Genomic DNA, 144,179 nt, shown 5'->3' on the forward strand with positions numbered 1-144,179 from the left:
AAAAATAAAGCAACGGCAATGTAATCTTCCCTATGAAATGAGCAAATATTGACAAAATGCAGCACTGGCCAGAAGGCAGGGAGGGACAGGGGCAAATACACATGAATATACAAGAGTATAATTTGGTACACAGCTTTTTAGATGGCAAAATAGCAATATCTATTAAAATTCTGAATCTGTATAAATTTTAACCTCAATTACTGGTACACAAAAATTATAGAAAAAGGAAAAACGGACGAAGAAGGATTTCATTGCAGAATTATACTAGCAAAAAGCTAGAAATAACACAAGTATCCAACATTACCCAATTATCTGACTGTTTAAATAAATTACAGTACATTAGTGTAGTGGAAAATTACGTAACTATTAGAGTGAAAACAGAATTATGTACAACGGCATGGAAAAATATCCACTGTGTGTGTGTGTGTGTGTGTGTGTGTGTGTGTGTGTGTAGTTAAGGAAGATATACAAATTACAAAACTGTATCACAGAAACACATTCCTGTTAATAAAAATGTATAGCTATGTTATGCATATCTATGCAAAAACATTTTTTTTCAAGGAAAGACACCATATGGGAAAGTTGGATTGTTTGAAGGGGAAAAGTTTTCTTTCTAATTTTATATACTACTGCATTGTTGAGATTTTTTATAAAAAGCTATATAAAGAGAGTACTTTCAGCTGGCCTAAAATCTAGAAAAAAATTCACATTAAAAAAAAGGAGAAATCTAGGGCACAGTATATTTCACCTAATCCTCTGAGCTCATCATCTTCATGAATAAAACAACTCATTGGCAACTTTTGTAATTCCTAAAGTAGAAGGCACTGAAATCTCCTAGAATAGTGCAAAAGAAAATTTTTAGGAAATGGACAGATAATGTTGTTTAAAATGTATTTATAAGAGTCCTTCTGTTAGCCTAAAAGAAGCCCAAGTTAGACTGCATTACAAATGTTATTTTCTTCATAGAAATTTTAGCCCATTATCAATTAAATTTTTCTTTCACTGCAGTAAGGGGAAAAAAAAGACTCTGAATGCTTCCCTTCAATACATGGGAGTTTAAGTATATATAAAGACATAAAATAATATTTTTAAAAAGCCTCCTCTCCACTAAGGTAAATTTTTCTTTGAAGCAGTTATCACACTTAAAATTATATGACTATTTCAGCAACTAAGTGTTAAATGTCTGGTCTCTTATAAGCTCCCTGAGCTCAGGAATTCTTTCATTCTGCTTCCTTACTGTGCGCAGAGTGTCTAGGAAACAGTAGGTATAAAACAAATATTTATGGAAGGGAGGGAGGAGAGGAAGAAGGAAATCAGTCACATTTTGGAAGAAAAAGGTACTCCAATGCCATCTCTCTTTAGCAGAGATAAAAGAGATATAAGAAGTATGTAATGAGTACAACCGAGCTGGCCCTGGAATTGTCTTCTACTAACTAGACCAGAATTTTTCTGCTCTACCAGACAACAGATGCTATTTTGTTTCAATTAGTGGATTTCATCCCAGTTTGAATATCTTCATGTATTTCATACGGCAAATTTGGTAAAATTTAGGCAAACCTTTCAACACTTATCGCTAAAATCTCAGATTGTTGTTAAAACATTTGAATCAGACCATTTGAATAGGATCAATGGATTATGAATGTCCCTTCCCTTCCCTTCTCTCCTTTGTCTCCAGCCTGTCTGTAGTTAAGGTTAGAAGGTATTTTATTTTGCAACTCTATCAAGTTTCTTCTTTATGTTAGGTAAAAATTTAAGGCCAAAACTATGTGTTATAGAAAACTAAATAAATACATGGAAAAGACCACGTTTCTTAAGGATTTCTTTGTTGAAAGAAAAAAGAAACCTGAAAAGCTGCCATATTCTAGACTCCATATTAACTCCCTTACTGGCCCAGCTATGTAAAATAATTTTTTAACTATCAGGACAGTTTTCTTCATGTGCTCAAAAGCATATCTTAAATCTAATGATCGTCCTGTGACAACATAATATTTTGATGGGCTGAGGAACAATGAAGATGCCAAGGAGGATTAGACACTTGAAGTGCCAAATCATAAGGCATAATTAAATTTAGGGGCCAGAAGCTGAGTTTACGCTTTGAATTCTAGAGCTGCTAGCAAGAACAAGTAAAGGATGTGTCATTTGCATTGAAAACAATGCATAACTTACTCATACTTTGGAGACAAAAAAATTGAAAATCCTATAAGAACACAAGTCTGTGTGACCATAAACTTATTCTTCTCAGGTGGTGGAATGCATTTATTATTTTACCATTACTCTGTGCCATGAGTTACTCATGGAGTTATTAACTGTAAGTCACAAAATGAATCACACCCAGAAGACAAATAAAATAACTGAAAAATAACTCAAAATATTAAAATATTTCATCCTCATTTAAAAATGATAACAATGCTAATTACAAAACTGCATATTATAGTGTTTAAAAACTGCTATGGATTGAACTGCATTCCTCCAAATTATTATATTGAAGCCCTAAGCTCCATGTGACTATATATATATGATCTATAGGAGGTGACTAAGATTAAATGAGGTTATATAGGTGGGGTCCTAATCTATAAGGACTATGACCGGGGCACCTGGGTGGCTCAGTCACTTGTTCAAAAAAGTTTATTTATTTATTTCGAGAGAGTCAGAGACAGTGCCAGCCAGTGAGGGGCAGAGAAAGAGAGATAGAGAATCCCAAGCAGAATCCCTCTGCTGTCAGTGCAGTGCCTGACATGGGGCTCGAACTCACGTACTGTGAGATCATGACTTCAATCAAACCAGGCATCAGATGCTTAACCGACTGAGCCGCCCAGGTGCCCCTTAAATAAATAAACTTAAAAATTTTTAAATAAATAAAAATAAAAGGATTATGACCTTATAAGAAGAGAAATCTCTCTCCCTTCCCACTCCCTCTCCCTCTCTCTTAAAACCATGTGAAGACACACAGAAAAGGCAACCCTCTGCAAACGAGGAAGAGAACTTTCACCAGAAACTGAATCAGCTGCTACCTTGATACCTTGATCTTGGAGTTTACAGTCCCTAGAAATATGAGAAAGTAAATTTCTATTGCTTAAGCCACCTAATCTATGGTATTTTGTTATTATGACAGCCCAAGCTGACTAAGACAAGAAGATAGGTTGTTTGTTAATGTCTTTAATAAACAGACCTAGTTTCAAATTCTCCCTTAGCTAACTCTCAAAATCTGTTTCCTGTCTTTAAAAAGTTATTAATCTATCACAAATCCATTTTTAGAAATAAAGCTTGCAAAAATAGCTTACAATACATACAAAGCAGCTATTATAGCAGTAAATAGGTAACTACTATTATTTTATGTTTTATTAATAATTCAAATAAACTTTTTAGCAAACCATAGACTGTTATACCTTAAAGACAGCTCAAATAATACATATTTAAATTCAAACTCATCATTAAAAATTGATTGTCCAGAAAGAAGTGGTTTATCTTTCATGAGTCTAATCATTTGTTTTGATCTTCAAGTTCAAGGTAGTGTGATCTTTGAATGACTAGCCTTATGGCAGAATATACTAATACTCATTAAAGAAGATAAAAGCCTATAAAATTATTTTGTCAGGTTGTTGACCACACTGTTTATGCAGTATTTGGCACAATAAATTTAAAGATATAATCATGCTATTTGTACAAACTCACATGTCATTATTAGCTTAAGTAAAAATCGTCCTCAGTGAATACAGCATTTGACACAATTTGGGAATAGATAATAGTTCATGGATAAATCCAATTATTTTAGTAACACTAGAAATATATGTGATGACATGTTCCAACACACATCCATTCAATCACAAAGCATCTAATATTCATGTATGGCATGCTCTGAAAATATTAAAATGTGCTAGATATAGTCAGAGTCTTTAAGCAGCTGGATCCCTAAGACTTAGTAAAGGGTTTCACCCATATCCTTTCATATCCTTTCGGTATTTACTTCTTTTATTTATTCATTCAGTTAATATATTTTAGGCAGCCACCATGTATTTGGCGCTTACAGTTCTAGGAACAGGGAATATAATGAAGAACAAGACAACAAAGCCCCTTGTCTCCTGAAACCTCCACCATAGTCTGCACTGTACTTGCCTGTTTCCTTCTTCATCTTCCTCTGTCTTGGGCACATTCACCACCCACCAAAGCTTTTAGCACACAGTAATAAATAGTGCAATCAGACATAGGAATAGCATGTATGCCACACCTCCATATCCAAACCCATGGTAGACATTGTTAATTAATTATGGCTCTCATTCCCCAAGAATCCGAATGTGATTTCAAAATCCTTTTCAATCCTGTGAATACCGTGAACACTGTGAATCACAGTATTCACACCAGCAATGACTTATCACTTAAAGTTAACAAGCAAGATGGGGCTCAAGTTGGTTGAGCATCTGACTTCCACTCAGGCCATGATTGCAAGGTTCGTGAGTTCAAGCCCCACATTGGGATTGCTGCTGTCAGCACAGAGGGTGCTTTGGATCCTCTGTCCCCCTCTCTCTCCACCCCTTTCTGGCTCTTGCTCTCTCCCTTTCTCTCTCTCAAAAATAAACATAAAAAAAAGTTAATAAACAAGTTAAATTATGTACTTAAAACCCCTTAATATAGGGGTGACTGGTGGCTCAGTAGGTTAAGAATCAGACCCTTGATTTCAGCTCAGGTCACGATCTCACAGTTCATAAATTCGAGCCCTGAGTCAGGCTCTGAGCTGACAGCAGAGGGATTCTGCTTGGAATTCTCTGTCTCCCTCTCTCTCTGCTCCTCTCTCATTCTCTCTCTCTCTCTCTCTCTCTCTCCCTCTCTCTCTCTCTCTCTCCCCCTCTCTCTCTCTCTTTCTCTCTCAAAAATAAATAAAGAAAAATAAATAAAAACCCCTGAGTAGAATGCAGAACATAGGAGCAAGCTCTAGCCCCTGTTTCAATAAACAAGAAAAAAGGCATGCAAGAAAAAAGGCATGTAACTCAAGTTTGTAAAGGCAAACCTGAAAGTAGTGAGAAAGCAAAGAGGACTAGAAGAATTGTTTCCAGGGATGGAATAGCTCCTCTTGGGCAAGATAAGACCAGTGGCAATTATCTTCATTGGGAGCATTTGCAAAATCTTCCGTGTACATACTAAAGATCCAGCTTGATTTAAATTAAGAAAAAAAACTTGCTACAGAAAGAGAAATCAGCAGAGTTTTGGGTGGTCATCGGCAATAGAATCTAAAGGAGCCCAAATGTGAGTGTTGGGGTGGTGCAAAAATTCCTGCTTTTTTGCACAGCTGAGGAGACAAAGCCCCTTTAGAGGGTGGGGTCCACAAAAACACAGAAAATTTCTCTACTTGAAATATATGAAACCATAGAAGTACTAAATTTATCTTAAGTTACAATTAAGTGCCCACCAAGCTAAATTCCCTTGTGAACTGAGATGATCTGCCCTCAGCCCATGTGTGTAACAAAGAAAAGGGCAAATGCTGAGGGAAATAACATCAACCTCTCTCTTCATGGTTCTTTGGCATGCAAAAGTAAATATGAGACACTGGAAGAAGCAGGAAAATGTAATTGAAATGGGGGAAAATAAGATGATATAAGGAGACCACGTCCCTTCCATGAATGTCATCAGAATAAACAGACAAGAGCTTTAAAGTAAATAACAAGATTACAATAATTTTAAATAAAGTAAATTATGTAAAGAATAAAAGATTGATATTTTCAACATATAATTAGAATCAATGTAAAAACCAATGAAACATTCTAGAATCAAAAAAAATACATATATGAATTTAAGAATTCATGGAATAGTTTAATACTAGATTCGACACAGTAAAGACACTATTAGTAAACAGAAAAACAGAAAAATATTCAAACTGAAGCACAGAGAGAAAAAAATAGAAAGAACAGAAAGAACTGAGTATAAATGAATATAGGAGAAAAAGTTAATACAAGACATGAGCTAATGTATGTGTAACTGGAATCTCAGATGAAGAGAAAAGGGACAGAAACAATATTTAAAGAGATATGGATGAGAATTTTTCCAAGCCTTATGAGAGGCATCAATCAGAGATCCAGGAATCTCAGTCAACCCCAAAAAGGATAAATACAGAGGAACTATACATGGCAAAACATAGGTAAAATGCTCAAAAACAAATAGAAAAACTTTTTAATCAGGCAGAGAAGACAAGAAGATTTCAGAAGATTTGATTACCTTCAGAAAGTAAGAATGAGATTTATGACTGACTTTCCAAAAGAAACAATAGAAGACAATGGCAATGGAACAACATCTTTAAGGCAATCATTCCTTCTTACCCCCTAAATCTATGTTAAACCTAATCCCCAATATAATAGTATTAGAAGGCGGGACCTTTGAGAGGTAGTTAGATCATGAGGGTATAATCCTCATGAATGTGATTAATACCCTTATGAAAGACCCCAGAGAGTTCCCTTGTTCCTTCCACCCTGTGAAGACACAGAATGAGGACAGCAGTCTTGAACCAGGAAACAGGGACTTCACAGCCTCCAGAACTATGAGAATTACATTTCTGTTGTCTATGAGCTATCTAGCTTATGTTATTTTGCTATAGTAGCCTGAACTAATACAATAATCATATAATTAGAAAATGATGATAGATTTGCCTATTTTTCTCGAATTTATACTTTCTATTTATTTTTTGCAGAGACTGTTACTTCCAAAGTACTCTTATATAATAGTTGTAAATGAGTATTCTTATCTCATTTTCAACTGTACTGGTAATAATTCTAAGCTTGGTGCTGGTTTGTTGTTTGGGATATATCTTTGATCATACATTTCTTATTGTAAACATATGTGATATACATTTCCACTTAAATTAATTTAAACTTACAGACAATAATGAAAATATAAGCTATTTTTAAAATAAAAGGCAAACATATTCATCTTTTGAAAGTTTGGAGGTATAATGAGATTCTGTGAAAAAACAAAAACATTAGTATCAGCTTTTTAGTTACAAATCAAATTTATTTCCTACCAATACCTTTACATGAAAAATCTTCATGCAATAAATTTTCAATCCCCCGAAAACAGAAATATATGGAACCATAACAGTCTAGCAGAAGGAAAAAATGTATAAATACTCTGGCTCAATACATGAGATCTGTCCTATTATGGCATAATTTTAACATAGTAGTAATCTTTTATGTTCAAATATTATAGTGCTTCATAGAATCTAGCAATGTAACTCAAACTAAATTGTAATTTCAATACACTTATTCTTTTAATGAATGTGCAGAGAACTGGATCAATTTTCCATTCAATGAACTTTTCGTATACAGATGAGGGAAGAGAAATAAGTGTGAATTAAACAACAACAAGGACAATTTGTCCCCTGAATTAGATTGATATATGGTAAGATTTTTATTATTTGGCAGTGATTTTCCTAATGGAGCACATTTCTGAAATAATAATGAGAAATATTGGGATATATAATTAGACAATTTTTCACTTCAGCTACTATTGTTAAAGATTACCTCTAATCACCAAATTGAAGGTGAAGTATAATTTATTAAGAGAATGAACACTAATTGAGATCATAATTTTCTTGACTTCTCTTGGCCTCTATTTTTCTCTCTATAAATAAAGGGGTGGATCCAGATGCCCTCTAAGATATTTTCCGGCTATGAACTTCATTTAGTTATCTATTTAAAAGTCTCTAATAAATACTTACGACTGTGAATAAAAAAAGACAATCTGGCAGTTTTTAGTCCACCCTATTTATATTTATGCATACAATAACAATTGATCCTAAATCTGTTATCTGGTAAATTTTTTTTGGTTTATTGCTTCCTTTTTTCATATGTTTTGGTACATAGATTTTTTAAATTTAACTTTAAATGACACGTATTGACACTTTTCTAGGAAAAACTGAAAAAAGTATATATTTTAACTTTGTCCTACTTATTCTTCTTTATAACCTATTCTTTTATCTGTATATTTTATCATTTTTTAGTCATTCAGAAAGTTGCCTTCATAACCTTGAATTATCTATTTAAGCTTTGATTTCTTAAATTCTCCATTCCAAATATCTATGAACTCCCTGCTAAGAAAAATGAAGAAAACGATATATCCACATTTCTTTCCATATCCCTGCCCTCATCCTTATTTCCCAACTCTGGGGTTTGCAGTTCTATTTAACATTAGTATAACCAACATTCTTATCTAAGTATTTCATTGTTCCTCTGATTATAAGCAGACAAGAAGGAATAAGTGACCACAGCTACCATCCACTTTAGATGATTTAGGTAATGATATTTAGAACTTTTGAGCTGATGATGTTTAGAAGAGTTTCTTGGACTTTGAGTTGATGCTGTAGTAGGATGAGACTTTGCATGTGGATGGATACAAATCTTTGGGGACCAGAGAGCAAATTGTGGTAGGCTTAAGTTCACATTCTAATTCTTGTAACCTGTGACTATGTTACTTTGCAAGGCAAAACAGGCTTTACAGATATTTTTTTTTTAAGTTACAGGGCTCGAGATGGGGAGATTATCTTGGATTGTCCAGGTGGGTCCAATTTAATCACATGATGTCTTCTGAGTCTACTGTTGCCACAGAGGTAGAAAGTCTCTCGGTTAAGTAATGTGGGTGGCCTCTAGAAGCTGGAAATAAGCCTAAGTTTACAGGTAGCAAGAAAATAAGAACCTTGATCCTCCAATCGCCAAGGAAATAAATTCTGCCAGCAATTCCTATCTAGCAGGAAACAATTCCCCCCTAGAATCTCCAGAAAGGAATGTAGCCCTCTGCTGTTTTGATTTAATCCAGTGAGAGCCATACCAAAATTCTGATCTACAGAAATGTAAAATAATAAATTTGTGGTAATTTGTTAAGGCAGTAATGTAATGGAAAAATGGAAAGTGTTTAGTTCTATTTTAGTTTCTCTCTTATATTAAGAGTATTCCACGATGAGATCATGTGAGCTCTACCTACTTCTTGACCATATCAGGATCCTATTAACAAGGAGGAAGGAGTGGGTGGCAGGGATAATAGGGATAATAGGGCCTGCCACAAATGACTAATCCTCTTGATTTGGTTTATATCTCTTGTCCTCCCTCTCAGACTTTCACCTATTGCTTTATGATCCAGAACATCTAACCTATGAGATTATTTTCTGTTTATATGCTCTTGGTAATTCAGTTCCCTCTTTCTGGGACACCTTCAACCAATTGCTTCATATTATCCTATTAACCCATCTCCTGGCTCCCTTTTACTCTTCTAAGTATTTCTTAGACATATTCTCTTTCACTAAGTCTTCTCAACTTCAAGATAAAATTACAGTGTTTATTCAATTCTGTTTCTGCCCTCTGTCCATACCACAAATACGGTGTTGTCAATCCTAAAACTAGCCAGTTATTTTACCAGCAAAGTGAGTTTATTCAGGAATAGCAGAGGAACTGCAACTTGAGACAAGCAAACTATGGTGAACCACAGGCAAGTCCAGAGCACAAAGTCCAGTGGCTTGCTTTTATGGAGGAAAGGATGAAATTGTGAAGCTCTTTCTTAAACAAAAGTCTGTTGGAGTTGAGTGAGAGTTTGAACTTCTCATTGGCTATCGCTATTGCTGGTCAAGGAGAAAAGTTTACTTCCTCCTGCTGGGGCAGTAAATTAAGCTTCTTCCTGCTAAGCATGCAAAGTATGATTCCTTCTGGTGGAGTCTGCAACTGACAACCAGTGGTAGTCCCAGAGAATTCCCCATTCAAGACTTCTGGGCTCCATTTTAGATGAGGTTTCCTTTATTTTCACAGCATATACCATAATCAATTACATGTATGTCTTTACCTTCTGTCTCTCCTTCTGTTGTTACCAGTGGTTACCACTATGGTCAATAAATGTTTGTTAATATGATCATTATACTTAATAATACCCATGAATTGAGTGAATTATGTGTTCTTCATAAGGAAATTATACTCAATAGTACTCCCTAGACATACACATACTTTTTATGCTTTACATTGTGAAATATTTTTTTCAATGCACGAAAGTGGAGAGATTATAATAAATCCCCATTAACTATACTTCCTTCACCTTCAATAACCATAATATGTTCATGTATGTGTTTTAAGCAGCTAGAAAGCCAGTGGTGGTGTATTACTCCAGCAGGTAGACTTGTTATCAACAGGGATATCAACTTGATTTACATCTAAGGTGAGGAAACATTTCAATTCTCCAGGATCATAGTTCTGGTGCCCTTTAATAACAGCAATAAAACTCAAAACACTCTCAAGAAGAGCCATTAAGTACTACCCAGTAACCAAGAAGAAAAGAAGAAAAAAAAGAGGGGGGGGGTGTGTATATTATAGACACGGACCTGAGAAAACACTTCACAAGTGTCCTAAATGGCCATTATATGTTACAGGTCTTGTCCATGAAAGCAATTCCTACCAATTGTGACTTAATTCAAGAGAAAGCTCAAGTGTTCTGTTTTCGTTAGTAATAGTCCACTTCGGTGTTAGCAAGACAAAATGCTTCCTTGCTCATTTGAATAAATCACATTCACTGAAGACTGCTTGAATACTTTTATCCCAAAACAAAAGTAGAGGGCTGAGGAGATTTATTGGGAGTTTCAGCGATGCCCCATCAGCCTGCCTCTGTGCCCACACCGCTATAGGGGCTGTTGTAGGAAGGCTGGAGGGGTGAGGGGCACTTAAAGGATCCCCATGCAGAATCTAGATCTAGGCAAAGGAGCACTCTTTGAAAGGCAGGAAGAACGAAAAAGCAAAGGTTCGAACCCGGGCCTGGTTAGGAACAGGGCCAAACGAAACAATAACCTAACTGTCCTCACTCTCCCTCCAGCGAAGAGGGGCAGGCCGGAACTACACTTCCCATAATGCAAAGCGGCAGGGCGGCGCTAAAGAAATCGTTTGTTTTTACCTCTACTTGGCTCCAGTCGCTTCAGGTTTGATTATATATTCCAGTCCCTCTTCTTGGCTCTCCTCCACCTCAGCCTCATTGGTTTCGTAGCCCCGGCGTAGGAGGGCGGCTTAGACGTCACTGGCAGCTACTGAATGGAAGTTCTCAGTCCTGCGACCTGACGGTAAATGAAGTCCCTTCTCTGGTCAGATACGTAGCTTCTCCGACTGCGCCGGAGAAAAAGAACTACATTACCCAGTAGGCCTTGGGGCTGCGGGGCGGTGTGGGGGCGTCACCTCACGTCTGGTACAGTCATCCCAAGCCTCTTCGGCGGGACTGTGATGGCCGGAGAGATGACGATCTTAGGTCAGTGACCAGGGGTTCCCTGTGGCTGTTGCGGGCACTCGAGCGGTTTGGGGAGGCGGGGATAGGCGGGGGTGGTTGTCACCTCCTGGATCCAATTGGCGCAGTGGGAAGGGCTTCGAAAAGATGACTTAGAGTCGGTTTTTGGCTCTTGAGTTGCCGAATTGGGGGTCGCGTCTAGAATGGCCTGGGCCAGAGTAGGCCATGCAGGGCCGGCGGCGACCCTCTGCGTACATCCCAAGGACATCGGGCCTCAGGAACAGTTCTTTTCAAAAGAACGTCGATTTTGAGTCATTAGTTGAATTGAGGCCTTCGAGAGGCCGCAAGAACGTGCATCCCCAAGACCTCTTTGTAGAGGAAGGGGGAGGAGCAGCACCAGCAGCCTGAGCTGCAGAATCCTGGGATGCTGCTGCATCTTGAGAGGTCAGGCCTCTTGGATGTGTGGTCTGATGCTCTTTCCACCCATCTAGTTTATCAATTAATACTCCCCGAATGGGAAAACGATGAAATGTTTCTGAAGTTTCCCACGTAGGAGCAAGTGGAAAGTGGGGTTGGCCCTTGATGTCCTTTTTTTTTTTTTTTTTTTTTTGAGTTATTTGTTGAAGATGAGCGTACAGTTAGTGAAACAGACTCCTACCGATTGACGTTTGGGGTCGTATGTAACACGTATGGATATTCTCTCCTGAAAACAAATAACGGATTAATTGTAATTTCAAAGTGGCATCTTTCTTCATCACTTATGTTTACAATCTACATGGCGTTTGTTCATATTTGTGTGTTTTTGTTTTTTGTTTTTTTTTTTTAATCAATTAATATTAGTTGAGCCTCTGCTATTTGCTAGGAGCCATTCCTGGTGGAGGGGATACAACAGTGAACAAAACCTGCCTTCAAGGCGCTTTATGTTGCCTTCAGGGTTCCACATTTATGGTTCTCTTTCCCTACATATTAACTCCAAGAAGTATTCCTTAATTCCTGTTTAAATACAAGAAGTTAACTGTGTTCTTTTGTAAAGTGACAGTTTAATATTTAAACAAGTTCCAAAATCATTTTACCAATTTATCCCGTTCATTCTTTTGGAAAGAGAAAGGAGATGAAGGGGTAGAGTTTTAGCCCTACGATAATAACAAAATGTTTGCTGTGGAAATTTTAATAATGAAATTTCTTTTTAATAATGATAATTAAAGCTGTGTAGAAAGCTATAAGATCTAAATACCAAATGATCAAGAATTTGAAATACATCTATATTTAACATTTATCTAGCTTTTGCTAGAGATAAATGGGTTTTCCTGTCAGCATCAGCACAATTAAAAGTTTTTACTTCTCATTCACCAAGGTGAAGTACACAGACCTACAACTAGAGGAGTTTTTTGTTGTTGTTGTTCCTTCATTTTAATTGTGTTATGATCACTTTGCATTATGAAAAACTTGATGCCTGAGAGAATTGTTACCATTAGTACTATAAAAGAAAATATTTTGAGAGTGTGGATTATTAGTATTATCTCAAAGAGTGATATTAAAGGGAGTTTGCTGTAGTAATTTAGCGTATCATACTAGTTTACTAAGACCTATCTTTTAATTTGCCTGTATTTCAGGATCAGCTGTTTTGACTCTCCTGTTGGCTGGCTATTTGGCACAACAGTATTTACCATTGCCTACTCCTAAAGTGATTGGCATTGACCTTGGCACCACCTACTGTTCGGTTGGGGTGTTTTTTCCTGGCACAGGAAAAGTAAAGGTCATTCCAGATGAAAATGGGCATATCAGTATACCCAGCATGGTGTCCTTTACTGACGATGATGTGTATGTGGGTTATGAAAGCTTAGAGCTCGCAGATTCCAATCCTCAGAACACAATATATGATGCCAAAAGATTCATAGGCAAGATATTTACCCCAGAAGAGCTGGAGGCTGAGATTGGCAGATACCCGTTTAAGGTAAGTGATTAGGCTAAAATCTATTTTAATTTTAGTTCAGCGTATATTGTTGCAAATGATGCCTTATACAACATTCTGTTTCGCCTTAATCTGCGTGGAAGGCATGTTACAACGAGCAGACCTACAGCAATTCCAGAATGAGTCGATTCGTTGGCTCCACAGTGCTATCATGGACTCAGAGCCTTAGCTGTATCCTTGCTCTGCCATCCTCAGAGTGTCTGCTTAGCTCTTTGTTTCATTGTAGCAAGAAAGCTGAAGCCCCCATGTACTATGGATCAATGGCCAGATAGCCAGATAGGTGGACAGATGCTTTGTGGGTGTTAGGTTATACACATTTGTGTACTTAAAAAAAAGAGAGAGAGATCATACTAGGCATTGCTGTTTTATGACTTGTTTGAAACTCAACAATGTGACACGGACAGTTGGATAATAGGGTCACATTGTTTTCATGGACACTTGGAACGGCTATTCCTATATTTGTCCATTCTCCATAAGTGCACATTTTATTTTTTCCCTGGTTTTCCGCTTATGTTGTAACTTCTTTGAGTAGCCTTGTAAATATATCTTTGTGTTCTTCTTGATCATTTCCTAAACTGGAATTGTAGAAGTAGGAGAATTTGAGTTCTCTGAGTACTTTGATTGATATTGTCAAATTGTGCGCTGAAAGGTTGTGTGTCTTAACTATCTTCTTTAGAATGCTTACGTCTTCCCTAGTTACTATTTTTTAATCTTTGCCAATAAATAACTGAAAATGGTATCTTATATTAATTTTTCATTCCTTTGATTTTTAGTGAGGTCAGATTTTTTTTTTTTTTTTAATATGTTCATTGGCATTTTTATTTTCTTTAGGAATCCTATTTTGGGGTGTATCTTTTTTTATGACTATAAAATACCTTTGTGATATGTTTTCAGTGTTTTTTTGTTTGTTTGTTTCTAATGTTCTTTTTATTTAACTGATGCTATATAATTTTGCTTTTGAGCTTTCAAGAATGTCAAATTTTCAGGACACCTGAGTGGCTCAGTTGGTTAAGCGTCTGATCTCACAGTTTATGGGTTCGAGCCCCGCGTCAGGCTCTGTGCTGACAGCTCAGACCCTGGAGCCTGCTTTGAATTCTGTGTCTCCCTGTCTCTCTGCCCCTTCCCTGCTCATGCTCTGTCTCTCTCTGTCTCTCAAAAATAAATAAACATCGAAAAAAAATTTTTTTTTAAATGTTAAATTTTCATGTGGCAAATCATCTTGAAATTTAAAAAAAAATGCTTATAGACTCTTACAGACTTACAATGCCCTTTTCCATCCTATCCATTTGAATTTTTTTCTAATACTTTTACTTGAGCGTTTGTAAGGTTGTGTTTTGATGTTTTTTCTTTTAAATATTTTAATTCTTTTTTTCATTATGGTAAGTGTACTCTTTAATCCCTATTGCTTATTTTATCCATACCCCCAACCCATGTCTTTTAAATATTTAAATGTTCTTTCCATAGAGGGTTTTATTTTCTTTTCTTTTTTTTTTTTTTTTTTTTTTGGTAATTATGAAGTGGAATTCTAAACGAATAGGTTTTAAAATTAATAGCTGTATCAGTGCTGTTTATTGAATAAAATTCTCAGATTTTTTATGCATATACAAAGGAGAACATAAATTTACCCCATGTATTTCTTATATTTATTTCTTTGTTCTTTTTTAGCTTTATTCTTAGAATCTTTTATTAATTTATAAATCTTTCATAAGCAGTGCTTAAATTATATAAAGCTATACATGTCCTCAAAATTATGATTTTGAGTGTATTACGTATTGATGCAAGTTATTTTTTCCCTAACTTTTAGGGTATAACTGACATGCAGCCCTGTATAAGTTTATGGTGTACAACATAATGATTTGACTTAAATATGTTGTGAAATGTTTAGCACAATAAGTTAACATCCATCATCTCATATAGATAGAGAAGAAGAAATAAAATTTTTTCCTTTGTTGTGAGAGCTCTTAGAATTTATTCTCTCAACAGCTTTCATATATACCACACAGCGGTATTAACTCTGGTTATCATGTTGAACATTATGTTCCCAGTACTTGTTTACCTTATGACTGGAAGTTTGTACCTTTTGTTTTGACCATCTTCATCCATTTTGCCCATGCTCCCATCCCCTGCCGCTGGCAAACCAGCTGACAAACCAGCTTATCTGAGTGGTTGTTGTTTTAGATTCTACACATGAGAGATCATATAGTGTTTGTCTTTCTCTGACTTATTGACACTTAGTGTAATACTCTCAGGGTCCATTCATGTTGTCACAGACAGAAGGATTTTCTTTTTCATGGCTGAATAATATTTCATTATGTGTGTATATCAACATTATCCATTTATCTGTTGATAGACACTTAGTTTGTATTCGTGGCGTGGCTATTGTAAGTAAATGCTGCTGTGAACGTGGGGGTGCAGGTAGCTACACAACGGTATATTCCCAGAAGTGGAGTTGCTACATCATACGGTAGTCCTAGCTTCAGTTTTTTGAGGAACTTCTGTACTGTTTTCCAACACAGAGTTATTTGCAGTTTTTGTTGTTGTTGTTAACCTTCTAAGTGTTTTGATTTTTTTTGTTGTTTGTTTCACCTGGGCTCTGAGGGTATGGTGTCTTTGAATCTTATTTTAATCGTGTCTTGTTTTTGCTTTTCCCAGATACGTCTGTTTTAATCGTAGCTTGTTTTTGTTTTTCCCAGATAGGTCTGTGGATGGTCAGGTTTCTTCATTGAAACCTATTATACAGTCTAGAGCAATGAGAGTAAAGTTCTTATAATTTCTTAAAAGAGACTAATTGTCTTTACTATTGATATTAATACAGTCTGTTGGTGAAAGTGGAATAGTATGTTTTAGAATTAATCTATTTCTTTATTTTTATTTAATTTATTTTTTAAAGTTTATGTATTTTGAGAGAGAGAGAGAGCATGCATGCACAAGCAGCGGAGAGGGAGAGAGAGAATCCCAAGCAGGCTCCACACTGTCAGTGAAGAACCAGACTAGAAGCTTAATCCCCCACAAACCGTGAGATCTTGACCTGAGCCAAAATCAGAAGTCAGATGCTTAAATGACTGGGCCACCCAGGTGCCCCTCATCTAGTTTTTTAAATATACAACCACATTAGCAGGGATAAGGAGCTGATACATGATACATGTTTTCATGGAAATAAGAATGTAAATGATACTTGATTCTTGGATAAGAACATAATGAACTACTAAAATGATTCGTGTTAATATGTATCAGAACATTTGTTCAGTTATCAATTATTTTTGGAAACAAGTTAATTAAAAGAAGATCCTGAATCAAATACATGATCCAGCAACTTTTATTCCTTATATTTCATCTTTTTTCTTTTATTCGTTTAACAAATATATATTGAAGATCTTCTGTGTTCCATTTATATGCTTGGTGATGAATTTGGTTATTCTGCTGTTATTGAAAGCTATGGTGTTGATTCGCTTTATAGATTTTGAAGTATAACTTTTAATAACTTCTCATCTTGGTAAATGACAAGATTACAAAAAATTTTATGACCTTATGAAGTTAAATTTTTATTGAATAAGTCCAGTGTGTATGTATGTATGTGTTTAAGTATATGTGTGTGGATGTGTACACACACAGTTTTACATTTCTTTCTGTCCTTTTTGTTTTGTTTGTTTTTTACTAATCCTATTCATAGGTTTTAAACAAAAATGGAATGGTTGAGTTTTCGGTGACAAGTAATGAGACCATCACCGTTTCCCCAGAATATGTTGGCTCTAGACTACTGTTGAAGTTAAAGGAAATGGCAGAGGAGTATCTCGGAATGCCAGTTGCTAATGCGGTTATTTCTGTACCAGCAGAATTTGATCTAAAACAGAGAAATTCAACAATTGAAGCTGCTAACCTTGCAGGTAATACCACCCTTGCCTGTGTTGAATTTTTTCTCAAAATGTTCTTATTTTGAAAATCTTCTGTAGTAAGGTATATCACTTTGCAAACCACCTAATTATCTAGGCATGTAAATAAACCCAAAGTGGTAAATTAGATGGATTTTGATATACATAAAGATAAAAATTAAAAATAATTCTATAGCGCAATGTAAAATGCAACATATTATGACGACGGCCAATAAGATAGTCCTGTGACAAAGACTGAGGACATGGGTTCATGATAGCAGTGAGGAATTTTTTTTATAAATTTTCTTTAATGTTAAGATGAGTGTAATATTTAAAAAAAAAAAAAATCTGAGGTGGAAGAGAACTCATTTAAAACCATTCAGCAAATATTGGGTGCCTTGGCAAACAAAACATAAATCCCTGTTTCCATGGAGCTTCTATTCTATTGGAGAGAAACAGAAAGTCTGTATTAAAGATAAGTATATTATGGGGTTTCTCACCCCTAGCACATTTGGGCCTAGATATTTGGGCCTAGATAATTCTCTTGTGGGAAACTGCCCCATGCATTATAGGAGAGTTAGTAGCATCCCTAGCCTCTGCTCACTAGATGCCAGCAGCACCAGCCTCTCCAGGACATGACAGTCATCTGTCTTCTGGCATTGCCCAGTGTTCCCTGAGGGCCAGAATTGCCCCTGGTGCAGAGCCCTGATAAACGTGTATCAGAAAGAAATGTGCTATGGAAGACAGAACAGCATAAGACGAGGATTGCTGGGGGTGGTCAGGAAGTGGGGGACTTGGGTTTTATAGTGGCCAAGTAGGCCTCCTTGAGAAGGTGACATGTAAGCAGATTTGAAGGAGGTGAGGTTGTTAGGCAAGCAGATATACAGAGGAAGTCTGTTGCAGGAGAGAAAACAGTCATTTAGCAGCCATAAAATGGGAATTTGCTGGCACATGTGAAGATGAGAAGTAGGTAGTGTGGCCAGAGCAGAGTGAGTGAAGTCAGAGAGCTAAAGGAAATGGTGTTAAGGTTTTTAAATAAATTCTTCAGAGTTTGAATAGTTTTTTATGGTTCCTGATGCATAATAGCATATTGCTTTCTAAACCACTCATTAAGTGTGGCACTTAGGGTAAAGCAAGAAATTTGCACAAAGAAATCTGAACTTTCACTGTTCACTGTAATGTTTAACATTATCTTCAAGATCAGATTGCTGTATATTTCAGATTTGCATTTGAGGGTCCTAAATTTTTTTTTGAGGGTCCTAAATTTTAAGTCTACTTTTTGAGTCATTGTGTCTATTGAAATATTTCATCTAATTTTTATCTATTTATCTGCTTGTTTTTATCAGAGTCTTTTTTTTTTTTTTTAAGTTTCTTTATTTTGAGAGAGACAAAGGGCAAGTAGGGGAAGGGCAGAGAGAGAGGGAGTGAGAGAGAATCCCAAGCTCAGAGCCCAACACGGGGCTCGATCCCACAAACTGAGATCATGATCTGAGCCGGAATCAAGCGTCAGATGCTTAACCAACTGAGCCACCCAGGAGCCCCTGTCAAAGTCATATGTATGTATATATGATATATATATCATATATACATATATATGATGTTTTATTTATTTTTGAGAGAGAGAGAGACAGAGACAGTGCAAGCGGGGGAGGGGCAGACAGAGGGAGACACAGAATTTGAAATAGGCTCCAGGCTTTCATTTCCACAGCAATTTATTATAGCACGTAATGATTAAGCTTTTATTGCTTATGTATTCCCAAGTAAAATAATGAAAATTAGAAGAAGCTAAGAGTTTTTTTTAATTAAATATTAATTAATAAAAGACTAGAATGATACATTCCACTGAATCTGGGCTTTTCTTTTTTTTTTACCTTAAAAGCCATTGTTACTCATTGGGGTTCATGCTTTAGAAAACACACGAACATCGTGTGAGGCTGAGTGGGAAGAAATTTTGATAATGGTGTCCTCCGATGAATTGTTCTTCCTTCCAACCAATCTTACAGGACTGAAGATCTTGAGGGTAATAAATGAACCCACGGCGGCAGCTATGGCCTATGGCCTCCACAAGGCTGATGTCTTCCACGTCTTGGTGATAGATTTGGGCGGAGGAACTCTAGATGTGTCCTTGCTAAATAAACAAGGAGGAATGTTTCTAACCCGAGCAATGTCTGGTAAGAAAAATACAGGGAGACTAAAAGAGGTTCACACAATGCTTTCCTTAGCACACCTAATGTGTTAAATGTTTATTTAAGATTTTTTTTCAGTGTACTTTGACTTCATTTTGGTAATCTATGTATGTAATTTTATAACCACCATTTGTGTATTTTTACAGCAAAAAGTAAAGTCTAAAAAAACTGACTGGGCATCCTACATGGTAGACAAATATACTGCCAGTTGTAGTTCACTGAGCCAGTAAGTAGGACTTGATGGCTGTGGTGAGGGGGACAGAAAGCCATAAATACCCTTTAAAATGAGGAGTGATCAGTTTATTTCATTTGATAATATATTTTACGAAATAGATGTCTTTAGAAAATCTAATACTATTAATAGTATTCTCTAAGAAATAAGAGGATTTTGCATTCTAAATCTTTCTTTAAAGGTTTTGTTTTAATTTAAGGAATTGAGCCTGTTTTGAAAGAGAAGTTGTCAGTTATAGGTTGTCTAACTCCTGCATTTTTCTTTTTCCTAACTGGATTCTTTAGAACCAAGTTCAGTGCCAGGGGTTTGTACTACATTAATCTTTTCCCTTTACATCTCTTTTTCTTTTAATTTCAGCTCTTAAGCAAGCAAACATGTTATAAAAAGATAAAATGTCTACTCCTACTTTTTAATTATAAGGACTTTCTTCTTTTGAGAATAATGACAGTTAGTGTTTTTAAATTGCAATTAAAAGCTAATCTGTTGTCAATCTTTATCTTCTGAAAAATTATTTGATATCCTTAAGAAATATTTCCTTTTCTATCATTTAAAAATTTTAACCATGGGGGAAGGGAAGGGGAAAAAAATACTTTCAAACAGAGAGGGAGGCAAACCAAAAGAGACTCTTAAATACAGAGAACAAACTGAAGGTTGTTGGGGTGGCCAGGGGAGAGGGGAAAATGGGTGATGGGCATTGAGGATGGACTTGATGGGATGAGCACTGGGCGTTGTATGTAAGCGATGAATCATGGGAATCTATTCCCGCAGCCAAGAGCACACTGTGTACATATGTTAGCTAACTTGAAAATAAATTATATTTAAAAAATTAAAACTAAGAAAAATAAGAATTTTAACCAGATATGCACTGTTTTTAAATAGAACACATTTTAGTTAAAATCTTTTTAACCCAATTATTTTTAATCAGTTTTTGTATGAATAAAATCTTAATAGTTAAGTACATTAAGCAAGAGATGTATGTCTAGAATATCATTTCCATACATACTACAGACATGTATATGCATATACACATACAAATGGATAAATGTAATATGAACTTTTTTATTTCTAACTTAGGAAACAATAAACTTGGAGGACAGGACTTCAATCAAAGATTGCTTCAGTACTTATATAAACAGATCTATCAAACATACGGCTTTCGACCCTCTAGGAAAGAAGAAATTCACCGATTAAGACAAGCTGTGGAAATGGTCAAATTAAACCTGACTCTTCATCAGTCTGCTCAGTTGTCAGTATTACTAACAGTGGAGGAAAAAGACAAGAAGGAACCTCAGAGTAGTGACACTGAACTGCCAAAGGACAGATTTTTCCCCGCTGATGGCCACCATGTGAACAGTGTGTTTGGAGCTGGCCTTTCTGAAAAGAAAAGTGGAGAAAGTCAGGTGTTATTTGAAACAGAAATATCACGGAAGCTCTTTGACACCCTTAATGAAGATCTCTTCCAGAAAATACTTGTACCCATTCAGCAAGTACTAAAAGAAGGCCACCTGGAAAAGACTGAGATTGATGAGGTGGTTTTGGTTGGGGGCTCTACTCGTATTCCTCGAATCCGCCAAGTCATTCAAGAGTTCTTTGGAAAGGATCCCAACACTTCTGTAGACCCTGACCTGGCCGTGGTGACAGGAGTGGCCATCCAAGCAGGGATCGATGGAGGCTCTTGGCCTCTTCAAGTCAGTGCTTTAGAAATTCCCAATAAGCATTTACAGAAGACCAACTTCAACTGAATTATAGAGGGATGATTATTTGTGATTGTCTCATGATCTCTTCCTCCTTATCAGACCACCTCCTCCAATAAAGAAAAATCTGAAAAATAATCTCACAAATTTATCTGAAAGGGAACATTTAGATACACAGAAATTTTACGTAACATTTTGTTTTAGGATGAAATGTGACCAGATTGATCCTATTTGATTTTGGAGAGATCACATTCCAACAAATACTTCTAAAATGACAGAATTGAGGTAAAACTCTTAAAGGAGCATGGGTGGCTTTGTTTTTTGGATTCTGGAAGCAGATAACCATATGCACCTAACGTTGTATTCTGTAAACATTGCCTGGTGCCAATTTTACAATTCCCAGTTCTTACTAAATTGTATTAGCGGGAACTGGTAATTGATTGACTTGGTTATCACATGTAACTATTAGTTTGAGCTAAACTTGAAGGACAGTATTGGTGTCAGATTTTTACATTGGCTGGGAGATAGGCAGTATTATTAATATAAGCTGCGTATGTAATATTCAGTAACTGACATGTATGTAATAAATTTGCTTTCACAAATTCAAACTTATGTGATTTATTCAAATGTTTCAGTACCAGACAGTAAAAGTAACCAACTTATACTCTAGTTCCTTCATTTGTTATGCATTATTTGCTTGGATTTCCATGATTCTGCCTGGTTAGAAAACAGGAATTATTAATTTGATTTGATACATGTCTTAATGTCATAATAAAGCCATCATCACTATCTCTTTTTTGTTATCCACAATGTTTGCAGACTTGGTAATTAGTAGTAATTAGCTACAGTATTTATGTTTTTGTTTTTGTATCTTTATTTTCAGTGAGCCCTGGACACTGTAGCTTGCATTTGAACTATCAAATCCTACTTGATTCAGTTTCTATGGAGATTTTACCCCACATTATTTGAATGAAGATCATTTGTAAAATCCTTATTACTGTTTCCTACTATCATTTTACAATAGTCACTCTTGGACTGTTTTTAGCCTTAAGGTTAGTATGTGATGAGAGCAAAAAAAATTGTGAATATTGGAAGTAATGTTGCAATCTAATGTGGAAGGCAATGTGGAAAAATTTCTACAAATCAGCATTTGTAGCAGTTTTGTTTTGCTTTTGTTTGTTTCTGTTTAGAAAAGCTACAGGGACCAAGAAAGAAAATATAGCAAGCAGTTCTGTTTCTGAGATGCCCATATTTAAAGATTTACTTATTTATTTTTTTTTCTTAATACAAGCATGCTTCATACCATATTCAAAGATTATACTCTGGTCAACATGTTTGTTGATGTAAAGTATGTCTGCTTTATATCCATTGTTGAATTTAAAGGCTGTTGAATTTCCAATCACTGAAAAGAGAACTAAGCAAACTCATTTCAGCAACATCAAAGCAATTCAGCTACTCATAATAAAAAGCTGAATGTTAATATTTTTCGCAGATCTAAAAAAATAATGTTAGCAATGAGATTGCTGTTAAGACACAATTTCAATCAAATAGTTTGTGTACGGAATGTCAAGTAGGTAGGAAAAAAATGTTTGTTGACATATTTTATTTTAGAACTAACAGAGAAATGCCAAAGATGAATCCTTCACTGCATTATGAAAATATTTGAGTGTTCTCTCAGACAGTATGAATCTTTGATAGATTTTAGAATTGGAAAAGATCTCTTTGCAAAGGTCTTTAAGAAAAAGGTGTTCCATCTGTCAAAATCTCCACATAAAATATCAATTTTAACCTGAAGAATTTTGACATTTTTTTAAAAAAAAAACCTTGACTTTCTCAAATACATGAGATAGTTTAGGACAATGTGTTAGGGCAACAATTTGTTAAAAAAGGGCAGCTAATCTCATATACTAAAAAGGGAATTTAAATAATTTGATTGTGTCTGAAAAATAGAATGGCAGTGTTGGAATTTGGGGGCAGTGTTTAGCATATTCTCTAATATAGTTATACCTTTAAAAATACGAAGTAATGTCTGTCTTTGATCATATTTTAGGGGGCTATATATAAATGGTCTTGAAATCAATGTAGTTTATTTATTTAAAAGACAAAAATGCTTCTTGAAAGGGATATTTATGCCTAATCTGAAAACATTTTTCATAAAACAAACCTAATACATTTTGGTTGTACATCTAGCTAGTGTTTTTTGAAGTGCATAACTTTTTAAATATTAACTGTTGTATGATTAGAATATGTGAATGAGTAATTTATTTTGTATCAGGAATGTTTTGGTACTGTGTTTTCACTCAAACCACTGACTTAACAGATGCTACTGTGTATCACATGTACTGAAAACTATATAGTTCTTGTGCATAGCAGATTGTGCCTCTTAAATTTGTGTGTGTACAGGTAATTCACATTTTAATGTAAATAAATACCACTTTGAAGTTTGTTTTTTAAACTGTGCACTTTATTTTCCATTCAGGACTAGGCCAGAGGACATTTTTGAGGTTTACAAGTGACAGAGAAGGTAGGGATAGAGCTGATCTGATGCTCATGGCATGTGACTTCAGCAGCTGTTGCCTACTTGCCTGCATCCTGACTTTGGGGTTGCTTCTGTACTTTTCTAATTTTTCTAATTTCTGTATTTTCCTAATTTAGAAGAGACAGTTCCTTTACCATCTGAATAGTATGTCCAGTATTCTGAATACCAATTCATGGCCTTTGACCATAATGGTGCCAAGACCTAAATTAACCTACAGTTAATAAATAATCCTGCATAATTGGTTGATTCATTAATACTTTGTAATTTTCTGATAAAGTTCATCTTATTCTTTGGACAAAAACTACATAAACATTTGGCCAAAGTGTCATTTGTTGCCCCTGTGCTTCTGGCCAAGACCTAATGAAAAGGAATTGACTCAACTAAGTATCAGATGAAATATATGAAACAACAGGACTTTGCACATCATGGTCAACATTAATTCATGTCCATTACCTCTGTAAAATCATAGATATGGCAATGCAGGGAAAGCAGAAGACTGTTTTGTAATACCTGGAGACTTACACAAATGCTCAGAACAGAAAGCCAAAAGCAGATGTTTAGAGGGAATTCATGGTGACTGAAGTGTTATCAATATGTATTTTGCATTCCTATTTGCACTTCACTGTCACTCATTCCAAATCATTTAAGTCTTACTTTCTGAACACATTACATTTTCTACTACATATATCAGCAGTAAACCAATTGTAAATATGTTAATGATGAGCTACATTTTATAAATGTGAATGCAAACATTGACCTTTATTGCTTATCTTCGCACACACACAAAAATGCATGTGTGTTACTTCCCTTCTAACATCTTGGAGCAAATAGTTTTCAAGATTTTCACAATATTTTTTTATAAATATCAAATATTTCTCCATTTATAACCTATTTTTACATTTTACTCATATGTCTATTCATGTTTATTTTGTTCTTTGTGCCATGCTCAGGAGATAAACAAGATTCCTATCTTTGATCAACTATATAACTACCCATGTACTCAGATTGGTCAATCCATAAAAAAACAGGTGAGCAACTCTGGTTACCTTTGTCAGAGATCAAGAGAAGCCAGTCAGCCTTGGCCCAGTTCATACCCACTACCTTGGCCTTACTAATTCAGTAGCACAGCAGCCACATGAACTACCTAGTCTTCATTTCCATTAGCACATTTAGAGAAATAGAGCTCACAATATAGCCAGAAGTCAAGATTTCAGTATTCTAGAGATGGCCCACTTGCTTAGAAAATGACAGCCAGAAAGATGGGAGTTGGAAAAACAAGAAGGAACTAGATCTCTCCTGACTGCTGCCTCCTCAAGTGACATAACCTGATAATAATATAGCCATATTGTGTAGCAATGGGGATTAGATCTTATTTTAATCCCTGGTTATCCCAAAGTTGCTGTGTATAAAAAAGACTTTCATAAACAGTGGCTCAATTTTGCCCTTTATATTAACAGTGCATTCTGTGATGGGTTTATAAATAGGAGACACCAATTGCAAGGAGCTGTGACTGCTGATATTGAAATGGCTAACATGTTATTGAATGTGTTTTATATGCCAGACACTGTCCTAAGAGTTTGTGTTACATGATTTAATTTTCAAAAACTTTAGGAGGTAGATAAAATTGTTACTACCAAGTAAGCCCAGAGAAGTAAGTTAACTTGCCCCAGTGTACAGGACTACAAAGTGGTGAGAGTGGAGTTGAACATCCTATCTCACGATCCAGTAGCTTTAAAAACTACTGTATTTTCCTTTTTCAGTTTTCTTGATTATGTTTCCTAAGCGGAAGGCTCTACAGATCAGTTATAACTATTATTTGTGTGCATATTAAAATACAGCATTACATCTCAATACTGTTGGATACCAAAGCTATGCTAGAAAATATATCAAATTACCATTACTAAACCATTTTGACCTACAAAAATGGCTATTTCGTATGGTTCAAACGAATAATACATTTGAAAAAGCAGCCTGCCCCCAAGCTTTAATTCCGTTTACTATGCTTACAACACTATTGGTTTTAAGTCCTTCTCTATTTTTAACCACCAGACTCTTGTTAACTAGCTCTCCCAGGAATGGGACATCTTAGTAGGCACTGCAAAGACAATCAATTTTCTCATCACATGGACCTGGAGTCTACATTTTATTGGCCAAGATCTTGAAATCTTATTTTTGGAAACATAGGGTGGATAATAATACCTTTCTTATATTCCTTAGTGAAGACTGAAGTAACAAATGATTCCAATGCCTCACACATTAGTTGGCATAGGTATGCTTTCAATAATAAATATCCTCAATATCCTAAAAAATTCAACTTAATGCTGCTTAGGATTTTCCTTCTATAAGCTAAGATAAATATTTCTATATATTGAAATTATAATCCTTATCTTCTTAAATCTGTTTCGGAGTTAGACTTTAAGCAAACCAGACAACCATTGAATACACATGTTTGTTTTAAAAATTCAAATGAACTTACTTCTCTGTAATCCAGTCATACTGAGGACCTTGCACTTTCCTTCTCGTATACTTCAGTGATTGAATAAGCTTTGTGAACGTAATTGAAATGAAAATGTAATACTAATTTCTTAAAACATGAAAAAAATATTTTTGAGAAATTTTGACTTAGTCATATTTTATGTTTACTTTTGCTTTCTTTTTACTCTTTATTTAAAGTATACTATATGTTATATGTGTGTGTATACATATACATATGTGTATATATATAGATATAGATATAGTTATAGATATAGATATAGATATATAGATATAGATATAAAACTGCACTCCTAAGTATATGGCTTGATGAATTTTCACAAATTGAACCAATACTCAGACCCAGATCAAGAAACAGAATATAACCATTATCCAAGAAGCCCAATTTGTGTACCCCTTCAATCTTGTCCCCTCTGTCTTTACCAAGAAGAAACAGTATCCTGACTTCTAGTAGCAGTATACTTTTTCCTTTTTAAAAAAACTTTTGTAGAAACAGAATTATAGAATCACATACTACTACTCCTTAGCAGTTGGTTTCTTGCCCTCAACATCTTACTTGTGAGATCCGTCCTTACTGTTGCCCGTAGCTGTTGTTCACGCTCATGGCTGTATACATTTCTACTGTGTGACTGCGCTGCAGTTTATTCAAGCTACTGTTGATTTCCCATTTGGTTTTTTAAATTACAGAGGGTCACAAATAATAAACGAATGAATGAATGAATGAATGAATAAATAGCAGAAGGTCTCTGGTTGATTTACCAAAGGTGTAAAGAGGCTAAAACAATCTTTTTTTTTTTTTTTTTTTTTTTTTTAACATTTATGTATTTTTGAGACACACAGAGAGAGAGCATGAACAGGGGAGGGTCAGAGAAAGAGGGAGACACAGAATCTGAAACAGGCTACAGGCTCCGAGCTGTCAGCACAGAGCCTGACGCGGGGCTCAAACCCACAGACCGCGAGATCATGACCTGAGCCGAAGTCGGACGCTTAACCGAGCCACCCAGGCACCCCAACAATCTTTTAACTTAATGAAATATCTAGATCCCTTTCCTTTTTAATTTTTTAAAAATGTTTATTTTTGAGAGAGAGAGAGGGAGACAGAGCATAATTGGGGGAGGGGCAGAGAGGGAGACAGAATCCAAAGCAGGCTCCAGTCTCCCAGCTGTCAGCACAGAGTCCGACGCGGGGCTTGAACTCAGGAACTGCAAGATCATGACTTGAGCTGAAGTCGGACGCTCAACCGACTGAGCCACCCAGGCGCCCCTCCCTTTCCTTTTCTTATTTACAAAAATATATTTTTTTTTAATGTTTATTTTTGAGACAGAGAGAGACAGAGCATGAACAGGGGAGGGGCAGAGAGAGAGGGAGACACAGAATCGGAGGCAGGCTCCAGGCTCTGAGCCATCAACCCAGAGCCCGATGCGGGGCTCAAACTCACAGACTGTGAGATCGTGACCTGAGCTGAAGTCGGACGCTTAATCGACTGAGCCACCCAGACGCCCCTCCTTTTTTTAAACTGAAGTATAATTAACATGCAGTATTGTATTAGTTTCAAGTGTACAATATAATGATTCAATAATGCTATACATTACTCAGCGCTCATCAAAATGTGTAGTTTTAATCCTCTTCGCCTCTTTCACCCATCCCCCTACCCATCTTCCCTTGGGCAACCACCAATTTGTTCTCTGTATTTAAGAGCATGTTTTTGGGGGGCTCCCTGTGTGGCTCAGTTAGTTGAGTGTCTAAATCTTGATTTTGGCTCAGGTCATGATCCCACAGGGGCGTGGGATAGAGTCACCCATCAGGCTCTGCCCTGAGCACTGGAGTCTGCTTAAGATTCCCTCTCTCTCCTGCCCACTTGCACTCTCTCTCTTAAAAAGAAAAAAAAAACAAAAAAACAAACAAAAAACCCCAGTTTTAAAATCTTCTTGTCCTTTTTTTGTTTCTTAAATTCTACATATGAGTGAAATCTTATGGTATTTGTTCTTCCCTGACTTGTTTTACTTAGCATTTTACCCTCTAGATCTATCCATGTTGTTGCACATGACAAGACTGATTTATTGTTCTTTTTTTTTTTTAATTTTTTTTTAACGTTTATTTATTTTTGAGACAGAGAGAGACAGAGCATGAATGGGGGAGGGTCAGAGAGAGAGGGAGACACAGAATCTGAAACAGGCTCCAGGCTCTGAGCGGTCAGCACAGAGCCTGACGTGGGGCTTGAACTCACGGACCGTGAGATCATGACCTGAGCCGAAGTCGGACGCTCAACCGACTGAGCCACCCAGGCGCCCCCTGATTTATTGTTCTATAGCTGAATGATATTCTTTTTATATACACACATGCACACACGTACATACATACCGTATCTTCTTTATCCATTCATTTATTAATGGGCACTTCAGTTGCTTCTGTATCTTGGATATTATAAATAATGCTGCAATAAACAAGAGGGTGTATATATCTTCTCAAATTAGTGTTTTTGTTTTCTAGTAATGGAATTACTGGATGATATGGTAATTATATTTTTAATTTTTTGAGGAACCTCATTCTGTTTTCCACAGTGGCTGCACCAATTTGCATTCCCACCACAGAGTTCCTTTTCCTTCACATTCTTGCCAACCTTGTTATTTCTTGTGTTTTTGATTTTAGCCATTATGACAGGTGTAACATATCTCACTGTAATTTTGATTTGCATTTCCCTGATAATGAATGGTGTTGGGCCTCTTTTCATGTCTCTGTTGGCCATGTATATGTCCTCTTTGGAAAAATGTCTATTCAGGTACTCTGCCCATTTTTAATCAGTATACTCATTTTCTTGGTGTTGAGTTGTATACGTTCTTTATATATTTTAGATATTAACCCTTTATCAGATATATCATTTGGAAATATCTCTCCCATTCAGTAGTTTGCCTGATGTTTTGTTAATGGTTTCCTTTAGTATGCAAAATCTCCCAATAGTTTATTTTTGCTTTTGTTTCCCTGGTTAAGGAGACATATCTAGAATAACGTTGCTAGGCCAATGTCCAAGAAATTATTATGTTTTCTTCTAAGAAAACATTAGATTTCAGGTCTCATATTCAGGTCTTTAATCTATTTTGAGTTTATTTTTGTGTATGGTGAAAGAAAGTAGTCCAGTTTCATTCTTTTGTAGGTAGCTATCCAGTGTTCCCAACATCATTTGTTGAAGAGTCTAGATCCCTTTCTTAATGGAATTCAACAGATATTTATTCATTGTTTACTGAGTACAAAATATAGTGGTTGACACTTCAGGGATTGTAAAGACAGGAAAACACCTCTAGTGGCTTCCATTCTAATGGAAGGAGGCTTTAGATAATCTAGGGTTTTATAACTTAAAGCAAATTTTCATAAATACCTGTAGGGATGAAGCTAGGTTGTACATGGCTGTAGGAAGGAGAAAAAGTGAATAAAAGAAATAATTGATGGTTTTTCAAGAACATGTTAAAATATTTTATTAAAACCATCTTGAAAGGAAAACGCCATTAAAATTTAAATACTTCAAATTTGAAGGGCAACTCAGAGAAATAATATTGCTTGTATTACATAAAACTACTATATTAAAAAGTCCTTCAAAATATGATTAGTATTACAAATCAACAATCTTCTTGCAAATGTATACCATCTGATATATAAGTCACTGAGGTTAACCCAACCAAAAGTATAATGTTGCATAGAAAATACCATTTTTTAATTCAAAGTCAATAGTAAAAATATTTTTTTAAATAAAGTACACCAGAAAATTCAGTTAATATACAATCACTGTTTCCAAAATCAACTGAATAACTCTTAATATTTTTTGTGATTCCTCCATCATTTTATATGCTGTCCAGTAGCTCAGCATATATTATGTATGTCTATAAATACCTGTATCATATACTTGAAAATGCCGAGTCATTCATTCTTCAAACATTTGTTGGGTATCAACTGTATGAAAATCACTATGCTAGGAACTTCGCATACAAAGACAACTGAAACTGGGTACTCGCCTTTAAGTAGCATTAGTGGGAAGACAGACTAAAATAACTGAAATAGAGTCCCTGCCATGGTACATGGGTATGCATGTGGGGATGGTGAGGGCACAGAAATGGGGCAGCTGGATCAGACTGGAGAACAGAGGGGAATATCAGGGGACATGTCACAGAGAAGGTGACTCCTGGATGAACTCAGAGATCTTAAAGGACAAATGGCATGTAGCACACTGGGTGCTGTGGAGCAGGCCGATATTCCAGAGGGCAGGAATGGAAGAGAGAAGTTTGGGTACAGCCCAGGAAAGTTAGAAATACGATGCTTATCGATATTTATGCCAACATGTAGCTAGGGGCCTGTCTTTGTGCACTGCTCCTTGTCATTTTTTTAAATACTAACTTATTTTTTACTCAGTATAACCAATACACAGCTAAAATCATTCATTATTTTGTCACTGAATCTTGTGTTATTCCTGCTTCTGTTAGCATTTCAAAGAAAAGTCCTTTCTGGCATATCAAATTCTGTGGTGTTCCAAATTCTGTAATCCTTCCAGAGTCTAGAACAAGTACCCTGCAATGTGAAAAGAACCCAGTCAGGTAATTATAATCAGTTTTCCAGTTCACCTTTTTTCCTTTTTCTTTTTCTTTTTCTTTTTCTTGATAAAGTAAGGTTTAGATTACGTAGTGAGTTATGTCACTACAAAATATGGGGACCACGGAACTCAAGAAGTATATCCAGTTTTCTAATATTCTGTTAGGATTAGCATATTCTTCTAGTTGTTTCAGAAAACAATTGTTTTCAGCACAGGTAAAATTATTAATGGCAATCAGTATGTTTAGTGTATTCAGTGGCTATCTCTATAGAGATATAGAGAGATGTTTTATTTCTGAAAACAAAGCATACCTATCAGAATCAATGATAGAATGCAATCTGTGTGCAATCGTCAGGATGGTACAATCGGAAAACTCCTTCCTGACTGTGGTCTGCACCAGGTTATCAGTCTCAAAATCGATGGAAGCTGTTGCCTCATCCAAGATGAGAATTTTTGTTTTTCGAAGCAAAGCACGAGCAAGACAGACAAGCTGCCGTTGTCCAACGCTGTTAAAAAAATAAGTAAAATAACTTCTACAGTGGACTTTATGGCTACACACTTCGCGCTCTGTAATTCTGATTACATTGCAATTCACTTTCTAAGCCACACCTTCATTTATTCAAGAAATATTTATTTTGTCAAAAGAGACAAAAATCTCAATGTGGAGTTTATATTCTTATGGGTAGACAGAAAAAATAAACATGATAAATGAGTAAAATGCATAGTAATAAGAAGAATTCAAGCACACAGGAAGGGAGGGTATAGAGAGTGGGCATGGGGTGAACATTAGATGGGCCTGCCAAAGAAACCCTCACTGGATTGAGGAAGTTGCCTTTTATTTCAAGACCCTTAGGAAGGGGAGACTGAGCCATGATGATTTCCAGTGGAAACTTGTTCCTGGCAAAGGGAACAGAAGATGCAAAATCCCTGAGGCAGTCAAGGGCTGGCTAGGCATGTTGAGGAAACAGCAAGGGGGCCAGTGTGGCAGAAACAGAGGCAGGGAGAGAGCAACCAAGAGGCTGAGTCATGCAATGCAGGGCTTGAGGGGATCTAGTTCTCTTATATCTCTGATCACAGGGAGGATCTAGTTCTCTTTCCTTATGTCTCTGATCACATGAAAGGGACTGTCATTGGTCATCAAACCGCCAGGAAGAAAAAAGGAGCCCTTTACAACATTTTTAGGAAGAAAGTTATTCGAGTAGGAGTCTTTATAAAAGAAGAGTCAATTAAATATGACTTTTCAGACTGTATTTTTCCTTCCCCCCACCCTTTCTTCCTTTCACCAGCATTTCCCAACCAGTGGCTACCATTTTATTCCTTGTACCTCTTCCCTAGAGGGAATCAGCAATAGTGTGCTCCGAATAGACCAAAGGAGGTCTTTGGTGACTCAGGAGCGACTTCCCTTTGAGGCTAACTCAAAGTTCCTAAGGAGCCTTGGAATGAATAACCGGACCAAGCTTTGTTCTTAGCAGCTTACCTGAGGTTTTCACCACCCTCTGAAATCTCATGCAGCAGCTTCTTGGGAAGGGACTGCACAAACTCTTTTAAGTGACACAGTTCTAACACCTCCCAGAGCTGGCAATCAGAATACTTGTCTAAAGGATCCAGGTTCATTTGAAGGGTTCCAGAAAATAAAACAGGATCCTAGAGAATAAAATCATCACCAGTAATCTCATTGTCACATGATGCATAGATACATTAAAAAATTAGATTCAGAAAATAAACAAGGAAAAAGCAAAATGATTGACCTAGATAGTTATAAAATTCATTATATTGAAAACAAAAGCAGAAGAGAATCAGAATAAGCTATAAGTGAGATTGAATCATTTCCAATTTCCTGATCATCTTTCTCCTTAACAATGTCAATACTAGCCATAATAATAATGATGATGACAGCTGCCATTTGGTCAGAGATATAAGATAACATAGAATTGAATAAATGCAAACTATAGTATGGACATAATGTTATCAATCATCTTCCAGAAAGATGGAAGTCCATACTCCCATTTTACAGGTAGTGACCTGGAGGTTCAAAAGAATGCTTGTCTAAACTGTCCAAAGACACAGAAGGTAAGTGGTTGGGTAGAATTCAAATAGGACAAGTCCATGCTCTTTCCAACTTACCAACATGCCTGCTGAAACTGTATTTTACTACACCTGTATTTATTTTTAAGAGAGGAATGACTAATATCTCTTTTCTTCATTAATTTTTTCCCTGCAAGAATTCCATTCAAATTTGCTTTTGAAGTAAATTCATGAATAGAGGCATATGTCTAAATAATATGACAAAGAGATTAAAGTATTTGAAGATATTTTTAGAAGGTAATACAAAGATATCTCATAAATGCTCAGCTTAAATCTCTCAAACAACTGAATAAGTCATCTTTGACTACAGGGGCATATTCTTGAGCCAATTTGCATACTTGTTAATGATCAAGTTCCTTTGATGCCACAGAGAGACAAATCAAAGGACTTGAAAAAATGATCTAACTGAATTATTATTCTTTTCATCTTTTAAAATGTGTTTAAATTTCAAATCAAAAGAGGCAAAATTCTACACTCACTCTACCAACTAAGCAAGAGCTTTTGTAATTTTTTTCTTCCAAAAAATACCAATGTGTGTTTCAGTCTGAGATCCACTTCATTCAAATTTTATTTGCATTTACTATTATGAAGGGAACTTGTAAAGCAATGTGCCAGTTTTTCAAATAGATAAATGCATTTAGGAAAAATACTTTACAGTAAGAATGTTTAATAGGATTCAGTTATGTAGTGATATTTCATAACACATCTAAAATGCTCTGACTTTGAAAAATGAATTTAGATGCTTGGAAGGAACACACTAAAAAAAAAAGAAGAAGAGGAAGTTTATTTAGAGGGATTTAAGAAAGTCTACTGACAAAACAGGCTTTACCTGTGGAATAATATTAAGTTTGCCCCGAAGGTCATGAAGTCCGATAGTTGATATGTCAATTCCATCGATAATAATTTTGCCTCCTGATCTTTCCACAATTCTAAATAGGCAATTTGAAAGTGTTGATTTGCCTGCTCCAGTCCGTCCCACAATTCCAATCTACAATAAAATGATCATGGGCAGTTTGCACTGTGCTTTTTGTAAGGGACTGGGGCTTTTGCACTGACAACAGATACACTGTCAGATCAGTGGGATTTAATTTTGCCAACCAGAATAACCCTGACTGGCATGGAATATGTAATGTGGACTGTAAGGATAAGTCTTTACCCAGACACTCATTACTCATGGGAAAGGCTCAGGTTAAAATGTGTATTTTCTCTACTTTTCAGTTATTTAATAACCACATAACCAAAACACGCCAGCAGCCCCAGGAGGAGCAGACCACCCCTGACCTATCCTGGGACTAGCCATTAAGAGTGTGGCCAAAGATGACTCTGATAATGGGGTGGTTTTCTTGGGACTTTCAAAATGAGGCTTCTCTACTCTCCTTGCCCCAGAGGGACAAACAAACAAAGGGAACAAACAAAGGGAACAGGAACCCTTTGCCAGAAGGATAGCAAATCCAAAGGAATGTTTGCAAATTCCCTTGGTGTATCAAAACAGGTACTGCACTAAAACTATAGAAGGTGGCCACAGATAACATGTAGGATCTTGGATTCCTGGACAAAATAATCACCTTGTCATAAATAGCAAATGATTGCATATATTCCTTTGACCACGAGGACTGAAGCAATTCCTTCTGCGTGTTGATTTGTACTTTCGTGTTAATGGGAACATAAGGCAGAGAAAACATTACGGAGGTTGGTTTTCCCTGATAAAAGATCTTAAATCTGACACTCTATGCCAGAAAAATCAGGAATCCGTTAAATTAATTGGCATAATCAAAATCCCACAATGATTTCATTTGTTCCAAAGACATTTTTTTGTCCTTGATGTTATTGCAGTGGACCTGGTTTAGACATTTAGAAAAAGAGATGTCTGGGGTCACAAAAGCCAGGTCTGTAAAAGAAAAAATGGGCCATTGCCGTTAATTTTTTGTTCATTTTTTTTTTTTTACTTTCACTTATTTGTAAAATCTTTCTGTCTAGGGAAATAATATGTTTTCATAAAACATTTTAAAAACTATGGGAAAAACTACAGAAGTAGAAACTATTTATAATCTTGTCACCTGAAGAGAACTACTATTTATGTTTTACAACTGTTCTAGGATTTTTGCTAATGTGTTTACCTGTTTGCTTTTTTAAAACAGGAAATTGATATAGTATCAACAGTTTTGTATATAGCTTTTATTAATCAAATTACATCTCAAGTATTTTCCCATCTCACTAGTAATGCTGCAAAACATGTCATTGACTATACAGATATTCTCTCCTATGAATTTACTATATTTCAGGTAACTTAATTTTATTGTCTTATTATCACTCTTTACCTAATAGAGGAAGTAAAAATAATAGTACACTACTACTGGATACATATCCAAAGGAAATAAAATTAGTATCTTGAATTGAAATCTGCACTCCCATGTTCATATTCCCAATAGCCAAGATATGGAAACAACCAAAGTGTCCATAGAAGAATGGATAAAGAAAATGTACACACACACACACACACACACACACACACACACACACACTGGAATACTATTCAGCCATAAAAAGAAAGGAAATCCTACCATTTGCGGCAACATAGATGAACCTGGTGGACATTATGCTAAGGGGAATAAGCTATATGGAGAAAGACAAATACTGTATGATCTTGCTTATACATGGAATCTACAAGTCAAACTTGTAGTACCACAGGGTAAATGGTAGATACCAGGGACTGAGGAGTGGGCTAAATGGGAAGATGTTGGCCAAAGGGCATAAACTTTCAGATGAATAAGAAGAACGTGTTCTGGGGATGTAAAGTACAGTGAGCTAACTATAGTTAAGAGTACTGTATTGTATACTTGAAATTTGCTAAGACAGTACATCTTAGGTGTTCCTACCACAAGCAAAAATAAATGAATAAAACAAAAACAAAAAGCCTTGTAATTATGTGAGGTGATGGGTGTGTTAATTACTTTGAATGTGGTAATCATTTCATTATCAAACCATCACATTGTACAGCTTAAATATATACATTATTTACTTATTAATTATAACTCAGTAAAGCTGGAAACGTACACTAAAATCATGTTTCATAATATAGTATGCACAATTTAAAAATACCTTTTTTAAAGTTTATTTATTTATTTTGAGAAAGAGAGAGAATGAGTCGGGGAGGGGCAGAGAGAGAGAATCCCAAGCAGGCTCCACATTGCCAGTGAAGAGCTTGATGTGGGGCTTGAACTCACAAAACTGTGAGATCATGACCTGAGCTAAAATCAAGAGTATGATGCTTAACCAACTGAGCCACTCAGATTCCCCTAAAAATACCTTTTTTAAAAGAGGAAATTTTATTCTATATATAGCAAACAGTTGAGTTTAATACTTTTATACGAAATTTGAACAAAAGACCATCTTCTATTCCGTACCGTATTAAACTTTGACCTTAACAATGAATACTTTCAGATAAAAAGGAGAGTGAAACTTATGAAATGTATATGGTACCTTCTCTTCTCCATGAGTCTGGAAAGTGATATCTTGTAATGCTAAACCAAGATCATCTCGGTATCGAGCCTGATAATTAATAAATTCCACTATCCCTTTGTTGGGCCATTGTGCTGGAGGCCTTTTAGACATTATCCAGGGTGCCTTGAAACAAAGAAAGATTACAATAACTACAATAAAAGTACCTTTCCCTCTAAAAATAATTACCATGCATAAAAAACACAAGTGATGGAAAACATTTGTGGATATTATGATCTCCTGAGTACAGTTTTAAATATTACCGGCATAAAACTTCTCATCTAGTTATAAGAAAGCTTAGAAATAAATTTTTAGAGGTAACCAGGCTTCCCACTCCCTATCCAGTTACTAAGAAGAGTCTTCTTAAACCCTACAAAGGAGCTGAAGGTAATCTATTTGAAATTGCAGCTGAGATGAGGACAGTTTGGCATTCATTCATTGCCCAAATACTGAGTATTTACTATGCTAGTCAATGCTTTAGTTGCTGGAGATTCAGCAGTGAGCAAAACAGACACAAATTCTTGTCCTTACAGAGCATACAGCCTGCTGGGAAGGGACAGAAAGAATCACATAGCATATGCAAAATGCTAAACAGTGATAAAGCTTTGGAAGACGGGAGATAGGCAAGTTAGAGGTGGTGTGATTTTTAAGTAGGGTGGTTAGGAAAGGCTCGGTTGGACAAGATATGAGAACAAGCTGTTGGGATATGGGTTGAATCACTTTCCTGGCAGGCACCTAACAACACGTGCTGAGGTCCTGAGACAAGGCCTGCCTGGGATGTTGGGGGAACAGGAGGAAGCGGAAGAACATGCAGGAGAGTGTGATGTCTGGTGGGGAGGTGAAGTGCTTTCATGAGAGGGAGTGATGCCCAGTTTCAGATGATGGATCAGGTCAAGGGAGGCCTGAAAGGAGACCTCCAAGGGCAGGTTCAGTGAAGTGGTGGAATTAAAAGCCTGTTTGGAGCGAGTCCAAAGTAGGATGAGAGAAGTACAGGCTATTCCAAAGAATTCTGCTGTAAAAAGCCCAGACAACGTGGGCTACAGAGAGATAAACAGAATTATCTGGACAGTTTACTTCTTGCATGTCAAGAGGTTTTAGAACTTGAGTTACCAAATTACATAAAGATGATTTTTTTTAACGTCTATTTATTTGTTTTGAGAGAAAGAGTGCATGCAAGTGGGGGAAAGGGCAGAGAGAAAGGAAGAGAGAGAATCCCAAGCAGGCTCCTCACTGTCAGCACAGAGCCTGACTCGAGACTTGAACCCAGGAACTGTAAGATCATGACCTGAGCCAAACCCAAGAGTTGGGCGCTTAATGGACTGAGCCACCCAACCACCCCACATAAAGATGATTTTGTTTTAAAAATGTGTGGGTGTGGGTGTGTTATGTGTGTATTCACACACATTTTATTGTTTTTTACAATATGAAAAGAATATATGTATATAACATTTATACATATAAAAAGTTTACATATAAAAATATTTATACAAATATTTAGAAAATACAGAAAACAATAAAATGATATAGTGGTCCTCACATGGCAATAGGCTGAGCAAACTGAATACTGATAATTGGAGGTTGTGAAGGTAGATTAATCTTCCATGAACCATGTGTGAAAAAAGAGGTTAAGACCTGAGGAAGACTCTAGAGAAGAATCAAAGTTTAGGTAGAGTTGGAGGATATAGATATTAAAATTTTTTAAGTTTATTTATTTTGAGATAGAGAGGCAGGGAGGGGCAGAGAGAGAGCGAGAGAGAACTCCAAGCAGGCCCCTCACTGTCAGTTCCCAGCCCAATGTGGGGCTTCTAATTGTAAGATGATGACCTGAGCTGAAATCAAGAGTCCGGATGTTTAACCTACTGAGCCACCCAGGAGCTCCAGGCTGTTGATAATATTTTAGCATCTTTGTAGGTTAAGAGAGGCAAGGGGGTCAGGGTAGGAATTAAAGGAAGTGGTTAATGAAGCAACATCTGAGAGAAAAAATGAACAAATATTACCAAAAATACAAGTAGAAACTCAGGTTTTCTATTTGGAGGAGGGACACCTCTTCCTGAGAGATATGAGCAAAAGAGGAATGTTTCATGAAGATTCAGATACCTTTACAGGTGGACTGAAGAAGATACAGAAACTCAAGTCAACTATAACATCTGCCTTGTTAATTCATGGAACTGGGAGACAGAAGTAAATCAGATTAGTAAAATACACTGATATCTCAAATATTATACTGTCAATAGTCTAATTCTTCTACTCTTCAAAAAATTTTTTTAAATGTTTATTTATTTTTGAGAGAGAGAGAGAGAGAGAGAGAGAGAGAGAGAACAGGAGAGTAAAGGGCAGAGAGAAAAGGAGACACAGAGTTTGAAGCCGGCTCCAGGCTCTGAGCTGTCAGCACAGAGCCCAATACAGGGCTCAAACTCACAAACTGTGAGATCATGACCTGGGTCGAAGTTGGATGCTTAACTGACTGAGCTACCCAGGGACCCCCTTTAAAAACTTTCTTTTAATGTTTATTTATTTTTGAGAGACAGAGAGAGACAGAGTGTTAATTTTTCTACTTCTTTCTTAAGTTTATTTATTTATTTTTGAGAGAGAGAGAGAGAGTGGGGGGGGGGGGGGAAGCAGAGAGAGAGAGAGAGAGAGAGAGGGAATCCAAAGCAGGATCTGTACCACCAGCACAGAGCCTAATACTGGGATCAAACTCAGGAACCTTGAGATCATGACCTGAGCTGAAATCAAGGGTCAGGTGCTTAACTGATGGAGCCACCCAGGCACCCCAATTCTTCTCTTGTCTAAATTATAACTAATTAAAGGAAATAAAACAGACTGATTTATTCTCCTCCTCCTTCCCATGCGCAGAGATGCTAATGATGAGTAAATGAAACAGAAGGCATAAGCAATAAGTATATAGTTAATTTAAAAATTGCGCAGACTTTAATTATGAGAGCACTATATTAAGACACCTTTCTCAACATAAAATCCTCACAAAGTTATAATCTTAGATTGCATATTTTACTCTACATTGGTAGAGGACAAATCATTGTGCCTTCTAAAAACAAGTAATCATATTTCATTTTTATAACATAACAAATGTTATATATCTTACATTTTACAAATGTATCTTACATTTTATGTATTATCTTAATTTAGTTATCTGTGGTCTTTTCTTCTATTTTTGTGATATATAAAATAATGGTGTATTCCACAATACATTGGGTTTTAATTTTATTGAAATGCTGAATATTAAAACATGAATTTGGAAAGGTAGGCTTTGTTTAAAATTTATTTATTTTATTTTATTTTATTTTCTTAAACATTTAGTTATTTTTGAGATAGAGAGACATAGTGTGAGTGGGGCAGGGGTGGGGGGCAGAGAGAGAGAGGGAGACAGAATCAGAAGCAGGCTCCAGGCCTCAAGCTGTCAGCACTGACCCCGACGCAGGGCTTGAACTCACAAACTCGAGATCATGAGCTGGGCCGAAGTTGGACACTTAACCTAGTGAGCCAACCAAAATTTTTTTTAAATGTCAATTCAAGGTGCACTACAATATCTCAATCCTGCATCTATTTATTGGTTATTTAGGAGTGCTTACCTCTTTACCCATATTTTCATATTCACAAACTCTTTCAATGGAAACTGCATTGGTTTCAATTTCACAAGCTTTCCTTACCCAAAAATTCAGAGATTGAGTAATCTGGAGGGAAAAACCCAAGAGCTTACTGACTGGTTCTTTAGTATTTTACATAATATTAATAATACTTTATACACTTTCACTTTTAATAGTTTTCATGTACTTTTCTCTCTTCTGATTATTTAACAACTTTAGAAGTAAATATATTTATACACATACACACAAGTGTTTCTTTATGTTAAACTGATCAATACAAACAATGTTTTTTTGGCAGAAGATAGAATGAATATAGTTCAACAGGTATGGAAGGAGTCCATACTTAGTGTAAGGAACAGTGGATACCAAGACTGATGAGATGTGCCTCAAGAAGTGTACGTCCCAAGTGAGAAAAAAGTTGTGAATAACATTACCTTTGGCAGGATTCACTGGAAGCAGGAATCTCCTAACTCTTGACCACTCTTGTCTCCTCTTTTTTTTTAAACTCTACTTTCTTCTCACCCTACCCACAAGTACAGGTGGTAATTCAAGCCTAATTCTGGACGTCAAAAAACTCTTGTCAGTTCAGTTTTTCCTCAAGTTTGCTGCCAAATCATTTGATGGCCAACCTGACCTGAACTGACATGGGGCTCTTTAAAGTCTTTACTGAACCCACTTAGAGTAAACATTCATATATTTTACCGCAAAGCAAGTAGTTTGATTATGGGATTCTGCCCCAGACCTTGACTATGGTATATGTGTCATTATTTCCTTTCTACAAGACTAAGTTCTGAATTCTGAAATGCAACTGGCCTTAATTAAGGTTTTTGGAAAAGGGATGAAGGGCAAGTACCCACATCATCTAGACTTATCCTCTAATAATATGTAATTATACTAAGTAATTTAAGGAATATTCTATTTTACAAAGAGGGCAAGAACACACTCATACCACTAGTACTTTTCAATGTAATATAAAATAGGGCTTATTAGGGAAAAACTTACAAGCAAAGAAGGAGAGCATGTACTCTCCCCAGAGTTTGCATTATCTCCTTGGTTAGACTGGGCAAACTGGATTGGCAGGCCACAGTGGAGAGAGCCCCCTCCCCCCCCCCCCACCCATTTCATGCTATAAATCCATAAAGATAGGAGAACAAGAAACTTCTGGGTAACTGTGTAACAGCAGGAGTTTCCTGGTCTTTTAGCACTCAGCCTGTTCTTTCTGTGAACTGACTTAGTATTGCTGAGCCAGCTTCCTGCTAGTAGCAACAGAGGAAGAAATGAGCCTCCAGGGCAATCCAGATTTGTCTCTCATTACTTAGTTAATACAATCTATAATTCAGACAGGCAAAGGAGAGGATAGTTTAATTAATTGCATTATAAACATATCATATACCACAAAATCATTATTACTTACATTTAGGGCATAGGATATGGACAAGCCAACTATTGCTGAATCTATCGAACTGCCAGCCAGCACAGCAAGCAGTGCAGCAAAAAATACCATTAGGTTGCCAAGGAATTCAAGTCTAACAGACAGCCACCTGTGATAATGGAAAATATTCTTCAACTGAGATGCAAGATTTTTGGTGTACTTGGTCTGAACTCTCCTCTGGGAAATGTAAAATAAACATCAATAGCTGCTTTCTTTTCCTAAGAACTCAGTCAAAATAGGACGATTGCAGTGATGATACATTAAAGGATTCCTTTGCATAAAAACACTTTACTTTTGCAGAACTTTGTTTTAAAACTTAATCAGAATAAAAAAATCAAAAAAGAACACCAGCTAAAATGATGCGTCGTATTTTAAAATCCTATTAGAAAATCAATCACCTTTCCGATTACATATCCTTTTTTCTATGGTAACATTAGTCTCCAAAAGTTATATGTGCCCCGCTATTATTTAATATTTCACTTTCCTCTTTATGTAAAATGATGATCTCAAATTTAAACTATTATAAAGTATTGCTTGCAAATAGAACATATTCTACAAATATAGAATATAACAGAGTCATATCTCTAGAAATTCCAATAGCATCCTATATGACCTTCAAGAAACTTGGGACCTTATTTTCATGTAAAGTAGTGTGTACTTTTATATGAATATGAACAGATACATTTTAACTTAAATGTCCATTAAATATTAGAAACAGTTAAGGCTTTCTTCTTTTTCTTTTTTTAATAATTTCATGAAATGCCGTTGCAAAACATTCCTTCTGTTTAGAAGTCAGGGCACAAGACATCTTAAAAGAGACTGGTCTTGAGGTAGGTATATTGCTCTCACTTACCTGTTTGAAATTACATTATTGTAGAAACAGACCAAGTTCTCATTCACCACCTCTTTGTTTTGCTGGATAAACCTCTGTTCGTGTCCAAATGCCCGGATAGTGGACACCCCTGATAAAGTCTCACTAAAGTGGGAAATGATAGGAGAGCGAGAGGCTCCTGCCAATCGTCGAATCTGCCGAGAGCTTGCTACGTAGTATCTCTAACCGGAAAACAGAAAAAGGCAGTTGGAAAGATGGAGCAGAAATTGCTTCCGTAGTTTGAAAATGACAAGACCCCAAAAAGTGAAGTTCAAGTTCAGTCTCCAGTACCTGTGAGTGTGGCTTTATTTGGGAATGGAATCTTTGCAGATGTCATTAAGGATCTCCGGATGAGATCATCCTGGATTTAGGGTGGGCCCTAAGCCCAACTCTGAGTGTCCTCATAAGAGACAGAAAAGGAGAAGATAAAGCCACAGGGAGGAAGCCATGTGAGGATGAGACTGGAGAAATGTGTGCATAAACCAGGGAAAATGCCAAGCATTGCGAACAGCCACCAGAACCAGGAGAGAAGCATGAAACCAATTCTCCCTCAAAGGCTCCGGAAGGAACCAACCCTATGTACACCTTGATTTTGGACTGTTGGCCTCCAGAACTGTGAAAGAATAATTTTTTTGTTGTTGTTTTAAGCTACCAAATTTGTTACAGGAGCTCTAAGAAATGAATACACCCTTGGCACAGTAAAAAACCCAGATTCTGGACAGCACAACTAGAACAGAGGTGGGCAAGGTTCCACTTTGGTAATCTTTTCAAACAACCATTACTGAGTACCTGCTGTGGAAAATGCTCTATGTCACATGTTGGAAATGTGACCAGGGAGTGAACCCATTAAGTGAAGGAAGTTAGTCAAGTATACAAACAATACTATTTTTTTTCCTAAATATAATTATGGAAAAAATATTCATTTTTCTGGTCTACAAGCACTTCCCTCCAGTGCAGCCACAAGTATAATTGGCTACTTCCCCTCCAACTTGGTTGAGAATAATTGGGATGGGCAGAGACTGGAGGGCTGGAGGGAGCATGTCCTAGTTAACTGGACCATCATTCACCAGCCCCAGATAATCACAACACACCGGAAATGAAAATCAAGAATTACCACATTTTGCAATGTTTTCAAGAAAAATCTTTGGGCTTGGAGTTTTATGTAAAATCACTGATTTTAAAATGTCTTCATTTTAGTAAAAAACACTGAGCAGGCCGGACAAAAACATATCGGAAACTCCATATGGCCTGTCAACTTGCAGTCTACCAGCTCTGCTCTGTGTTAAGTGCCCTGGAGAACACAGAGGAAGGATTATGGCATTCTGGGATTGCAAGGGGACTTAAGAGATTGTCATAAAGAAATTTTCAGGAAATTTCAACGAATTGCAAAAGCACTGGAGTTCTTCCACGAATCTATCTAGAGTATTTAGTTTAAGAACTATTGATCTAGATCAATGCTTCTCATACTTTAATAAAAATCACCTGGAAGGCTTGTTAAAACACAGACTGTGGGCCTCACCATGATAGATTCTTTATTTCCTCCCAGTTTTATTAGAATGTGATTACCAAATAAAAATTATATACGTATACATTAAGATGTGATTTTTTTAAAAAAGAGGTACAACCAAAGATTCTGATTCAATAGGTCTGGGGTATCTCCCATAGGTCTAGGGACCATACTTTGAGTAGCACTGATATAAAACAAAACTCCTGTTTTATAGGGGGGATCAATGAAGCCTAGAAAGGGAAGTGATGTGCCAAACATAAAAGTCAGGAAAGTAATTAGAATTTGAGGCTCTTGAATTCATATTCAGGGCTCACTCCATACAGTGTCCCCTAACAAGAGATGGTTTCTAGATCGTTTCCACTCCTGGTCACCCTGTTATAGTTTACCAACCACAAGACTATCACATAAATTTTCTTTTGTCATATGAGCGTTGTTTTTTTTTTTAAGCAGGTACAATCGTACCATCAGTACCATCCTTCATGGTCTAGATTTGTTTCTTTTAGCCCTAAGATGTAGTTGTCTTCCCTAGAAGACTTACAATCTCATTGGAGAGATAATTTGTGGTCTAAAAATAGCCTATAATACTAGTAGTATAATAAATCAATAATACCTGAATGAGTCTCATCTCTTTGCACTATTTTGGTAAAGAATGCTTCATTCACACAGAAAATGAAATATGACCTAGGCCATGAAAGGTAAGTAACATCCAGTCAGGCAGAGAAAACAGGGAAAACATAGAAAGTAGGAGGAATAATAATCACAAAGGTGTAGAAATAAGAAAATGATTAACATTCTGGTTTGGGCAGATTAAACTCCAATGAGAATTTTAAAACTTCGGTTTTGGGAAAGCACTGAACTACAAGAACTGCATCCTTTCATGTAAACAGCCTCAAAATACTTTCGTATTTAAATTAAATATGTGTTAAGACATCTCATTAAAAAATAAATTTCATTTTACACTGTAGTCTCACAGTGACATAATTTTGGAATGTGGTTGACCACATTTTAATTGGAATATAAAGATATATATCATGTCATGAGAGATCTGTTTAGTTCTTCTAGGAGTACTTTGCCGATATCAGGGATAACAGGACAAAAAGGCAGCATCTGTTTCTCTCTTGGATTTACAGACAAATTAACTTTCTGCTAAAATGCAAATACCATATAGATTTTGTGGTGACCATAAAAATGCACAACTCAGTTCTCCAGCTGCAGGGAGAATAGCTGACTGTCAGTCCAGCTGCTGCCCTGGCATCTACCACTCTATTAAGCATGGAGGCCATGTTACCCACAGGTTGTTTCCAGGCAATGAGTGGGGATGGCAGGGGTGCTAGAGCAGGCCCATCTCGGGGACACATGGAATACTCCAATGGGTGACATTGGTTGTAGATTCCCCATCCATTTGATGAATCTTTCATGGAACTGTCCTGTAATCCAAGATTTTCCCTACCCAATCCCCTTCTCTCCCTCACAGGAATCAGACATGCATTGCTGTCTGAGGGCTCACCCCTTGGCTCCCTCTCCTCTATCTTTTGCAGGCATTCTCTAGTCATACTCTACTATATGGAATCTTTTCTTGGAATCTACTTTTTGGAGAACTTGAACTAACAGGCAATTGAAGTGGGCTTGAACCTATAATTGACTGTGAACTTCTGTTATTAATACACATAAAAGTCCATGTACTTACCTGTATAGTGAAATAGAGGAAAACCAAGGGAATAACCCCCAGAATGAAGAGTGGTAAAGCTCCTACGATGACCAAAACTGTTCCAATAACATCCAATGTACAATTCACCCAGGTCCGTAAGTAGTAATGGAAACGCATATCAATTATAAACATGTCCTAAAAAATTGATATCAGGTCACTATATTTTTAACTTTTCATGGTTTAGAATGAGAAGAAGAAGAAATATATCATTCAATGTAAAAATTTTAAAAATACCTGGATGTGACAATATGATGATTGAATACGTCTAACTACATGGTCTTTGCCCTCCCCAATCTATCCCTACATATTTTCCCCCTGTAGTCAGTTGTAATAGTTAAGAGGGTATTTAGTAACAAAATGCCTATGATCAAGCAATGTGTATTTCCCAGTGACAAATACACAGCACTTAGTTTATGTGACTGATGTCAGACTCTGCTTAAAAAGATTTTAAAAAAGAGTCCAAACCCCAGTAATTGGGTGTTCAGGAGCATTGGCCTAGCACTAGTCACTTCTTAAAAAATGTAAAATACTCCTGGGCCATTCTTATCCATCAAGAACACATTCAGTGGCCTTCTTGGCTAGCTGGGTCCTGTCAACATCACAAAAGGCAGGAAAACAAAATAATTTTCATTTACAAAATTAGAAACTGAAAGATGGAAGTGGACAATGGGAATGAGAGAAGAACATAGCGGGGGTGCCTGGGTGGCTCAGTCAGTTAATTGTCCAACTTCGGCTCAGGTTCCTGAGTTTGAGCCCCACATCGGGCTCCCCACAACAGTGTGGAGCTTGCTAAGGATTGTCTCTCTCTCCCTTTCTCTCTCTTCTCTCTCTGCCCCTCCCCTCCTCTCTCTCTCTCTCTCTCTCTCTCTCAAAATAAACTTTTAAAAAAGAGAGAGAGAGAGAGAACATAGGAAGGTCATGCATCAATTCACATATAAGTTAATCAAATTTATGTTGTCAAATCTATGGTATAAGGTATGACCTATGAAATCCCAGGGAATAGGAAGACATCCAACCTTAAGGGATCAACTAATCAGTTTGTAACAAAATTGACACAAAGAGTGGAGGTGGAATTTTATTAAATCTAAGTCTTGCTTTGGGATTTTCCTGATTATCTCATGAACCAAATAGGGTAAGAGCATCATATCCGTATGTAGTTTCCTGCCTGTCTTTAGAACACACCTTCCCAGGGCATCTGGGTGGCTCAGCTGGCTAAGTGACCAACTCTTGATTTTGGCTCAGGTCATGATCTCATTGTCCAGGGATTCAGCCCTGCATCAAGCTCTGCTTAGCACGGAGCCTGCTTAGGATTCTCTCTCTCACCCTCTCTGCCTTTCCCCTGCTCATGCTCTCTCTCTCTCTCAAAATAAATAAATAAACATTAAAAAAAATAGTAAATATAATGGGGAAAATCCTGGAGGTAAGCAGAGACACTCTGGGAAGCTATACCCCTTCCCACATTCACCATAAGTGAGTTGACAGTTTTCTTAAAAGCAGAATGCTTAAAATACAAATGTCTCCACAAAGACTTAAATTTTCTTTACCTTCTCAGCTTAAATTAGTGATTCTCAAGCTAAATATATAAAAGAATTGGAGTTGTAGACACCAGAGCACATATACTTTTTGGATTCTTCCAGCAATTTTCAAGGGTTATTTTGATTATGTGTGTAAGATGTGATGCTGCTATACATCAATTATAAATATCCCAAGAATCAGAAATAAAATACCAAGAAAATCTATACTAAACATAATCCCATCTTTTCAGGGTGATTTTTTTTTTTTTTGCAAATGCTATTGCAAAGGGGTGCCTGGGTGGCTCAGTTGCTTAAGCGTCCAACTGCACTCAGGTCATAATCTCACGGTTCATGGGTTTAGGCCCCATGTCAGGCTCTGTGCCCCATGTCAGGCTCTGTGCTGACAGTTCAGAGCCTGGAGCCTGCTTCAGATTCTGTGTCTCCCTCTCTCTCTGACCCTCCCGCACTCATGCTCTGTCTCAGTCTCTGTCTCAAAAATAAACACTAAAAAAAAATTTTAAAAATTTAAAAAATGCTATTGCAAGGTATTAAATATGGATCATCATTTTTAAGCATGCTATTCAATAAGGTACAGCTTTACTAACCTTGGTGAACCGATTGATTATCTGGCCTATAGGACTGGTTTCAAAAAACTGGAGCGGGAGGTGTAGCACATTATCCAATAGCTGAGCATACAATGTTCGAGAGGCAGCCAGGGACCCTCGAGTGAGTATATAGGCTCCAGAGCAGACAAAGAGACCTAAAAACAAATTGTTATCAAGGGCATGTTAACCTTTTTAAGGAATTTTATATTTTAATTCTCAAAGTGTTGTTTATCATAGCATTTTTTAAATGGAAAACTCAAAGCGCAAACTTAACGTGCGACTGTGGATCAAACCAAGTATAGATGTAAATGGTGCATTTATAATAAATACAGACACTCTGATGGGTTACAATCCTATCAAAGAAGAACTCTCCTTATTCATGGGCATAGATTCTGGAGTAATGAACAAAATATAGCAGATCAACCAGGTTCGCAGAATTCTAGCAACCTATTCGTGATGTCCCATGGGACAATATGGTAGTCACTGGTGCTGCTAGCCAAATAATTTCAGTTCTCCTAGCTTCTAGTCCATGGTAGAGTTGTCCTTTCTGGCCTCCTTGTGATGTAGGGGACCATATCAAGGGTTCTGAAGAACAAGTTGAGGGAGAAACAACACATAATACCAGGTTAAAGCATTTAATTGCTGGTGCCAGAACTGCTCACGTTTATTCCTCGTACAGTGCCTGCTAACATTTATAATGGTGGTTGGATTGCTTCTTCAACTTGGGTCACAAGAACAAGTGTAGTCCTTTACTTGACCCACAATGAACACATTTTTTTTTTGGTCTGTTAAGCTACTGAGATTTGGTTGGTGGAAGAGTTGTTCTTGCCACAGCTGAAAAGGCAGACATATAAATAATAAGCATCTAGCTTTATCTATCGACTATTGTTACTTGCATTTGACAAAGCATGACAAGAAAAAGACAAGCTCAGAGAAGGCTATCCATGTGGGAGAGGAAATGAAAGGACAAAGAATTCTCAAAATGGAGAATTTATAGGGCTAAAAGAAGTCATGCTTCGTTACAGTGATTGGTCAAGGATGGATATGTGATTCAAATTGTTTCAAGGAGTAAAATTTTATGAATTTCTATGAACTTCAAAGGAAGTTCTTTGAAAGAGAACATTTCCATCATCATGTGAAGCCTGAGAATTAAGCCAATGAGGACAACAAGTAGAGTTCATAAAGAATAGTGGACACTTCATCTGCAGTGTGTATAATGACCTATGCCTAGACTTTTCAGTCTGGGGAGTCAATAAATTCCCATGTTACTTATGCTAGTTTGTTCTGAGTCATGGGGGATACAGGGTTGCTCCACTGCTCTCTAATACACAAAATTGCTAACAAAAGTGTGATGCCAGCATAATTCTTATATCCTTGGAAGTGTGTTTAAAACAAAACAAAAGAATGATAGTTAACCCTGATCATCTTAAATTATTTTAACTAATTCCTTTATATTTTAAATAATATATGCTGCTGTTAAGTGATTTATAACTTTATATATTTTCTTTTTTTTTCCTACCTCACTCCCCCATACTTCCTTCTTTCCCTTTCAAAAGCAGGTTGTTACCCTCTTTCCTCAAATAAATATCCAATGTTTATATTGCCACCAAACATACATTATGTATGAAGTTAATGAAATTTATTATGGTTGTACCACTCTTTTTTCATATTCTTAGTTTTCTATGCAACAAGCACTAATTCATTCCCAAACACTTCAATTGTCAGCAAATCTTTTCCAAATATATTCAGACTCATCAGATATTCTATTTCCTTCATCGTATTTAGCCCTCTCCTGTTTTGCAGCATCATCTACTCTTTTGGAACCCTCTCACTTTCCACTCTAACCTGGAATGGTTGCAAGATCAGAACACTTGCATTCTTCAGTTTTGGGAAATGCTAAATATTGTGAATTTGACCATTTTCACCTGCATTTATTGAAAGATGTATTATGTGAATGTTGAACTTCCTGGATTATTCCCTTAATTTTCTTAGTTATCATTTCGATTTATATTTTTTATGTTGTACTTCTGGGAAAATGACTTCTAACATATCTTCTCACACTTGTATAATCTCTTTAAATTCTTTAAATGTTTCAAGTATTTTTTGTCTATGATTGAACTTTTTTCAGCACATTTTTGCACTGGCTTTGTGGATATACTATTTTGAATCTCTGAAGATACTAATTTGACATTTTAAGCTTCTATTTCAAATAGGATTGTTTCATTACTAAACTCCATTGCTTGATTTGTTAGCTGTTATTTATACTGTTGGTTTAATTAAAATGCAAAATCATCCATCATTATCAGTTTAAACATATTAAATAAACACATGGTTAATTAATAGAGGTACCTGGTGGTTTCCTTCTGCTATTGCACACATTAATTTCCCCCAACATTTTTTCCCTCTGAATGGAAGAGATTGCTTCAAATTCCACAAAATTGGGTAGGTGTGACACAGAGAGTCTGGAATACTGGAATATAGACACGTAGGCTGGAGCTTCTCCAAAAGCCATTTAAGGATTTCTTCTATGTATGTCACACACACTAGAAACCCTCATTTCCTCTTTATATATCAACTTTCTAGTTTTCATTGTATTACTACAATGAAATTACTACAATGACAGTTGCTGTGCACATTGGTGATGGTGGTGGGTGTTGTAGGAGAGGCTAATGGGAGGAGAACAATGGTCTACTGAATTATTTTGATTATTTCCATGTAATTCAATCCTATTCTCTACCCATGACCATGAGTTTAGTGTTTATCCACTGCTCAAAGGAACAACTCTCTCTTCTGTTACAGCTTCTCCCATATCTACAGGTTCCTCTACCCTTGATTATCTATCAGTATAATAACTGCTTGTGTAAAACTTTATCACTCTGAAATCTTCTGAAGTCTTTCCTTTTATATTTACTCACTGTCATTTCAGTGGTATTTTGTGAGGTAAGTAAAGTAGATGATCCACTTACTCATGTTAAACTAGAAACAGCAGTGTACTCTAAACAGTGCACTTTGGGGACGTCTGGCTGGCTCAGTCGGTTGAATGTCCGACTCTTGATTTCAGCTCTGATCATGATCCCAGGGTCATGAGATCAAGCCCCAGTTGAGTTCCATGCTGGGCATGGAGCCTGCTTGGGATTCTCTCTGTCTCTCTCTCTCTCTCATTCTCTCTCTCTCCCTCTGCCTCTTACCCTGTTTGCACATGAGCTCTCTCTCTCTCTTTCTCTCTCAAAATAAAAATAAGAATTTAAATAAAAAAAACACATTGCACTTTGAAAATAACGTGCCTATATTTTCACATTGGATTGGAGAAAGGTAAGGCATAAAACACAATAGATAAGAGATGTTCAGAGTGTCCTAGAGATTCTAAGGCAAATAGCTGGGACCCAGGGAAAAAAAGATGTTCAGAAATATTTCTTTTGTAGAAAATAAGGTAAGAGTTTTATTATTGTTATAAAATACAGATCTAACATTGTGCTTCGAACTCTAGCTTATTTTGAATGTTAAAATTTATATAATTCATAAGAGGCCTGTGGTAATAACATATGACAATGCTGTTTATGCTTTAACCGCCCCTCTGCCCCCACCAGCTTTTTTATTTTGTGAGCTATGATGATGTCAGTGAATACAGCCTGCTCTTGATTGGACAAGATTCCATAAGATGCAGCTATAGTCTACTGAAAAAAATTAGAAATTATGCATTTTCATTTCTTAGGCTCACCCTACTTATAGATAACTTATAATTGCATCTAATAACAAATCTTCAGAAAATTTTAATTTTTAATGCAAAAAATTAAAAATAAAGAAAAAACAGAGAAGATTCATATTTTAATGACTGAAGACCACTCTACACAAAACACCAATCAAGAAAAAATCTTTTGATTAAGCTGTGCATAATCTATTGCCTTCATTACAAAATATTTCCTGTGTCTATGGATAGTTAATTAAAAACAAGACAGTGTCTTCAACAAATAGTATTTGGAAAACTGGACAGCAACATGCAAAAGAATGAAACTGTACCACTTCCTTACACCATACACAAAAATAAATTCAAAATGAATGAAAGACCTAAATGTGAGACAGGAAACCATCAAAATCCTAGAGCACACAGGTAGTAACCCTTTTGATATAAAATGTGGCAACTTCTTACTAGATGTCTCCTGAGGCAAGGGAAACAAAAGCAAAAATAAAACATTGGGACTATATCAAAATAAAAAAGCTTCTGCACTGTGAAGGAAACAATCAGCAAAATGAACAATTCCAACAACCTATGAAATTGGAGAAGATATCTGCAAATGACATATCTGAAAAAGGGTTAGTATACAAAATTTATAAAGAACTTATAAAATTCAACCCCCCAAAAGTGAAGAGTCCAATTAACAAATGGGTAGAAGACATGAACAGACATTTTTCCAAAGAAGACAGACAGATGACCAAGAGACACACGAAAAGATGTTCAACATCACTCATCATTAGGGGAATACAAATCAAACCACAATGAGATATCACCTCACACCTGTCAGAATGGCTAAAGTCAACAATACAAGAAACAACAGGTATTGGTGAGGATGTGGAGAAAAGGGAACCCCCTTGCACTGTTTGGAATGCAAACTGGTGCAGCCACTCTGGAAAGCAGTATGGAGGTTCCTCAAAAAGTTAAGAAGAAAACTGCCCTATGATCTAGCATTGCACTACTAGGTATTTATGCAAAGATTACAAAAATAGTAATTCAAAGGGATATATGCACCCTAATGTTTATAGCAGCATTATCTGCAATAGCCAAATTATGGAAAGAGCCCAAATGTTCATCTGCTGATGAGTGGATAAAAACATTGTGGTGTGTACACACACACACACACACACACACACACACACACACATACACACACGGAATATTACTCAGCCATTAAAAAAGATGAAATCTTGCCATTTGTAATGACATGGATGAAGCAAGTATGATGCTAAGGGAAATAAGTCAGTCAGAGAAAGAAAAATGCTATATAATTTCACTCATATGTGGACTTTAAGAAACAAAGCAGATGAATATAGGGGGAAACAAAAAGAGAGGCAAATCAGGAAAAAGACTCTTAACTGTAGAGAACAAATTGAGGGTTACTGAAGGGGAGGGTGAGGGAGCATGTTAAATGGGGTGATGGGCATTAAGGAGAGCACTTACTGTGATGAGCACTGGGTGTTATGAATCACTAAACTCTACACCTGATACTAATATTAGACTGTATGTTAACTAACTGGAATTTAAATAAAAATTTAAAAAAAATTCTCATTTTACAAAAGTAAAATTGTGAGTACTAAACCTGCATACCTTGTCTAGTATAGGGAATGATATTTGCTCACTTAAAATATTCTTCAAAGTATACTGAATTTCCCTGAAAGTTGTAACATGAGCTCCTGGATCAATATGAGTTTAACTCTCATATGCACATGAGATAGACATAGATATAGAGATATTTGTATATATGGATCCTCTTTAGCTGCTTAGAATTCTAGACCGCTATATCCATTTTTTCCTCAATGAATTGTAAACTGCAAGCCAATAAATTGACTCTCACTGATTCAAAGGCAAACATAGTGTATCTTTCATACTATAGCTAGTCCTTATATCTCATTTTAGTCATTAATATAACATCTCTTTCCCCAGTGAATTATGTTAGCAGAATGACAAAATACACATAAATCTGTCTCACAATATTTGCTTACTTTTTGATGAAGATACTTACAAGAAATACTCGGGCCACACAATAAAGATGGGAAAGGACGAAAGAGAAGCAAAGCCCTAGTTTCGTATTTTTTATTTTATCTTTATTTTATTTTCCCAAATGCATGTACCCCTCTTTGTCTTTTCCCTTATGAATATCCGTAGATAGCATGACTTCCATGCATCATTTTCTAATTTGAATTTGCTATCATTCTCCCTCAAGGTGCCTTACTTTCTTCTTATAAAACACACACACAAAATGTCTATACTTAAAAAAAATCTTCTCTTTATTTCTACTGTACTTTTGAATATCCTTCAATTTTCTCTTTCAAATCACCTAACTTCTTTGAAGGACAACATGTATCTACTCCTTAATCATCAATTATTCAACTACTTACAATCTGCATTCTTTTCCTACCTCTTTCTGGATTATGCATCTTTGACTATAATCACAGAATTTTTCTCAATTTTCTTTCTCCTTAACGTTTCCATAGCATTTCAGAACTATTAAGAAGTTTTTTGAAAGACTATTTTTTTTCTTTCTGGATTTTGTTACATTATACTTTTCACTTGGAATGGAGCATATAATAGTATAGAGTTTTCTAAAATGTATTCTGTGGAAAACAAGTTGCTCAAGATGTTGATGGACAACGCAAGAAAATAATTTTTCCCTATGGTCAAATGGATTTGAGAAACATTGGTTTAAATATAATTAAATGGGTCAGTTTATTGAAGAATATCTCAAACTTTTTAGCAAAAGGAAAGAAAAAAGATTTCAGATGCACAGAAAAATACAGTTCTCAGTTTTGCAGACCTATTAGAGGACAGAATCCTATATTTATGGAGCCTCTCTATTGTTTCATGTAAAACTCTTTCGGAAATGTTAATTTAGTGGTTAAGTTTGGGGAATCAGGTAGACATGAATTCAAATCCTGCCTCTGAAACTTTCTATCCGTAGGATTTCGTGCACAGTATTCATTCTGTATAGTGTTAAGTAACGGCCAACACTTACTGCACTCTTGGTTTATGCTCAGCAATTTTCTATAAGCTTTACACATATTATCTAAGTAGCATGCCCAAGTTTAAGGAGTCCCTTCATTAGAATGTATGTTAAATGAATTAATAAATTAGTTTAAACACATATAGTGAGTAGCCATGTAATCAAGACTTTTGAGTCCTGAATGACTTAGCAGATGAGTCTCAGTTTCCTCAGCGGTAAAATAGGGATAATAACACCTTTATAAATAATGTTTTGTCAAGACTAAATGAGACAAACACATTATTTAGTGTGGGCCATGTAGCTGACACACATAAGTTTTGGTTTACTTTCTCAAATACGGTGAATTAAAAACATATGCATTTAAATTATTCTAAAATATATGCAAATTATGGCACAGATTTTATGTGAAATAAAATGATGCCATATGCTTGCATTAGAATAGGACAGAAAGAGAAAAGAGAAGCAGCTGTTTTTTTGTTGTTTTTTTTTTACCTTGCATTAATCCCAATAATCCATAGATATTAAGTTTATTGCTTCTTATTTGCTTCCATTCTGTGAACTCATTCATGTGTTTTGCTTCTTTTGCCCAGGCACTCAGCCATAGATTCTGCCCAATGCCTACCAAATTCTGCCCTACATAACTGGCCACACTCAGCCACACCCAGAGCCAGCCAAAGGCTTGGAGGTACTTCAGAATGATTGAGAACTTCACCTAAAAGCAAAGTTGATACAAAATTAGGTTACTGTACTTAAAAGTGAGACAAGGTAGATTTAAATCCTACTTGACATTTCTGGAGGCATGTGATCTTAGTCAAGTTACTAACTTCTATATCTTTCAGAGTACTCATCTCTAACTTGGAATAGTAATAGTAGCCACCTTATAAGCTATATCTAACGTGCTGGCACAGTCCGGAGCACTTAAAAATAAATATTCAAATAATATTAGTTACTATCATTAGTAAACAAGAATATATATCGCTAAGTAGCATGTAATCCTAATTAAACAACACTATATATCCAATAGTTCCATTTAATGTATGTTCTTCGAATTATTATATAACAAACCTCCTCAAATTCAATGACAAATATATATTTATTAATAATGCAATATAATCATATACATTAATATATATTAATAACAAATAATAATATTCATTCTGGTGCTTACCCCACCAATAGGGATCTTTTCCTTTTTCATTGAGAATTGTTTTCCTTGATCCAATGAGGGCCTGATAAAGCAAGACAATGTACATTTTGTAAGTTTTAGATTGACCAAGCATTTTTTTAAAATTATACATTCTCAACTGCTTTGCTGCATATTCCTCTGCCTTGATAATATAGCATTGTTCCTTTAATCTCTTCAAATGGAGAGTTCATTCTCTGATATCCCATATATTTTAAAGTTAGAAGAGTAAGTCTGATTTTTTCCTTCTTCTACAGATAATTATCCTTCAAGTTTGAGCTAAATCCCTAGATTATTTAAGCTAATGCCACCTGTCTGTACCATAATCTATGTCTTCTCATCTACTTGCCTCCTGGCCTATCAAAAATGGCATCAGGCTCACCGTCCCACTTTGTTCTGCCACCATCCTGAGTGATGTCATAGCTTACAGAGACAGCTCATTAAACTCAATCTCTTTTCAACTTCAGAGCCATCATATATTTAGGGTCCTTCATCTGCATTCTACTTTGACCATCAATTGTCAGGTCCTTAAGTCATGAATCTTATAACCTGGAACTAACACACTTGGAAAACTCAACTCTAAACATTTCAATCTCTGGCCATAACCTTTTCTATTCCAAATTGTACATTAAATTATTCTCACTACATTTGGTTTTTATTCCATCTAGACTTCCAGATCCTGAATCCAACTTTCTACCATCCTTGCTCTCTAGGATGACTAATGATTCTGGTTTCCCCAGATATTCTTAGTTTTAGCATTAACTGTCCCACATTCCAGGAAACTCTCAGTCTCATGCAAACCTATTATTTCTCTCTATTCCCTTCGATATGCAGCCTGTACTCCATGATTGCCATCTCATCCAAACGATGGCAATAATGTGAAGTCTCAGGCTTTGCTTTCTTTCCATTAAACCTTCATGTTAGAACTCACATGTCAGTGCTCATCACACTTGCTTCAAAAGATCATACAGCTGTATAAATTGGTTCCACCGTGAATTAACACCTTTCCTCCACCTGGGCTCTTAATAGTGCCTAGAAATTCTTCCATGACTCTCAGAAGGGGCCCCACATCTTACTTGATGGAGAAAGTAAGGGCAGACAGGAAAGTCAGTCACCAGATCTCTACATTTATCTGCATCTCTACACAGCCTTTTATAGTTCTCTCCTACAGCAAACAAAGGAAATTCTTTATTAATATCCAAGAATAGCCAGATGATCTGAATTCCATTCTGTCCCATTTACTCAAAACACTTTTATTTTTTAATGTTTATTTATTTTGAGAGAGACAGAGAGAGAAAGACAATGTGAGCGAGGAAAGGGCAGAGAGGGATGGAGGGAGAGAGGGAGAGGGAAAGGGAGAGAGAGAGAGAGAGAGAGAGAGAGAGAGAGAGAGAGAGAGAATCCCAAGCAGGCTCTATAGTCAGCATGGAGCCTGACACAGGGCTCCATCTCATGAACAGTGAGATCATAACCTGAGCTGAAAGCAACATTTGGATGCCTAACCAACTGAGCCAGCCAGGTGCTATAAAACACATTTATTAATTATAGTGTTTCCACACTTTCCTATCAATGAGTCACTTGATGGTGCTTGTTAAAAATACAGATTATAAGATTTCCCTTCTAGAAACTTCCCTTTCAAATAAATGATCCAAGGGATTTTCATCTTAGGGCAAATCTAAGAAACCCAGAATTGTTCACAATCTTCTAATCTTCATTTTCTAATCTTCCCTTCTCCTGACTCCTTCCCATCAGTCTATAGAGAATAACATATTCTTATCTTTTTAAAATTATTTTAATGTTTACTTATTTTTGAGAGAGAGAGAGAGAGAGAGAGAGAGGCAGAGAGAGAAGGAGACACAGAATCCAAAGTAGGGTCCAGACTCTGAGCTGTCAGCACAAAGCCAGATGACCTGAGCCGAAGTCGGACGCATAACTGAATGAACCACACAGGTACCTCACATTCTTCTTATCTTAAAACCAATACCATCACCACTAAAATGATTCTACTCTCAATGCCATATCCCTCTTCACTTACTATCCTACTTCATGACTTTTTTATAGCTAAATGTTTTTCTGCCAAGTCACCTTTCCTTTTTGAAGTACCTGGCACCTGGCTGAAAGCGTTTCCATCAACAACATCTTAATGAAATAAGTAAAATACTTATTGTTGTATCCATGGAATATTTTAAAAATTATTTCACTTTAACTCTCTATGACATTCATCACCACTGACCACTCCCTTGTTTAAGGGACATTTCCTTTTACTTCCCTACCACCATGCATTTGTATTTTCTCACTCCTCTCTGCCCCACCTCCCATTTGTTTCTCTTTGGGTTTCTTTCTGTCTTCCATTTAATGTTCATTTTTCCTTAGGTTCAGATCTAGTCATTACAGTCTACCCTTGAACCACACAGGCTAGAAGTGCACAGGTACAGTTATATGTAGATTTTTTTCAATAAATATACATACAGTACTATAAATGTATTCTCTTTTCTTTTTGATTTACTCAATAATATTTTCTTTTCTCTAGCTTATCTTATTGTAAGAATACAGTACATAATACAACATATCCAACTGTTGCTTTCAGCTCAGGTTGTGATCTCACTGTTCATGAGATGGAGTCCTGTGTCAGGCTCCATGCTGACTATAGAGCCTGCTTGGGATTCTCTCTCTCTCTCCCTCTCTCTCTCTCTCTCTCTCTCTCTCCCTTTCCCTCTCCCTCTCTCCCTCTCCCACTCCCTCCGTCCCTCTCTGCCCTTTCCTCGCTCACATTGTCTTTCTCTGTCTCTCTCAAAATAAATAAACAAAAAATAAAAGTGTTTTGAGTAAATGGGACAGAATGGAATTCAGATCATCTGGCTATTCTTGGATATTAATAAAGAATTTCCTTTGTTTGCTGTAGGAGAGAACTATAAAAGGCTGTGTAGAGATGTAGATAAATGTAGAGATCTGGTGACTGACTTTCCTGTCTGCCCTTACTTTCTCCATCAAGTAAGATGTGGGGCCCCTTCTGAGAGTCATGGAAGAATTTCTAGGCACTATTAAGAGCCCAGGTGGAGGAAAGGTGTTAATTCACGGTGGAACCAATTTATACAGCTGTATGATCTTTTGAAGCAAGTGTGATGAGCACTGACATGTGAGTTCTAACATGAAGGTTTAATGGAAAGAAAGCAAAGCCTGAGACTTCACATTATTGCCATCGTTTGGATGAGATGGTAATCATGGAGTACAGGCTGCATATCGAAGGGAATAGAGAGAAATAATAGGTTTGCCTGGGACTCAGTTAATACACACAAAATATGTGTTAATTGACTGTTTGCTATCAGCAAGGCTTCTCAGCAACAGTAGGTTATTAGTACTTAAGCTTTTGCAGAGTCAAAAGTTACACTCAGATTTTCAACGGCATGGGGAGTCGGTGCCCCCAACCCCTCACATTGTTCAAGGGCCAGCTGTATTGCCTTTGTATGCTCCACACTCTCCTGAGAAATCTCATTCACTCCCACAGTTTCAAAAACTTTCTTCCTTGTGGGTGACTCTCAGATTGATTGTTCTAGTCCATACTTCTTCCCTGAGCTCCAGATCTATACAGTAAAATGCTTATTCGACATCCAATTCATCTCATTGCTTGTTTATCTCTACACCACCCTAAATTGAATCAGTTATTTTCCTACCTTCTTTAAAGCTTTCTTTGGCTTTGTAAAGAGCTACAAATACTTCCTCTGTCTTAATCTTGGCACATTTCTAACCAATCACCAAGTGCATGTCAATTCCTCTAGAACTGTATTATTGGAGAAACATTTGGAAAATGTCTAACAGCATGAAGAAAAGTAATGGCAAAGGAGGAAGGAAAACAGAGGAGGGAGAGAAGCAGGAGAAGGAACATTCATAATCCTATGCTCCAGAGATATTCGGTGCTGAAGTGCTTGTGAATATTACCAGTCTTTTCCCTACATGTGTGTAGTATCACAATACAAATGTTGTTCTAAAACAGATTTTTAATTTTTAAACCATTTTATACATGGTCTTTGTAGCTCAGTATATAATGAACCTAAAATATTATTCTATAACAGCATTATATTTTATATTATGATGATATATTTTATCACTTTACTATATTAAGATTTACATAACAAAATCAGTAGTTAGAGTGGCTGCAGTTTTTTCCTACTTTTTTGCTGCAATGGTCATGCTTTTCACCTATCTGTCATTGTCCCTTGTAGGGACATAGAAGCGTGAAGTATGCCAAGTTCTAGGTCATTTATCTAATATTGAACTGACCTCTAGAAATACTGAACTGAGTTATGTGCCCTCATTTCTCCCCATTTCCCATGTTATTTACCAGAATAAGAAAGGCTTTATTTGATCAGTCTGGTGGCTCTTCCCTTTCTGTCTCTGGCTCTAGTGTCAAGAAACATTCTGTGGGACGTTGCAATACATGGCCTCCGTACAATCAGCTTCACCATCAGGAAAAGATACACTATTTAACAGACACTTTCATTGGAACAACTCCTGGTATATGATTTGGGTTAATTACTGTCATCATCTTTCAAGCCCTTGGCATGGCTTCTGTTTGGATAAGCAAATTTGGCATTGGTATCAAGCCAAAAAATTAATTCTTAATGTAGCTGGATATAAAATGCTGTGAAACCCAACTGTTAAAAGGGAATTAAAGCATCGTAATTAGACACAACTAACAAAGACCAAGAATTTATTGGACACTATACAGGAGGGTATTGCTTTTCCAGACTACAATGTTATTTATTCTTTTTCCACAAAATACTGCACTTAGTTCGGGGCACTTTGTTGTGAATAACAGATTCTATCTGAATTTTAAAAGAGCAAATTATTTTGCTGGTAGAGAAGTTTTAAAAATGAGTTTCGTGTTGTCCTTCAGAAACCCTCAGGAAAGTTGGCACAATACCCGTCTGCATATTTTTGTATAAAAGATATAGAATTAACATACTGAAACCATTATTCTTGAACTGAGCATGCAGTTGCAAAGTCTGGAATGTGCATGGGAGGATTAAAGTGATGAAAAGAGTCTGACATGAAAGACAGAAAGGGGGCAGTCTAGGTACTGAAATAACACTCCTAATTTAATTTATTTGTGGAAGATATTAAGGAATATTTAAAAAAAAATAATTAATATATACCAGGTAACTTTAAACCAAAAAGTGAAAAAAAATGTGGAGACAGTTCAAATTATTTTAGTCCCTATTAGAAATCTGAATTAACATCAGAAAATGATTCTAAGCCTTAAATTTCAGCGGGGGGAGGGATTCTCAGACATTATTTAGTCCAACTCCCTTCCTTTTCACCTACCTCCCGATGGGCAATTAGCCATTATCCCCATGAATTCTTCCATGAAGAAGACTCACTGTATTCTCTCTCTGTACATTCCATTGTAGAGAGTTTCTTGCTGTTGTATAGTTCCTGCCTCTGTGTATCTTCCAACCCCTAGTCTATCTTAATGCTGCACTAATGGAAATTTGGGTAATTCTTAAAAATAGAAAATTAGGTTGAAAAGTCAGGAAATTTTCTCCATGTAATATTATCTTACCAAATAGTAAAGCAGATAAAAAAAAAAAATGAAAGCAAGAATGGGAAGTAGCACAGAAAATAATAAACTAGGAAATACATAGGCAGTAGCCAAACATGCACATATTTTGGAAAAATTAAAATAGGCCTCTGGTCTCTCAAACACAAAATAAAAAATGATTTAATTACTATGGTGACAAACAAGAAAAGATTAGCATGGGGGAATTTATGGACCTTCAATGACATTTTTATCATAGTCATTAAAAAGGAAGCTTGATAGTGGGCTGTGTTGATAAGAATATGACATATTGGAGTTGAGGCCATCTTCTCAATGTACTCATTACTGGAGAAGGAAGTTTCAGAATGCTGGCTTCAGTTTGGGTCTCCACAACTTGAGAAATGTTTAGAAATCAATTCTGTAAGGGTATTTTTATGGGGGTTGGGATTCTTATTTTAAGTAGAAATTTCCCAAAGGTGACTCACAAAAACTATGAGGGGTTCAATTTAGATATTATGACTGACAGTGATTTTATAAATAAGAGAAATTGATTTATTATAGAGAGAAGGGTATGATTAAGTTTACAACAATCCTTATAGATTTTTAAGTTTTAAGCTTTTAAACCAGTTACAATTTGGCTGCCAGTGAAACTACACACAGGTGAAAATTCTCCTAATGATCAGAGATGTGTAGATCCTACAGCACATAAATTTCAAAGTCTGGTTCAGTGCTCCTGGATTTGCTTCTCTTAGGGATGCTTAAAAACTGGCACTCATTTAAATGAAAGCTATTGTTATAATGCTCAAAAAAATAACATAGAACAAATGATGGATTAAAATCACTGAGTGTTCTTTCAGACTTCAGTTACTTATTCATCCATCCAACAAAATATTTATTGAACATCAGCTTATATGCTACTCAGGGTTTAGTTGAAACTTGTTTAGATGGCAATAAAGCAATGAACAAATAGACAAAAATTTCTGCTGTCCTACAGCTTAAAACCTAGAAATGAAAGACAAAATAAAAGTAAGTAAGTTTTCCAGTATACTGAAAATTAATAAGAATTATGGGGAAAAAAATTAAGCCAGGAAAGGGGAGGAAGTATTATGTTAAAATAGGGTGACTAAACCTAAAGTCTTCATTCATAAGGTAACATTGGAACAAGACCTACAGAGGTTGGGTGAGCAAGCCATAATATCTGAGAGAATGATTTAGTTGATCTATTGAGTCAGCTGAATCTGTCACGGAGGCAAAACTGAAACCTGTAATGTTCACATCATCCACACATCCTTAGGGATATCCACGCTTTTCAAAATAAATAAATAAATTCCATTTATTTTAAGGTCCGTTTTTTTAATTGAAAGTCAAATCTACAAATTTCTAAGCTACTGGATCCCAAAGTGCTTGCTTCCCTATAATCCATTCCAATTCTCCATTTTAGCAATCTTCCTGAGTGACCGCTCCTTATAATTCTGGCACCGACTTTTTAATCTTTTTATTCCTATTATTTCTTTTTCTTCTTTCAGGCTCCTATTTGCAACTGCTGTGGGGAAATTTGGAGCAAATAACAGATTAGGATAATAAGCTTCAATTACTGCTCATTTTGGAAACTTACAAAAGAAGAAGTGTAATATAACAAAATCCAATCAGGGTCAACGTTGTATTATTTTTCTTTCTCTCTCACTTTCTCCCATCCTTCTTTCACTTCCTCCTTCCCTGTTTCCCTTCATACCTCCTTCCCCACTTTTCTCCCTCTCCTTCTTCCTTCCTTCTTTCCTTCCTTTTGTCTTAGCAAACAGATTCTTCAATTCCTACACCAAGTCTGTATTTCTAGGTTACATATCCTGGCCTGATAATCATCCCAGTCCATTGTAGAATTTTCACGTCTCAAGCTTATTTTCCCATTTACATCAGCAGTGCATATGAATGCTATAGGTTGGAGATATTTTTAGTGCACACACACACACACACAACTCTTCTACTAGAATTTGTCTAGAAGTTACTGAGAGTCTAATGAGCATATCTTCCCCAAACTAAGTCACATCCATCTCACTTAAAAACTGAGACACATCCATCTAACCTATAGTTCAAAATTTGGAAACCACTAAGCACTTTTGTAGCCATTATAATGTGTAGATCCTTTATAAAGGATGCATTTTAAATGTTTAAAAAATTGTAATTAGTCCATAATCCCAGTGAGCTTGGTATCATCCTAATACTCACCTATCATTTTGCTCCAAGATTTGGTCTTTCAGTATAGTTCTGGAGTTGATTACACTGACTCGCTTTAAAGCATGAGCTGGAGAGGAAGATGGTGAGTGCTTTTATATACATATAAGCAAACAATGCATTAAATAGTGAGAAATTTGGTGAAAGATTATACCAGTTGAAGAAATTTTTGTGTTCTGGATCCACAGGAATATAGGGAGTCCTTTCACTTGACCCATAATTTCCCCTTTGCCTGAAATATCTTGTAATATCTTCATAAAAACTGAGATTTCATAATGAATAAGTCCACAGAAATTATTTTTTTGGAAATTAGAGTTCTAACTTGTTTTGGATCTTCCACAGAAGGGCTAGTTATTTGCCCAAGAGGAATATGACTTTAGTCTTTAAAGGAAAAATGTAATTTAATGAAGTCTTACAGAAAATTGTGATTATTGTGAAGATTATTGATGAAACACAATGGTAAGTCCCCCAAATCTCTGTCATCTTCTTACTAATATCACTAATACTAACTTCCTATGTGGCAGGCACTATTCTAAATCATATATATATATATATATATATATAAATTTTTCCCTTAATTCTCAAGAGTATCCCTATGAGGAAGATAGTATAATTATCCCTTTATCTTGGGGATAAAAAGACTGAGGCACAGAGAAGTTAAGCAAGTCACAGAAACAAGTGTCACATCTAGAACTACAACACTGAGAGGTTCGAGTTATCTGAACCTGAATCTGAAGGGAAACATCTCAGAACTTGGCTGGGTTTTGTCTTTTTTTACAGTATGATACCTAAACTCCTTGAATTTCAGACTTCTCATTTTTAAAAGATAGAAACTGAAGTTGGGAATTTCTACAACATCTTATATGAATTCTATGTTTTCTTATTTCTAGAAATAAATATCAAATAGCCCTTAATGGAAGAATCTGACTTACATCAACTATCTCTCTGAGACATGAGATTCCATGTAAATTTATCATTAGTCCTCATATCTTTCTTCATTGACCTTTCTTTTTACTTCTGATTGATTCTCTAATAATATTTCCAAAAGGTGAGATTTATAGACTTTTCAGAGCTGGGTGGATTCTTAAAGGTCTGATGTATCCAAACCCAGATCATACTGTAAAATTACTTTTTTTAAGTTATCTGTCCTCAACCCCAATAGCAAGATTGAGGATGATAAGAAAAGGAGAAAAAGCAGCTGAGTCATAAGCAGTTTTGAGGGAAAAGGAGTGATAAAAACCTGTACTGTTCAATTCCACATCAGCCACCAGGAAAAGTGGATCTAGTTCAAGTCCCATATTTTATAAATGGAAAGAACCAGAAGAGTTAAGTCATATTTATGAAGATTCACCTAGTTAGGTGCTTGGGGCACCTAAAACTGGCCCAGTGTTGTTTCCACCAGGTTGTGCTGACATTTACTCCCACTCTGGTGTCATATAAGTTAACACAAATTTTAAAATGGAAGGACTGTGTTCTTTTTAAAAGAATTCTTGAAGAGACTCAAGATCAAAGAAGATAAGTTAAATAAATGACAGATCACAGAGTATTTTCAAACTAAGGATCATACCTCTTAAATTTTACTACCTGTCCAGACAATCTTTTTCCTCTAAATCCCAACAAAAATGCTCTCAGATATAGTTTGGGTTTTCCCTACTACTTATGCATATTAAAAAAAGAAATGCCCCACAGGGACAAGGCTGCATCTCACATTGGTGGGAACCAGGGCAAGAGTATAAATGAAGGCCCCACATGCCATATTGCTAATTATTTAATAGTTACAGATTGAACTAACAGACTCACAAATATGTTCTATTGTTTATCCTTAGCAATCCACCTCCCCAACCATATTCAAGGCAAGGTCCATGTGAGAGTACTTGGAACCCTAAGAGTTCCTCTGGAAAACATGGAAGTTCTGGGTGACATGGCCTCAGTCAAGGTTCCTGTCCCCTTCTCTCCTACCCTGGCCCCATCCTGAACCATGTCTGTGGACAGACACTTCAGGCTACATGTCTAGGCTGTACTCACCCTAACCCTTCCGAGAAAGAAAAAAAATTCCTCAAGCCAAAGAGTGGCAAATGCCAGTAGATCAGCCTGCCTTTGGGAGGGCAGAACTGAGGAGCAAGTTTATGTCATCTCGACAGAGAATTCTGGAACCCCAAATACCCAGAACAGTAGAAAAAAAAGTAGAAGATGAGGGGTCACCTGGCTGGTTCAGTCATTTGAGCATCCAACTCTTGATTTCAGCTTGGGTCATGATCTCATGGTTCATGGGTTTGAGCCCCGCATCAGGCTCCATGTTGGTGGTGTAGAGCCTGTTGGGATTTTCTTTCTTCCTCTCTCCCTCTTCCCCTCCCCTGCACACTCTCTCTGTCTCTCAAAAATAAATAAATAAAATTAAAAAAAAATGTTTAAAAATACAAACAATAAAAAAGGTAGAATATCAGAAGGGGACCCTTCATGGGCACAATAATCCCTTGGGCTCTTGGTCAGAGAACCAGCTAGGAAAGTCTGAAACAGGGACTCTCTAAAGCATGGAGCATAGTACTGGGTCACATTGGCCCATGTCTAAGGGCAGCACTGCAAGAACTTGACACTGAATGTAACCTGGTTTGAAGCTATTGTTTAGTGGGGTGTTTTATGTCATCAATAACTACTTTTGCCTTGCTCTGTGTGGCCCCTAAGGGAATTGCACTATACATAGCTGACCTTTTACAAATATCTATCTAACATCTAGTATCATCATGGGTAAAGGAATTTGATGACTGCTTTTAAAAAGCCTTCATTTTACATTTTTATTCAGCATCCAAAAAATCAAAGTCCTAGAAATATTCATTTTAAAATGTATTATATTTTTAATGCAAAAAATAACTCTATTCATCACCTTCCTGAATTTTAACAGAGAAGACACAACACTGCAGTCATTAAGAAAAAAAAAAGTTCAATTTACATTTTTCTAACTCTGGCACATTTCTGGTGGTAAGGCAGTGACATCTATTAATGTCAGCCCTGCTTCAAGAATAATACTGTTTTCACTTGTTACCATAGAGGATTCATATACTTAAGAAGGTATACAGAAATACAGAAAGGGCATGATTTTTGTTTCCAAAAATGGAGTTTTAAACAAGAGCAAATTCCACAACTTTCAAAAGAAACACTGTTCATATTTTATGGTGAATTAAATATGGAACATTGAAGTTATTGTCTGCTTTTAGAGCTCTATTTTCCAAAATAATATAACTTATATTTCATGTGGCCTTTAAAATAAATGGCCACATGAAAAATACACTGGTTCATAGCATTCTAAATCATCCCATTAATTCCTGAGGAGACATACTTCCGGCAGATTTGCCTGCTTAACAGCTACTGAGTACCTGTAATCTCCCTTGCATGAGACTACCCAAGTGCTGAGAAAAGAAAAAAAAAATGACAGACCACATTCTCATTCTAGTCTTGGAGACATTCACAGACATCTCTTTCCTATACATATACTAAACATAAATTATTACTGAGCCTGACCAAGTAAGAGATCATTTCCAAAATCGCTAGCCATTAAGAGAATAGGAGGTACTTCTTTTATTAAGAATGACCACAGCCATCTGATGATGCATCAGATATTTCAGAATGCACCTGCAAATAGAATATTTGAATTTGAGAAAGAATAAAGATGAGGTATAGAAAAACAGTGGTGCATAACTAATCGGTATTTGCTGCGGTCCAAAAAGGAAACACATCAGCAAAATTGCTTTGTTTTTTAATTTCACAACATTCAAATAATAAATTGCACTGATCTTGTTATAAACTGGTTACACATTTTTATGACGTTTACAATTAGGCACAATGTAAAGTGAATTAGTGGCTACCCAGTTCATATAGAAAATACAAAGCATAGCTCAATATTTCTTGTTACCCCAAAATTATGAAATAGTTAACTGATTTTATAGTAATTTTTCAGTAGTATTCTGGGAAGTTACAGGACAATGATCATAGTGGTCTACATAAGAAACCATCTAGCTAGAAAAAGATGATGTGCATTAAACTTTCAGAGATGGGAAATAATGGACCCCTCGAATGCTTGATTTCAAACATCCCTGTGCCTTAATTAGGTAAAGATCAAACCACTTTATTTACATAAACATTTATGAATCTTAAGTTAAAATGCTAGGAGTATAGTAAGAAAAACTAGTAAACTCAATTGTTAATTCATAATAAAAGTTAGACAAATATCATTTCCCTTCTTTTTTTTTTCTCTCCCTCAACATGCAACAATACATTTAAAATATTTATTATTTACTTGACATAGATTTATGCTCCCTGTTCTTAATTTAAAAGAAAGTAGAATGTTTAGACCCATTATATTCTAGACCTGCAGTAGAGCTTATAAATCATCTAATCTCTCATTTCATAGATGAACAAACAGATCTTGGGGCATGACATTTTGCTTAAAAATCATAAATGAGGTTAATTTTTAGCTGATGTGTTCCAATGTATTTGTTTCCTTTCTAGAGAAAGGAAGGTGCCCAATTCCTGACTTAAGCAGGATGAATAAAGAAAAATGCATTGTAAGAAATCACACAATTAATGGACTTTCAGAATGGGTAGGCACGCTACATCTTAGGCTTATTTTTCATTGTGTCGCACCTTTTTCTTGTTCACTGAAGGCCTGAAGCAAATGTGTGAGGTTTCTGGTTTTAGACAGCAGCTCCTGGTATGTTCCCATTTGTGCAACTCTGCCACTCTCCATTACAACAATCAAATCCATCTGTGGTAGAAGTGTGAGGTTGTGTGTCACTAAAACACGAGTCTGAAAAACAGAGTGTTTTATTTCTTGCATCATGGTAAAAAATGGCAAAAATAATCTATTTTTTTAATTTTTTAAATTTTTTTAACGTTTATTTATTTTTGAGACAGAGAGAGACAGAGCATGAACGGGGGAGGGTCAGAGAGAGAGGGAGACACAGAATCTGAAGCAGGCTCCAGGCTCTGAGCTGTCAGCACAGAGCCCGACGCGGGGCTCGAACTCACGGACCGCGAGATCATGACCTGAGCCGAAGTCGGACGCTTGACCGACTGAGCCACCCAGGCGCCCCAAAAATAATCTATTTTAAAGAAAGCTGTAGTCTTTCTTACTTTCTTTTTCTTTCTTTCTTTTTTTTTTTTTTTTTTTTACTATTTAAGAGTGTAATTGTTGGTTGGTATCAGTTTAAGGCAGCATTTATATATTTCACAATGAATGATTATATGCTGCTAGACCAAAAAAAAAGGATTGCAAAATGTTTATTTATTTTTGAGAAAGAGAGAGACAGACAGAAAACGAGGGGGAGAAGGCCAGAGAGAGAGGGAGACACAGAATCCAAAGCAGGTTCCAGGTTCTGAGCTGTCAGCACAAAGCCCAACATGGGGCTCAAACCCAGGAACCCTAAGATCATGACCTGAGCCAAAGTCGGACACTTAACCAACTGAGCCACCCAGGTGCCCTGGACTGCAAACGTTTTTAACCCATTGGTTCAGGGATTCTTCATTCATTAAAAATGAATCAATTTCATAACAAATTTAAAAATTTCGTATCTGTCATCCATGGCTTAGTTTTTTAAAGGCCCTATAGGATTACAATAAAGTGATTACAGTCATAATTCATATTATTTATTTTTAAATCTTTCCATATTACTGTACACACACACATAGGATTGAACCATAAGTTTTTATCTTGGGTTAATTTTGATAAGTAAGGTATTTATCTATTATTTACTTAGATATACACTTTACCATTTTACGCATTTATTTAATGTTTCCAGAGTGCTTATATTAACAAATCCATAAATGCATATTATGAAGGAATGAGTATGGCTTTGTGGTCAGACAGACTTTTTAAAATCTGTTCTTTTTTTTTTTTTTTTTTTAATTAAAGTACAGTTGAGGGCACCTGGGTGGCTCAGTTTGTTAAGCATCGCCTTTGGCTCAGGTCATGATCTCAAGTTTTGTGTATGTGAGCCCCGCATCAGCCTCTCTGGTGTCAGTACAGAGCCCCCCTTCGGATCCTCTGTCCCCCACCTTTCTCTGTCCCTTCCCTAGCTCGCACTCCATCTCTCTCTCTCTCTCAAATAAACATTTACAATTTTTAAAAAATTAAAAAAGAATAAAGTACAGTTGACACACAATATTATGTTAGTTTCTGGTGCATAACATAATAATTCAACAATTCTAAATGTTATTAAAATCTCTGCTCTTCTTAAGCTAAGCAACCTATATCAAACTATTTTGAACTACAAGTTCCTTCAGAGGTAAAACAGGAATAATGTTAATACCTATTCAGAGACTTGGTTTAAGAACTAAATGAACTAATTTAGTGTCAGACATGGAATGCACTCAGTAAATATTAATACCCTTCTTCTTGGCCCTTTCACAAGAGAACTGAATTGTTATTGTTATATTAATAATACCATAATTTTAAGTAAAGTAAAATAATACTTTCTATGAAATTGCTATGTATGAAAATACCATTTTTCAAAAAAATCAAATAAACTAAAAACAACTCATTTTGACATACAAATCCCCTTTAGAGTGTGGTATCAGTCTATAAGGTAACAAGCACATAAATTGTTGTCACAGTAAACTTGTAAATAAAACTTCAAAAAATATTCATGAAAATTTGTCTGTAAAAAGATTAATGTAATACCCCCCTTTCACGTAAAATTTCACTACTTTGCTTCAACAAATGAACAAAATACTGGAATTTTAGGCACACTGCGATGCAGATTATCTTCCCTTTATCCTCTCAAAGCATAAATGACACTATGGCTACCTTGTTTTTCAAAATACCCGAGGACCCAATCACTTTTTCAAAAAGTTGCTTTCCAATATGGACATCAACTGCAGAAAAGGGATCATCCAGGAGGTAGATGTCAGCCCCGCTATACACAGCTCTGGCCAGACTCACTCGATGCTTCTGGCCCCCACTTATATTCACACCCTGAAAATGGAGCAGGAGAAAAAACCATGACCAAAAATGGGTAAATCTCAAAGCACATAGAGTGACATCCAATTTCTCTTCTGCAGCATGGACAGATGACAATTCAAGATTAACCCTCAAACCTTTCTTTATTCCAAAATACAAAGGCCTAGCCCCCATCTGCTATTTCCAAGTGCTACTAACTTGTGCAAATTAACAGATATATCTGCTTTCTCTTAATTGCTTACTCTCAAAAGTAGATACTAACAATTAAGGAGAAAAGAATTTCCAATCCCCTAACTCTGAAAAGTCATGCCTCTGATATATTAAATAAGATTTTTGGCTGCTAACCATATACTGACACCAGTGATCATTTTTAAATTGACACATAGAAAATTGAGAATAATAGCTAAATTACTAAAGCAGTAATCATCATGTCCTATTTTATTCTGTAGAAAGATTACTACAAGTCTTGTTGGCAAAAGTACAACTCTAAGAAGCAAGAAATAAGGAATATCCATCATTCCATGTGAGAATTAAAGTTGACATGTACAGCCCTGTATAGAGAATTATGGGGCCAGGCCCAATTTACTTGATTTATTTTATATTTAGTGTTTACAGATCTGGCTTAAAAGCTTTCCTTGCAGCACAGAACTTAGCCAGTTACCTCTAATTGTAAAATGCCATTGCTTTTTTGCCTTTCTCATCTTGTGCCTACTCAACAAATACCTCCTTTGTATAATCATATTCTGGGTGCTAGATAACACTTGGGATTCAAAGATAATGAAACTGAGCCTCTATCATGAGGAGGTCACAGTTTAGCAGGGGGGACAGGCATGCAAAAATATATATAAAATAATATAATATGTGTGTGTGAGTGTGTGTGTGTGTGTGTGTGTGTGTGTGTGTGTGTGTGATTATAACAGCCCCCAACTCATGGGTTTGTCATGAGCATTTAATAAGATATTTACAATAAATAAATTACAAAAAAACAAGAGATATTTGTAAAAAATTTAAAAAACTTACAAGTTTACAACAAATCCAACACCAAGTACAGACACAATCAACATTAGCTATTATCCCCAATCACTCTTCTAATTCATCCTCTGCCTTATCATTGCATATCCTGTGATTATGTCATCACTTTGTTTAAAAACCTGGGATGCCCACATCTCATTTGCCATCATCCAGGAGCAACAACAAATTCCTTAGTATAAATCTACAATAATTACGTTCTGGTGTTAACTCATCTTTCAACCATTCTCCTGATACTGTCCTCACCTGAAGGTGGCCTGCCAGCCAGACTGGCCCAAGCTGTTCATTCTACTTAGAGCCCATATCCTCCCTTTTAATTCAAAATCTAGTCACTCTAAGAAGTCTTTTTCCAAAGCAATCTTCCACCCACTGTTCCAAGTAAAGTGATTCGTTCCTTCCATTCTTGTCTTGCGATGCTCAGTTTACTCATCCCATTGTCAGAAATGGCAATACCCACATCAGTCTCCCTCACAAGCCTATGATCTAGTTTATCCTTACACTCCCAGCACATAGATTGTGTCTGACACTAGGTGATTAATAAATATTAATAAGGACAACTGATAATATCATTGGCAGAGATACACTGGATTGCAAATCTCTTAAAGGTAGGGGGACAGTTCCCTTGCTCACCATTATGTACCCCATAGCAGGCATATAATAGATTTAAAAATATTTGTCGTCAATTGAAGAATGCCAAAGGAAAAGATGAATAAAAATGAATAAAATTCTATATCCATTATCTTAGTTGTCTCATAAACAGCTGTAAACAGATTTCCTTTTGAAATAGTCAATTACATGTTTATTTTAAAGCATGTCATCAGATTGGGAGACATCTAATTACAAAAAGTGTAAGTTATATATGGTGATGACATTTATGCCTATATTTAACATATACTTCACATTTTGCATTTTCTTCCTCTTTAAATTCTTTTTACTTACATACCGTCAACATTTCATATTGTTAGAGTTTGGCTTTATCAGCATAATATTCAGTATGTATTAACAAGTTTGAAGAAGTCACATTTCTGCATCATTTTAGCTATGGTGTCATTTTGCCAAGGGATAGCAAAGACACCAAAAACAAAAAACAAAAAACAAAAAAACGACAACACAGATGTGGTGGAAAAAAAATGAAATCTATTTAATAACTTGAGAAAATACATCTGCAAAGTAACAGGCTATGAACAAAGCCAACATAAGTCTCGTTAAAAGGTAAATTTTGCCTCATTCTAGATTTTAAATATTTCTACTTTCTATCTTTTTGCTCTCTAACTATTTTATTTATCAATTTATATAACAGTACTATTAAACAACTTGGGGCCAGGGGTACAAACGCCTAACAACACTATGCTGACTCTCTTTTCAGAAATTCAAAGCACTTGGTAAAGATCATTTACCCATCTTCACCGCACACATGAATCACAGGCAGAGGCTGCTTTTGCATTCATGTTTAATTAATGGAGATTTTAGTCACGGGTCAGAGATAATCTCTCAGGGTTCATACTTTGGCTCATGCTCTCTTGTTTTGTTTTGTTTAAACTCCAAAACACTGGGCAGAGTAATGACTATTCATTAACGCAATGAAAATAAAATAGAACAAAGAATATGGGAAGCAAGATCCTCTTAAGCAAGAATGAGCAAACACGGAGAAGGCACGTTAACGACAGCATCGTCTGAGTCTTTTTAGAACCTGGCCTCCGTGCCACCGCTGGAGACTGGTGCTCTGTTGCTACTGTCCTAGGCTTGACTTTGCGCACAAGAGATACAGGAAAAACACAAAACATCATTCACTCATTAGACAGTGAACAGCATTATGGGAGCAGCTAAAAACAAAGTGTTGATGATCCAGTCGGTAGGCTTTCGTTCCCCCATGTGGACACTAACGACAGCATTCCCTGCTGATTTTAAATCTGTTTTCCAAATAGTCAATTATAGATAATTATTTGTCCTTAATATCGCCATCTCTTTCATAGAAATTCTGTAATGATTTTTAAAAATTATAGTTGTATAGAGCTCTTTAAGACTTCAGAAAAAAGACTATAAATATTTTATTAGCATGGCTGAATGGAATTCTATTCCTGCATGTGATGAATTATATTTTCCTTACTCTTTCTCCAATCTCAGTTTGATCTCCATTTGGTAACTGCTCCAAATCAGGAAGGAGAGCACAGGCTTCCAATACTTGCTCATAAAATTGCTTCTGCATGGTGGAGCCAAAGAGAATGTTTTCTTGTAAAATGCAATTCTGAATCCAGGCCTGCTGGGCAACATAAGCCACGGAACCCTAAAAAGGAAAGAAATAAAAGAAACACTCCTAACAAGGGAAAAGAAAAAACATTGCATGTACCACATTAAAGGAACATAAACATATTTAGTCCATGGTTTTGTTTTCTTTTAACTTTAAACTGAATTTTTACAGAACTAGGTTATTTCTTAAATATAAATATATCCTATTTGCATTTTAATTTTATATATGTTTATTATAGGCCCTTTCAAATGAGTTACTTTTGTGCTTTTTTTATTTACTTTCTCTGTAGTTTCTATCAAAGTTATCTGTCTTTGGTGGAGTTTTCTGGAAGTAGAGGCTGAGTGTATTAGCTCCAGCAGCCATTATAAGGTACCACAGACTAAGTTGCTTAAACAACAGAAATTTCTTTTCTCACAATTCTGGAGGCTAAAAGTCTGACAAGCTGTCAGCAAGATTTCTCCTGAGGCCTAAATCTCTAGCTTGTAGATGATTCCTTTCTTGAGTTTTCACATGGCCTTCTCTCCATGTGAGTATGTGTGTCTTAATTTCTTCTTGTAAGAACATCAGTCATATTGGAATAGGGCCCACCCTACTGACCTTATTTTAATTTAATTGCCTCTTTAAAGACCCTCTCTCCAAATACAGTCACATTCTTGGGATTAGGACTTCCAAATATCTATTTGGGGGTGGGAGGTTTGGCCCATAACACTAAGCCTGAAGTACAGGTTGCTCACTTGGGATCAATGCTTGTGGAAGAAAACAGGGTAGGAGGATTGGGTAGATGGAAAAGTCACACTGTGATACAGATCCCACAAGGTTTTGACCAACCCCCCAGAGAGACATAGAGGAGTATTATCCATCAGAGTTGTTCTGTGTTAGGCTAAATTGGCCTGACCTTCAGGAGTGGGGCCTTAGCCAGGCCAACCCTGAATGAGCTGGCTTGCTATATGTATTCCCACAGCTGGGAGGCAAGCCCTTCCTAGAAGGGGGATCTGGGTGGCACATCTGTGTCTTCCACATACTCACTGTTCCTAAGTTTATTTTTTGAAGATTTTATATCTCAAAATGATTCCTGAATATATGACAGTCTGCTGCATAAAATATCCTTTTAACTAACCCTTCTTTTCTTAGAAAGGACCCACAGTATTTGAACTAGAGACTTACCTTTCAATCTACCCCATGGACTCTATCCAAACATTGATTTTAAAGAATTTATTTTGACTGCTATGTGCTGTACAATAATGCAAAACACTGAACGTACTTTTTGACCTATGAACTTATGCGTATGTATATAACTATTAACATTTTGATTTCTATCAGGTACTTTAAAGATCCAAGATTAACTTTAATTCTTCTTTTTTCAGCATGTAAGACATGGAGTGGCTTTTGATCCAAAACAATGTAATTCTGATCCAACTTGATCTTGAACACAAAGGTGATTGCTCTTGAATAACCTTTAATTAGAATAATACTAAATCAATTCTCAAGTGATAAAGATTTTGAACACTTGCTATGTATTTGGCAAGATAAGGGGAAAGAGGATGAAAAACACAGGAGAAAAAGGCTGAAGAACAGCAAAAAATGGCACAAAATATAAAACAGAAACTAAATACTACATTGAGAGGTATAGACTCGATGTGCTGGTATAACTGGAACTACAGAAGAGTTGATCCATTTTCACAGAGATGTAAGTTTTTCCTTTAATTTTTATACTATTATTTTAATTTTATACACAAATGAAAATGGGTTTTTGTTTCATTTTATTCTTAATAATAAAACCACAATAGAAGATTTGCTAATTCAAAAATGGTCTTCCAAATCTGTAATGTTCCATCAAACAACACCGAACACTGAATACTCTGAATAAATAGTGCCTGGTGTGAACCTTTGATACTGAGAACCAGGAGACCAGAGGTTGAACATTGTAACATGATATTCCTCAAAAAATTCTCATGTGAAACCTTGAGGAACAGAAAGATAAAACACAAAAGCACCTTGTAAACACAAAGTGTCACGTCTATTGTTATGATTATTATTACTAAATCAGAGATAATAAGAATGATAGTTATAAATTTAGTATTAAAAAAGTTTTGGGAAATAATTCATATATGACACCTCATGTCCTGCCACTGCTCCAGACCAAAGAACTTTCTGAAGGACAAAGCGGCCAACTATACTGACAGACAATATCTGCTCTCTTCCACAAGCTTAGCTTAATTTAAACAAAGGGTTTCCTCTCAGCTTTATAATTAGGAACAGCATTGTTATGGTTTCTTGCATAACCATGAACATTTTCTTAATTTCAAACCCTCAAAGGTATCAGAAATAATCTTTAAATCTTACCATGAGAGTCTCAACAATCATAGTAAAGATAACAATAACCATTAAAATTCACAGGGAGCTATCTGACTCTGCCAAGAACCAGGCTAAGTCTTTGCACATTAAAGCATTAGATGAAACCCAGAATTGATATTGTTGTTATCTTGATTAATTTCTAATTATTTTTCAAGATCAAATAAAAGGCTACCTCCTCTCTAATATTTCTAACTCTTCAAGGCAGAATCTGTTGTTTTTTATACTTTGATCCATTTGTTTATGTCTGATTTAAATACTCGTCATAATTAATTTTAGTATCTCTCTCACTGGACTATGAACTCTGTAAAAAGAGGGGTATGTCATATTCGTGTTTATTTTGCTTTACTAAGTATCAAGAACACAGTATGTGTGCAATAATTGCTTGGTAAAAATAGCTGAAGAGACTAAATGAAAATAAAGTCAATATGATAATCACAATATTTTTAAAGGACACTCATTGGCCTAGGATATAGTACAATCATTTTCAACTATAGACAAAAGGATGACTGCAATTGTTATGAAGAGCACAGGGTTACAAACACAATATACTTAAGGTTAAAAAGTAGGGGTATTCATTTCAGTATAATTGTATCAGAAAAAGTCCCAGACATCATAGTTGATCCTAAAATAAGTAACAGTAATGCTGAGAGAGAATAATAAATGTAGAACTATTCATTGGAGGGCTGGAATCAGGAAAGATAAAAGGATATGAGGAAATACATATTATGAAGAAAAAAAAAAAAAGAGTTGGAATTGATTCTTCCTAGAGAGAAAACTGTGAAGAAACTGGTCTCACATCCATAGAACTTCTCCATCTTATCAGAAGTGAGGAGTAGGTTAGTATTAGGTTAGTATTTTATCCAAGAGCTAGTTAAACCTAAGAAAAAACTCATTAGATAGTCTAATGTTTCAAAAAAGAAACAGCTGATTAAGAACCTGTTGAATTCTTATTCCTATTGACCTTTAAGAATAGAACAAAAGGCTTGGAGTAGTCCTCTCCCTAGTCCAAGGGCTGAAATTTAAAAGTAAGCTATTAATATTATTATTTTTCTGATTTTTTTCTAGGTCAAAAATCCTACCCATGAGCAACTACAAGACTTCTTAGAAATGTGGCTGTAATTACTTAGGGAACTTTGCAATGGATGATAATTAGAAAGCAAATCAAATTAAAATATAAATCACATTAGTTTCTCTATAATTGGTTGCAATTCAGTTAATATCATCAAACAATTACCATAAGCATTCATAAATGATTTGCTAAAGTATTTGGAGGACAGAATGCTGTTACTAAGCCATCCATAGCTAATCAATTTTTGTGGAAATTGAAATGTTTGTTACAAACTAGAAATGCCCATTACATCCTTGCATCTTCAATTTGATTTGATAAATTCTTAGGACACTAACCATGTGTTGGCTATGGCCTATTACACTAGGAGATAGAGAATGAATGTATTGTTGGCTCTACCTTTCTTTGAACAACTCCTGTAAGTTTCTCCATTTCCCCAAGCATGGCAGAAAGCACAGATGATTTTCCAGATCCAACTTGCCCTATGACAGCCACTAAAGCTCCTTCTGGAATCTTTATGTTCAAGCTGCATGACAAGAAAAGGAGAGAGTTGATATAGGAAGTTCTTGTTACAGTTTTCAATGTATATTCCTAGATAAATTAGAGCATCATCCTTGAAATTGCTTCTATTCATATGAGACTACACTATTCTATGAATACCCAACCTTTCAAACTGCGAACAACAAATGCTACAGAGGAAACAGAGGAAATGAATAGAAAGCAAGAGAGGGGAAAAAAAAAAACTATAAAAATGAAAGGTATTGTGAGAGATTTAAATAAAAAGCTTTGTAAATTTCAATGTATTCATCTTCTGCTTTAAAAACTCCAAGAAATATGGGGCAACTGGGTGGCTCAGTCGGTTGACCAGCCGACTCCAGCTCAGGTCATGATCTCACAGTTCATGAGTTTCAGCCCCGCATCGGGCTCTGTGCTGACAGCTCAGAGCCTGGAGTTTGCTTCAGATTCTGTGTCCCCCACTCTCTCTGCCCCACCCCTGCTTATGCTCTGTCTCTCTCTGCCTTTCAAAAATGAATAAACATTAAAAAAATTTTTTAAACTCCAAGAAATAAAAATATGGAACATTATAGAATTCAATGCTAAAATATTTTTTGTTTTTAATTTTTCCCAAATTATGACTTACTTTTTAAGTACTGGAATCCCTGTTTTATCCCAGGAGAAGGAAGCATTTGTAAAACCAATGGCATGATCTGAGAAGAAAAATAAATACAATGGTGCATTTTAGAGCCAATTACCTTCAACCCAGAAGTCAAATAAATATTGAAGGCAGAGAAAATGCTGACCTCCTATGTAGTTTGTTTCAATATTTTGAGGAAGAAGCTCCTCAGTGTTGAGAAAGTCTTCCAACCGACCCAATGATATTCTTGTCTATCAGAATAAACACAGATGGAATTTATTTGGGGGTCAAGGAGAGCTTCAACTAAAAAAATTTTGTTGGGACTCTACAGTACGATTAAAAATATTTGATGCAAATGGAAGATATTGATATAAATTTTCAGTTAGCATAGTTTGAATTATTTTAATGTTTATAAATAATTTAATTCCTAAAAAGAAAGAACAGCTTCAAGGATCAAAGACCAAAACAAACATCATATATGCAGGAAGGCATGAGAAAAAGAAACAAAAACTACTCCTTAACACTCTAGTAAAGCCATAATGACTAATTCATTAATTATTATAGAAAGATTAGTTTCCAAAAGCAACTTCAGAATTGTTCAATGAGTTCTGCTTCTGAGTATAAAATGATAGTTTTGGCAATAATAACATTTAGTTTTAGTAAAAAAGCTATAAAATGCTTACCTACAATTAGGATAAATAAAATCAATTTTGTTTTCCTGAAACTGACTTACATGAAATCTCTAGTATGTTTTTATTCACACTATGCTAGAAGATATCAATTGTTAGTGGATAAGATGTACTGGGCCACCGTTTTGTTTACCAAGTGCAGCATATAGGTATGCCTCCTTTCCTTTCTTTCCTTTCCCCTTTCCTTTCCTCTTCCCCTTCCCCTTTCCTCTTTCCTTCCCCTTCCCCTTCCCTTTCCCCTTCCCCCTCCCTTTCCCCTTTCCCCTCTCCTCTCCCTCTCCCTCTCTCTCTCCCTCTCCTCTCCCTCTTCTCTCCCTCTCCTCCCTGTCCTCCCTTTCTCTCTCCCTCTCCCCCCTCTCCTCCCTCTCCCCCCCTCTCCTCCCTCTCCTCCCTCTCCCTCTCCTTTCCTTTCCTTTCTTTTGACAACTGTTCTCCATATTTATTTAGTGAAGGCAGTAGTGTATCACTAGGAGTTGGAGAACACTTTGAGATACTAGACCTTTAGCTAGATTCTAATTTCAAAACCAAAACAATATTTATTCTAAGAATGGCATTTTTCAGAATGCCATGAAAACAAGTTGTTAGAAGCATCACATCAATAGTACTTCTATGCCCTCTGTTGGTCATTATTAGTAAAATAACAACCAGAAAAGGTATGATAAAACAAAAATGGATTACTTGGTATTCACTATATATTTATTCAAATAATATACTATTACTATTATAATTTTAATATAATTAATATAATTTAATATAATTATTGCCATTACAGTTACTATTAGTAACTATAAGTTACTATTTACTTAAATAATACAAAAAAATTTTTTTTAAGAGAGAGGGCAGAAGTGAGTGAGGGACAGACAGAGAGAAACTCATGAGAGGCAGAGAGGGAGTGGAGAAAGAGAGAGAGAGAGAGGTGGGGCTCACCAGAAGCGGGACTTGAGCTCACCTAAACCAGGGCTCAAACTCACGAACCGAGAGATCATGACCTGAGTCAAAGTCAGATGCTTAACAGATGGAGCCACCCAGGCACCCATCAAATCATATAAAAATTTAAAGGCAAAGTTCATAGATTAAAGAGCTGGTTCCAATTAGCAAAGCTTCACTTTGCTTATGAACTCAGACTTAAGGAAGAGGATTCAATGGAGGCCACCCAGAAAATCGAAACCTGACATTCAAAAAATTTAACACAAAATCTCAGCGCAAAGGAATCATTCTCCACATTCCCTGTGGTTTTAGCAGCTTTCTACTCATTATAATAATATTAAAAGAGCCCCCAGTGACTGGAGATTACAATAAAGATCTGCTGAAGCAGATACCTCATACATGGTTTGTTGGCAGACTGACATTATCAGTGCACTTGTTTCCCTGTCTTATTCCTTCAGTACAGATGAAATGTTGCTGAACCCTGGAGAAACATTCATATCAAGTTCCATACAAAGCATCTAGCAAAATATTTTTTCAACTGAAAACATAAAATGAGACTTTTGATGGCATTATGTCTAACACTACCTTTTAAAAAGCTAAATAAGGGGCGCCTGGGTGGCTCAGTCGGTTGAGCGGCCAACTTCGGCTCGGGTCATGATCTCACGGTCCGTGAGTTCGAGCCCCGCGTCGGGCTCTGTGCTGACAGCTCAGAGCCTGGAGCCTGTTTCAGATTTTGTGTCTCCCTCTCTCTGACCCTCCCCCGTTCATGCTCTGTCTCTCTCTGTCTCAAAAAATAAATAAACGTTAAAAAAAAATTTAAAAAAAATAAAAAATAAAAAGCTAAATAAAATAAACTAACACTTAGCAATGAAAACAATATCCTATATGGAAACACTTAAAAGTCATTTTGATAGGAGAAAAGCATAGGCAAAGAAAACATGATTCCTTCGATTCGTTAATGTTCCCTATTACTCATTAATTCGGGGAGATTAATTTTGAAGGCAGTGTAAAACAACAACAAAAAGTGAAATAAATACTAAAAAAAGACACAGAAGTAAAATGTGCAAAACCACAGACTTCAGTAGATGAATGAATGACTCTTCTAAGGTTTAAGCATATTTTGGATGTACCTGGACCACAGCTGAGATCACCATTGGTAAATCAAACAAAGGAAGCTTCAAAATATTAAACAAAGACATAGATGTGAACACTTTAGTGGCTGTTAAAAAGTTTCCTTCATCCAATAAGAAATAGATGCCAAACGTCGCCAGGGACACCTAAAAAATACAGACATGTTCTTTCCTTCAATTATTCAGTGCTAACAACAGTATGAGTTAAAGTCCCCCAAAATAGGGGAAAAAATGTTAAAACCTTTTTTATTGTTGTTTACCAAAATCCAGTACTATTCAGTATGATTGCTGAAGAATATAAAATAATATTTAGACAATACAATTGTGTATCTTAGAAAACGGCATCCTTGAGACCATGTGGCCCAATTCCCTTCTTTCAGATATCATGTTCTTACTGGAATTATTCCCATTTAAAATGTGTATTAATGCACTGTCTGTGTAGAGCCTGTTGGGAATTCTCTTTCTCTCTCTCCCTCTCTCTCTCTGTCTCTCCCCTGTCCAATCGCTCTCTCTCTCTCAGAAGAAATTTACTTAAAAAAATTAAAAAATAAATAAAATGTGTACATCTTTTTTTTTAAGATGGAGTATTATGTAAATTTATTTTCCAATGGTATATGTATACACCCGGACTCATATGTAATGATTATACTTTCTGTGAGTCATAAAATTAACTGAAGAAAGTATGAATAAATCATGGCTCATAACATTTATATTTACTTTTGTAAGTGTCATTTAGAAAGGGCAGAAAAGTTCACATATGCATGAGAATATGCTGACTATCATGTACATAGGACTTATCTTAAGCAAATACTTCTTGGACATTTTTACCAAAGAATTCCAAATGTAAATATCACTTTTATTTTCATAATACTCATATATTTATCTAAATAAAAAATAATAATATTTAAAATTGCCAACCAGGGAGACATATGGAACTTCCCCTGGCCCCCATCACCACCAGGAGTGGTAACTTTGATTAACATTGATGCTTCAGCTCTATGTGGTCTGGTCTTCCTTTGGCTTTCAGTCATCGCTTTACACCTCAAGGCACTTTATATTCTAGTTTAAATAACATGGAATTCCCAACACTTACATGGTATGACAGAAAGAGAACACCCTCAGTTCATATCAATTTGCCTCCGAATATTAATCCTATAACTTTGAGGATATTACCAAAGTAGAATGGACTTTCATTTCCTATTGTGAAATGAGAAAAGCAATGCCTTATCATTGCAAGAATGAAACAAGGCAACCTCTATTAACTTGTCTGGCATGCTGGAGAAGCACTCAATAATTCTTCATTCCCTTCCCAACTCCATATAGTATGCCTTTGGGTCTTGCTTAATCACACCAATCAAGGAATTTTATACCTGAAATGAAACTCTTAAATGCAGGTTATACTGTTTAAGGATAGAAAGGCAAGTGGTCGATCTGTGAGAAATTTGTAAAGAAACAAAATTGTATTATAGGTAAAAAATACAGACCAATGAGAATGCATATACTTTCCTCTTCTTTAAAACTTCCATTCTCTAATCTACATAAATCAACGACTGCATTTCATGAAAATGTTATTTCAGATACAGAAGACTCCACTTTGGACACCTTAAGTCCAGGTAATTTGGAGGTGATCTGCAGATCAAATTTGAAAATCAAAACAGGAAATATTATACACACTCACCAAGAATGGAATGCAAGTTAATGTCAGCATAGAAAATACAGCAAGATACCCAGCTGATTTTTGAACTTCTAACTCCTGTTCTCGAATTTCAACAATCTTCTTTTTATAAGAGGGTTCCCATGCATAAAGTTTGAGGATCTGTAAAGGATGCAGACAATGACTATTTGATAAATCAATATCATGTAAGAAATAAAAACCTGCACCCATACAAATATACACAGTATACTCCCCCGGCCCCCAACATACACACAACTGTAAAGTATTTTTAAAAAAGACATTAAACTCATAAAGCAAATAATACTCCTATTTTCACCTGAGTCAAATTTTTCCTGGGGCTCCTGGGTAAGTCAGTCAGTTGAGCATCTGACTTGGGCTCAGATTATGATCTCAAGGTTCATGGGTTCAAGCTCCACGTCAGGCTTTGTGCTGACAGCACAGAGTCTGTTTCAGATTCTCTGTCTCCCTCCCCCTTTGCCCCTCCCTTGCTCATGCTCTCTATCTTCTCTCCCTCAAAAATAAACATAAAAAAAGTATTTCCTTTTATTATGGGTTTTTGGGGGGTAGATGGCTGGGAGTAGAAAATCACCACCTCTCCAGGTTTATGTCCTTCTCATCCACCAATAGCTTATTCCTGAGCCAGACTTCAGCAACATCTCAGCTCTGGGCATGAGCCCCACAGTGTTTCTGTCTAGCTTAATATTAGTACTCTTCCTGCTGGTTCAGCTCTCACTTCTGTCCACTCCCATTTCCCAATAGCTATGCTCCTTTCTATGGCCTCTCAATTTCTGGAAGACTGATGGCATGGGACTTCAAGCCATTTTCTGAAAGGTGACTAGTGTTTTGAGATTGTAAACTGGAATATATAGAGTCACATACATCCTATTGCTCTGTTTCTCTGGAGAACCCTAAAAATCTCTCACTGGCTTTGTGAACTCAGACATGACACTTAACTTCTCAGAGACTTTGTTTCCTTATTTGGAAAATGAAGATGAGAAGTTATTTTCTTGGGGTTCCTAAGAATTGTATGAGGAAACAGATCCAAAGTGATCATTACAGCATGTGGCACGTAAAAATTGTTCACTAAATGAGAGCTATTATCATTATCAGAGAGAGGCTATTGCATCTGTTTTCTTCCCCCAAACCCCAGGGATGCTGACGGCCCACACCTTCAAACTATCCTATACTTTAAACTTCCCTATACTTGGTCCTCTACCAGTTGTCTAGTATATTCACTGCTGGAACTAATTTCAAATTTTTGACTTTTGCTCAGATATCTAGGAAATGTTCTTTTATCTACACTGTCCCAGTCTTACTGATAATACAAATTTCCTTTTATGAATATCAATCTTTATTTATTTATTTATTCATTTAGAGACAGAGACCGTGTGAGGGAGGGAATAGAGAGAGGGAGAGAGAGCACGAATCCTAAGCAGGCTCTATGTTGTCAGCACACTGCCCGAAGCAGGGCTCAAACCCATAAACTGTGAGATCATGACCTGAGCTGAAATCAAGAGTCGGACGCTTAACCGATTGAGCCACCCAAGCCCCCCCCCAATATCAGCATTTACAACCTATAAACATACATTGCTACACTTTGTATGAATGCAGGGGTTATCAATTAACCCACTGAGAAGTACTGGATGCATTAGGATCACATTACTTTGGGGGTGTATGACCTTATTACAGAATATCAGCTATTCAGTAATTTAATCTGAGTTAAATTTCAGAGCTACTTAAGGCTACTCTTATATTCAGATAAGTAAGTGAATCATATCAGTCTCTTTTCAAGGTATCTTTAACAATGTCTTTCACTTCAGTAGTTTTCAATTTTGTGAAAGTTCTACACAGTACAATAGAGCAGAATTTTTAATGATTCCTAAAGTGAATCAATGTGTACATATAATGGGCATATCCTATGTTTGTAATGATAAATGCACAAGACAGAAAATTTCCTATGCAATTGTCAATTCCAGAAGGAAATTCCATGTGGGCTTTACAAATTTTGTCCTTTAGAAAAAATCTAGGGGTTCCTGGGTGGCTGAGTAGTTAAGCACTGGACTCTTGGTCTTGGCTCTGGTCATGATCTCACAGCTTGTGAGTTTGAGCCCCACATCAGGCTGTGTGCTGACAGTGCAGAGCCTGCTTGAGATTTCTCTCTCTCTCTCTGCTCCTCCCTGGCTTGCTCTCATTCTCTCTCTGTCTCTCTCTTTCTCTCAGAAAATAAATAAATAAACATTAAAATTTAAAAAAAGAAAAATCTGATATGGTATAATCTAGGTGAAACAGAATTTGAAATTCTATCTATCTAGGGGCGCCTGGGTGGCTCAGTCGGTTAAGCGTCCGACTTCAGCCAGGTCACGATCTCGTGGTCCGTGAGTTCGAGCCCCGCGTCGGGCTCTGGGCTGATGGCCCAGAGCCTGGAGCCTGTTTCCGATTCTGTGTCTCCCTCTCTCTCTGCCCCTCCCCCGTTCATGCTCTGTCTCTCTCTGTCCCAAAAATAAAATAAAAAACGTTGAAAAAAAAATTTAAAAAAAAAAAAAAAAAAAAAAGAAATTCTATCTATCTATCTATCTATCTATCTATCTAGAAAGTTCATGAGGTTGCACTCTTTTATGATAGAGAAAATATTAGTGGAATGGGGGGTAGCTTTCTTAGGGATAAATAATTTATAATTTATAACATACGTTTTGTAAAATAACATTTGTATGATCATTTCCATTCCACCTAAAAGAACCTGAATGACATTTCATCACTTTCCCCATATAAACTTGCCTTCAACCTGATGATAATGTCATTGCCACTCTTGCCTGCCTCATTCCATCTCTTCCACACAACCCCTTAAAACAAGTTATATGTTGTCTCTTGGGGATCTTTATGTTTAATTCTTGGGTGAGAAACAAAAGGAAAATACCTGCATTTTATTTGGTTTCATTTAAATGCTATTTTAACAGTAAGAATTCCTATACATGAGACTTGAAATACTCTGCCAACAATTACGCGTGTGTGTGTGTGTGTGTGTGTGTGTGTGTATACCTATATATGTGAATCAATGTGTACATATAATGGGCATATCCTATGTTTATAATGATAGTGTTGATGAATGTTTATACTGTAGTAATGGTGAATGTTTATATCCTATGATATAATGGTAGATAATGTGTATCCTATGTTTATATGATATACTCATATGTATTTTTTGCATATATATATATAAATATATATATTTCATTACTTTCCTTAAATATATATATTTCATTACTTTGATATTGAGAATGGTAAAAAATTCATTTATTCACTAACATTACTGTATTCTAAATAGTGAAATTAAAATCACATTCCTTTTATATTACCTTAATTCCATGTAAGATTTCATTGAGTAGTTTTATCTGTTTATCTTTGTTCTTCGTTTGACTTTTCTATTTAAGGGGAAGAAAATGATAGCATATTTGACAAAGGTTGCTAATAATTTAACTTACTTTGCTACAGCTTTTTAAAAAAATACAGTCTCTTCCCTCTATTTTATATAATATTTAGTTGAAAACCATCATAAAATATTCATATATTCTTTCATTGGTAAAGGTACAAATTAGTTATAAGTAGATATCTTAAAACTTAAAAGTAGCCAGCAGTAGAATAAGAGCAAAGTGCATACTTTACAAAATAGTAGAAAATTTATTTATTTACATGTAATTTGTTTAAAATTGAATAAAAAAATAATATCCATCCATATTCTATTTAAATGGGATTAAATTCCCCAAATTTTATCAATTATATATATATATACATATATATTTATTTATAACAGAATAAACATAAAAGTCTGTATATTATAAGTATACTATCTTGAGTATTAATACTTTGGAAATTAAAGTGATTAAAATGGATATTTTCAAATACTGATTCTTTTTTGGCAAATAATAAGTACTGTATTTGTATATCTAACAAACTACACACTTACAAGTTACTATCCATAATACTATTTGTGTGATTAAAGGCATATTTTCTGTTTAGTATATTTGTACATAATATTGTACTCTCTTTGAAATTTCCCCCAAATGTATTTCAATTCATAAAAGTTTGAATTTAAATTATTTAAAATCTAGAATTTTTAAAAGCTAGTTTAAAAATATTAATTATAATACAAACTTGTTATTCTAAATACTATTGTGTTAGTAATTCATAATTATTTCATAGTTATATGGTATTTTCTAGTTTTCATCTAAAGACTAGTCATCTTTCTAGTAATTATTTGGTAATAATTTTAGTAATTATTTGGTGATTGATCTGTATTTAGAAAATTCAGAAAAATATAAAAGAAGGTGTAAATCCTCATCCCTTAAATGTATTCAAGTAATTAGTGAAAAATCTCCCTCCTTCCATTTAATTCTACTCTATAGGTAACTATTCTTAAAAGACTGGTGCTTCATCTCTAGATTATTTCTATGCCTATAAAAATTCATTTATATCTAAATCTGTATCATTTCATTTAGTATTCTCTATCACACCCATGTCATAGGTATATTCACATTTTAAAAAATTTGGGGTGCCTGGGTGGCTCAGTCTGTTGGGTGTCAGACTTCGGCTCAGGTCATGATCTCATGGTCTGCAAGTTTGAGCCCCGCGTCGGGCTCTGTACTCACAGCTTAGAGCCTGGACCCTGCTCCACATTCCATATCTCCCTCTCTCTCTCTCCCCTCCCCCACTCATGCTCTCTCGCTCTCTCTCTCAAAAATAAATAAAGGTTAAAAACATAAAAAAAATTGGGTTATGTATATGTACATGTATGCATAATATACACATATATCTGCATACATAGGTTTCTTTATTTTCCCCCTAATATGTGATTGACACATTTCCATGTCAGTACATAGATAGTGTTAATCTTTTATCCATTTAAAAAAATAAAATAAGTGTCATAAGCAATACACCTGCATGTGCATGTGTGTGTTTACTTTAACACATGAAACCATTCATCCTTCCCCTTAAACTGTGGTTTTTTGGTGCAGTAAACTATGTCCTGTTTCTCCATTTCTACAGTATAGCACAGTCCACACTGTCTGGTACATGGCAGACGTCAAATAAGGTATTAACAGTAAGATGAATGAATGTAAAGGAAGAATATTAAAATTATTTCAGTTAATCACTTACCAACTACTTTCTGGATGTAGTCACTCCTTGCTTACTGTAACCCACCAGCCTCCCTGCCACTCTTCAGACAAAACAAGCACACCCTTATCTCTAGACTGTGTGCACACTGTTACTTTTGCTTAGTGAATCTTTTTCTCAGACATGTACATGGATTCCTCCCTTACCCTGATGATATATCATATCCTTCCTGAGGACTTCACTACTCCTGTATGTGAAATGGCACTCTGTTACTCTATCATCCTAGCCTAATTCATATTTCTTCGTACACAAATTAACATCTGGCATTGTGTTATTTATTCATTTCTCAATGCCTTCTCCTCCAATGAAAGCTGGAACTCATCAGTTCTCCTCACTGCAGTACTTCAGCACAGAACAGATGTCCAATCGCTGTTGGTTGAATGAATGAATGACAAAGTTGGGTTATTTCCACATATACAGAATTTGCTAGATGGTTATTGTCAACACAAGTCAGAAAACGCGGCTTCTGTTTGACATGTGTAACAGGATGCAGTCTTTTTCTTACCTTTAGCTTTTTTACTCTAGTTGCAACCAAAGCATTTATTGGTATAACCAACACCAGGACTGCTGTCCCTGCCAACACTGCTGGACCCAGCTCTTGCCAAAGCAGTGATACGGCCATCAGGATTTGTAAAGGGGCTGACCAAAGGAGATTGAGGTTTGCGGTCAAGTCCATGAGCTGCTGGGCATCTGCTGACATCAAGTTAATAACTTCCCCAGTTGAAAACCTCTTTCGTGAGACATTAGATAAAAGTAGGGCCTAGGAAAAAAAAAAGAAGCAGCAAAATATTTAAGAGTTCTGTAGAACTTGGGGCATTATTATCATCAAACAATGGTAACTTTTAATATATATTTTTAATATATTTAGGAAAATGTACAAGATTGTTTATGTATTAGGATTATAAAATATTGAGAACTTTTAATGTTATTACATGAGGAAGATACAACTATTGATCAAAACATATAGTTTTAAAATTCACTGCATATTGGTAGAGAGTAACATTTGTATTCCCAAGCAAATACCTTCACTAAGAACCCTCTACAAATTGCTGATTACAAAATTAAAAAAAAAATCTGTTCTAGGGGTGCTTGGCTGGCTCAGTATGTACAGCATGTGACTGTTCATCTTGAGGTCATGAGATCAAGCCCCACAATGGGTGCAGAATTCATACACAAAAAAATCTATTCTATATTTTTAGCATTGAGGATCTTCTCTATCCGTTGGCACCCCTAAAATGCTAAACCATCTAAATTTTATCAATACAAAGTACATAAAAGAATCAATAAATATCTAATGAATGCTGATGAATAGTATTATGCTTAAAACTAGAAAATTTAAAAATGACACTATCCTAATTCTCAAAAAGATTATAATCTGGTTGTGGAGTCTACTTACCACCCCCCCCACACACACACATATACCTCCCACACAGAATGATAGTAAGTATAAAAATAGCTAAGAAGGGCTATGGGAATTTAGAAAGATAAAAATATTGGAAAGGCTTGGTGGAGCAGATGGAAATACATTTTTTCTTCCAAGGCCCAATTCTCACTTTGTCTCTATGCACATTATTTTAATATTTGTATACTGAATTCAATATTCCCAAGTTTAATTATTGGTAACTCTTACTAAGGTTGATGTTAGAAATTCATTTATTTAATGCTCCACTCATTTAAAATTCCCAGTGAAATGAAAAAATAAACTGCAAAAGTAGTGGGGAATTGGTATTTGTACTGGAAGCCAGGCAAAAGTTCATTCATATGCCAAGAATTTTAAGGAACGTCCACTGCACTGATTTAAAGAGGGACAAGATAGACAGCTGGGCTAACAAGAGTAAATGGGATATCGGAAGCACTCAAAGTCTATTTTTTTCAACAAATGAATAATAAAAAGCCAAAGAAAAGGCCCATATTAAAAATAAGTAGGTAGGACTTTCAGTGGAACTCTTCTATAATTCCTGAGTTTAAAACAGGAGGGCTTCATGTAGGAGGGAGGTACAACCTTCTTGGGGGCAGGGGAGGTGGTGGTCTGCACAGCCTCATAAGGTTGTATCATATCCATATCCATATCATAAGGGAGCATCGTAAGGTTCCAGAATCCCCCTAACATTTATGACTGCTGCAGTGTTCAATCCTTGTTTACGTTTCTACACAGTAAATTAGAAACAGTTCTATTACTGACTAGTAATGGGGGGACAGTTGTGCTAGTGATAAAACAGAATGACTACTACTGCCACAAGAGGGGGAAAAAAAGAAAAACATATTAGTCATTATGATATTAAGCTTTAGCCATATCTCCCCCAAAGGCAGCTCTTTAACCTTCCCCTAACATGTTACTGATCGCCTAATTTGGCCAACTGAAACCATGGAAATCCTAGAACTGTAACTCTCATTTCATTAAGTCTATAACATTTCTTAAGAGAGGACCATTGATCTCTAATAGAATCCACCAGCAACTTATAATTATAAAAAGTTATAAACTATTTTCTCTCACACTTATAGAAGGAAAAGTTAAAGAGTATTTAGTATTTATGAAAATACTAGCAGATTGAATAGTTCAAAGTAGCTAAATTATCCAAGGAATCAAATAAATGGCCTATTGGAACAAAATATATCACAAGAAACATGAGAAATATATGAATATCCCTTGTTAATCTTATAGCAAAAGAACACAATAACTGTTTAAAATGAGTAAAAACAAAAAAGAATAATTTAAATTGAAAATACAAGTGTCAAATTGTTTAAAATTACAATGGAGGCACCAAAAGTCCAAATGGATGTTACAAGAAAGGATTTTTTTTTAATTTATGTTTATTTTTGAGAGTGAGAGAGACAGAGAGAGACAGCAGGGGAGGGGGCAGAGAGAGAGGAGGACACAGGATCTGAAGCAGGCTCTGTGCTAACAGCAGAGAGCCTGATGTGGAGCTTGAACTCGCGGACTATGAGAGCATGACCTGAGCCAAAGCCAGACACTTAACTGTTTAAGCCACCCAGGCGCCCCCAAAAATGGAATTCCTAAACCAGTAGATATGTTCAAAAACTTTTCCCAGATATTAGAGAAAACATATTTTAAACTTGAAATATTAAAAAAAAAGATTTAAGGCATGGAGGAGTTTCAGGTAGGTATACACTCATGGGATATAAATATACACACATATATGTATATATTACATAAATATGTTTTAAATGTATTATATTTATATGAATATATTAAATATATATTATAAATATGTAAATACATATTAATGTAAATATGATGTATTTATATTAATATGTATTTACATATACATTTATATTTCTTTATAAATATAGATTAATGAATAACCAACTTCTAGGGTGAAATGCCTGGGTTCCAGGGCCAGCCAGTAACACTATTTCATAACTCTTTGACAGTGGGTAAGTTACTCAATTGTTCTGACTTTAAGTTTCCTTATAGCATTATATTGACAGCTACATCCATATCTATAACTGACCATGTATCTATTTCTATGTACATAATAGTGCTTAAAACAGAGTGCAACATATATGTTTGTATGTGTCTATTATATACATGTGTGTATATTATATATATACATATATATGTGTAGACACATAAATACATAACAATTACTTTACAAGTAAAGAATAAGAAATAATTAAAGATAAAACAGAAGACAATCTCTCTGATCAAAGAAAATATTTCAAACCAAAAGCAATCAGGAAGTACCAGGCAATTTAGTTAGAAAACAGTACCTTCTCTTATCCTGGTAAAATTTGCAAATTCTATGATGTTAAAATTATCCTTAGAAAGATATACTTATGGGGCACCTGGGTGGCTCAGTCGGTTGAGCATCTGACTTCAGCTCAGGTCATGATCTCACAGCTCATGGGTTTGAGCCCCACATTGGGCTCTGTGCTGAGTGCTCAGAGCCTGGAATCTGCTTTGGATTCTATGTCTCTCTAGGCTCTCTGCCCCTCCCCCATGCTCTGTTTCTCCCTGTCTCTCTCAAAAATAAATAAATATATTTTTTTAAATTTTAAAAAAAAGAAATACTTACAAGCACCCAAACACAGTAAAATTGAAATAAAACAGGTTATCTGAAAATGGTGGGGTAAGAGGTGGGGGTTGGCAGCAGCTGTAAAATCTGTAGTCAGAAGACAATACTGCTATGGTTATAAAGAATGTGTGGAGGGGTGCCTGGGTGGCTCAGTCGGTTAAGCGTCTGCCTTCGGCTCAGGTCATGATCTCGCGGTCCGTGAGTTCGAGCCCCGCGTCGGGCTCTGTGCTGACAGCTCAGAGCCTGGAGCCTGTTTCGGATTCTGTGTCTCCCTCTCTCTCTGACCCTCCCCCATTCATGCTCTGTCTCTCTCTGTCTCAAAAATAAATAAACGTTAAAAAATTATTAAAAAAAAAAGAATGTGTGGAAAAAGAACTCCCATATACATTGAGTGAACCATATGTATCATGAGTGAAGATGGTAAACAAGGTGACAAGTAAATCAGGCAAAAAATGACAGTAGTAGTAGGAAAAAGTGTAGTGTATACATATATGAAAGTTTCTACTATGCATTTAAATTGTTTGTGTCATATAACAAAGTATTTTCTCAACATGTTTGGTCATGACCTATTATGAAATAAATAATAGATTATAAAAAAGTATATTACACATATATATGCATGCATGTAAAATAATTAGAGGAAATTACATCAATGATTACCTTTGCAATCTGGAATTATGAATTGCTGTCATTTTGTCTGCCCCATTTTATTCATTACACATTTTCTTCAATATACAAAAGAAAATTATCTTTAAAAATTAACTGCTTTCAAAATATTAAGATTAAAGGGCACTATATAAATGGATGTTGTTCTGCATTGCATTTTTAACATCAGGAGCACTGATTTTTCTTTCAATATTTTTTTCTGCCAACTAAACTTTTACATTTCTGTGAGGGACAAAATTCACAAGGCATGAAGGGGAATTTAGTTACCATTTATTCCTAAATTACACAATCTAAACTGCCTCTGTTATGCGAAACAATTTGGAAGAATACTGCAATATGACACCACAAGTATACTGGATGGTGCAACATATTGAAGAATTATCTGGTAAAAAGTATTTAACCTTATAAAAGAGAGAAAGCAACACTAAGGTAAAAGGGAAAAAATGTAAAATCTAAAACCATATGAAAAGTTGAGAGTTTATAAATACTCTGCAATCAAAATGAAAATTAGCCAATTTTCATTTAACAGTCATATTGTAATCATAATCACACTCACAAAGCTCTGTTATTTTTAAATTCCATCCAAGTCTGAGATTTCTTTTCTAGAATATTGTAGAATATTGTCTTTATCTAGTCTACACACACACAGCACAGGTAGGTGACTCATCACATTGTGAAACGTCATTGATTTCATATATTGAATTATACTCCAACAAGAGCCAGATGAGCCAGGTATGGCCCCAGCCTTTAAAAACATCTTATTGACTGGAGATATCTTGACTATCACTGAACTCAATTCACTAGTATCTCGTTTTATCATCTGATGGTGAAATATGTTTGCCATTTCACATTCTCCCTCTTAATGTATGTTTTCATTTCTAGACTCACTGCCATGGCTCTGGTTCATATCTTTACTTCCAGAACTATTAATATAGTTCTAAAATATTCTTTATTTCCAACCCAACCTATTTTAATTACTTTCTCCTGATTATCCATCTGTCCTATGGCTCAAACGAGTCCTAACTTCCTCTAGAACTAAAGTACATTTTTACAATGTAGTTTTCAAGCTTCTAAAAAAATGAGCTGCAATCCCTTCTTTCTTACCATCCTAACCCTCCCCACCAACCTGCTCATAAAATATTATCTCTAGCTACATTAACCTACTCATCATTTTCTGAGTAAGCCATGTATCCATCTGTGGACTCCCTCCCACTATATATTTCCAACAGTAGAGCCTTTGCCTCATGCAATTCATCCTTCAGACCTATGTCATGCAATATTATGCAATATTAACCATGACATTTTTCCGGACCAACGCTGCTATAAGTCACAGAAATCACATAATTTAGAGCTGGAAGGGCCCTAAAAATTCCTAACCCAGCGATTCTAAACCAAAAGTTACTATACTTCTAATGACATAAGGTGTACCTAAAGGTAGACCCTCGTAACATTTATAAGAACGCATTCTTCTTCAATTCCACTGCATGCAATACAATATGCCAGAATTATCTTTCTGACTCTACGTGCAGGATCTGGATTCTGCTTCTCCTAATCCTGACCACAGTAGAGTGTCTTTATTTTAAAAAAAATATATCTGAGGCGCCTGGGTGGCTCAGTCGGTTACGTGTCCAACTTCAGCTCAAATCATGATCTCACAGTTCATGAGTTCAAGCCCCGTGTCAGGCTCTCTGCTGTCAGCGCAGAGCCTGCTTCAGATCCTCTGTCTCCCTCTCTCTACTCCTCCTCCTCCATGCTCTCTTTCTCTCTCTTTCAAAAATAAATAAACAAAAATTTAATATATATATATTTTATCAATTTTCTTGCATTTTATAATTATCACAATTAAGGTAAGAATAAATCTTTAAAGTACAAATGTAGACAGTCTAGGCACTGTAATACTATCGAATATGGTAGTCATTAGCTATGTGTGGTTATTACATTTAATTAAAATTAAAAATTCATTTCCTTAATCTTACTAGCTACAGTTCAAAGGCTCAATAATCATATGTTCCTAGTGGCTGCCCAACCAGATAGTGCCGATGTAGTACTTTTTTTAGTTAAAAAAATTGTTTTGAAACTTTTATTTTATTTCACTTTATTTTTTTCCAGATATCTCAAATCCTCATATTATTCCTTCAATGGAAAACAAAACTTTGGTCTCTAACTCAAACCTGTTCTCTTTGTCAGCACTCCATGTCCCAAATCTCTCCTGTTTTTCCTTTTCTCCTCCCTCTTTTAAAAATTGAGATATATTGGGGTGCCTGGGTGGCTCAGTTGGTTAAGTGTCCAACTTTGGCTCAGGTCATGATCTCACGGTTCATGAGTTCAAGCCCTGCATTGGACTTTATGCTGACAGCTAGGAGCCTGGAGCCTGCTTTGAATTCTATGTCTCCTTCTCTTTCTGCTCCCCCACCTCTCTCTCTCTCTCTCTCTCAAAAATAAACAAAGGGGTGCCTGGGTGGCTCAGTCCGTTAAGCAACCGACTCTTGATTTTGGCTCAGGTCATGATCTCACGGTTTGTGAGCTCAAGCCCCACACTGCGCTCCATGCGGACAGCATGGAGCCTTCTTGGGATTCTCTCTCTCTCTCTCTCTCTCTCTCTCTCTCTCTCTCTCTCCTCTTCCCCTCCACTGCTTGTGTTCTCTCTCTCTCTCTCTCTCTCTCTCTCAAAATAAATAAACTTAAAAAATAAATAGACAAACATTAAAAACATTTTAATATAAAATTGAGATATATTTAGTTGACATACATTAGCTTCAGGTGTGTAACATAATGCTTCGATATTTGTATACATTGCAAAATGATCATTTAAACATCCATCACTACACATAGTATAAAATTACAAAATTTCTTGTGATGAGAACTTTTAAGAACTACTCTCTTGGCAGCTTTCAAATACAAAATACAGTATTACTAACTATAGTCACCATGCTACACATTATATTCCCATGACATTTATTTGTCAAATAGAAGTTTTATACATTCTGATCATCTTCACCCATTTTTAAAATCACAAAGATTCTACTGGACAGTGTTTGGAAGAGGAATGCTCTCAGACTGCCCACCTTAAACCCAGGATAACTGATGCTGCTTTTGAAGCATATCCCATTTCTTAGACCTCAAGAATTGTCATGGAGCCGTACCTCTGAGCTAAGGTGTAACAAAATCTGAGCTTTGAGACTCATGAACTCCTAAAGTGATCAAGTGGAAGGAGGCCCCTGCTTTTTCCACAAACCTTAAAATTGGTATGCCCTGACCTTTATTCCAAACGAGCAGCATGTGAATGGACAGAGAACGAGAAAGTCCTAACAGCTCCCCTCTTCAACAAGAACAGGATCTGAGATCAGGTTTACCCCACTCTAAAAACAAGTCCTTGATGAACTAGAGCCAATGTCAGATTAATATGGGTATCTGGTGCCACTATGAGAGACATTTTGGACATTGAGTATCTAAGTATGATGAAAATCAGAATTCTACAACCTGTAAAGAGACAAAGAAGAGAAAGAGAAGAGAAACTTAACTACCCTAATTAGTTCCATGGAGAGAGACTCCCTCTAGAAAGCAGGTGTAGGATAGGAGACTCAGAAAAAAGCCACCCTTATAAAATCAGTGGCATGTGCACATGCTACCTCAGTGCATCAATGCAGGTTATAACAACAGGTTGTAATGTCTTCTGCTGCTTGTTTGATGGACTTGGAATTAAATCATAATCCCTATGGCAAGGTCTACTGAGCTGGCTTGATTGATATACTCCTTTGATCCTGAGTGTTCTTTGTTCTTAAACAATCTCTCTAAAGAATCTATGGTTTCCTCCCTGTAGCCAGTGTGACCTTTTACGTTATTATCTCCAAGGTCTCTCTGCCCTTGTAAGAGTCACCCACAATGCTTGATTTTCTTCTTTTTATTTGACAACTTGTTCTAATTTCTACCACATTCCCCTCTTCCATATTTGCAAATCCACCCAAATCCTACACTCAAACTCCAATGCTTTAATCACTGAATGAAATCCTATTCCATATGGACTGTATATCAAAGACAAGTGTTAACATTTAAACTGATTCCTAGATTTGTTGACATCTTTCCTCCCTATTAGGATTTCTCAGAATTTATAGCCTCTAGAATTATGACTGTGGCAGTATGACCCAGCACTTGGGCTAAAACCATTCCATACTCCCATTTTGGCCCAATATGGCCAAATGGCCTGTAATGCTTAATGCCCAGCTCAGTCCAAATTGTAATACTTCCTTCCACTCATACAAATTCTACACCTTTCCCAAAGACCACTTCAAGGCTTCCTTTCTATGTGAAACCTTCCTTAACCGCACACAATCATTGTAGATTTCCTGTTCTTTTGACCTCTTATAAAACCTGCATTTAGTTCCACACATTAATTATATATGCTAATAATTCCCCCTAATTTCTTGAAGGAGTGGCTTGTTTATTTATTTACTCAGACATCCAGCTTTTTATAAAAATGTATAAAAGTCACTCTCCCAGATGATAAAAGTACAACAGGTAAATAGGTTTCTATTCCAAATCTTAAAGAGCCCACAATTTATAAAAGAGTAGTGAGTAAGAATGCAAAATACACTTAACTGAATAATTCAAGTGATAACTACTGGAAGGAAGAAATTCTTTAACAGTTTAATTATGATGTAAATAAAAGGCTCTGGATGGTAACGAGGTCGTATTTAAAACTGTATTTTCAAGAAAGAACAAATTAAACTTCAGGGTTATGACAAGTATAAGTATCAGCCAGGTTTCATTTCTGGGGGTGCGGTGCAGAGGCAAGGCACAGAATGAAAGAGTAGCAGATAATGACCGCATAGAGAAAGATGGCTTTGTTGCATGAGAAAGCAGAGTGAGCACAGGAAGAAGAAAAAAGTAGCATGCGGAATGAAAATGATCATGAAAGGAAGAAATGTTCATACATAAACACAGACAAACATGAAAATACTCAAGGCTATTCACTTTGTGAGGAGGAGTTCAGTGACACAACAGTGGACAGAAACCATCATCTAGTTTCCTGGATTAGGGCTCACTAGAAGTTTCAGGGACTGTAAGGACTATAGAGAACCATATAGAGAAATTAATACAACCAGTATTGATGAGTCAAAGTTTTTTAAAGTAAAATAAATGTATATTCAACGGGCACTCTAAGAATTTTTAATATACTATATGCTATTTCAAAGCATACAATGAAAGAATCCATTTAGAAATTGAGAATTCCTTAACTTTTTACCTTTTTGTAGATGAGTCCAATTACGGCTGTCTTAATTTTTGCTGAAGTGAGCATGTTAAAACGTTGATATTGCTGAAGGATCAAGGTTTGCAAAAAGACTACAACAAAAAGTGCCAAAGCATAACCATAGCCTCTCCATCCAAAATCTTGGCGATTTTCACAGAAAATAATCATTTGCCTGAATGTCATACAAAAATTGAGAAAGGGGAAGAAATGTTAAACATCTAATAGTTAAATGCTAATTAGAGTTAAGTGTTTTCAAACTGTCAAACACACACACACACACACACACACACTCTTATTCTTGTAGAATTTAGTGATTCATTACTTAAATATAACATCCAATGCTCAGCACAACAAGTGCCCCCATTTATTTTTAATTCAAGTATTATATAATAAAATTAATAGAATCAACAGTTACTTTCAAATGCTTTTGAGTGCAAGGTTGTTTTCTAGTTTTCATATGGTAACCTCATCAACTAACTGTTCTGGTCTAACTTCATCATAAAAGTTAAGATACAGACACTTAAAGCTTCTTTTTTATCATAATCATACATTTTGTTAAATATAGGGAAATATGACAGTTAAAATTTAAGTAGTGAATCTCTTAAAATGGCACATAGTTTTTTTTCAAAGGTCTGAATTATATCTCACCTCTTATTATTACGTTTATCCTATCCAATTCCCCTCTATTCTATCTTCCCTTATTTTCTCTTAAGTTTGGTGACAGCAGGGCCATGATATCAGGTCAATGCTGGGGACAATGCTAGACAATGGGGACAGTTCTAATCATAACAATCTTGGTTGCTTATTGTCCTTCAACTATACACTGGTTAAAACTCAGAATGCCTGATGTCATTGTTAATAACACAGTGGTACTCTTAACCTTTTTTCAACTGCCTCTATGTGACTAATAATAATAATTTTAAAAGACTACATATACTCTACATAATGGTGGAAACAACTTGGATATATTCTTTCTGATACTACAGATTAATACGTCATTTATTTTGCAGGCTCAGTTCTTGGTTTATTTAAGTAGTTCCTGTTATTTTATAGGTAAAAAGTATAATATTAGGTGTTTTAGAAATGTACCTTTTTTTACTCTGAGTTCTGGAGATACAGAAATGTGCTTTGTCATTGTGAATAGCCATTTTGAATGTACTTAAGGTTATACTCACAGGAAACCACATGTAATTAGGTAAGACTATACCTAAATTATTTTAAGAACACTGAATTTAAAAATTCATTGTTTAGGGGTGCCTGGGTAACTCAGTCAGTTAAGCGTCTGACTTCAGCTCAGGTCATGATCTCACAGCTCATAGGTTGGAGCCCCATGTCAGGCTCTATGCTGACAGTTCAGAGCCTGGACCCTGCTTCCGATTCTGTGTCTCCCTCCCCCGTGCTTGCTCGCTTTCTCCCTCTCTCTCTCTCTCAAAAATAAACTTAAAAAAATAAAAAATAAAAAATAAAAATTCATTCTTTATGTGAGTTTACATTTTTAAAGTTTACATTTTTAAAAAATAAAAAATTAATGTCTAAGCTTGGATCTATTTTATTCGCACCTTGGACAGCATATGGGTGAAAAATTAAAAGCTATCTGTGTTGCTTTATAAACCAAATTGCTTTATAAACCAAGTACTTCAAAATATTAACTTTATTAAAATTGTACTTTGGAATCAATATATACCAACCAGTGTTTCTAAAATTACTATTAAAACCTCTAGTCATTGAAAATTATTTGGAGCATTGTATATTCTCAATGACACTGTTAAATTATTCCATACCCCACCTAGATAAAATAATAGGAGGTTTGGTACTTATCAGTGGATCTGTATCAGATGCTATCCATTGGGACACCAAATTATTTTTACAAGAGCAACTTACTGAATGTTTTCTTGGTCTGGAAATTAAATTTCTTGAAAGAAGTGCACTATTCTTCTTATTGTGGATGTATCTACCTATCAGACTTTTTCCTTTCTCATAAAATCAAACAACTAAATGACTATAATAAGTATCATAGTGGGTCTACACATATAAATCAGGAAGTACTAAAAATAATCTGTGATCAATACATGGTGAAGACCATAAAACCATATTCATCATATCAGATGTGAATACTCATTTTTTTGTTAGACTAATATCATAATAAAATTCATAGAAAGGGGGAAAATAGTAAGCACAACAATCAGCAAGAAACATGTTTCTTCTAATAGTAAATTAATGAAAGTGTTATTTTTAGATGTTTGATTATTACATATATGAGTCATGATAACAGGACAATATATTTTCATCCTTACAAACAGTCCTGTCTAGTACTTTTCCTTATCAAAAGAAAAAATAGACATCTCAAAATTAGCTAAAAAAAATTAACTCCCCCAGGCTCGGATTATGATCATACAAACTCATAAAATTCTTTCTTTTTTTATGTTTCAACTTTTTATTTACATTCTAGTTAGTTAACATATAGTTAAACTCATAATTTTTTTTCTGATCATTTATTCCTCAATGTGGAAATATTAAGGCTATTCATCTACTTTAGAATGAGAATCTCTTGATTCTCTTGATTCTTGAAAAGTATAACTTTGGATAAGCCCATTTATTTAGTATTCCATTGAGGAAATGTATTTGAGTCCTATGTGCCAGGCTCTGTGCTAGGTGCTAAGGACACAGACATTGAGTAACACATGATCCTTTACCAGGAGGAGCTGGAAGTCTAGGCAGGAAGAAATACACATCAACTCATTTCAGTACAATATTGACACTACTGTTTTGCAGGTATGGTCAAGCTAGAATGTTACAAAAGTATGTCATAAAATTATGGGCACCATTGTGTAACCCTTAGGCAAGGAGTTAGCAATTCTTTAACACCCTATTATAGACTGCAAATATTTGGAGAAGATAGAGACCCTGAATTGCCATCACCTATAGCTATTTTAGAAAACAGTAACCACAGTGAGATTCTAGAATGAGTTTTTGAGCAGTAGTCATTGGAAAATAGGAATCAGAGCATGCCTAAAAATGGCTGGGAATGTCTTACTACACCTTTCACTGAGAAGTTAAACCTAAGTATTCTAATTCTCCTCCCCTTGGCTCTGGGCTAATTTAGGGGCTTGTGTGACCAAACTAATGTGACAGAAGTGACACTCTGGCTCTTCTAAGCCTAAGTCATAACAAGACTTGTCTGAGCCTCTTGGCATGTTCACTCTGAAAAAATCCAGCTGCCATGTGAGAAGTTCAACTTACCAGAGACTCCTGTGTTCAACCTAACCATTTGGAGAGGCAATGGAGAGATAGAGACAGACAGACAGACAGACAAAGATTGATATCAGGCCATTTCCACCCATCGTAGCTCAGGCATCAGTATGTAAGTTAAGAAGCCATCCTGGACATTCCAGCACTAGTACACATAAAAAAGAACCAAAGTAACCCAGCTAACAGCCAGAGCCAAGGCCCCCAAAATTTGTCTCTACTTGAGCTTCTACAGGTCTCTCCAGCCATTCAAGCTACTCAGCTAAAGCCACCATCATGGTGGATCAAAGAAAATCCATCCCTCTCTGAATACACAAGATCATGCCTTGTTTCTAATACACAAGATTATGCCTTGTTTCTGTAGCGCAGTGATTATTGTGTTTGCCTCACAGATATTTGTGAACATAATCATCATTGTTTTATGCCAATAAATTTTGACATGCTTAATGCTATGGCAATAGATCACCAGAACAGGGCAGGAGAGGAAGATGCTGTTTAATATACATTTCTGATAGATTTCTGGCCAAAGATGAGATAATTCTATGGCAACTCCTTAAAATAGCCAGGATATATAAGGGTGAGCAGCAGAGGTAGGGGGAAGGAAAGGTATGTTACCTTGTCTGAGGGGGATTTTAATCCAGCAGACATTTGGATTATATTTCCATAGGCAAGGGAACCAGACTTTGGGGTGAAAAATGACAGGACCAGTTTTCTGATGGCAAAGAGATATCTTCTTGCCCTAGATTCCCCAACACCATTCTCTCTGGGTTCTCCTCTCTTTGCACTATGCACTCCTTCTCACTGTCCTTTTGTGGATTTCCCTATCTTCATTAATTCCACACACTGGAATAGCTGATTATCTACAGAGATGTTTACTTCTCCTTATCCATGGTAAGGTGGTCTCATCCAGAAAAATGATTTGACATACCCAATCTAATTTGTTGGAACAGTTCCCAATTTTATTATCTCAGCTAATATCTTTCTTGACTCCAGACTTAAGCTTACTCAATCTTTTTGGATTGGCTAGATGGCTGTCAGGGATCCCCAACACCACTCCCTAGTTAAATGATCCATTAGAAGGACATAGCAGTCAGCATCTAGTTATACTAATGACTATGATTTATTATGGTGAAAGTATACACAAAAAATCAGCAAAGAGAAAAGGTACATGTAGTAAAGTCCAGGAGAAAACTGATATAAGCTTCCAAAAGTTTTCTCTCAGTAGGGTCACAAAAAACACACTTAATCATCCTGGCAACTAGTTGTGGCCGCATACGTAAAATGTTGTCTACCAGATAAGCTCATTAGAGATTCAGTATCCAGGGCACCCTTTTCCTAACATATGCCAAAATTCCAAACTCCCAGAAGGAAAGCAGGTATTCAGCATGAATCGTATTGATTGTTAAGCAGTTTGGACGTATTGAGCCACTGTTAACAGTTACGGTAGCAGGGACCCTCCTGAAATGCAAGTTCCAGTTGCCTACCAAAAGTCACCCCTCTAAACAGACCTTCCAAAGAATAGCAGTCAGGCTTTCCAAAGGACAGCAGTCAGTCAGTTCATTCTTTCCTGCAAAATGGCTAATATGTATTTCAAATTGAGCAAGTCCAAAAGGAAACCCCACACCCTACTCTACTCTTTCCTGAGCCTTCTATATCTCAGTAAATAGTGTCTCATTTACCTTGTGACTTCAACCAAAAACTCTGAAGGCATCCTTGATTCCTCCCCTCTCTCAACTTACATTCAAGCCATCAGTATATGATGTTGACTCTACCTTTAAAATAGAGCCAGAATCTAACTACTTCTTATCATCTTCGTTGCTACAACCTAGCTGAAGCCACCACTGACTTTTGCCTGGATTATCTCAGTATTTCAACTGGTGATACTTTTACTTTTCCTCCTTTTTATATTATTTTCTGCATAGCAGCAGAATGATCCCTATAAAACTTATGTCTAATCATATCAATTCCTGCTCAAAATTTCCAACGTTTTCCCTCTTAACACAGAATAAAAGCCTATTTCCCCCATCATATTCCATAAGTTCCTTTAAAATCTTTTTCATTCCCAGACCTTTCTTACCTCTGATTTCTTCTCCAATTCTTTGTTCTAGCTTCACTTATCTCCCATGCGTCCTCAAAGACACCAAGCATGCACCTGCCTCAAGGCTCTTGCCCTTCTTGTTCTTCCTATTTGCAATAGATATGGTTTTGGCTTCCTCTCTAACTTCCTTCAGGACTTTTTTCAAATGTCGCCTTATCACTAGTATCTTCCCTAACTTCCTTAAATTAACATAGCACTTCGATCTCCCTAGAGAGGTATTTCCTACCTCTCCTTGTTGAATACTTTGTCCTTAACACTGATTATTTCTTAATATCATTTATATTTATTCATTTGTTTACTATTTGTCTCACCCCTCTGAGTGTCATCAGAGCAGGGACTTTTTGACTTTTGTCTACCCCTAGGGTCAATCAGGAACAGTAGCGTGTAGTAAGTACTCAATAAATACCGGACAAAATTCAAGCCTGGACATTATCTAAGAGTCAAGTAACTAAAGATTAATTCTGTTTTCATGAATTGAATAGTTCTTAAAAACTCCAACAACCTGGAAATGTATTCAATAAAAAAATATTATTATAGGTCAATAAAAAAATTTGTTTTTCCTTCATATATATCATTTCATTTTCTGAATATACATCTAAAACAGAGTTCCTAGATTTTAGTCATAACTCTGGCATTTTCTAGCTCTGTGAAGTTAGGCAAATTACTTAAACCTCTCTGTTTCTGCATCATGATGATTGTAATAATACTTCCTATCTCATAGGATGGTTGTAAAGATTGAATAAGATAATTAATATAAAGAATTTAGAACAGTGTGTAGTACACAGTTGGCTTCAGTAAATATTGACTATATTATCATCATTCACATTCGTGTGAATGGCAAAGTTAACAGAATGTCCATATCCTAAGTAAAATTTGCAATAAGGTCTTTTCCTACTCTTTTTTTAGTACAACTTTTAGAGTGAAACACTTGCTTATCATTTGCTTATCATTTAACTGTGGAGAGTAAAAAAAAAAGACAAGACTACAACTTACTTCATTATGAGTGGGCTAGTGAAGGACAAAATATCAGCAAACACTTTGAATAAAGCAACTTGAATCAGGACAAACTTAAAGGTGTTCCACAATGCATAGAGCAGAGATGGTTTCCTGGCACGTGCCTCTTTATGAAAGGATGCCTACATAATGAAAGAAAATAAGAAACCATGAGAAAATTGGACAGAGCAAATACAAGTAAAAATGAAATATATATATAAACCAACCATAATATTAGTAATGTAACCCAAAGATAATAAAATAGGGGCACCTGGGTGGCTCAGTCACCCAGGTAAGTGTTCGACTACTGATTTCAACTCAAGTCGTGGTTTCACAGTCATGAGATTAAACCCTGCATGGGGCTCCACATGGATCCTGCTTAAGATTCTTTCTTTCCCTCTCCTTCTGCCCCTGCACCCCCACTCATGCTCTCTCTCTTTCTCTCCCTCTCAAAAAATATAAATAAATAAATAAATAAATAAATAAATAAATAAAACAAAAATAATAAAGTAATAAGAAAGGGATAAATTCAGTTAAACTTGAAAATATGACCTATATCATTGGTAAAGTATGTCTCCAGAATGCCTGATATTATTTATATCATGGGGTATAAATGCACAAGAGAAATAGTTGTATTTTATTACTTTTGTGAATGTTGAAACTTTCATTAAAATAATTAATATAAATACAGTTTTATCTTCAAATTATATTTTCTTTTTTGGAATTCTAAAGAGGAGATATGTGTGCATATGTGATACAAGATATGGAGTACCTGCCCTTGCACCATAAACTTTGGCCATGGTCGCCATATTACTTACTTGGACCAATAGATATGAGGCCATGAGATATAGAAACCATCTTTGCCATGATAGTTGAGCAAAAGATACTGGTGAAAAGCCAAAGATAACATATCAACACATTGTTCTTGATATTAAAGGGAGGAGATGCTAAATAATTTTATGACATAAATTAGTTGCAATAAAAATCAATTGTACTTATGAAAATGGCTTGCATTTCACATATTTTAGGAACTTTCTAAATTAATAATAATATCTCACATTTGGAAGAAGCTTTTTCTAGTTTTAGGTAGTAATTAGGTACTTAAGATTTAAGAATTAATTACCTTGGGGCGCCTGGGTGGCTCAGTCGGTTGAGCGTCCAACTTCAGCTCAGGTCATGATCTCACAGTCCATGAGTTCAAGCCCCACGTCAGGCTCTGTGCTGACAGCTCAGAGCCTGGAGCCTGCTTCCAATTCTGTGTCTCCCTCTCTCTGTCTCTAACCCACTCATGCTCTGTCTCTCTCTGTCTCAAAAATAAATAAAAACATTAAAAGAAAAAGAATTAATTACCTTTATTTCTTGCCTCTCTTGATTCCTTAAAACTTCCTTCCTCCATTGTTTTTCAAAGATGGGACACACAATATACGAAGAATCACTTTCATTTAGTTCAAAAAGATCTTCTCTTTCCAAAGGTTTCTTATATCCTAAAAGAATTATTCTAAAAATGAAAGAGTAAGGTAAACAATTCAGCAAAACTAATAATCAACTTAAAAATAATTTTTCATGCATTTATTTTATTCTTTGATTTATAAATTATTTTTTTAATCAGGATGGAATGATTAGACTGTATTTTGGAAAGTCATACAACTTATCCTGCAGTTGAATAATGTGTAATAATCATTTGTAGCTTTTAGAATTATTGGGACATCCATTTATTCAGTGAAACACTAAATTTACTCATGTCATATTGGAGTCACCTACTACTTACCTACCTTACTGAAATTTAAATAGTTAACATTCACAGTAAGGTATATTCACTCCAAAACCCCAAACTAGCTGCTTTTTAGTCTTGAATAAGAGGAGAAATGGATCCAACCTCTGCATCTGCAACTTCTCCTATTCCACCGGGACATTATATACCCTTTGCCACTTGACTTTACAAATTGTTCAACTAGATGTGGAGTACCTGTTTGTGCCCCATAAACATCAGCCTTGGCCATATGACCTATTTTGACCAATAAACTATGAGCCAAAGTGACAGTGCCATTTCTGAGCCCATGCCTTAAGAAGTGTGACAAATTACTGCTAGTCTCAGCACTTCCACTCTCCCCCATTCAATGAACTTGCCCCAAGGGAGACTGTGAATAAATTATGCAAGAACAACAGGTCTAAATTAGAACTGTCCCAGGCAAACTAGGATGCATGATCTAGTTACACCACAGATGTTGTGGCAGACAATAAATTATACTTACCTCACAGCCATCCTTCTGCCCCATCATTTTCCTACTACCAGGAATCTTGATACTTATTCAGGTGAAAATGTCTTGAACTCAGGATAAGTCCTTATCTCAGCCAGAGTCATAATTATGATCAGTCTAAAGCAGTCCTGGTAATCTGACAACATTTTGCTTGGCATTAACAATATAACTCAGTCTGCTGAGGAGAACTTTCTTTTCCAAAAGAAGGCTCAAACTTCGAGAGGAGAAAATGTCTTGCCTCCTTTTTCCTTCCCCTTCCTCCTTCCTGCCTGCACTGAAGGCATAATGCTCTGATATAAAGAAGCCATCTTCTTCACCATGGGTGAAAAGCCAAATAATAAGAATGGGAAGTAGAAAGAAAAACTCTGGGCCCTTTGTAACATTTCTGAGGTAGTTCATCAGCTTATTCCCAGCGTTCTTCTCAGTAACATAAAAAAATAAATACCTATTTGTTTAAGCTATAATTATCTGGCTATTGTGTTGCTTGAGGCAAAACATGTTCCTAAGTTCAGATATACTCAGTTTATGAGCTTGGTGACATGACTCGTTCAGTAAGAAATTAAACCCACATTTAAACTCAGGCCTTCTGACTCAATAGTTTCTGTTCTTTCCATTATAAAGTACCTTATTAGTCCAAGAAACCATAACATGGTGTTACACTATCCCAAATTGGGACTGCTTCATTGTCATTATTACTGAACAATCTCTATTATTGATTGACCCTGAGATGGATTTAAACTCTGTGGTAACCAGAGTCTCCACAGGATTCATTTTTACTTTTATTACACTATATAATATCATATTACAGTTCATATTTAACAAAAAGGTTTAAATGTAATAAGAAAGGACCTTCTGTAATCACGTTTCTGTTGGCTCAAATATGCTGGACATTTTCCTGCACTGCAGTTTCAAAACCATATTAAGCAATAAACTACTTTTAAGTCATATTAAGCCTTTCTCTTCCATTCCACAAAATAAATATTCATTTTCAAAATAAGATTGCATTGATTTTCACAAAAGCATTTTAATAACATTTACTGCCTCAGCATTTTGAGTTAGAACCATGCAAAACTCAGCGGTTTTGGTGCACAGGGATAAGTGACCCCTGGCTTTCATGCTGAGTCTCCAAATAATGCAGCATCTAAAAGTGACACTTCCACTGAATTGATTGTGATGCACATGGCTCAGTTGTTTAACCACCGTGACTTCCCTTTTCCCAGGTGTGTGCTTCTTCCTTCTCTTTTGCTCTCTTCTGTACATTTAAATATGCTCATCACCCTGGCTCATCTTTCTACCACACATAAGCATCCAGGAAAAGAGGAAGCAGTGCTTCTTTAAATCCAATGACGAGGCAGCTCTTAGGGAGGCAACAAGGACCAACAGCTGACCCTCCCGATAGTGGAATGTGGCCTGGACTGGGTCCCATAAACTTAAGGACTTGATTCCTAAGTGGTAATAAGGTTCCTGCATGCATCTTGTATGTTTTACACTGATAGTGCTTTTCAAAGGTCATTCAGTTCAATGAATTTGATGCTCGCAACTCTCTGAAGCAGGCAGAGCAGTATTAATTTCCCGTGTTTACAGGCGGTTAAACACCAGGAACTCCAGAGCCTGGTCAGAGTTTTTTAAATGTGACATAAACCGGTGCTAACGTGACCAAAGGCAGACAATGCCGTTAAGTGTAATATTTCCACTCTGTTTTCAATATTGTTATCTTAGAATTCTGAGTATATTTGACATTAACAAGTGTGAGTACACATCTCATCCAACTGATGTTAAGAGCAGCAAACCAGTAGCAGTAGGCCAGGAAGATGAGATGAAAGGTAAATTTTGTAGATGTGTAATACTAGAAAGCGTGGAAAGTATAGATATACAATCGAATTATCAAGTTCACTACTGTTAATCACCTTTTTAAATATTTCTGGAAAGCGGTGATTGTGTCACAGGAGAAGGCAAAAAGTCAGTCTGTCCAACAGTTGTAGGATAGGACAAAGTCAGGCAGTGTACAAGTTTTATTAATATGTGAGGAAAAGGTAGGGCAGACTGAATAGTGTATCCCTGGTTAAAATAGTGATTCAATTGTGACCGGTAAAAACTTTAGAGTTTTCCGTGTATGTCAAGGGGATTATTCTATGACAATGATTATTATACACTGATGACAGATTATATTTGCTAATAAAGGCTTCATAATTATTTGATCATCAAAACCACTCTACAAATTCTGCCTTAGGAATTAAGGCTCATAAGCATATAATTCCCTAATTATTTGTATCATCTGAGCACATTTTAATTGAATTATTCATATAATTATGGGAGCTTGAATTTGGCCTAGGAAATAATTTCTGATTTTATTCTGTAACTCAAAGAACAGATCTGAGAACACAATTAGCCACTGTCTTCAAAAAGGCATTCTCTTAAACAATAGCTATGTTTCAGCTGCTGCTGTTTAATTACCAGATAAGAAATCAAATTAGATTCATGCCAATGACAGTTCCAGATAGGAGCATGCTATAAAAATATTTCCTATCTAGGTCTAAGATGTTAAATTTGAACAGAAAATAAATGTTATATTCAACAATTATATCTTATTGGTTTGATTGATCTGAGATAGTGACAGATATTGAGGTGCCATATTTTAAAGTTTGTTGTGCCTTATCCTGCATATTAAGTTTAATTTCAGCTTCATATTTTAGGCTTCATAAAATGGTATTCATAATATTTAAAACAAATACATATAGTTTTTATAGTTTGATAATTAAGTTTTAAAAGTACAGTTACTTAAAATTAATTTTATTTGCATTATTTAAATTCTGTCATATTTTCTGTGACTTAAAACTGACAGTCTGAAACTTTTAAAGCCAGAATAGACCTCACTCTTTCTCTCAAGACATGAATGAAATATAACTCAGGTTTGGAAAATAAACATGAACAAAAAATCATTAAGTATAAATAGCCCACATTTACATAATTCTTATTTAACCTTTCTTTTTTTATAGTATATATATATATATATATATATATATATATATATATATATATAATTTAACGTAGTATGTTGGTGTAAAATTTTTGCCATCCTCCTTAAGTGATTCATAGATTTGTGTTAACTTGGAATTCTTATAACCCAACCCAATTATATGCTTCTGCTCAATTATTTGCTCACCAAGTATATCGGTTCTCTACTTACACTGCTTTCATAAAAATCACCAATGAACTTTACAATGATAAATTCAATAAAGAATACTCAATTCTTTTTTTTTTTTTAATTTACCCCTCTTCAGCATTAGGCACTACTGACCACCTTATTGTCTTCCTTTTTTGACAGTTTCCTTAGCTTTCAAACACACTCTTTCTTTTGTTTGTCTCTTATACTCTGAATGTCTTTCCTTAGCTTTCTTGTTAGATTACCACTCCTTTTACCATTTAAATACTGAGGAATCTCAATGTTCCATTTGTTCATCCCGTTCAATAAGCTCTCTTTCTGGATGATCTTATTCATGCTCATGGCTTCCACTACTGACATATAGTCAATGACTCCCAAATCCGTATTCATAGATCAAAAGCCTATATATCCAAACACCTATTTAATACTTTTTATGGGAATGAGTTAGACATCTTAAATTGACGCTTCTCTAAACTGAACATAAAGTTTTTTGTCACACCTGAATCTGACAGTTAACTGAGCCAAAAAATGATTAACATTCTTCCCAGTTCTTCAATTTCCTTATCTAATCAACGTTATTAATTAGCTTTTGAATCTGTTCCTTCCTCTTCATCCTCCTTATCATTACGATAGTTCAAACTTTAGCCATAAATCTACCAGGATAATTGAAGAACCTTCTAATCATTCCCTCTATCTCCATTTTCATCTGGTACATACCATATCCACACAACTGCAAAGGTGATTTTCTGAAGCGCAAACACGAATACATTACTCTCTATTTAAAATTCTTCAGTGGCTTCTCATTATCTTTGGAGTGACCTAGAAAACTCTTTATGATCTGTTCTTTCAGTTTGATCTCTTGCCACATCAACTGGCTGCAATGGGGGAGGGGTCAGTTCACTCTCGCCTCTGGTTTGCATACAGTATTTGCTCAATTTGGAATGCCACTTGGCTTCATCTTACACATTGTCAAATGTTGAGTTAAAAACATGAATTACTTGCAAAACATTCCCTAACTATGCAAATGCGCTTACATGGCGCTCCTGAAATTTGTTTCTTTATAATGCTTATATTGCCTTTTGCCTTTTGGGTAATTGAAAGAGCACCTTTTAATCTTTCTAAATCTACTACAAATTCCTAAATGATAGGAACTAGGTCACTTTTCTCTGCATTTTTAAAGGTTAGCATAATGCAGGGTATCTGGCACACAATCAACCTTTTCTGTTTCTTTAAGGATTCATCTATGAGAATCATGAGAGCATATTTGTACATCAAATTGGGAAATGTTGTTTCTATTAACTATAGAACAAGGGGCATAAAGTTAAGATAATAAATTTAGTTTCCTATGATCATGAATTTTCTGTTATGGGGGAAAAATACATTTCTAAAGAAACTTCTGAATTTATAAAATTAGAAAAAGTCAGCTCTGCTCTTGTTTGAATTCTAGATGAATTACTCTGTGAGATAAATCACATTATATGTCTTATAAAAATGACTGTGTATGTGTTTTAGTAATTAGTAATAGTAATTAAGTAATTAGTAATATATATAATAGTTATATATAACTATATAATAGTTATATATAACTATATAATAGTTATATTTTATAATATATAATGTATATATGTCTATAATATACAATATATATAATATTTTATGATATATATAATATATATACATATATAAAAGCTCAAATTGAGCTTGTGATACAGATAGATAGACCTCAAATATTTGTGGGAGTATTCCTAGTAAAGAGTAGAATAACAAAATGAAAAAAAAAAAAAGCATGAAACATGGACTCAAAGAATCTGACTTCTAACACCAAATTGGTGTGCTTCTTCCTGGGTATCAATGGACAAGTTACTTCCCCTCTTTAAGTTTCAATTTTCAATTTTCTCATCTGTAAATGCCTATCTCATAAGACTTGGGGGGAGAATTAAGTGAAATTATATACACATATATACTGGATAATAAAAAAAAATCCAAATTTCTGCCCCTCCATAGTGCTAATATGATACAAATCCTATAAAGGGACAGCCATATTGCAGGACTATTAGCAATCTTATCTGTGAACCACTTTCTATGTTACTATCTGTGGTTTCTCTATAATAAATTTTTTTCTTTTTTTTTTTTTAATTTTTTTAACGTTTATTTATTTTTGAGACAGAGAGAGACAGAGCATGAACAGGGGAGGGGCAGAGAGAGAGGGAGACACAGAATAGGAAGCAGGCTCCAGGCTCTGAGCTGTCAGGACAGAGCCCAACGCGGGGTTCAAACTCACAAACTGCGAGATACTGACCTGAGCCCAAGTCAGACGCTCAACCGACTGAGCCACCCAGGCGCCCCTATAATAAAATTTTTTCTATGAGAAAAAATCTTCACAAAGTCATTCTATAAAAATATTCATGCTGGAACATCTAGGTGGCTCAATTAGTTGAGGGTCCGACTTCAGCTCAGGTCATGATCTTGCGGTTTTTGAGTTCGAGCCCCGCGTCGGGCTCTGTGCTGACAGCTCAGAGCCTGGAGCCTGCTTCAGATTCTGTTCTCCCTCTTTCTCTGCTCCTCCCCTGCTCTCTCTCTCTCTCTCTCTCTCTCAGAAATAAATAAACATTAAAAAATATATATTCATGCTTAGATTAGAGGAATAACATTTAGGTGTCGTTTCCCTTGGAATCTTCCTTGGGGTAGTATGTTACATACAAATTAGTAAAATTCCTACCTGCTAAACCAGGAATATGTCATCCTACTGAAGAATGAAGCACTTTTCTCTGGATTGCATTTCTAGAAAGAAAAATACAACAAGTAGTCTGTGAAGAATATGCCTTTATATTTGAAATATCTTTGTCAGCAGGTGGAAAAGTACACATGAAATAATTTCATTTACTAACAGTCGCAGCTATGTTCATATCGTAATCCTTAAGGAATAAAATTAAGATATTAGAATGGTGGATAGACTACAAGCATTTTAAGATTTCTCCCAAAATTATCATTATGACTCGTTTTCACAGCAAAAAACCACGTAGGAAAGGAAATCATTTCTGATATTTCTACTTCTCATTCTCTCTCTGTGTGTGTATATATATACCCTCAAATTTCTATGACTGTGTATATATGTGAAGATATATATATATAAGCTAAATTTAAAATATTTTATTCACTAAATTAAAGATAGCTTTGTCTTTTTCTGGAAAATAGAAAAATAAGAGACTAATAGTCATTTGGTTTACTTCTGTGTGTTTAATTACATATTTTTGTATAAATGTATAAATACATAAACAATTATCTATTTATCACCATTACATATTATTTTGGGAAGTTATAACATTTCCATAAATTCCTTCCTGTTGATCTGGTGAGTTCAACCAAAAGGAAGTTTTAACAAAGAAGGCCTCAAAAGTAATCATTTTACATTTTTAGAGTTAGCATCAATGTCTATATTTTAAAAAGTAAAACTGATCACCACAGTCAAGCTCATTATTAGAAACTGTCCCATATTTAACAATTTTATCATACATCCTCTCTAATCCGGTTCTGATTTCATACATAAAGTGTTTACCATGTTTTTAAAAAATTCTTATCCTAGAAGGAGTGAGTGCCAAAATTCTATCCTGTACAGCAAAATGTCCTCAGTATAGAGGTGAGAACATTATTTATTCCAAATCTGCTCTCTGAGTTGTAGCAAATGACATACTATAAATCACTGAAGATATATATAATTTACTCAATTGCTATCTACCTTGATATTACTGTTGCAAAAGTAAATGCAATGACAAACGTAAAACAGTCATCATCACACTGTGGCCCAAAACAACCACTCACTCCTGTGACCTATGATATCATCATCACTACTATTACCAAACATATCATTTGGAAAATAAGTGCACATATTATTGTGGAAAACGTTCCGAAAATTCTTCAATTAACCTGGAAGTCACATTTTCTTTCACAGGGAGTTGCCAATTTGATCATTTACCACCAATGAAAAGATTTTATTCACATCCAAGACACATGTATGTCTGTGGCAGATTGAAAATGGCTACAAATTCTTAGCAGCTTTTCCCATCAAGAGGTAGACTCCATTTTCCACCCCTTGAATCTGAGCTGGCGTTGCTTCTTATTTTGATCAGGAGTGACACAAAGAGAGCTCCAATTCTAAGCCCCAAGAGGCTTCATGTGCTCAGAACCCTGAGTGCACCACGTGTCTGATCCTAAGCTGGCCTGCTAATGGATGAGAGACCCCAGAGAAGAGAGCTGAGGTGCTCATCTGTCTGTCATCCTGGCTTGGAAACTGCCAGACATATGAGTAGACTACCCAGTCACCATTCAACCCTCCAGCTGGCAGTAGTGCTTAAAACAGTTCAGCAGAGATCAGTCAAGCTGACCCAAACTAGGTCATGATCCAACTGATCAGAGAATCATGAGCTAATTAAAAAAAAAAAAAAAAGTGGTTGGTTTCAGCACCCATGTCTTACAAAGCTTCTAGAGAGGGTTATTTTAGCAGACCAAGAACTCAGTATTTGATTTAACTTTCTGTCTAGGCCCACTGTCCATGGGAAAGCATCTCCTATGAGGTCCTTTGAGTCCTCTGTTAAACAGACTCCTTAGATGTGGGCCAGGCATCTTACACTGAACTTGTCACAGTGAATTCCAAGCATATTTACCTCCCAGAAAATAAACAGTAAACAGGTAAAATATCTGGTGAAGGTAATAAGCCTTACCAAGCACCAAGAATGTATGAATGACTTTTTAATAAATACTTACTGAATTCATAGCACGGGTCTCACTGAGTTCATTATTGATATATTGCCACAAAGCAACATCTATATAGAAAACTAAGAACAATTCTAAAAGTATCTTTCAGTGTTCTGATTTCCTCCTATCCTCTCCTAAGCATTTCTCAGTCCTTCTAACTCACTTCCCCTCACTCTGACAGTATTTTTGGTCTGCAGATCTATTTACCCCAAATCTTTCCCATTTTCCTCATCTACCCAAGCCTAGTACAGGCCTTTGTTTTCTAAGCCATTTTCTTATCTACTGTACTTATCTACCATTGGGCATATAGCAGGAATTCCATAAACATACCTTAACATTTCTGACTTAAGGGCAATTTTCAACTAAATAGAGGGCCTGTTATTTCTGGATTATGATGGAAGAACAGGAAGTATTCAGACCATGAGACCACAGCATAGTCAGGGTCCAGGATTAATGCAGCGTGTTGCTTTCAATCTCCTTGGGTTCAATCTTCAGATGTGGCCTATGAGGATATGGTTTGTGTGACTGCTACATTTAACGATATCTCATAACCCCTAGCTTCAGGAGCTCTCTTTTAGATACTGGAGGAGAGTTCTGGAATTGGTGGAGGAAATTAAGCGGAGGTGGAAGTACAGCTTCGTGGAGAAGGGAAAACATCCAGAAATCAAAAAGAATTGGTTTCTTAATCAATTATTATGTGCCAGATTCTGTACAAAGTATATTATCTCATTAACTATAACATGTCTTTGTGGTGAAACCATTTCTGTCATCCCCATTTTACTGAAGACAAAACGAAGACCTAGAGTTTAAGAAACTTACCTGAAGATCCTCCAACTAAGAAGTTTAAGCAATTGAATCTAATCTACTTAGTTCACTCTATCTCCCAGCCATAATTCCACACTCTCAACTCAACCTGTTACAGGCTTTTGCTGATGCTTAGAGATACCCTTCCTCCTGCCCACATCCTTCTACTTCACTTCTGGCTAATTCTCACTTGTACTTCAATCCTATTTAAGATTTATTGCCTTCGGAAAAAAAGAAAGAAAGAAAGAAAGAAAGAAAGAAAGAAAGAAAGAAAGAAAGAAAGAAAGAAAAAAGATTTACTTTGATAATTACTTTCCTCCCATCCCAGCCTTCAAGGCTTATATTGTTGTTCTGGGTTACCATAGCAATCTCAACATATTCTTCACGAAGGATTTAAAGGGCTTCAGTCTTCACTGAATTTACCCTCACTGTTTCCTGACTAATCATTTGCTCACAGTTTCTTCTCTCCTGCTAGACTTAATTGCTCTGAAAGAAGAAAACCATATTTGATTTATCTTTATATTTTCAGTTTCAGCCCAACGACTACCTCATAACAAACATGTTTTGGAGGAATGAATGAATGGCCACTAATCACTGCAAGAAAAATATTTAGAAGCATTTTATTCGTAGGTCACCATGCCAACCGTAGACTCTATCAGGTAGTCATATTCTTGGGGTGCCTGCGTGGCTCAGTCAATTAAGCATCCAACTGTTGATTTTTGGCTCAGGTCATGATTTCACTGTTCACTGGCACTGTCAGCAGGGACCCTGCTTGGGATTCTCCCTCTCCTCTCCTCTCTCTCTCTCTCTCTCAAAATAAATACATAAATATTAAAACAAAGCCATGTTCTTAGTTTATAAGTAGGTAGTATTCTTATCTGAGATCTATTATGTCAAAAATATCAAGTCGTTTTAATGGAATGTAATTAATCATAAAAGGTTTTCACTATGCTTTGAAACCTTTAACTTTTTTTTTTTTTCAATTTGACATCACAGAAATAACAAAAAGAAAATGCAATTAAAACTAGTATTTTCAATCTTACCTAAATGGATTCCTGGTCCACAAAGCTATCCAGATTGAATAATAGTCAAAGATATAAACACTGATGGAATCCTATGGGAAGAACTGACTGGAATTTGGGGTAAGAGAATTATTTGTTTTATAAATTCCCTCCCTACAAGTGTGTAATTTACTGCCACCTCTGTAGTTGTATTAGTGATGTTAAACCTGTTTCCCACTTTAAGCCTAACAAATAAAAAAGGTGTATTGTCCTGGTGGAGCTCTTTCATATTTTTAAGCGATTTATTCAACATTTATGTTTTATAAACTTTTAAAAGAATACTTTCCATATAATTTGTTTTACCTTTAAAGAAGTTTATAGTTTCATTTCATATGTAATCAGAACAGTATCGTCATATGTATTTGACACTTGGAGTCACTAACAAAAACCAGGAGTAGAACAAGATCACCTGGATCTGAAATCTTCCTCCTCCTCCTCCTCCTCCTCCTCCTCCTCCTCCTCCTCCTCCTCCTCCTCTTTAGAATTACAGAACTACTTAACGTTAGGGGCTATTTCTAAGACTTGTCTCCTATAGTGGTGAAAAGTAAAACAAGTGGAATTTTTTGTTAAGGAAATTCCTCCTAACACACAAGTGCGGGGTCCATTTCCCTGTACTTCTGCCCTAGCACGTGACTCCTATTGTGGAAGAAGCACGTGTTATCATGGGGGCAGAGTAAGGCACAGTTCAGTGTCCGCAGTTTCTGGGTTGCTCCAACCTCAGTCTCCCAAAACTGTCGGTTAACACAGCATTATTTATTCCGAGTCTCTCCTGGGGTCGGCCACCGCTTGCAGAATTCTAATTCCAACCTCTACTCCTTCAGCGATGCCAGGTCCACTCGTTCTTTTCTCAAATGCTTGTTTCTGTTTACTACGGGGGAGTTATTCATCCCTTCAAACAAAGATGCCTCTTTCTCTCCTCCAGCAGCCTCCTCGACTGCCGTTCTCAAGACTGCCCTCGCGTGTGTGTGTGTGTGTCTCGTGTGTGATTACGGCTAAAACAAGGCTCTAAACCATCACTTCGCGTTTCAGCGTCTTAACAGGAGGCTCCCCCCTCCCCAACTCCCTTTCCCCATCGAGAGTGGCCGGGAGACCGCCCGCCTCTCCCTGCAGGACCAATAAGCATTACCTGCGCCTCAGGCCCCTCGGGGACCCGCTCGTAGTCGCCGCCGGCGCCCCACCTCCGCGGGCCGGAGAACATGGTCCCCGGGCGCCTGGCGACGACGGGAGGCGGAGAGAGGCACCGAGGCTGTCACCTCTCTCCGCTGGGGTCGGTCAGTCCGGCGCCTACAAGGTGGAAGGACGCGCGCACTCAGCCCAGACCTAGTTGGCAGTCGCCGTGCCCGGACCCGACCCTTCCCGAGAGCGCGCCCCGGGCGACCGGCAGGGGGCGGGAGGCGGGCGCGGGGTGGAGCAGGCAGGGGGGTCGGAGTGGGAGGTAGGGGCGGAAGGAGAGGCGGGACCTTCTGTAGGGTACTAAGATCTGCCTCCGGGGGAGTTTGCACTTTGTAGGTCTCCACTCTCGAAGCTGCAGGATTGCTCTGTTAGAAAATCAGTGTTTCTTCATGATAAAGCACAAAGCTCATTTCTCCCTGGGATGAGGGAAGAAATTTTGTTTGTAAACAGAATATTGCAGTTGTCCCCTACAGGAAACTGTTAAGGACAACAGGTGTCAGTAGAATTGTATGAAGTGAATTTTATTGGACTGGTTTTAAAATTAGAAACACATGAAATGCTTCCCTTACTATTAGAAAACCATAGGAGTATATGGAATCTAAATTTTATTCTTCAAATTAAGTATAAAGCAACATAATAAATGAAAAACTCCCCAGTAACTAGAACTAGCAAAGAGCTAAACGAGATACAAGACATATAAAAGGGAATATAATGTTAAGGATGGCATTTTGAGTTTCAATAACTATTAAGGAACAGGGAGCCTTGTATAAAGACATACTGCTATAGGGGCACCTGGGTGGCTCAGTCAGTTAAGCATCACTCTCTTGCTGGTCTCAGGCCATGATCTCCTGGTTGGTGACATTGAGACTAGGGTCAGCTCTGTGCTGACAGGGAGGATCCTGCTTGGAATTCTCTCTCTCTCTCTCTCCCTCTCTCCCTTTGCCCCTCCTCGACTTGTGCTTGCTCTCTCAAAATAAAAAAATAAAACATTTTTAAAAAAGAAGAAGTCTGGTGTATGCAATACTTTGAGGAAGATTTGCTGATCCCTGAGATGTGTCATTGGTCTGAGGAAATATTTCGTTTCAATTAACTTAGACCCTGAAGCGACAGAAGAATGATCAATTTTATTTATTTATTTTATTTTTTAAAGTAGGCTCCATCCCCACGTAAGGCTCAATCTCACCACCTTGCAATAGAGAGTCTTGCTTCACTGGCTAAGCCAGCCAAGCACCCCAAGAGGAAGAAATTTTAGACATTCTGAATAATGGGGTAAAGATAAGGCAGTGTGATGATTTTACAAGGATGGGTAATTATATTTCAGGACAAAGGAAAATTCTGTCTGCTTCTTGAAATTAATGTTAGAGGTAAATAGAAAGAATGAGATTTAGCATTGGAGACAGCCAGCTTCCAAGAGAAAAAGGCCCAAAGATGATACCTGGGGGAAGTTTTAGTCTGCTCATAGAATGAGTCAAACTGTGAGGAACCAGATAATTTCTACATGAGGGTTAGACTAAATGATTTGTCATAGATGTCTAGAAAAGATTTATTTGGCTTTCTTCCTCTCTTTGGACCACGTTTGTCTGGCCCTATGCAAAGAGGAAGTGACAGATTTTACTTTAAAACAAATGTGTCTATGAAGAAATGAGATCGCAGCTCAGGACTTAGAAACTTTGTCTCACTTCTTCCAGAACTTTACACAAACTCATGTGCCAATCTGGGGATATCTCATATTGAGCAGCCTCAGCCTGAGGGGCCCTTTCTCCATCTGTACTTCGAAACTGCTCACTGTGTGGATTCCATGTGCAAGATCTTCTGTAGAGCTAGTCCTTGCTTTTCAGATACAAGGAAAGAAGGAAGTTTGGACCTGTGCCATGAAGGAGGTAAGCCAGGAAGAAGAGGCCTAAAAATAGCTCAGGCTTTAAATTCAACGTTTGTTTTCCTTCCTCTTCTTGGAATCAGTCCCCTCAGAAAAAGCTGGTTCTAGCAACTGAAAGCAGACAGATTTCTACACATACTCAGCTCTATAGAGACACACAGTTTACTGATCAGTGGGAGGAGAGAGGTCCCCAAGGTAATTTAGTAAACATCAGGGCTATAGGTGTGTTGGGAAACTGGAGTAATACTGTCTCCACTCAAAGGAATTGGGGGAAAATCCCTGGGAGCCCCCAGAATCGTATTTTAATGCCAAGATTCTCTATTTTGAAGGAGGTATGTACAGAAAGACTGTGCTAATGAGATGGAAGGCATGAGAGGTTTTTAAGAAAGGAATGACAATTATCATTGCTTCAATACTTAAAAAAAACAGTAAAATATTTAGATTTACCTAGGCAACAGAAAGTATGAAAAAAATGACCTTGACATAAACTAAACATTGCCACAAAGTTAGCATTCTATCACTCAACTCTCACACTAACTGAATTATAAAAAAAATATTTCCTTCTCAGCAAAAAGAAAATCATGGAGAGAGGGAATAAAAGGGCATATGGATTTAGTAATGGGTGGGACACGTTTTATGTCATAGTATTCAATTTTTTTAGCTTGCTGGAAAGACTCATTTTCGGGTTCTTTTCCTTCCAGGGATTCTGTTCTACTTTAGAAGTGCTCTAGGCACACACCTTATCCTTTCTTGTTGAGAGTTTCATAGATTAGGATCAGAATCTCTGAGGCTGATTAGAAATGAGGCTGATTAGAAATAAGGCTGAAAGAAAGAGCTGCCTGTTTCCCATAGTTATCTGGGCAAGTGTTTGGCACTGTGGCCAACAGGGGAGAATTCTTCTCCTCAAGACAATCATAGTTTATGTTTTAATGGGGGGGGGGGGGGTTTGGTATGGAGTAGATGTTATTTTCATTGCTTTTTTTAACCTTGCCATTAAAAATTGAATAAACAATACTATTCAGTTCATGGCATACTACCGCCATTTTGTGAAGGGCCATTTTTATTTTATTTTGTTTCATTGATATTTCCCCACTGATTCTTTTTCCGGTACATTTATTAGCCACCATAAGTCATTTATCTGGAATAACATGGAAGTATACAAATGGCATTTTCCTACAAGTCATCACAATTGCAATACAATTCCTTCCCTCCCCCTATATTTTTTAACTTCTTCTTTGTAGAGGATCTACCCACGTGAGGCTGTGCAATAATCACCTGCTGTTCCTGACTTCTCCATGGTGCTTTGTTCTCTGTAAACACTACAATTTACAGGAACTTGAATGTCATTAAGCGTGTAGACTGTGAGGTAAGACTTCAGGTTAAAGTCCAGCGCCACTATTTAACAGCAAGTCATTTAACATCTCAGAGCTCACTTTCCCATCTATAAAATGGAAGTAATAGCAATGCCTTCTTCATAGATTCGTGGTAAGCATTACACAATTCAATCGTGTAATAAGTAAAGCACTTAGAACAGCAAGAACACATGGTATATATTACATAAATTATTGTGATGATTATTACTTAAATAATTGCCTAGTGAACAAGCTATAGGCTCACTCCAATTCCTTGCTCCCATGGTCAGTGCTGCGAAGAATCTCTCTCTCGGAGGACTGGTGTATGAATTTCTCTTAGATCAAGAGAGCTCTAACTTTTTGTATTCAGAAACCCTTTACATACTGTAAAATTACTGAGTACTTAAATAACTTTTGTGTATATGGAGGATCTCTACGGATATTCACTACATTAGAAATTAAAATGAGACTTTAAAATTTTTGATTTATTAATTTATTTAAAGCTAACAATAACCCATTACCTGTTTTCATTCATGATATATTATTTATGAAAAATAGCTACATTTAAAGAAAAAAAGGGGTTTTTTTTGTATTTTTTTTTTTTTTCCTAAGAATACTGGCATTGTTTTACATTTTAATGTCTGGTTTAGTAAAAGATGGTGGGACTCCCATGCCTGCTTCTGTATTCAGTCTATTACGATGTGTGCTTTTGATCGAAGCAGAGGAAGACAATCTCACTTCACACACATTATAGTTGGAAGAGGTGGACTAATTTAGTTGCTCTTCAGGTAGTCCCGGATATTTGTCTGATAATAACTGCAAACCTCTGCTAGTTTCTTAAAAGTTAGTTGCAATGTAGAACCTGAAACCCTATCAGCAAACCTTTTGTGCTACATTAAAATTCATTGGTCTATCTTGCATTTTGAATGAATCTTTTATAACTGTATGATTTTATAACTGTATGATGAGTTATGAATAACTCCGTATGAATAACTGAGTTATGAATACATTCCAAATGTTGACACATATCATAATGCAATATCCAAAAAAGCGTATTGATATCACCATCAACTTCAGCAAAAAATTTTTTAAGTATTGGAAAGCTGTCAAGCTCATAATGGTGAATACTGGTAGTGGAAAAATACAACTTTCTCTAAAAACCTTGAATTTTTCATTGGCAACAAACACCGTCAGTTATATTCCTTGCAATGATAGATTCGCTCTGTTTACTGTTGAGCAAATTCTGCCAGGTAACCAAGTCTGAATAACCATAGTTTGTCTTCAATCATTCTTTCATGTAAAAATGGTGTTCTGTGATATAGTGTCAATTCAGCTTCAGTTTAGACCGTTGTATAAGTGTTTTTCCTCAAAGCTACTATCATACTTTGTCATGTACCTGAAGTTCTTTGTGTGACTTAGAATTTCATCACACAAAATACTAGAAATACATACTCAAGGGTCAAGATTTAATATTTGTACACACACACACTTTAATTTACTGGGACACACAATGGTAAAGTAAGCAGTGACTACTTGGACTTGGCTTGGCTTTCCTACATTCTTTTGTCCTGGGGAGCCAGCAGTTTTACCCAGGATTACTTTTGCCTTATGGGTCCAAATATTTACAAAGTGAGGAAGGCAAGTGAAAAAAGACAAGGTCCTAAGACTAATTATTCATCCGTGGTGCATAGCAAGACTATCATTCAGGAAAGGTCTGAAGAGAATTTACATTATATTTAAAATTTAATTTTAAATAACAGAATTTCCTAATGATTCACATTCCACCCCAAGGGAATAAACAGCAATGAAATCGAATGATTTATTGATAAATATTTTCACTGGGTCATTATTTATATATTTCGAGCAAGGAAAAATTAAAGTATAGCAATAGGACAACCTTTGAGTTAATATATATACATCCACATGATGCAATATTATGTCATGATATTTATGATAAAAGTTAACATCTGAACATGCTAACAATATAATTATATAATTATACAACTTTTAAAGGATATAGCCTCTATCTATGACAGCAACTATAAAGTATACGTAATTAGTTAAATATTGTCATTTAAAAATGTTAAATTATTTGCTGTTTGCAAATAAGCAGTGTTAATAGTGGTCCCCATGGGATAGTGAGATTATGAAAGATTTTTATTGTCCATATTTATATATTTTCAAAATTCTCTATAGCAAACATGCATTAGTTTTTAAAGTAGACAAAAATAAACGTTAAATGAGGGATGTTTCTCCATTAGGCAGATGTGTTTTTAAATAGACATGTAATTCTTCAGCACATGCTTTGTACCTCCACGGCTCATTATCAGAATAAGAGAGGAGGAGATGACTGAGGACCGGGTTGAAAACAAGGCTTGAGCGTGAGAACTGGGCTAGAATTTCGGTTTGCATTTGTGACCTGTGTGAAACAAGGCAAGTTACTTAGCTTCTTGTTTCTTAGCCTCAGCTTTTCAGCCTAATTTTTACCTCACAAGGCACCAAAAGTACTAAATTAGAATCTGAATTAGAATCTAAATTAAAATGTTGGGCACAGAACCTAGCATGTGGTTAAGTACTCAGTAAACATTGCAATCACATTACATTTACAGCCATATCTAAAAAGTCCAAAGGCTAGGGCCCAGCTGACATGGGAAACCAGAAATGTAAAGCACAGCCAGTGAGCAGAATCTTTCCAGATTTCCTTATCCACATGGGAACGAGAGTATTTGAAGGAATGATTGGATTTACTCCACGAAGAGAACCTATAAAATATTAAGATGCAAGAATTGAGACTGCTTTTGAGTGTGTCACTGTGGATAGGAAAGTGGGAGGGAACTGGAGACCAGCACATCTCAAAGAGTATAAACCTTGACAAGCTGTATTTAAACAATCAGTCACCAGATCACGATTCCAAACATGACTTTAGAGGGGCAGATAGAACAACTTTCCAAAGGACTCTGCCAACAGACGGCTGTCTATTAAAGGTGAACTTGGCTTTCTTCTACTGGGTTTACAGGGAACCCCACATGCAGGTCTGTCATTTGGAGTTGATGGCTTTCTTCTTTATTGAACATGGCTACTATTTTTTCCCCCAGTAGTAAGCATAACCAAATTTCTTCAGAATTTCCACACGAATCACAATAATGGCATTTAGCAGCAAAAGGAAAGGGCAGGTATTGATTTTGACAGGGAGAATCAAACGTTTTTCAGGTTAGAATATCTTGGTTTATTTCTATCAAGCATGCACAGGTTTTTTCTCTATGAAACTCAGACCTCAGACCTCAGAATCTGACAGTATAGAGAAAATTGCCAACTTTTTCAGCCCCGCGTTCTTCCTAATAGCTAAGTGGAGTTAGAAGAACATGTTGACCTTAAAAAACAAAAGAGCCAGTTATTTTACTAGCCAAATGAGTTAATTCAAGAATAGCAGAGGAATTGCAATTCGGGACAAGCAAACTTTGGCAAACCGTAGGCAAGTCCGGAGAACACAAGAGAGGGGCTTGCTTTCAGAGAAGAAAGGAGGAAGCTGGGAGGGGCTGTTTTGCTGAGTTCAGGGTGGTGATGGCTTTTCATTGGCTGAGTGCGGCAGTTTCTCATTGGCTGGACTATTGATGGGCAAAGAGAAATTCTTCCTTCCTGTTGATGCGGTATGAAAAGTAAATTTCTTCCATTTGGGATGATGTACCCTTCCTACATTGAATTATAGTGCATGACAGCACCCCTTTCAGTGCCCCTGACTCCATTTTATTATTTTTTTTTCTGGCTCCATTTTAAATGAAATTTCTTTTATATATTTTCACAAATAATAGTCTAGATAGTATAAGGTCACTTATTAATTCCATGTATTAAAAGCAAGTGCAAGTTGCTCTGCTTTAGACTGCATTACAAAAGTTAAAAAATCAACACTAGAGAAATTAAAAATAAAGCAACATTAGAAAAGATCTCGAGGTTCTAAGGATTTATTCCAAATCCACTATGTCACAGAGGAGGAGACCAGGAGGCCAGGGGAAAGTTCGATGACTTTCCTACGACTCCAGTTAGAAAGAAAACCAGGGCAAAGTATTAGATTGCCTTGAATCCAGGATTCTTTGTGTTTGTTTTTCCACTATAGCAATATAATACCCTTTCCTTTTACCTCAAATAACTAGTGATTTGCGAATGTATGAGAGAAGCTATAAGTCTGCTCATTTTTATGGTAACAATTTATTTGTGATCGTTTTTCTTTGATCCCAAAGTTGTATGCTCATCATTGAGCCAAGAGAAATTTCCAAATATTTTCCAGAGAATTTCTTCAAATCTTCACTGCTTTATTTATCATGTGTTAATTCTTTTTTTTTTTTTCCAGTTTACTTATTTATTTTGAGAGAGAGAGAGGCAGACAGAGCGGGGCAAAGGCAGAGAAAGAGGAGGAGAGAAAATCCTAAGCAAACTGCACATTATCAGTACTGAACTGGATGTCGGGCTCCACCTCATGAACCATGAGATCATGACCTGAGCCAAAATCAAGAGTTGGGCGCTTAGCCCTCTGAGCCACCCAGGTGCCACTCTTTATCATGTGTTTAACAAGCACTGACTACTTTCTATGTGCCAGGCATTCTGGTAGGTGCTGGGACTGTAGTGAATTGTTCTTGTCTTCACTGAATTATACACTAGTGGGAGAGACCGACAAGAAAATAAATAACTACAAAATGTACAGTGATATGAAGAAAATGAACAAGATGCAATAATAGAGAACAGTGAATCAAGATACGGAACACCGTTCCAAATTAGCTGGGGAAGGCTCGCAGGTTATAACATAATGAATACACTATAGCCAACCACAATAGCACGAGGCAAACAACTTCAGGTAGAGAAATACTATGGGCAGAAACCTAAACACTTTTTCTTTGTGTGTTTTTTTCATGTTTTTTATGATGCAAATTACTTGAAAACAGGCAATCTGCCCATGACTAGGTATTGCTAAACATGCAGCAGACCGTATTCTTTATTTCTCCATCTTTTTCCAACATTGCCTGAATCATTATTTGGTTTCTAGAGAGACATTTATGGAGCAAAGTCCACATTTATCCTATTTAAATGAACATGTATTGAGCCACATTACACAACTCTGTCCATGTTTTCTTCTATACATTCTGTAGATAATGCATAGTGCAAATCTATTCTAGTAGATTTGAGTATTTTTTTTTATCAAACTCATGTAAGATGCTAAAACAGACCCCTGAAGACTTTAAGATCCAAACTTAATAATAGTTAACATTAATAGTGCATTTACTATGTTAGTTGGTATATTATTTACATTTATAATCTAAGTCCATACAACCAGGACTTTTTGAGAAAATAAATAACTTGAAAGAGTCATATGGCTGATCAGCCAAGAGTTGACCAGAAGCATTTTACCATTAAGATATTCAGAATGGAAGGTAGCCAACCATGCTACGAAAGCCCCAAAACTATGGAAGATTGTGTATAGTGATATTCACACAGCTAGGGAAAGGTGGTGTCAACAAAATGGGGTGGGGTTGTTATCATAGACTAGGGTTCAGGGAGAAACATATTTTCTAAGTGCATAACCCCAGCGTTTCAAAGGGAGGACAATTCCTGAAAGCTAGGAGTGCTTGCTTTTTTTTTTTTTTTTTTTCTGAATTTTCCACAGTTCAGGTGAATAGTCACTTAGTCATTCATCTGTTACTCTTTGAGTATCTATTATGGGGTAGGTGCTGGATAAAATACTACTGTGGTAGGTGTTGGATAAAACAAAAACAACAAATTTTAAAGGATGTAGAATCTTGTCTACATAAAACTTAACTTTACATCTGGGGGAACAAACAGTGAATACATACATAAAGCAATGTTTTGCTGTCAGTGCACTGTGGGGGAAAACAGTAAGGGAAAGAGGGAAAGAAATATGAGTGATGTTGTTGCAATTTGTATGTGGTGATCAGCAAAATGTTTACTCTCTGAAAAAGAATTTTTAAGCAAATTCCTGTGGGAAAAGAGGAACAAGGAATGTGGTGTCTGGCAATATTCAAGGAAATTGGCGTGAAAACTTGCAGAACAGGTGTCTGCCGTTTGGAAAAAACTGGACACTTTTCAGAATGTCCACCTACACCGGCTCCTGATGGCACAGAGGACAATGTGGTGTGGACAAACAGGACCACAACAACTCTGATTTGAAGAGGGATTCATAAAAGTTGGATCTGAGTACCAGGACGTTTTAGAAATGTATGAATTGATTTGGTTTATTCCTGTTCTATCATTTTCATGCAGGTGGAAGAGTGATAAATAAAAAAAACTCTCTAAAGTCTAAAAACATTCTCTTAGAAATATAAAATAACACATGTGATAGGTAAGAAAACCTTATTTCATAGCTTAGTTGGTAGTATAGTTTTTTCCTTCGTTGTCCATGAAATAATGGTAAATCTGTAATCATTGACATCTTAGATCCAGTGAATTACAGTATTGTGAACAGCATATGGTGTAATTTAATCAAGGATAGAAGTTTGCAAAGGAGGCTTCTTATTTAAAAAAAATACTTTCTAAAATAAAGCTAATGTATTTATTTTTTAAAATTTATTTTGAGAGAGGAAAAGCATGCATAAGCAGAGGAGGGACAGAGAGAGAGGGAGAGAGAGAATCCCAAGTAGGCTCCACACCGTCAGCACAGAGCCTGACACAGGGCTCGGTCTCACAAACCGTGAGATCATGACCTGTGCCGAAACCAAGAGTTGGACGCTTGACCAACTGAGCCACCCAGGTGTGCCAGAGGTAATGTCTTTCAAGTAGAAATGATAAAATCATGTGTATTTAAAAGCTTGAAAAGGGGTCATGACAGGCTGTGCACAATTTCTGCCTCTTTTCCTGTCCCCTCCTTGACCAATATTCTCCTACTTAGAATCACCATCAATCTTTAGCTATTAAAGGAAAGGTGATGGTATGACACAAGAATGTAGTAATTATCTTCCCATTAACATTAACAAGATGAATTTGTGGGATAAGGATGAGATATAGAAGCAAGAGTTTTATTAATTTGGCTGTTAAAATGCACATTAATGAACAGAGGGAAGTCAAAAAACCTTTAGATTCTTCCAAGACTACCAACGTGATTATCCAGCCTTAATTGCAGTAGACCCCTAAAAAAATTTGGACATGGTTTCTCCCCCAGTGATTCATTGTTAATTGGGAGTTAATTTAAGGATTAAAGAGAAGAAAAATTTATCTGAATTTGGACAAAGTGGAAAAGAAAGTGAAAGTATGTATTATTTAATATGATAAATTTATTATCTTTGTAATTGCTAAAACAATCTACTTTAAAGCTCACATTATTTTGAATTTAAATGTCAAATATACCTATGTTCATATTTGAAATAATTATGATGATGAATATATTAAGCAAATTACCTGAATGTATCATCTTACAATTTCATGAACTGAACAAACATAAAAAAGATTTTTAAAAAAAGCAAAGAAGAAAATCACCCAAATTCCATGCTCCTCTGATGGCCACCCTGCGGATGATTTTTCTATGTTCTGATTTTCTCTATGAGCACCATTACTACATTTAATTGAAATTTTACCATGATTACATTTATGTTTTTCCTTTTCCTACAAGGATTGCCTTTTGCTACATTTTCTACATAGTTATCATTTTGTCTTATTTATTTTTTATGTTTATTTATTTATTTTTTGAGGGAGAGAGCATACACATTCTCAGGAGGGGCAGACAGAGAGAGGAAGAGAGAGAATCCCAAGCAGGCTGGGCATGATTAGCACAGAGCCCAGTGTGGGGCTCAAATTCACCCACCGTAAAATCATGACCTGAGCCAAAAACAAGAGTTGGAAACTTAACCGGCTGAGCCACTCAGGCACCCCTATAATCATCATTTTAAAATAACTACCTAACATTTTATTGCTAATGTAGCATAATTTAATTAATAAAGTAATGGTGATTCTTCAAATTTTAGATTATTTTCTAATTTTTACTGTCACAAAGGACTCAAGTCATAACCTCTTTGTGCACAAAGTGTTTCTGTCCACTTCGTTTCACTACTTCCTTGAAATGAATTACCAAGAATTATTCGTTGAACCAAGTTCAGGAGGTTGAAACATTTCAATGGCTCTGGTTTTAGCTTTGGCAATATTACACAGAAGTATAGACTATTAACTTACATTATTTCACCTGGTTCTGAACTCTCCTCTAGCTCTGAGAATACTAATGATCATGACATGACAACACCACTAAAATGATAAACTTGACTAATTCAAAATACGCCGGGTACTTTTCTAAGCACTTTATATAGAATTGTAATGGAAAATTACAGTTTTTATATTCAAATGAACTTGTGTTTGATTCATTATTCTTCTAGGAGAGAGCTCAGTGACCTCGGGTATTTTACTTAATCTCTTTAAAATAAGTTTTCCCAGTCATACTATGCACTTAGTACTTAAAAATCTTACGGGATTTTTGAAAGGATTGGTTTTCTAGAGACTTGAGTTTTTAAATCGACCTATTTAATATAACTGGAATTTATTTTTAATATGTTAAAATATGTGGATATAATTCTTTTAAATATTGTTCATTTATCACAACACTGCTTATTAAATATCCCTTTTGCCATCACTTAGTGTTATGTACTTCCTTACATTGTGAATTATCATATACAATTGTATCTATTTCTAAAATTTCTATTCTTTTTCACTGATATATTTTTATGGCTGTACAAGGGTACTTTAGTAACTATTGGATCAAAATATGTTACATTCTTTGGTAGGCTATACTTTCTTACTAAACCCATGGTTTTCATTTGTTTCCCAGTATTGTTTCATAGTTTTGCAAATTTATTTTTTACCAGAAAATGTATTTAGTTACAAAATAAGTGTATGGTGTGGGATTGTGTTAAATGTATATGTTAACTTCAGGAGTATTGATATTTTTCAATGTAATCAAAGTCAAATTGTTAAGTTTTTGTCACTAGGTCTCAATGTAACACAGGTGCAATCATGTGCTTAAATGAAACTTAGGGGAGAGAAACCTTCCAGGGCTCCCATCAGAGTCCCCTGGATAAACTTCTATAACTAGAACAAAACTGTGTCTGATTGTAGCTACAGAATGTAATATATTTAGTTGGATATTATTTGAAATATATAAGATATGCATTCCAAACAGTTTATTACATTTAAGTACAAAATTTGCAACTATAGTTTAATTATCAAGAATGTAAATATTGGTATATTGAACCAGAATATGCCATTTATAAAATAGAATGAGGAAGTTAATTCTGGTCCCTGAATTAAATCCTGATTTAATCAAAATTCATTTAAATTAAATTACATATACTCTACTTAAATGAAAGATAATAACATTGCATTTTGTAAAGAAATTTGATTAACATAAAAGATTTAAATAAGAATAAGGACATATTTACCCTAAATGAGTGGCCCAAATTACACAGTAAAATTTTAATATTTTAGACGCGTGTTCATGAAATTTAAATTTCTTAAATAATAGTGATAATATTAACTTTTTTTAGCATTTCTTATATGCCAGGTATGTTCTAAGTGTTTTATTTGTACTCATGTTGTCTCAGAGAAAACTATGAAGAAAAACTATAATTATTCTCATTTTAAAGCTGAGGAAACTGAGGCACAGAGAGACTCTGAGAACCTTGTTCCAAATTGTACAGAGCAAATAAATGTATGAACCTAGGTTGGTTGTCTCCAGAGCTATATTTTCTACCATTTTGCCCCAAATAATTAAATCCTTTATATACTATAACTTCAACTTTGCTGAGCAAGTGCTTTTGATTATCTATAGCTTTGTAAATTTGAATTGAAATCCCTTATAAAATCTCAAATACTCATTTCAGTTGATGGGGGAATTCCTATAAAAGATCAAATAAAGCTTAACAAGTGCTCTTGTTCGGGATTAGACACTAACCCTAGAATAAAACAGTATGCCGATGCATAGTATGGATTAAAAATTGAACACGCTTTTCAAATATGACTTTTCCATTAAAATATATGATATATGATTATATAGTATTATCTTTATGCCCACACACTTTTAATTTCAAGAATATTTTATGATTCTATAAAAACTCTATCAGTAAGTCTATAAAAACTAGAAGGTATTGGTTTAACCTCTATTCTTTCTACTCCCAAAGTAAAACAAGCAATTGCATTCAGCTCCTATATAGAAGCAGGAGGCTGTCTAGCCAGCGTTTTAACAATTGCAAATGCAGACTTTACCTTTCCAAGGGGAAAAGCAGGGGCCAGTGGATGCAAATCAAATCCACCACTAGCCTGCAGGAGCGGCAGTTCCACTACGCATGTTACTCGGGCACCATCTGCTGGACACTTTTTAAATAACATCCCATTTGCTGTGAACTTTGGAATACTAAGGGATAGAAGCAGGGAAAATTCCCAAATTCCAGATCTACTTTTACCCCTTGTGTTGTAGCAATACATTTTATCTAGCTTATTAGAATTAATTGCCTGCTCAGGACATTTACCCCCTTTTTTGTCTATTGATTTATTGGCATGTGGAGCTCCAAGTGGCCATGTGGTAGTCTCAACTTCCAATTTAATGGTACCTTATTACTGGGTCCTCTAGTGCAAGAATTACTCCATTGGGAACCGAGATCACTAAGTTAACAGAAACAAAGATCTCTAACACAACTACTCAAGTCTCCCATTGCAGTATGCAAGCAGCCATCGACAAAGTTGTGGCTATATTATTACAATACATATTTATTTTAAAAAATAAACAGCAAACTGAATGTGGCCTATAGTTCACAATTTACTAACCCCTAATATATGTGATATCTGTCTTTACAATTTTTAAAGACTTGTTTTATGACTCAGTATAAGTTAAGCTTTCTTAATTGTTTAGTGTTCTTGTTGGTGTGATGATAGATAGATGGATATATAGTGAGATAGAGATAATAGTCAAATAATTAAATTATTAGTTACATTTGATATCAATATCAAATATGAATTATCAACATTTTGATATCAATATCAATTATTATTATAAGTGCTGCATTAAATGAGGGTGATTGAAGCTGGGGTATAAAGACCAGGTCATTTCAGTCCAAAACAGGATAGCTCTAATTATGAAAGGACGTTCATGTCTCCCTCTGCCCATTACTGCTCACATCTCCCTCCTTTGGTGTTGATCCCAAGTGTACTCTCTGATAAACATCTTGCACACTAAACTCCATGCAAAATTTACTTTCTGGAGAATCCAAACTGTGACACATCCTTTAAAAAGTGGAACAGCTATATCAAAGGATTGTATAAATGTGAAAGTGGAAAGCTGACAAAATCAGTATAATATACACACACCCTTATTAAGTGAATGTCGAGGTGACAGAGCATTCCCCTGACCCTTAAAGTCATGTTCCAGAAGTTAGAGAATAGCTTTCGAAGGGAAGGGACAGTAGAAATGATACATATTGAAGGGCTCTGAGCAAAAGAGTCCAAAACAAGAGTCCAAGCTTGGATTAGAAGATGCTCGGATAAGAGAATGCATTTTGGGTAACATAATCCAGCTCCATGAGGTACAGGTGGGAAAGAGCTGTATACTTGATGTTTTTCAGAGACTCTGAATTTTTTTTTAATTTTTTTTTAACGTGTATTTATTTTTGAGACAGAGAGAGACAGAGCATGAACAGGGGAGGGGCAGAGAGAGAGGGAGACACAGAATCTGAAACAGGCTCCAGGCTCTGAGCAGTCAGCACAGAGCCCGACGCGGGGCTCGAACTCACGGACCGTGAGATCATGACCTGAGCCGAAGTCGGACGCTTAATCGACTGAGCCACCCAGGCGCCCCCAGAGACTCTGAATTTATTGTGTATGTTTTATAAATCTATCTTACTATGGGTGGCCTTTCAAAACAAGAAAACTGGACCAGAAAGGAAAAGAAAACTAAAATGAAAGGAACACTGGGGTTCGGCTAACATAAGGAAAATAATTATCCTGCAATGTTAAGTTATCAGAAACTTCTAGAAACTGTTGAGTTTAGCTGAAGTAGTAGGGGGATAGCAGAGGAAAACTTCAGGCTAGAGTATGTAGCAGATGCTGTGGATGAATCTTCACTCTTTTCTCCGGCCCATCTGAGTTCACTAGCAGTTAAGTACAATGTCCCATAGCTCCCAGCTTTCTCTCTCCAGCCCAGTCAGTTTCCTTTCTGTCTGCAAATTCTCCAGTGCCCTGGAAAGGCTGGAATGGGTAGTTAATGTGCCCAAGGCAATTCTTAGCTGATGGGGGATGAAAGTCCAAGGATAAATGGCCCAGTCTCCTCACCCTCCAGTGGGATGACTCTGGGGTACAACTTTGGATATTGTGATTTGCAATAAGAAATAATGTTTGGTCTTCAACTTCATTTCTGGGATAGGGTTCCGAAAACCCTTGGAATTTCCTAAGAGATGAGAGTTACGAAGGGGTCTCTTGTGATGTTAATGAGGTGACTTTTGGAACCCACCTGAGGGTAGAGGCTGAGTGACAAAAACTCCAACCCTGTGATTTGAATGTTGGACCTTTGAATCCCACCTCCCTGAACTCAGAGGGGGAGGAGGGGCTGGAGGCTGAATCAATAGCAGATGGTCAATGATTTAATCAATTGTGTTCATGTTCATTCAAGGAGCCTCCATAAAAACTCAAAAGGACAGGCTCCGAGAACTGCCAGACTGGCGAGCACATGGAAGTTTGGGGAAAGTGATGTGCTCAGAGAGGTCATGGGAGCCCTGCACCATTTTCCCATACCTTGCCTATGCATCTCTATTTGGCTGTTCTTAGTTATACATATTATTCGTAATAAACTGCTGCTCTAGTAAGTGAAGTGTTTCTCTGAGTTCTGTGAGCTGCTCTAGCAAATTAATTGAACCAAGGCAGGAGTTGTTGGAACCTCCAATCCAGATTCAGTTGGTCAGATGATAACCCAGACTTGCAAATGGTGTCTGAAGGGAGGTATTGTAATCAGGGCCCAAGGGTGCAAGAGACCTGTCTCCAGGGGTCTCAGATAGAACGGATTCAGCTACTCGCTGCTGACAAAATTCAAAGGCAGAGAGAGATGGGTGGCGTAGAAACAAGAAAGGAATTTATTTCAGTGAGGTCAACACCAGGAAGATAGCACACTACAATCTCAGTCTCAAAGACTGTCTCCAAAATGCTGAAAATACTTCTAGGTTTATATAAGAAAATGTGGGACAAAGGTCAGTGGGTACAGACAGGTGGACAGTAAAGGTTGGGTAGGTCCTTGTTTTGGGGTCAAACGTGGTGGGTCTTGCTAGAATCAGGGCAGTTGTTATTGCTTGGGTAGGTCAGGTTCCCATCACAAGATGCCTTGCCTGCCAGGTCTTTTGCCTGAGTTAAGAGATAAGCTAGAAAGAACTTAATCAGTGAGAAAGTAGACTAAGGTCAAAATGGAGGTCCTTAAACTCTTCTTTCACATCTTGCAGGACTGAGCGCTTACTCTCCATGCAGGCTTAAAGAATGAGAAATCAGGGATGAAAGAGGAAATTGAGATGATAAACTTCTGAATATTTGGGAGCGTACCAAAATAAGAAACCTCAAAAAACCTGCAGACTGGGGCTATCACCATAGGGATTTCCTAAATTTTATAAGGCAGCGATCTTTAAATATCTCTGAGAAAGGAAATGGGTATATAGATGAACTTTTCCTTCAGATGTGACAAAACACATTGTCAAATTAAATCCTTCAATGGGAGTGGTCTCCAGTTGTTTTTACTGGATCTGGAAAACTTATGGAGACTATGAGGCAGAAACCAGATGTAGCCATAAAGGAAACCCAGCCTCAAACAGGCATGGAGAATTGCTCAGGCTGCTACTGAGAAGAACACAAAACCACAAAATATTTTAATTTCTTTGGACTCTAACTTAAAAATTTTTAGAGTTTTGGGGCCTTAACTCACAAGGGCAAGATTATTTTATTTCAGTCTATGGGACTTTAATTTCCTTTTCATTTCTTTCAGGTTGTGAGGAGATTAATTTTGTTAATTTCTCCCTGGAAACATTGTCAGTGATTATATTAAAATGAGGAAATCGTATATTGACATTTGATTACTAATGCATTTTTTGCATTTTATTGTTGCTGTATCTTAACATGATTTGACTTCCTGGCCTCACCAGCTGCAGTCTGTCTATATTAGTGACCATCGCTGGACTTAGTGGGAACTTAAAACCAGAATTGGCATTTCCAGTTTCAATTCCTTGACCTTGAATGAAAAAGAGGTTCAAATTCCAAGGTGAAAAAAAACCCCATGAAATACACCAGAAAACTGCAAACTAGAAAGACCTTTAAAAGAACAAACACAAACTAGAAGAGCTATGAACACCACCTCCTATGGAGTGTAGACACTGACACAACCAAAGGGTGAAAAGTTTAGTTCTGCAGAGCCAACATATGTTCCCAGGACTGTGATTTCTCACATGAGTCCAGGGCAGATGGGGAAGAAGATAGGAGTTAAATCCCTACGACTTCCAGGTTTTTATCAATATGTCCATACAATCAGAAAATATGGATTAACAGTTTTCTTCAAGGAAGAACTCCACACCTCCATAGGGTCAAGTAAATAAGATATAGGATAAGAGGCTACAAAGAATTATTTGGAAATGTCCATGGAATGAAAACATGAGGTGAATGAACAACATATTTCCCTCTAATACCCCCAGGCTTTCCATTCTCTTAATCCATTAGGCTTAACCCTTAGGTCAAAAGCCAATCAGGGACAGGATATTTCCCATTTGAGGGTGAGACTTGCCGCCTACCAGAGCAAACAGCTTCCAACTTTAACAGCCAACTTCTTCAATACCCAACATTGCTCTTATAGATTACCTCCTAGGTCCATTAAGTAGCTGTGTATATTTCCTCCCACACAGCAGAACATTAAAATTAAATGAACCCAAAAGTGAGTTTCAAGGTGACAGAGCATTGCCCCAAATTTGAGAGATATGGTCTAATATTCTAAAGGAACAGTTTTCTAAGGGAAGGCACTAGGTATCATGCTTCATGAAATATTGACCTAGTGCTTCATGAAATATTGACCTCCTTATACTTTAACTATATTAACAACTCTTTAGATATTTTAGGAATTCTGTAACATAAAACTGTTATGATTAAATTTATTTCTCAAGCCCACAGCATTGGAATTAGTTAGTACCAATACTGATGCATTAACATTAGAGTTTTCTTTCTGTCATAAAAATATAAATATAAATGAAATAGAATCAAAGAAAAGTTGACAAAGTCATTGGTAGAAGTGACCCACCTCTTCCAGAGCTACCAGGAGACAGAGGCCCTAGGGCTGCTGCTCAAAGGAGGAACTCACAGTGGATGGGCTGGGGGATCACCCTGTCTGGATGATTCTTCTGCAAGTAACAAATCACACTGTTAGTTTCACCTGCACCTTCTTTGGCTCTAGCTGTCTACAGACCCTGGGTCTAGAGTGCTTTCATTGTTATCCTACTATTGGGAGCAGTATATCCAATGATTATTTGGGCCATGCTTTGCTTTTCTTTCTTCCAAGATTCCTTATGGGTTTTTATCTCTTATTTTTGGTAGATAGATAGATAGACAGATAGACAGATAGGTAGGTAGATAGATAGATAGATAGATAGGATAGATAGATAGATGATAGATGTGTTGATACAGATACATACCTGTCAATTAGGAGAGTCTACTTGTCTGCCAAGACTATTTTATCTGCCACTATGAACTGGTAACCACTTAAAAGCTCCATGCCAATCTTTTACTCAGTAAAGAGGTGTGCATATGTGTGTGTCATATCAAATCTTTTGTGATAGTTAAACTCTACTACTTAAGATTGTTAAGACTGATTCAAATCCCAAATCCATGTTTTACGAAGTATGCAGGGGGCTCCCCAAGATTTCTAGAAATACCCAACATAGTCATAGCCATAGTCTTTATCTTCTTTATCTTATCTTATCTTCAAATTTCTTCTTCCACTAAATTAGTATAAATAATACATTGATACTGCTCCACACCTTATTAACTCAAACACTGAACTCAGTGTTTTTTTTTTTAACACAAGTGCATGTGTGCTCATGTATACACACACACACACACACACACACAGGGTCTTTACTGGCCTACTTGACTTCACTGATAATCTGGATGGATGACTTAGGTTGACATTACATTGATGAGTAATTTGAAATTGTAAATAATTTGAAACTGAGTATTAAACACTATCTCGTGGTACTTTCCACCAACAAAGGATCCAGTCTCGTACTATTTTGATCAGCTGTATTGTCTCTCTCTTGCTCTCCTTTCTGTTTTTCTCAATTTCCCTTCTTTACTCTCTCACACAATTCTATTCATTTCTATGCAGTGCTGGCATTTTTTTCCCTAGTTTCCCACTAAATGATTGCCCTCTAATGGCGTCTCAAGGTATTTTGCTAAATAAAGACGCTGCCTAATCACCCCTTTCAGCTGTTAAGCTAATTCATTTTGAAACATTTCACTTGCAATAGATTAAGCCAGTTTCAGCATGATTTTTATATAACTTTATTTTCCAACTTCTTTAAATTGTTGAGAAATTGATTAGAAAGACGTTAGTATTTTTCCACTTATTTTGCAAAAACATGATTTCTCTGAGAAGAAATGATCTGTCAATATCAAATACAAATATCTTCCAAGAAGTAATTCACTGGGCCACATATCATCATAATTCATCATGTTTTGTGTAACAGAAGAAATTATTAAAATTAGAGGGTTTAAGGAGACATACCAAGGGTTTTGCTGTTTGTTTTGTTTAATGGCACTGACAACTGGCTTTTATGACCCATATGTAAAATTCTGTTGGCTGAAATAATATTTTTCATTCTCAATGATCAGATATGAGTCAAATACCTATGCAAATACTCGTGTGATTAAAAAATATCTAATGTATTTTAAAGCTGTCCATGGCACCCCTGAGATACAAGTCAGGAGGATTCTCTGCTGAATTTCAAGAGGACTCATTTTTTTTTTTTTTGGAGCAGAGCTGTAACCCCCACTTTTCTCCTTCTGTTCTGCCAAACAATCAACCACATCAAATATCTGCAGTTAAAGCACATTGTAAATATTTGGGAACAAGTGACTGCTATTCAGGAGAGAGTTCAGGGCTGGAATATGGACCACAGGGAGGATTCACAGAGATTATGGATGAGATATTTTTGAGAAATAAAATAGTGAGAGAATAGCAAAGGGTCAAAGGAGATATACTGGTCAGTCTGAAAATATACTGACTGCCCTTGACTCTGTATGTTTTACTAGAAGCTCAAAGTCTAAATCTTCTTGAATTAAGAAGTGAAACTTGATTTTCTTTAATAGATAACTAATTGTTTCTGTCTATCAAATCTCTGGATTTGATCATTCAGACCAAACAAAAAAATTCTCTACTCAGAATTAGCTAGATTAATAACCAAAACCTTTGTTTAAAGTTATTTACAAACCCCCAAGGTAAGTGATGATGATTGGAACTCAAGCATCCTATTCTCTGGAAGTAGTTTGTTGTTTGCCCTATAGTTTCTAGGACTGGAAGGATTTTCTTAGCCTTCCTTTGACATCTGCTAAAAAGGGTCAGTGATTCTATATAATTAGTCTATATTCATGACTGCCATCTATCTTCTCAGAAAGCTGTAGGATTATGATATTACAACTCTCAGACACATGTAAGATGTAATTTTTCTCTTTCTTAGTTCTCATTGCAAAAATGAATTTTGTAAGGGACCTAATTATTGTTATATCCATGGTAGCAAAGAGCATGATGAGTCAAAACATTAATGTTGTTTTTGCACAGGTAAAACTATAGAATAAGTAGGGTGATCTGGCGAACACTTGCATGATCTAGTCATATCCCTATCGCTTCACTGCATTCTGGGATATCCAAATAGTGGCCTTGGACTTGTTAAGAATTTTAACTTGCTTTCCTGCTGTGTCACATGGCAGCAATTTATCCCTTACAATCTGACTACACTAGGTAGATAATGGGTAAACAATTTGAGGAAATGAGATATATTCCTCAACTAATCATGTTTTCTATAGAACGAAAAATATTAAAATTCTTCCTCACACAGATGACTTAAATTGGAGAATTGTATCAATTATCTGACTCAATGGATAAACATAACCAAAGAGATATGGAAAACTGAACATAGCAATAACATATCCTTGTATTAATATTGAAAGCTATTAACTGGTGCTTCTGCATTGAGTGTTTTCTCATTGATGTGGAACAGAGCTTTGCTTTTATGTATTTGTATGGCAAAAGCATCAGTCCATTTCCATGTCCCATCTCATGATTACAAACAGAATTCTTGCAATAGATATGATGAATTAGATTTTTGTAGTCCATAAAGAAAAATAATATTTACTAAATGTTTACAAGGTGTCTGGGACATTCTTAGTTGCATTTATCCTTAACATAGGAAATAGATCATTGTTTTTCACTTTCAAATGAATAAAACTGAGAATAGAAATGGTACAGATTTCATGGGCTATGTTTCTATATTTGATTTGGATTGGATATAGATTTCAGACATTCAGTTTCTTGAAGAAATGTTAAAGGATTTGTTATACAGAGAATTTAGGACAACTAGCATATGGCAATTTCTGAAAATGTCCTAAGTAGCGATATAAGTCAATTTAAATGCATATATTCCTGCCATCAAACTATTAATCAATGCACACTGACTTAAGTGCTAGTAAACAATGATATCTTCAAATGATTGGTAAGAAAAATCAAATATCTAGTCCATTTGATTCAAAGGCACTATAAACGAATTTTAATCTAAAACAGAACCAGAGAATTTAAGATGGAAAACCTCATGGATGTGCCCTCAAGAAAGCAAAACTTAAGGACAGAGAGACTGATTTCCCCCAAATACCTAACAGGTAGAAAACTAGTAATATTCAGATTTTCCTTTTTAAATTTTTTTTTAACATGTATTCACTTTTGAGAGAGACAGAGCGTGAGCAGGGGAGGAGCAGAGAGAGAGGGAGACACAGAATCTGAAGCAGGCTCCAGTCTGTGAGCTGTCAGACATTCAGAGCCCAATGCAGGACTCAAACTTGTGAACCACGCAGATCATGACCTGAGCCGCAGTTGGATGCTTATTTACTAACCCACCCAGGCACCCTGGATTTTCTTAAAAGATAGGAAAGTAACCAGAGATTTTGGAAAGTTTTGTTTCTTTTCCAGAGTCTTAAACAAGAAATGACCGAGGTTGGGTTGGCTGGCAAAATGCGTTAAATTAAGCTTTGTCTGTATGACTGGACCGGTTTTGGCTGGCTGGGGAATTTTGAAGAAAGGATGGTCTGCATTTGTTTTGATTTTATCAGGCTCTAACTGACCTCCCCAACCCTTTACACTCCTTCCCATAAATACAGCCCACCCCAAACCCTCAGTAGATTTGCTTGTAGCTTGTTACAGTTTGCCTGTCCTGAATTACAATTCCTCTGTTATTCCCGAATAAATTCATCTTTATTAATGATTTTTAAGCTTGCCTCTTCATTGAGGTCGACAGCATTGTATCTTCTTCAAAAGCTGTGGAGACAGAACAGATGAACTTACTTCTATGATACGAGGCTGCATCAAGAGGACTAATGAGATTTTTACAACATATTTACTCTTTTGTTTCAATTCATTGTGCCCAGAGCATGTATTTAAATGCTTCTCTTAGTAAAAGATAAAGTAAATGATAGAAAAGTATTAGTAATTTGCATTTTGTTTCCAGGATTATTTGGAAATCAGATCCATCGTTTATACAGTATTTTTTCCCCACCTGCTTGTTTTGGTTTCCTTTTTACATCTCATGAATAAAAAGTAGTTCGACTAATGACCTCGTGTCTTTTTAAGAAAATGGCTATAATTAATTTGCCTCACTCAGCTTCGGACTCAAATTATCAATTCTAGAAGCAGAAGACAAGAAAAACTCAAAGTGGCCACAGGAGTAAACTTGTCTGAAGCTGGGAAATTCCCTACCATCTGCCAGGCTGGTGGAAGTGAGAAGAAGCCAATCAGCTCAGCTGTGAGAAGCAGGAGCCATTCTCCCTCCATTCTCTGCCATTCTCTTCCTGTTTCAGAACTTGAAGATCGCTATCAAATAGAAAATTAACAGCTATTCCTCTACTTTGTAATATCAATATCTACACCCCACTTCAACTTTTTCTACACCTAATTAGATACCAAAATTCACATACTACTGGTGGGATAGAACCAGGAGCCACCCAAAATCAAGACTGATGGTGGTGGCTTACTATCCTCTGCAATGTGTAAGGCTCACAAATAAAGCATTAGAAACAGGGGTGGAGTTGGGAAGATCTCTGGTCACAGTACACACTGAGGGTTCTACAGATCCATGTGCATTATCTGTTTAGAATGTTAAAAACCCAGGTGGTGAATACAGAAAAGGCTCATCTCATTCCTGCAGGACAGAAATAGATAAGAGTCTTCTAAGTAATCAAAGAGCTTATGAGCTCGGCACATGCTCCTGAAACAGTGTTCTGGATAAAGTCCCAACACAAGAATGGGAATTGCACCCAAGTTGGCACACAATGGACATAAACTCATTCCTTATTGCATGTAATTTGGTAAATACTGTTTGAGGAGAGTTCTCGTTTAAAAATGAGTACATTTTAAAAGAGGGGAATTAAAATGTATGATAAAGCAACAGAATAGAAGTCTTCATAAAGTTTCAGAAAAAGAGGAAACTCCAGAGATTGATTACTTTAAGCAATGTAATAATGAGCATGTTTATTTACCTCCTGACACAAGAGGTTTCCACATTAATTAAACATGGCAGAAGAACCACAAAGAAAGAACAGGTTGGTGTAAAGATGAATAAAACAATATAAAAAGGGAGATGAATGAGAAAAAGAGGGGTTTTATATATACCATAAATGAAAAAAAAAAAGCAAAATTGGAAGAAGAGGACAGCATATCTCAGGTAGAATCAACAAGAATACATTCACACCTTTAAATATCCTGTAAATGAGATGAAATAAACACCTTGAATATACTCTCAGATTAAAAAAAAAAGAAAACAGAATGATAAAGAGCAAAATCCTAAAAGTATGAAGAGGCAAAAGCTATGTTTCTTACAAAGAATAAGAGAATACTCATCCTGGTCTTAAAGTTCAACTTTGGAACTTTTTTTTCACATATTCATTGGCAATTTGCTTTTTATCTTCCGTGAATTACTGGTTAGTATTATCTACAGTTTTTAAAACTAAAAGATTTTTAGCTCTATCACTGATTCATAAATGCTGGTTCTTATTTTAAAACTCAAACTATACAGAAATATAAAGGGGGGAAAAGGGTTTGTATCTTCTAGTTCTCATTATAACTCCTCTGAAAGTTAACCACTTTCAACTCATGCAGCAGGAACACTAAAAGAGCTCATCCTTCTGAGTCTATGAAGGCCTAGAAATGCATATAAGTAAATAAATTCACTAATGGTCAGCAGTTTGCATAAAGATGTCTGGCTCAGCATGATCTACAATAGTGAAAAACAGTTCAAATTCCTAGCAGAGTAATCAAGCAGTATTATGAAATGTAGGTTCTCCAGCCTGCATTAGCTCAAAGTTTGAAGCAAGAATCTTTCTCTTGCCCTCACCTGTTAATGGAAAGACAGGAGTTGTTCAGGAAGTGAAGTGTAGGATTCTCGAAATTGAAATACGGGGAGGTTGCATTTTTTGGTAATCGGGCCAGGTCTAATATATGACCATGGGAGGGAGTGTATGAGGTTAAGAATTGAGAAGCTTCGAGAAGAATTCAGGGAACTAAGGGACCAGTCCTTCGGAAGGATCTGCTGGATGTACATTGAAATCACTGAAATTTTAGCGGGAATAGGTTTGAAGACACTGATAGTGAGCCAGGAGTTAGATTCTGGAAATGAGAGAACACTGTAAATGATGCAGTGAGTAGGTATGGCAGGAGATATATTCCAACAGAGAGAAGAGAGAATGATCTTGAAGTGGAAATGTTGAGGAAAGAGAAACTACCCCTCCTCCAGGCTGAGCAGAAAGGGACAGGTACATAAGGAGACAGCCTCCTCTTGAGAAGGCTGCAAGGGAACCAGTGTCCTCAGGGGAGAATCCAGTTTCAGTTAGAGCATGAAGGCAACAGAACAGCTTAAGGAGACAGGAGATCTTTCTGTTGAAAGACTGTGAATTCTTTATTTTTTTACTAAAAAAATTTTTTTATGTTTATTTATTTTTTGAGAGAGAGAAGCAGAGCACGATTGGGGGAAGGGCATAGAGAGTGGGAGACACAGAATCCGAAGCAGGCTCCAGACTCTGAGCTGTCAGCACAGAGCCCAAGGCAGGGTTGGAACCCACAAATCTCAAGATCATGATCTGAGCCAAAGTCAGAAGCCTTGGCCACTCAGGTGCGCCAAAAGACTGTGAATTCTCAAAGGAATTTAGCAGGAATTGGGAAGGGATGGAATATAGGTAAGAGAAGGAATTTTCACAAGCCTTCTGGTCCCTATAGTCTGGGAGATGAGGGATAACTTAATGTGCTTTTTTGTAGCAACTGAAGGAAATCAAGATGAACACCATAATAAGATCGATCTTAATGGTGTCAGGGAGAATAATTATGGGGGTGCTGTGGGTACCAGGATTAAAAGTAGCGGGGGGAGAGAATGGTGAAGCTCTTACCAGAACATTACAGAGCTACAGAGCCCTCCTTTATTAGTAATGAGAGGGAAGAGGAAGGGACATTTTGTCAGCACACAGCTTGTCCCTTTGGATGGAACCCCAAAAATAATCCAGTCACCTGAGGGATTTATAACTCTGATTTAACCACGAAATAGCTATAGAATCCAGATTCTTATTTATAGAATACCTTATATTCTATACTTATACCTAAATTCCTACTTAATAGTTATAGGAAATATTGGGGATCCTAATACCACTTAGATGTTTGGAGTTAGAAAGCCTGAGAATCACAAGGCTGGATCTGCATGATGGTCACTGTGAATAAACAGGATGGATTGGGAAAGAAGGTGGGAGGAGCCGACTTTGTCTCCCTGAAGGAAATGTAAAGAAATGAAAAGTGTTGAGTGAGATAAACAGGGCTTTTGTAATATTACTCCATCTGAGAAGATTAAGCTGGGTTTGAAGCTTTCCTAGGTTGTGTGGTTTGCCCTAATCATAGTTAAATGTGAAGAAGGCTAAGAAAGAGCTGTACAGATGGCCAGCTCAGAGAGGACACCCAGAGTTAACAATAAGCAGAATACGAAAATTCTTAGAACATCTTTAAGGCAAGTTGATTTCCCAAGTCTTTTTAAGGCCAGCTTTTAAACGTATCTGTTTGTGGATATAGCATATGATTAAATGGGATTTTTTTATGGTTTAAATTAAATGAGCATTAAAAATTTTACAGATTAACTGTAAGGATTGAAGTCTGTAGTTTTACTTACTCTCTAACCATAAGGAGGGAGAGGTGCCATGGAGATCTAAACTCCCCAGCTAACGGATATGTTGCAAAAGATTAAAGGCAGGTTGACTGCAGAGATGCATTTAAATTGTTCAGTGAGCATATGGAAAGTTATTTGGGTTGGTTAATGGAATGTGACAAAAAAAAAATCAGTTCTTTCCCCTCCATCTCACTTGTATTTAAAAGCAAATAAAACCAATCAGAAATAAAATAAAATTTGGAAAATTGGGCTTGGCAGAAATGTTTTAGAGAGGGATGAAAACATATCCCCCCCTTAGCTTCATTTGACTTCCAAAGATATGGGAAGACAAGGAGTGGCCAAAACATAACTATCTTTATTAATAAA

General features: G+C 36.1%; 2 protein-coding genes across 9 annotated transcripts; one reads left to right on the forward strand and one right to left on the reverse strand.

The window, feature by feature from the left end:
- The first annotated feature begins 11,144 nt into the window (after positions 1-11,144).
- On the forward strand, positions 11,145-23,628 carry HSPA13 (heat shock protein family A (Hsp70) member 13). 2 transcript variants are annotated; one of them, XR_006193086.1, is made up of 6 exons: positions 11,145-11,244; positions 12,834-13,174; positions 16,863-17,076; positions 19,065-19,232; positions 20,554-21,458; positions 22,057-23,628. XR_006193086.1 is itself a non-coding variant. In XM_042903356.1 (5 exons), the coding sequence occupies exons 1-5, from the start codon at positions 11,220-11,222 to the stop codon at positions 21,219-21,221; spliced, it is 1,416 nt and encodes a 471-aa protein (XP_042759290.1). In that variant the 5' UTR covers positions 11,145-11,219; the 3' UTR covers positions 21,222-23,628. The 2 variants fall into 2 exon arrangements, 1 of the variants encoding a protein (XP_042759290.1); XM_042903356.1 differs by having other exon boundaries at positions 20,554-23,628.
- A 5,839-nt stretch (positions 23,629-29,467) lies between these two features.
- LOC122230304 (multidrug resistance-associated protein 1-like) lies at positions 29,468-117,306 on the reverse strand. Of its 7 annotated transcripts, none has more exons than XM_042956081.1 (28): positions 117,095-117,306; positions 112,071-112,132; positions 105,281-105,428; positions 103,931-104,073; positions 97,588-97,765; positions 88,148-88,402; positions 85,827-85,892; positions 82,477-82,614; positions 80,799-80,945; positions 78,219-78,303; positions 78,059-78,125; positions 77,317-77,443; positions 73,356-73,532; positions 70,067-70,234; positions 67,906-68,068; positions 63,262-63,337; positions 55,488-55,548; positions 54,812-55,031; positions 47,607-47,761; positions 45,467-45,622; positions 42,255-42,454; positions 41,384-41,510; positions 39,955-40,056; positions 36,347-36,490; positions 33,696-33,854; positions 32,259-32,425; positions 31,093-31,287; positions 29,468-30,759 (listed from the first exon to the last, which is right to left on the reverse strand). In XM_042956081.1, the coding sequence occupies exons 1-28, from the start codon at positions 117,164-117,166 to the stop codon at positions 30,633-30,635; spliced, it is 3,885 nt and encodes a 1,294-aa protein (XP_042812015.1). In that variant the 5' UTR covers positions 117,167-117,306; the 3' UTR covers positions 29,468-30,632. The 7 variants fall into 7 exon arrangements, with proteins under 7 accessions (XP_042812015.1, XP_042812016.1, XP_042812019.1 ...); XM_042956082.1 differs by lacking the exon at positions 117,095-117,306 and adding an exon at positions 114,923-115,237; XM_042956085.1 differs by lacking the exons at positions 80,799-80,945; positions 117,095-117,306 and adding an exon at positions 114,923-115,237.
- Positions 117,307-144,179: the final 26,873 nt, after the last annotated feature.

Source organism: Panthera leo, chromosome C2 (assembly GCF_018350215.1).
Source record: "Panthera leo isolate Ple1 chromosome C2, P.leo_Ple1_pat1.1, whole genome shotgun sequence".
In the NCBI taxonomy this organism is placed as follows: domain Eukaryota; kingdom Metazoa; phylum Chordata; class Mammalia; order Carnivora; family Felidae; genus Panthera; species Panthera leo.

Excerpts from the sequence above, each read along its gene's own strand:
- HSPA13 (XM_042903356.1), top strand. The coding sequence starts at position 11,220 with ATGGCCGGAGAGATGACGATCTTAG. Across the intron at positions 17,077-19,064 it reads TGAAGCTGCTAACCTTGCAG|GACTGAAGATCTTGAGGGTA; the intron begins GTAATACCACCC and ends CCAATCTTACAG. Across the intron at positions 19,233-20,553 it reads TCTAACCCGAGCAATGTCTG|GAAACAATAAACTTGGAGGA; the intron begins GTAAGAAAAATA and ends TTTCTAACTTAG.
- LOC122230304 (XM_042956081.1), bottom strand. The coding sequence starts at position 117,166 with ATGTTCTCCGGCCCGCGGAGGTGGGGCGCCGGCGGCGACTACGAGCGG. Across the intron at positions 82,615-85,826 it reads AAATCTTACATGGAATTAAG|ATCCTCAAACTTTATGCATG; the intron begins GTAATATAAAAG and ends CATCCTTTACAG. Across the intron at positions 80,946-82,476 it reads TAACTTGCATTCCATTCTTG|GTGTCCCTGGCGACGTTTGG; the intron begins GTGAGTGTGTAT and ends TGTATTTTTTAG.